The sequence below is a fragment of the Nicotiana tabacum genome, chromosome 22 (genome assembly GCF_000715075.1).
Source record: "Nicotiana tabacum cultivar K326 chromosome 22, ASM71507v2, whole genome shotgun sequence".
Classification (NCBI taxonomy): Eukaryota; Viridiplantae; Streptophyta; class Magnoliopsida; order Solanales; family Solanaceae; genus Nicotiana; species Nicotiana tabacum.
Window position 1 is genome coordinate 32,795,000 of NC_134101.1, and position 144,179 is coordinate 32,939,178.

At 38.6% G+C, this 144,179-nt stretch overlaps 5 protein-coding genes across 9 annotated transcripts; 4 read left to right on the plus strand and 1 right to left on the minus strand.

The window, feature by feature from the left end:
- Positions 1 to 8,282: 8,282 nt before the first annotated feature.
- Positions 8,283 to 19,056, plus strand: LOC107819899 (uncharacterized). Its single transcript, XM_075244842.1, has 13 exons — positions 8,283 to 8,725; positions 8,884 to 8,991; positions 9,542 to 9,568; positions 10,112 to 10,202; positions 12,304 to 12,347; positions 13,358 to 13,456; positions 14,170 to 14,227; positions 14,321 to 14,373; positions 14,674 to 14,775; positions 15,657 to 15,722; positions 16,915 to 17,036; positions 17,736 to 17,907; positions 18,700 to 19,056. Exons 1-13 carry the CDS (start codon positions 8,603 to 8,605, stop codon positions 18,760 to 18,762), a joined length of 1,128 nt encoding a protein of 375 aa, XP_075100943.1. The 5' UTR covers positions 8,283 to 8,602; the 3' UTR covers positions 18,763 to 19,056.
- A 610-nt stretch (positions 19,057 to 19,666) lies between these two features.
- On the minus strand, positions 19,667 to 24,022 carry LOC107819900 (11-beta-hydroxysteroid dehydrogenase B-like). The gene is made up of 6 exons (XM_016646079.2): positions 23,703 to 24,022; positions 21,996 to 22,188; positions 21,508 to 21,593; positions 21,201 to 21,332; positions 20,859 to 21,023; positions 19,667 to 20,263 (listed from the first exon to the last, which is right to left on the minus strand). Exons 1-6 carry the CDS (start codon positions 23,883 to 23,885, stop codon positions 19,919 to 19,921), a joined length of 1,104 nt encoding a protein of 367 aa, XP_016501565.2. The 5' UTR covers positions 23,886 to 24,022; the 3' UTR covers positions 19,667 to 19,918.
- A 2,135-nt stretch (positions 24,023 to 26,157) lies between these two features.
- LOC107819902 (putative serine/threonine-protein kinase At1g09600) lies at positions 26,158 to 32,493 on the plus strand. 5 transcript variants are annotated; one of them, XM_075244949.1, is made up of 9 exons: positions 26,204 to 26,330; positions 27,300 to 27,541; positions 28,112 to 28,396; positions 28,564 to 28,881; positions 29,104 to 29,331; positions 30,230 to 30,330; positions 30,943 to 31,045; positions 31,137 to 31,454; positions 31,938 to 32,493. In XM_075244949.1, exons 2-9 carry the CDS (start codon positions 27,374 to 27,376, stop codon positions 32,088 to 32,090), a joined length of 1,674 nt encoding a protein of 557 aa, XP_075101050.1. In that variant the 5' UTR covers positions 26,204 to 26,330; positions 27,300 to 27,373; the 3' UTR covers positions 32,091 to 32,493. The 5 variants fall into 5 exon arrangements, with proteins under 5 accessions (XP_016501567.1, XP_075101050.1, XP_075101049.1 ...); XM_075244948.1 differs by lacking the exon at positions 26,204 to 26,330 and adding an exon at positions 31,545 to 31,635 and having other exon boundaries at positions 26,549 to 27,541; positions 31,938 to 32,074; XM_016646081.2 differs by lacking the exon at positions 27,300 to 27,541 and having other exon boundaries at positions 26,158 to 26,330.
- A 7,315-nt stretch (positions 32,494 to 39,808) lies between these two features.
- LOC107819903 (putative late blight resistance protein homolog R1B-23) lies at positions 39,809 to 43,812 on the plus strand. Its single transcript, XM_016646082.2, has 2 exons — positions 39,809 to 39,968; positions 41,280 to 43,812. The coding sequence occupies exon 2, from the start codon at positions 41,341 to 41,343 to the stop codon at positions 43,654 to 43,656; it is 2,316 nt and encodes a 771-aa protein (XP_016501568.2). The 5' UTR covers positions 39,809 to 39,968; positions 41,280 to 41,340; the 3' UTR covers positions 43,657 to 43,812.
- A 12,895-nt stretch (positions 43,813 to 56,707) lies between these two features.
- On the plus strand, positions 56,708 to 69,254 carry LOC142175789 (putative late blight resistance protein homolog R1C-3). Its single transcript, XM_075242785.1, has 3 exons — positions 56,708 to 56,953; positions 59,977 to 60,168; positions 68,406 to 69,254. Exons 1-3 carry the CDS (start codon positions 56,708 to 56,710, stop codon positions 69,252 to 69,254), a joined length of 1,287 nt encoding a protein of 428 aa, XP_075098886.1.
- The last annotated feature ends 74,925 nt before the right edge of the window (positions 69,255 to 144,179 follow it).

Sequence of the window (144,179 nt, forward strand, 5' to 3'; positions counted from 1 at the left end):
ACTTGTTGGTATGTGATATCCATCTCTAGCTCTCGGGCCATACTGTATCTGATACTAGGGTGGAGACCCTCAATAAATCTACGAACCCGCTCTCGAACAGTAGGAACTAAGGCTGGTGCATGCCTAGCCAAATCACTGAATCGGACCGCATATTCCGACACGGTCATAGAACCCTAGCGCAGTTGCTCAAACTCTGCGCGCCATGCATCTCTAAGACTTTGAGGAACATACTCCCTTAAGAACATATCTGAAAATTGAGTCCAAGTAAGTGAAGCTGCCTCAGCCGGACTATCCAACTCATATGCCTGCCACCACTGGTAGGCTGCTTCTCTAAACTGGAATGCCATGAAAGAAACCCCATTGGAATCCACAATACCCATAGTACAAAGGATACGATGACATTCCTCCAGAAAATCCTGAGCATCATCTGAAGCTAAATCGCTGAAAGTGGGAGGGTGGTACTTCTTATACCTTTCGAGCCTGAGTTGCTCCCCTTCTGGAACTGCTGTCCTAATCTCAGGCCGAACTGGGACAACTAGCTTCACTGGTATAACCTTTGGGGCATGGTCAACTTGGGCCCGTGGCTCTGGAGTACGGGCGGTGGGAGTCTATGCTCCTCCCCCTGCCTCATAACACATATGAATCTAGTGCTCTGATACCAACTTGTCACGACCCCAAATTCCCTCTGTAGGAGGTCGTGATGACACCTAGTCTCTAAGACTAGGTAAGCTTATCAATGCGGAATAATCATAAATATCTGAAATAAATAAACTACAATTCAAATAATTACAACTCCCAAAACCCGGTAAAAATAAGTCACAAGCTTCTAAGAACTTATCCTCAATGTCTCTCTATATATATTAAGGTCTAAAGAAAATAAGTAAGCAACACAATAATGATAGAAGGGGACTCCGGAGTCTGCGGACGCTGGCAGATGTACCTCGAAGTCTCCGTGCACAGGTACTCACTGATATCTGGGCTGGTAAGAAGTACTTGGGTCTGCACAAAAGATGTGCAGAGGCGTAGTATGAGTACACCACAAAAGTACCCAGTAAGTACTAAACCTAACCTCGGTAGAGTAGTGACGAGGTCAGGTCAGACCCTACTGGAAATTAATAATGGCATGGTAAAATATTTAATAATATAATAAAATAAAATGGCAATGGAAATAAATTAAGTAGCATGTAATCATTTAATTACACAAAATAATGGCAAATAATATCCCATGGAATCAAAACAAAATTCCTTTCAACTTTAAGAAAATCATAACAATAATCAAAGGCAACTATGGCCATAAATCAATATCAACAAGGGCACTCACGAGGTACCGCCTCGTAGTCCCAAATCATTAATAAATACACAATATCTCACTTCCTTATCTCACCGCGGGAGCCTTCACAATTTATTTGAAAGAAAATATTTTTTCCGAAATAGCATCTCGCGTTTTAACCATCCTTATCACACCGCATGACTTCTAGTAGTTCCCCCTACTAACCACGCATTATCTCACCGCATGCGTTTCAATACCTAGACTGTATACCACCGCATGCATATCAATATCACAATATATCACAACTTGCACCTCAAGTGCCCAAATATTTTAATTTGCCAAAATAAATCAACGATATTTTTCCACAATAAAGAGCTCACGGCTCATGCCAACATAAATTATCAATAATATTTTCCACAATAAATAGCCCACGGCTCCATCACAATGAGTACAAAAATATTCAGGAATAAGTAATTTAGCAAAATAATATTTCAAAATCTTTAATACGTTTCTTCAATACCAAATTTAAAATATAAAATACTTCATATTAATAATATTTAATTTTAAAAAAATCAATTTCAAATAATGCACATAATGAAAGAAACCATGTTTCAACCAAACAGGTAAAACAATTAGCAGAAAAAAGGTCAAGCAAATTTAAAGTATCTAATTCAAATCAATGATGGAGAATATAACAAGATTTAATAATTTAATTAATATGCAACAGTGATCTTTATAATTTAAACACATAATCCTTCACATTTAGTCCGTGTACACACTCGTCACCTCGTGTACATGACTTTTATCACATTACAATTAATACCAACCCTAGGAGAAATTTTTTCCACACAAGGTTAGACAAGTCACTTACCTCGACTTGCTCCAATTTAACCAAGTAGTATGCTTTTTTCTCGATTTTTCGATTCCGGTCGACTCGTATCTAGTCATAAATAATTCAATACAGTCAATAAAAATTATAAAATCAATTCCATAAGAAAATACTATATTTTTCAATAAAATCCGAAATTAACTAAAAAAAGGCCAGTGGGGCCAACATCTCGGAATCCGGCGAAAGTTACGAAATATGAACGCTCATTCAACTACGAGTCCAACCATACTATTTTTATAAAAATCCGACATCAACTTGACCTTCAAACCTCAAATTCTTATTTTAAAATCCCTAGGCCAAAATCCTCTAATTTCACCTCAAAAACATGTAATCTATTCGAAATATTCAATGATAATCCAATATAATTGACTAACAATGATCACATGTGACTTACCTCAAGTTTTCCCGTGAATTCTCTCTGGAAAATCGCCCAAAACCTGTTGAAAATGTCCAAATGACAAAAATATCGGAACCCCTCTATTTTTGTAATCTGGTCAGCGCTTTCGCACATGCGGATAAAATTCTCGCACCTGCGGTCCCGTATCTGCGAAAATTGCTCAGCCCAGCTGCCTTCGCTTCTGCGAGCTTTGGACCGCATTTGCGGCTTCGCAGGTGCGGAAAATTCCATCGCACCTGCGGACCTGCCCGCACATGCGCCCTTCCTCTCGCTTCTGCGCAACATGAGCCACATGTGCGGCTCCAACTGGGCAGCCCTTCGTCCGCTTCTGCGAGCAACAACTCGCTTGTGCGAGTCCGCATCTGCGGTCAGTCCCTCCGTAGGTGCGATGACACCAGAAGTTGCAAATTTCAAAATTTGCCCAAGTCCGCACTCGGGGTAATCGGGACCTCGTCCGAAAATACATACAAGTCCTAAATCATCATACGAACTTAGGCGAGTCTTCAAATCATATCCAACAACACTAAAAACATGAATCACACATAGATTCAAGCCTAATAAATCTTAAGAATTTTCAACTTCTACATTCGATGTCGAAACCTATCAAATCAAGTCCGATTGACCTCAAATTTTGTACACAACTCATAAATGACATAACAGAGCTGTTAAAATTTTCAGAACTGGATTCTGACCCCGATAGCAAAAAGTCAACTCCCCGGTCAAACTTCCAAACTTAAATTCCTATTTTAGTTATTTCAAGTCTAATTTCACTACGGACTTTCAAATAAAATTTCGATCACGCTCCTAAGTCCAAAATCACCATACAGAGTTGTTGGAACCATCAAAATTCTATTCCGGGGTCGTTTGCATATAATTCGACATCCGGTCACTATTTGAATTTAAACTTTTAATTTTTTTTTCAAAATTACATATCTCGAGTTAGGGACCTCAGAATTTGATTTCGGGCATACGCCCAAGTCCCAATTCACGATACGGACCTACCGAAACTGTCAAAATACCAATCCGAGTCCGTTTGCTTAAAATATTGACCAAAGTTAACTCAGTTGAGTTTTAAAGCTCTAATTCATATTTTAATCCATTTTTCACATAAAAATTTTCCAGAAAATTTTACGGACTGTGCACGCAAGTCGAGGAATGATAAATAGTGATTTTTGAGGTCTTAGAACATAAAATTAATTATTAAATTTAAAGATGATATTTTTGGGTCATCACACCCACCTTGTTCCGAATATCCTCATTTCTAATCATATCTCTCATAATATGCCCACACAACCATTTCAACATTCTCATTTTTATTACTTTTATCTTCTAGACATAATATTCTCGACTGACCAACACTTCACCCCATACACCATAGTCGGTCAAACCATCACTTTATAAAATGTACATTTTTAAGTCTAGGTGGTACATACTTAAAACACAAGACATTGAATGTGAGCCTCCATTGCATCCATCCCGCTACAATACAATGTGTGACATCATCATCAATCTCTCCATTGCTTTAGATTGTAGACACAAGATACTTAAAACTTCTTCTCTTGGGGATGACTTGTGTATTATGCCTCACTTCCACGTCAGCATCATAAGTTACGTCACCGAACTTGCATTCCAAGTATTCAATTTTAGTCACGCTCAACCAGAAACGTTAAGACTCTAGGGCCTGTCTCAAAATCTCCAATCTATCATTAACACCAACTCGCGTCTCGTTAATCAGTACAACGTCATCTGCAAATACCATACACAATGGCACCTCCCCTTGAATATGCCACATTAATTCATCCATCGCAAAGGCAAATAAAAACGGGGCTGATATAATCCCATCACGACTGGAAAGTATTATGAATCTCCTTCCACCGTCCTTCGTATCTTTGTCACGACCCAAAATCCTAACCTGTCGTGGTGGCACCTAACATGGTACTAGGCAAGCCGATTTCTCCCAAATATTTCCAACACTTTTAGCAATAATGAATTTAAAGCAGTTTTAGTAGTAAAAATTAGCATAACTGGGATAGAAAACCCAAAATAAAATGCGAAATTCCCAACTATCAGGGTATTATAGAGTACATGAGCATCTATACATCACATGTTTGGAAAACACGATCTACAATAGTCTGAGACCAAATACAGTAATCAAGAAGATAAGGAAAAAGATACAAGGTCTGCGAAACACCGGCAGTTACCTCAGAATCTCCGGATAATCAACTATGCAGAGAAATCAATACCCACTGTGTCCGAAAATACCTGGATCTGCACACGAAGTACGGGGTGTGGTATGAGTACAACCAACTCAGCAAGTAACAATACTAAATAAAGATCTGAAAGTAGTGACGAGCCTCACATCTGAGTCCAATTATAGTAATTTCCAACATAACAAGGTATGCATGCTTTCAAGTTCAACATTTAATGTCAAAACAGAAATTTCATGTCAAGTTTAACTGAAACATAAGATAATCTCCCAGAAAATTTCAAAACAGTGGTATAAGACAACTAAAGTGCAACAATAATGAAACCAAATACACCCTCTCAAGATCACAGTCACCCAGCCATTCCATTTACTCAGCACTCAGCACTCGCACTCAGTAGGTACCCGTGCTCACTGGGGGTGTGTACAGACTCCGGAGGGGCTCCTTCGACGCAAGCGCTATAATCCGCACGGACAACTCACGTACTATACGGACAATTCACATGCTGCACGGACAACTCACGTGCTATAGTATCAATATCTCGATCTGCACGGATAATTCACATGCTGCACGGACAACTCACGTGCTATAGCATAATATCTGCATCCGCACGGACAACTCACGTGCTATAGTATAATATCACATGCTATAGTATATATCTCACAATCAGGCCTTCGGACTCACTCAGTGATAAATCTCTCCAGTCTCTCGGGCTCTCAAAAATTATGAAAATCAACCCAAACAATAATGATATGATACATCAATAATGAACAATAGAGACTGGGATAAAATAAACAAGTAAAGTATGACTGAGTACAAAAATAATACTTTAGCAGATAGTTCAACATGTACACGACCTCTATGGGTCCCTACAGTGTCAACACATAATCTAAACATGATTTGTGGTTCAATTTCTCTACTATATGGAGAATGTACAAATAACAACAGATTATTCAACTACACAGTTCCATGGAATTTGACCAAGTCATAATTCCTACGGTGCACGCCCACACGCCCGTCACCTAGCATGTGCGTCACCTCAAAACCGATCACATAACACATAATCCGGGGTTTCATACCCTCGGGACCAAATTTAGAACTGCTACTTACTTCAAACCGTGTAATTCTTTATTCTGCTATGTCTTTGCCTCGCGAATCGGTCTCCAAATGCTTCGAATCTAGTCACAAATAATTCGATTTAGTCAATACGAATTATAAGAATTAATTCCATATGAAAATATAAATTTTCCAACAAAATCTAAAATTACACTAAAAAATTACCAGTGGGCCCCACGTATCAGAACCCGACAAAAGTTACAAAACATGAACACCCGTCCAACCACTAGTCCAACCATATAAATTTCACCAAATTCCGACATAAACTCGACCTTCAAATCTTCAATTAAAGTCTTTGAAGATTTCTACCATTTTCAATCCGATCTTTACCCATTTGAACTCAACAATCTTTCCACAAACCTTATTGGTACGTGTATGTATAAATAATACTCTCACACCCAAGAATTATACTCCCAATCACCTATCTTTACCCAAACTTGAAATTGAAGACCAGGGTTAGAAATTCTTACCTCTTTGAAGCCCTAGCAAGATTCTTGTGAAATCTTGAAACCTTAAACAAGAATTGACAGACAAATGACTAGATCTTCACCTTCTCTCTCTAAGATGCTCTCACTACTCTCTAAAATATCAGATGAAACCCTTCAAAATGATCTCCAATAGTGTTTTATGAGAATGGGGTCGGGTTTATAAAACCAGAAAAATGAAGCTCCGAAACACACTCTGCGGTCACATATGCGACCGCATAATGCTCTTGCGGCTCGCGAAATGGCTCCTCGGAACTGGGTATTTTCTGCTCGGGTGTGCGGTCACTATGCGGTCCGCAGACCTGTTCTGCGGTCGCATAATGCACCGCAAAATAGTTATGCAGTCGCATAATCAACCGCATATTTGTATTCACACCTGCCCAGCTTCTGCCAATTCTGCAGCCATTATGCGGCCCGCAGAGTGATTCCGCGGCCGCAAAGTGGACCGTAGAAACGCATCTTTCTGCTAAAAATTTTCCTTTACCCCCACGCATTGTTCAACCCCAAAAGTCCGTACCACGTCGAGCTTGCTCTCCGCGAAGAATTTCTACAATTCTCAAACACGTAAATCTAGTTCGGCACCACAAAAACCTTAATTTCCTTAGCAAAAATATTTCGGGACCGTTACACATAAATCAACATTCGGTCGACCTTTTCAACTTAAGTTCTAAACCTTGGAACTAAGTATTCCAAATCATTCCAAAACCTCACCGGACCCGAACCAATTACCCCGACAAGTCAAATAACAACCGTAAAGCATAATTTGAGCAATAAATAAGAAAAAAAAGTTGTAATACTCAAAAAGACCGATCGGATCATTACAATCTTGGCTCTAATGTACATATCCTTAATCGCCATGGTATATCCTACATATACGCCTTTAACCTTCAAACATTTTCATAAAAACTCTCTTAAAACTTTATAGTACCCCTTTTCCACGTCAACAATAAAACTAGTCCGAACAGCGAATTTAGGTAACTAATGATTATGGACACTTCTCTAGTCTTACAATGTCTTATTTCTCACAACAAAAAAAAGAGAGAATTTTGATCTTGCTTATGCATCTGCTTTAGTGGGGTTTAATTAATATATCATAATAATACCGTGTTAAAATCATAAAAGAAATGATTAATAGATCTACACTGATTGTTAAAAAAATAAGTTTATGCAATCAAAGAATTTTGTATTTTCACCCAGCAAATATTATTACTACAGTACTGCACTTTTTATCCTCTGCCACAATCTTTGAAATATTTTTCATTATCTAAAAGGCCAAATTCATACGCAACCCATTCAACTTGGCTCTATTTTTCATTTTGATACTCTATCTCAACCTTGTTCCATTTTAGCCCTCCAATTTAATTTCTTATATTTTATTTTAACACAACAGCTGAAACCAGTGCAAAAAAATATAGCGCGTGTATATACACAAATCTGAGATGTAATAAATATCCAATTAAATATTGCTCATCCTTGTCAAACGGGTCAATACTAAAATACCTAACCCGAATTTTTTGATGTCCATGATACTCAACTTGAAATCCACAAGAACAAATATACATTCCATTATGAAAAAATAATTTTATTTGAGACATGGATTCACTTCAAACTTCAAGCTTATATGAAATAAATGATGAAAAAATCAGGTGTAACATTTAATTGGATATTTATTACACTTCAGATTTGTGTATACACACGCGCTATAATTTTTGCACTGGTTTCAGCTTTTGTATTAAAAATGAAATATAAGAAATAGAGTTGAAGGGCCAAAATAGGAGATAGATTTTCAAAATGAAAAACTGATACAACTTAGAATGGGTTTTATGTGGGTTTGGCCTATCTAAAATTATACTTGTGCCATGTTTTTTCTGATACAATTCTTTACACTCCATGTAATAGATGTCATTCTTTAGTGATCAAAGAAATAATTTAATTTCGGCGCGCTATTGACGAAATACAAGAAAAGCCAACAACCACAAATCTCTTGGCTGAAGAAATTCCCTCTTTACAAGAGTACGGAAAATAGAAGGGGAAAGTGTGTGTGTGTGTGTGAGAGAGAGGAGATCCCCACGCTCTCCCTCGGTCTCTCCGTCGCATTTTCTATTTCTCCATTTTGTATCTTCCAATTCATTGTACTTAGTTTGATACTTTGTTTCCATCTTCCATACTTGTAAAGCTGTCCAAGTTAATTGGAAGAGAGAATTTGGGCGGTGTTCTTCAGCGATCTCTTCTCTAAGAGAAATGTCGGCCATTTCGAATTTCACGGCGTGCCGGCGTTTCGAAAATGTAGCTGGATTAACAAAAGACTCCCCCGGGCTTGGTTTGATTCATAAGAAAGTGAATATTTCTAGACCATTCCAGAAGGTAATTTTGTAGAAAATAGGAGCAATTTGTTCTTGTTTTTAGTTTCTTAATAATTAAAATGTTACCTGGTGATTGGAACTTAAAAGGATTATATTTTAAAATCATGAGCAGCTTTGCATTTTATGAGGAATGTTGTGCTTCACTTTGCTCTTTTGCAGGTGTCTCTTGTTCATTCAAAAAGGATGTTTAAAGGTTCAAATATAAGAATGACAATGGTTGATGAGAGACTTTCCAGTGGGAAGGTTGTTGTGCCATCTGAAGTATTGGTACTGGATCTGCACTCCTCTCTTATTATTATTGTGTACTTATTTTGGATAGTTTGAGTTGACTGTGCTTATACTTCTAGTAAAAGTTTTGAGGCTTTCCATCAAATTTATGACCTTTTACACTGCATATTATTTTGCCCCTCCAGAAGGATTGTACACAAAACATTTTTGAGCATAGCTTTTCTTCCTTTTCTTTGTCTCCAAGCAAATTGTTAAGAAATGACATTCTCTTTTACTTTTCACTTATACTCTTGTTTCTTTAAGTATTCGTTTCACAGAGGAAAAAGACAAAATTATGTATTTATTTTAACACTTTTACATGAAAGTTACTCATGAGAAAGTTCAATGGAACTTTAAAAGCTGGATGAAGATAAATTATAAAAAAAAAATAAAATAAAATTGTGGAAGGTGTATCTGCTTTCTTTCACGAACTATATAGTAGCAAAGTAATTGTTGTTCTCTATAAAATGTGATTATTGAAGAGTGTGAGTACCAAAGTTGTTTGACGTGCAACTGAAACTACTAGTGATGAGATGACTTTTATATGCAGGCATATGAGCTCGTCCAAGGAGCAAAAGTAAGTTTTATTTTGAGTTGAAATGTAACTGTATTATGTTTGCTATATTTTTCTTTCTCTTAATCTGTGTTTGCATTTGTATTTGTTTGTGAAGTATGCATGTGGGATGTATCAGTTCTATGATTATTAATAAAACAACATACCAAATTGTTAAATGAATAGCATATATTTCCCCTAAGGCATGACAATTGACCTCCTGCTCAATTTTGAATCATCCTCCTCTTCAGTAGCGTGGATATAACTTTATAAAGACATCCCGTTTTGCTGGATATCATCATAATTGTTAAAAATTATGACTTCAGAAAAATATTTTCATAGTCTTAAGAAATAAAGATTCATTATTCAGAAAACTTGCTCAACTCTCTAGCTCAATTATATTTTCATAAATTTGTACAGTTCAATTTTTTTTTTCCAGTTTGCTTCACTTATTCTCTCATCAATATGCAAAATAAACTAGTGACTGGTATTTTCTCAAGCACATTAAGAGTTTTTCTGCTGATTTACACTTGAGTTGCCATTGACAATGAAAACTTGGATGTATAGGTAAGATGGAGTTATATCATGGAGGGATCTTTGCCTGAACCACCAACTGCTGTTCTCTTGCATGGTATTCTTGGCAGCAGGAAAAACTGGGGTAATCATTTATTTAATTTTTTTTTGTGAATTATGGCACATCAAATGCTCATTTATTGTGTATTCACTGAATTACTCATGATACTTTCAGAGTGCCTATCCTTTCTTGTCCTTGTTTCTGATGGCATATATGAAAATTGCACGCGCATCTTTCAGTCAAGCCTTCTTATGTAACTAGCAGGTGGCATTTTGCTTGAAATGTGAATTGTTGAAATGCCAGAATGTCTTAGTGAGATTGATATTATTTCCAGATTAGCAATGAGGCATGAAAACAAATTCACGTGCCATCTAATTCCTTAATTTTCCAAATGCACAGAGTAATTCTTTCCATACCCATTCCCTTTCTCTTGATAAAAAAAAGACAAATTTTATGTTGGGGTTAGCTATATGAATCCTATAAATCCTTTTCAGTTATTCAAGCTCTTTAGTACTTAAATGATTCATCATAATTAAACTTATAATGACTAATTTTATGTTGGTTGTCAATCTATCATAAACCTTTTTTATCCGGAATGATACATGATATGCTATGCGAAGCTCATATAGGCGGAGCCGTTCTAAAACAAGCTTAACTTCAAAATTCAATTTTTAAATACGGTACTTCGTACACATCAACTCTAGAATTTTTTTTATATTGTCGAGTAAGCTTTTCCATATTTACAAGACCATATAAGATGGTCACATGTCTAACACTTTTCTTTAATAAGCTCACAATGACTGAACTAGAGCTGCAAATGGACTGGGCTGGTAACACACTTATATTTTTCTTTTTGTTGAAAAGTGACTGGAGTGGTTGTAGGCTGCTTGAGCTCTGCTTGTTTTGACCTCAAAACTTGTGTCTTATTTTGAGTTTGAGCTGGCTTGACTAGCTAATTGATCAAAGCTCGAGTTTGCTAATGGTTGTCTTGTCGCGCTTGCAAGTACAAGCTGGATATAATTATGTTGTATCATTTTTAGTTTTATATTCAATCCTTTGTTGGAGTATTGCATAACCCTCAAAATCTTCACTTTTCCTCCTTTCTTGTTAGGTCCAACCCATTGATATAGGGGTTATACAGCTTCATCTCGTGCTTAGCATGGCCTTTCGCCTTTCCCGGCACTCGACAGACTGGTTTCCTTTTTAATTGTTTTCTTTAGGGAAAAACTTCTTGTGTAGCTTCCTTTGGAGAATTATCAGCCCCAGATACTGGCCCTTTTCTTCTCTCCTGCATCCCCGCCTTCATTTCTCTATATGAGCTTCTGCCCAGGACAGCCTCTCTGTCTAAGTTTTGCCTCATAGTATATCAACTTGAAGCATTTTTAGATTGCCAAGAAAACAACTATTAAGTCTTTTATCAAGTATATATTCAATGGGAATATGAGTAAGATAAAGTTATCTAGGACAATTGACCTTTAAGTAGATTAATAATGTTCATCTTTTTTGGCTGTTAAGCTATTGGGCTGGCCTCCTTTTTCTCTTCATTATCCAAAAGTGGAGAGTGAATTTTTTCCCGATTGGTCTGACGTTTTCCAAGCCTAAGAGCTGATCTTGAGCCTTGTGGAATTCCTCTCAAAGTAGCTCAAGCTCTCTGATTCAGGCTTGCACAATTTTGAACCGACATTGAGCTCCTTGTTGAAGTTACCAAGTCGAGTTGGGACTGTCCAGATTTGGGCTCGTTTGCACCCCAAGCATGAACCAAGTTTCATGAACATCACGCTCCCTGTGAACTCTCCTTTAACCTTCAAGGACAGTTGTTTACTCAAATTTTGTTTCTTTTCTTTTTGTTTCAATCTTCTTGTGTTGCAAGATTTTGCAATAGACGTCAGAATTCTGATAAAGAACCTGTAGTTTGAGGGAACTCATATTGCAATGAAATGCAAAATTGTTTGCTTATGGAAAGGAATGATTTAAAAAGTGTTTCTATTGTTGGAATGCAATACAGATTCTACATCTTGAGGCATAGAGATTGTTCTTATTTCCATAGAGATTACTAGTTAAATTGTTGACATATTACTTCTTTAGACAGTTTCCTAACTCCTCCAATCTGCTTAAACAGTATTCCTGCTTCAAGCTTCTTATAGTCTCATCTTAGACCATTTCGATGACAGTCTGAAATTTTCAGGAAGCTTTGCAAGGAGATTGGCTCAAGAATTTCCGAAATGGCAGGTAGTAGAGATAAACATTTATTCTCATTCCTTCATGTAGTATTTTAAAGAACTCTGCATCATGTTTAACTTGTCCCATTTGGATGGGAATGTGTTCTGTTGCATGTTGTTTACTTGATCTGTGAAGAATGAAGAGAAATGAAGATTTGATTTGACATTACTACCCTTGAGAGATGGGTTTATATATATATAATATAAGCTAGGGATTGGACTCATTGAAAAGTTTCAGGAATAGGATTTCACATAACCATGGTCCATGGATTAGATAAAACCAACACCTGAGCGCTTATGGTAAAGAGTGCACAAATACCATCCTCTTCTCTGCTTTTCTATTCTTTCCTTTATTGAGCTGTTTACATTTTCTTAATACTATGTTACGTCCTCGAATTTTTCTCTTTGGTTGCTGTGAAGAAAATATAGGGGCAAATTCAATTCCAAACTTCATAAAGTCATTATCAACAGCCTTTGAAAACTCTTTTGGGGCCCATCGGTATAATTATGTTAGGTAAAATTTGTTATAGGGGGATGTAAGTGTCTACACATCAAGTCCTTGCCCTGAAAACATTTTTTTTGTAATTGATTCATTTGAACAAAAAACCAATATTAAAACGAAAACAGTAATATATGAAGCTCTACAAATAACAAAACATATGAAACTCCCAAAGGTTCTAATGTGCTTTATCACCCTTCTGAGATATGCAACTAGAAACAAATTGCAACGTGTTGCACTATTTCATGTGAGCTTCTGTGGCTTATCCTAAATATTTTCAGTAACTTTTGAAGACTACTATTAATTGTGGTCAGATCATCCTTAAACCTATCTTTTCTCCTCTTTGTGGGGATGCTATCCTGAAATTCATTTGCTTCCGACTCCTTTCACCTTTGTAATCCTTAAGCTCACATTCTTCTCTAACTGATCATTCAATATCTTATGGTTGATTTATTTTGATATGATATATATTTTGGTGATTTTGCTGGGGACAATCTCACAGTAGATTTACTTTTCTGCAGTTTCTCCTAGTGGACTTGCGGTGCCATGGTGATTCAGCATCTCTCAAGAAGAGGGGCCCACATACCGTTGCATCAGCTGCTCTTGATGTCTTAAAGCTGGTATAGTTTCTTGACCATGACCTGCTGCACTCAGCACATACAATTCTCAAGTGTCATTTCGATGACATCCGTATCAATAGAACTTTTTAAGGCATGTCTTGTCACCTGTTACGGCCCAGTCCCGACTGCCAAAATATTGTCCTCTTTGGCCCGACCCCTCTAGGCCACCTCAAGGCTTTTGGGCCTCACGGTTTTGTGCCCTTGGGTTTTAACCCAAAAGGCGCCTCAACAGTTGAATCTTGAATTCACTCTTATATGACTACTAACCCCCCCTTGATGTGGGATTTTGCTAAGGCAAGTTTCACATCGACCCCCTTTCGAGTTCAACTGCCAGTGATCCGTTGGTTGTTACAACATCATTGAATCATTGGCCAAACGTTCTCCATGAAATTTATACACACTCAATATTCATCAAAATTCATGGGAATTCTAGTAATAATATCACTGAATTATTGGCCAAACATTCTCCGTAGGAAGTTGCTTACGTGCTGGTAAAATTTTAATTCATGAATGCATTATATGGGCAATAGAGTATATGAGCATATGCCATGTCATTTCAATGGTGTGCCACTTATGATTCTTCCCTCTCTTTTTTCCTGGTTTTGGGTTGGGTCAAATGGTAACCGTTTTGCCTCTTCGCGTCTTGCCTGAGATGGTAGCAGGATTATGGTTATACATTGCTTGGTCTCAATCTTTCTTTCTTCTTTGTCTAGCTTGGCCAGCTCAGACTGACTCCGCGAGTTGTAGTTGGTCACAGCTTTGGAGGAAAAGGTAACTTTTAGCTTATTATAGTAGAAAGCTACTTGGAGAAATCAATTGATAATTTGTTGTTCAGACATTCATCTTTCTTCTTAAAACTTGCAGTTGCATTGAGTATGGTTGAGCAGGTTGCAAAACCCCTTGCACGTCCAGTTAGAGTAAGTATTCTATACCAAAATTCTACAAGCATACTTGCACTAATATCAAACAGAGTTTTGGATTTAGCTTGGTACTTGTGAGTGATTAAAAGCGATTTTAAAAACTCAGTTAAGGCAATATATACCATATGCTCACAGTTCTCTCATTTACGGTTGATGATTTTGGTAATTGGTTTTCAGGGAAAATAATTTTCTGTTCTGATTTACTTTCTTTGTTCTTGAGATCTATTTTGCTATCCTTTTGCGTTTTTCTTTCCAACTCCTAATACTTTGAAGTAATTCAAACTAGTTGTGTCATAGGTCTGGGTTCTAGATGCTACTCCAGGAGAGGTTCGAGCTGGTGCAGATGGAGATGATCATCCAGCTGAATTGATATCATTTCTGAGTAAATTACCAAAAGAGGTGTGCGCTTTTGGTGATTGCAGTTTGTATAAAAATGTCTCCATGTATATTTGCCTAACATGAATGTTAACAAATTTTATGGTATCTTGTTGTTAATTCTCCATGATATCTTTAGTGTGTCAATATAGATATGTGTTCCTTTTTAAGACTTTAAAGTAGAAATTTGGAGTGGGAGGTGCAGTGGGCCTTAGGGTGATATCATTCCCTGATGGTGTATAGTTTGGAAAGAGCAGATAGGAGCACATCCTGGGGGGTGAAAATTTCTTGTTCAATGCATCTCTTTTTTGGGGTGTACTTCTGGAGTTCACAGGATGCCACTTGTGTAGATATTTGATCAAATTGTGGATGGCTGCTCCTTCATATCAAATTATGTAGATATTTGGTTATAAATGTTTTACCAGTCCAGAAAACAGTTCACTGGAAATGCTTTAGGTTTGTTAGAAAGAAAAAAAACAAAATGCGTTAGGTTTAAGGAATGATTGTGATATTTGATGGGATTTTTCTGACAAAGACGAATTAGGTTTTGGTGGGAAAATCTTGTCCATTATTTTGGAAGTAGAAGATGAATATGTATCAGAGCAAGGGAGAGAGAGCCTTTCTCCTTTATGTTTTAGCTTGCTTCTCGGCTAATTATTTTATTAATGCATGTTGAAAATGTTGCAGGATTGTTGGCTTTATAACTTTAAATAGCATACACTGACGTATTTGAACCTTTTTTACCCTAAGCTATATAAATTCACTATCATTTTCAAATGTTGTCCCCCCCCCCCACCCCCACCCCCACCCCCACCCCCTCTCTCTCTTTTTTTTCATTTTCCTGATACATTCACATAATTTGTATTGACATCAGTTCTTCTTATGAATATTATTTTTCAAGGAAGGTCTCTTCAAAACGAGATATCATGGAGGCTCTTATACTAGAAGGGTTTTCCAGGGATGTAGCACAGGTATCCCATTGGCCTCAAATTTTTTTTTTGGCCTCACATCTTTTCTTCCTAGGAATTCTGAAAGGTTTAACATTTTAATTTCAACTTTGCAAACTTCAAAAGATGTATAAGCGTAGGCACTTTTCTGCATCTAGTGAGGCACTGCGCTTGATATTTAGTAACTGAGATATGAGATATCAGCAATCTGTTAGACACATTGCAAATGCACTTCTTTAAGTTATAATGTATTCCACCATTCTCAGTGCCCCGGAGAGTGAGACAGTAATCTCACTTGACTATTCTGATAGAAAAAGTGAGTTGATGATTCAGAAGGTACAGTACCAGAAGATAAGTTGTTTTTGAAAAAAAGGAAAAGAATTGTACGACAAGAATGACACCCCAGTCTCTCTAACCACATTTCCTTTCTAAAGAGAGCCTATTTGACTATTCCATGTGATTTATTGGAAATGATATTCTTGATCATTGTTTTGGTTAGGCACAATGTTTCAGCCCCCCCCTCAAAATTTTAACTGTCTTTCTCAAAGGCGGATCTAGAGTTTAGAGTCCATAGGTCCAGAATTCTACTGTATCGTTCTTGTAATGCAGTGAGTTTGATTCTTTATATATACGCGTATTCTCTATGTCTTTTCACATACATATGAGGTTCGAGCTCAGGCACTGTGGATTCGGCCATACTCACTACGTCTACACTAGATACGCCTCTGTCTTCACTTCTCAAAGAGGGTGAGCTCGTTGCACAAGAATTTAACACTGTATTTAGTTGGTTTTTCAATTGGAGAAGAGAATTCAGTGAAGGGCAATACTTTCTTCCTTTGAGGAAAGTAGAGGGGCTAATTACCCTCCATATCTACTTGTTGACGTCCAAATATTTTTTGATAACCGAGAAATCTCCGAGGTCCAGCTAGTACACGACTCGAACTTGGTGGATAATGGACTCACCCCTCTACCCCATCTCCACTTAAATGCCAGACTCTCTTCCGTAGCAGCGCTCGGACTCGTGATGAAAGTAGCATGTAATTGTTTGTACAATAGATGATTTAGTAAATAGAGTATATCATGCAGTAAGTCTAATAAAAGATTCATCTTGCTGATCATTGTTCATTACCATCATTCTAACTGTTAATTTTGCTTGCACGTAAGACGCGAATGGCCAGTTCTAATTTTTTCAACTGCCGCTTTTGTATATTTGCAGTGGGTGGTAACTAACCTTCGTCAAACCAACCCTGTTGGTTCATCCCCTTCACATTTATCATGGGTATTTGATCTCAAAGGTATTGCCGAGATGTATCAATCATACGAAGATACAAATTTGTGGTAGGTTGCTCATGTCAGTTTTAAATGTGCAGATTTTATTATGATTATTCTTTTGGCTTCTTGTTCATTCCTTGACCAGAGTATCTTTTTAAAGAAATTAGTCATCAAAAGGCTTTACTCGTTGTCCAATCGATTCTGGAGTAGACTGGACATGTACCAATAGTGGTTCAACAAGTCACCAACATGCACGGCCTTTCTATGCTGTTGCTATCAATCAAATTTAAAAATTTAAGAAAAATAACATGGAAATGTCAGATAAATTGCAGGATGTCTTTTGACAAGATGGAGTTTTAACATTAATATAAGAATAGCAAGATGATCAGAAAAATTTGAATGAAATCTATGGGTGATGCACTGGAGGACTGGTCACTCAACTCATACCTAGCATGACAACAGAAAAGAAAAGAAAAGTGGAATATCTGGAATTATTTGAGCCTAAAAAGCATAATTATTGACATGCTAAGAATAAATGTGAACTGTCACCTTTTTCTGTTCATATGATAATGAATGTATAACTTTGCAATGAGTTCATTGCAGTTAGTTAAATCATAGAAGAATGTATTAATGGTTTGTTTGACATCTTTCATTTTATTTTTGGTTCTGTCACCAAGCTTAATAGCTGATTCTCTATAAAAGAGGAGATAGTAATTCGTTCTCAAAAAAGAAAAAAAAATAGTTACTGCGATAATCTTCACGCAGGAAAATTGTGGAAGATGTTCCTCGGGGTGTGCATGTTAATTTTTTGAAAGCAGAAAGAAGTCTGCATAGGTGGGCCCTTGAGGATATCAGAAGAATCCATGTTGCTGAGGAACAAGCTGTAGAGGAGGGAGGTGGAGTTGAAATGCATGTCCTTGAAGATGCAGGTCATTGGGTAGGTTGCTTCTGTCCTACACATTATGCTGTATGTTGCCTAAGTTCTCAAGTTGCAAAGTGCTTTCCATTTTTAAGTGTGCGTCAGATTTGAAATCTGGTAATTTATCATACTCCCTCCCTTTCAATTTATGTGTTGTAGTTTGACTTGGTGCGGAGTTTAAGAAAGAAAGAAAGGCTTCTGAAACTTGTGGCTTTAACCATACCATGAGACTTTTGTGGCTATAGAAGCATGCCATAAAGGGTAAAATAGAAAATTAAAATTTAATTTGTTTTCAAATGTAAAAAGGTGCCATTCTTTTTGGAATGGACTCTTAAGGAAATAATGTCACATAAAATGGAATGATGGGAGTATCTAGATTGACTCGCGTTTTTAACAGGCACGGTGTCCCTTCGTTCTTCCTGTGCTGGACTAGCTACACTCTGCTCCCAAACGGTTGACATAGAGAACAGGCTGACCTGATTGAATCAGAAAGAATAACTTTCCAGTGTGATTATGTTAAGCAGAACTCTTAAGAACGTAATAATTATTCTGACACGCACTAATTTCTGAATGATGAAATTAGGGTACATTTCTTTTGCTGTTAATAGCTATTGACTGTAAAAAAAGCAGACGGTGAAACAAGGGTAATAGTTGAGCTTTCATTATTCTACCATTACTCTTGTTCCTCGACAATGATGAACAATCTTGAATCTTAGTGCACTGGCCTTCTGACTTGCCGTGCTGAAAGAAATTGCATAATTATGCATCGCGCGATCCTAATCCTAATGACAAGGGTGTTTCTTTTTCCAGGTACATGCCGATAACCCAGATGGGCTGTTCAAGATCCTTTCATTTTCTTTCCAAGGATTTTAGGCTGAAGGACTTCTAACATTGGTCATATGGCCGGGGAAATCGGTTGTGAAGCCCTTGTAGATCTATAGATTGCAGGAAGGTCCAATTTTTTGTAGCATAGTGTATATCATCTCATTCATTGTGCTTGCTCGTTTTAGAACGTGAGATGTAGCGAGGCAATATTCACCTTTGAATCTGAATATACGATACATTATTGTGCAAAGAATCTCGTTACCAGTCAGCTCGTAATATAGGGTTAAGCAAAAGTAGTGTTTTCTTACTTGCTGATTGCATATCAAATGGCATTCTGGAAAATAATTGTGTAAAGTGTAAATATATTACCTTACAAGTGATGTCTTATGAGTATAAAACAAATACTTATGTATGTGCATGAGTTTTAGTGTCCACGAAAATCCACACCTGCAAATCACATGCAATATTCAATCACTCAGTGTGAGTAAAGTGATAGAATTGTTATAGACTTTAAGAATAGAGCCAGGTTCTGCGAAACACCTGTCATCACATTTGAAAGGATTCTCATGTAAACTCCCTTTTTATGCCAGGTTCACAAGCAATTGATACTACTGACTACTGAATATGGTGTAAACAGCCATCGTCTTTCTTCTTGTGTAACTTTCTAAAATAATTTCTTAAAGGTGATCCAATTTAGACAAGAATATGTTGAAGTCAGGTGGTTATGAATCAGTACCTCAAACTAATCCTCTTTTAGACCAAGAATCAGAAGCTTGTCCGTTAGGTATAATTTTCTTTATTCAGACACACTCTGTTATTTAACAGTCACTTTTGAAGATGAGCATTAGCATGAATGAGGCTGTATAATCTGGTGCATCTGCAGAGATTATTGTTTATAACGTGAAGCCTCAACCTGGTGTAACAACAGTTGATGTCAATGTGGAAGAGGCAATGAAAAAAATAACTTAGTCCCCTGCCTAACAATTCACAGGCTAACCATACATAACATCCCGAAGGAACTTTACGAAAACTTTTTCACAACCAAGTCCGAACATTCTTAAACAAGCCAAGTACATCCGTTTATTGAGCCGAGTATTGGTTGTATCTTGTGAACTCTTACAATGATATCCACAATATCTTGACTAAAAAAACACCCTCAAACACAATCACTGTAAAATTAAAGTAATGACTCGTTCTGCTTTCTTCATTCAATCTGCTGCTGAACCGGAACAGGCCCCACTCGTCTCCGGGGAGAAGAGGTTGGCTCGAGAAGAGGCTGTCTGCGAGGAGAGGTTGACTCAGCAAGAGGCTGTCTGCGAGGAGAGGTTGACTCAGCGAGAGGCCTTCCCGTGCCAATGAAGGAAGTCCTCCGTGCACCTTGGTCTGCAAGCAACATCCGAAATGTCCACTGAAGAACATTTGGTGTGAATACTCTATAGAGAAGGAAAATGTCGTGCCAACTCGGATATTTCACATATGGATCTCCTCGGCATGCCCCTGACACAATCAACTTTGCAAAGTCCTCCACTGAACTTCCCGATGCATGAACCTTACACGAGAATGCATATATCAACTTTAATTGCGTGGAGATAAAATATTACCAAAAGTTCCCACGAATATCAGAAAATAAAGGTAATGAAATCCGTGATAAATGATAAAGACAAATGTAGTTATATGATCTTGCTCGACTCTTAATAGCATTAACCCTGTGAAGAGCTAACTTCTCAGTTCAATAATGCTCAAATTTCCTTGAAACTACGGCTAGTTATAAATTTTCGGATTGTTCAGCTTTCACGCACAGACGGTATAATACTTAAACCTACTCCACCCTGAGCACTTGGAAGACAGGTCTTTGGAGAAGGCTGCTATATGTTTTTGTTCCTTAAAACAAATAATGCTCAAATTTCCTTGAAACTACGGCTAGTTATAAATTTTCGGATTGTTCAGCTTTCACGCACAGACGGTATAATACTTAAACCTACTCCACCCTGAGCACTTGGAAGACAGGTCTTTGGAGAAGGCTGCTATATGTTTTTGTTCCTTAAAACAATGTTTGCGTGCTTCTTAGACAGAGAATTTAGCGAGAAAATACTACAAAGCAATCTCCGGCAAGGAATGCCATTTCTCGGAAAAGAGAGACTTACTTCTCTTTCTTCCTTCCACTGCATCTCAGCACCTTCCTCTAGCATGAATCTTCCCCCTGTCATTTCAGTCCCAATCCATCCGTGTGTTGCTATTGTGACCCCTACGTCACCGTTCACCTCGAATCTCAACGTCTCATAAAAATTTACAAGTGCTGCTTTTGCTGCCTATTTTACAAAAAGAAGATGTGATAAAAGTATTATAATCTCTCAGGGGAAATATAAAAAAGGATCTCTTAGGGAAGATGGGAATAGGAGGAAGATGAAGAAATCTCGAGTAATTCAGTTCTCAAACTAGACAAATTCAGTTTTGAAGAATAAATAGCAATGGTTAGAATTACTAACAGAATATAGGCTCATCCTTGGCAAGGGTAACCAACTCTCTACTGAAGCATTCACAATGACTCGGCCCTTGTTTTGCCGCAGGTAAGGTAGAGCTACATAGGTAGGATATACGTTTCCCCAAAAGTTGGTATCCTGAAAAATGGACAATATTCAGAATTCTATAAAATTGGAAACATATTCGAAGATAAATGAAAAAGGTGTATCCCTGAGTGTAGCAACAAACTTGGGAAAAATCGCTATACCAACATAACTGCATCAAAACTAAAAGAGAAAATCGTGGATGATCTCTTGCAAAAGCTTCACATACCATCAAAATGGGAAAGACATTTGTATCTGTGGCTTCTTCCAGGTAGAAAGTATGACCCAAACTTGCTGTATTTACAAGATGATCCACTGAAAATAGGGAAATGAAAGGAGATTGTTGTCAAAAAAAAAATTCAGACAACTGTTTGGTTACTAGGTGCTATTCTCCACGATTGAAACATGCCAAGCTATACAAACAGAAGCGGAGCCAAGATTTGAAGCTCATGGGTTTGGGATTATAATTCTTTTAAGTTACTAAGTTCTAAATTAATAATTTATACATATTCAAGAAATTTTTAAAGACAAATACACGGTTGTAACCAAAGCTACATGTTCGGCCGAACATGTAGCCGACACCCTAGCTCCGCCCCTGTATACAAGGTACTATATCCATCCTTATTTTGCTTTCCGGTTGACCAATTTGCATAATGCAAACAAAAGGAACATAAACTTGGAGATGGGTCTCTTTTGCATGAAATGAGAAGTACTTACCACGCCCGTATAGATTTACAGTCTCTGTGATAAATCTCCTACAATCAGCTTCCTTAACAACATCTGCAGCTGTTGTGAGGACACTTTTTGCACCTAGTCCCCTGGCATTCTCACTGATTCCCCAGAGTCTGTTTTCTCTTCGTGCAACCAGAACTAGATGGGCTTTCCTCTTTGCATATTCATATGCTATTTGCTAATATTACAGAAAAAAATCAAAGAATCAGTAACTTGTCCAATAGTGTTCATGCACAAGAAAGTAGTAGTACAAGAAGAAGAACAGAAGACTAGCACGCTTGCAGCTTTAACACCGGACGGCAAATTAAGGACCCATTTGTCCACATATTCTTTTTTCCTTTTTTCAGAATTGTTTTTCAAAAATGTGTTTGTCCATGGAATTTTGTAAGTTTTTGGAGATTTTTCGAAAAAAAACTTTTTCCCCCACTTACAATGAAATGCATGTCCAAACATAATTTCAAATTCCAAATACCATTTTTCAACTCTTAACTCCAAATACTATTTTTTTTCAGAACTTACAACTTTTATGTCCAAACGCATACTAAGTCTTTATGCAGTCACATAAATAGTTAATGCTCCCCCCTAAATGTATATGCTGATGCATCTTCTAGGTAAAGAACCAAAATTTTCAAATTATAACCTATATAATTGAAATTTGTGAAAATGATATTTGGTAAGTTAAAAATATAATCACATAAAGCAGTTTAAAGAAATCCTATACGCTAGAATTGGAGGTACATTTAAAGAATGTTTATAAGCTAGATATGGAGATTTTCGTAGTTACAAAAAGCTGACAAGGTGAATGGCATCACATAATACGTTTTAACATGTCTTGTCAGGCGGAACTTTGACTTTTAGTTTATGGCTTCCGGACCATAATTTTTTCTGTTTACTAGGTTCTGAATAGATTATTTACACATATTTTATGACGTTTTAACACAAATATAGGGTTTTAAGCCAAAACTACTGGGTTCGGCCGAATCAGTAGCTATAATTTAAGTTAAAGGTGAAACAGTAGCTTGTGATTATAACAAGCTAAGCTAAAGGTGATTTAGTAAGGGAATTTAAGTAATTTTATACAATAGAAATTGAAGGAGGCCCTTAGTGCTAAGGTGAAGTTTCAGCTAAAGTGATTTTAAGAGGTAATTAAGTAAGTATCATTAGTTAATGTGGTTACAAGTAATTTTATAAACTAGAAAGGTAGTTTGTCTTCATGTTATGACAAAGTAAATGTAAATTACTCACAATTGACCCCTGTTTCTGGTACAGAATGCAAGTATCCAAGTACCTTAACAAAGTCCATTTGACAGGCAAAGAGTGTCTTCCTCCCTCTTCTTCTTGTTCTTTAATTTTGGGATTTCTTCAATTCCAATTGTTAACTTAAAAGACTTAAATTTCAAAAATAACTTAAGAAGTGTACTAAGGGGAGCCTTGAAGCAAAGGTAAAATCTTCCTGTAGATCACGTGTTCGAACCGTGTCAGAATAGGCTTCCTACGTCACACACTATCCTTTGGGTGGGGAAGGCCTTCCCATCGCTATGTGAATGCGAGATGCTTCGTGCACTGCACGGCTGCACTTTTTTGTCAACTTAAGAATTGTACTATCTATTGGTAAGAAGGAAATGAAACTGACACAGAAATTAACAATTCCAAGTCACAAAAAGGATGAGAGTCCTTTAAATGAGTTTTTACCTCTCCAATTCCAGAAGAAGCACCAGTGATGATGACAACCTTGTCCTCCATATCTTCACCAAAGAAAGAGTTGTAGAGCCATTCACACGTGTTTATGAATGTCAAAGCTGGCCATGCAAACGCCAGCATCACCAAACTTGCTGGTGGTACCACAAAATTCAGCACTGAATTCACCAAATCCATTCTCTTTCTTTTTTTTGATCAGGTCAAGAAGAAGATGAAAGAGAAAATGAGAAAAGGCTATGGTTTTCTTCTTGGTGTTTTGGATAGTTTAACATTTAGTGTAGGGAAGATAAACATTAATTGAGGAATACATGCATGGAGTAAGAGGTGTTTGAACACGTGGTACGAGGTGCTATAAGGAGTTGTTTTTGGAAGTTATTGCATGATATCAGACCTGTGATTATCTCTACTTGAATGCTGTCTGAGTATATGTTGTCACTTGAAATAGGCTAAAAAGTAGTTGCTCATTTAACTTTGTGCAAATTCGTATTTTGTAACATAAATTATAATGGAGGGAGCACGCTTTACGTTAATTCACAAAAATTATTATAAATTAAATTGTCAATTGTTAGCTTCCTGCTTTTTTTTTTTTTTTTTTTTTAGATAAATTATCACGATCCAAGTCCATGACACATATTGTCCGTTTTAGGCCTAGGTCCTTACGGGTTTGTCTTTCAGGTTACACCACTCCGATCTCTAAAACTACGAGTACCATGTGAAGTTGTGTTGTGCCTTATAAAGCTCTTCGCTTTCCTCTCCTATTTCGATATGGGATTCGCCTAAATTGACATGTGAATACTTACCAGCCTAGAAGCCTACCAGTCATGCTTGGCACGCTCTCATCGGTCTGTTCTTTATCACGGGCATCACATATAGTTGTCAATACTCAAATCATGGCACCTATTGTTCGCTTTGGACTTAGGTCTGCACGGATTTATCTTTTGGACAATGTCACATCGAGCCCCAGACGCGCGCGTACCATGTGAACTTGTGTTGTGCCTTATAAAACTCTTCACTTGCTTCTCCCATTTTAATATGGAATTTGCCTAAAATTACATATGAACACCTTTTTCAGAAGCTTGCCAGCCTAAAAGCTTGTCAATCCTGCTTCATCCGCTCTCATCGGCCTGCCCTCCATCATCATGGGCGTTACAGTCTTTACCGTTTTATTTTGCTGATTTATGTTTGTTTTGTTATTAGCATTAGGAATGTACTATTCCGATATAAGACTTGAGATTTATGTTGGCGGATTTATACAGTAAATATCAGAAAAGAAATTTATAAGTTGCATTTCCAAAAAGCAATTTAAAAGTAACTGACCACATATCCCCGACTATTCTAATATTATTTTAAAAAGTATTTTTGTTCAAAAGTGATTTTTGATTTTTTTTTTTTGCAAAATAGCAGTTTGCATTTGGCCAATTCATTTGAGTAGTGCTTTTTGCAAGCTCATTTTGTTTGACTAATTTTTTTAAAAAGTACTTTTAAATATTAAATTACGAAAAAAGACAATAAAGATTTAATTTGCAATTAGTATTAATAATTCAACTAAAATATCAAACGTAAAGTAAAAATATAAATTAAAAATTTCAATCAATTAAAATATAGTTATTCCACAGCAATAACATTGAGTATTTGGTATTATTGTTTATATGATACTTTAAATATGTTAAAATACATTATCAATATAAATTTAAAACCTACTCTTAAGAATAGGAGAAAGAGAATAAAAATATGAGTGAAATAAAAAAGAGAGAAAAAGAAAAGGAAAGAAAAAGATTAAATTAATGAAGGATAATTTGAAAAACATAAGTTTATTATAAGGTTATTTTTATCTTGAATAAATTAATTTTTTACCTCTACTTTTGCTTCTTGAAAGAAGTTAGAGTTTGTAACTTCTTCCCAAAAGCACAAAAACTGCATCTACTACTCCTCAAAAATACTTTTTATCTTTGACCGAACACCTTAATTTTTCCAAAAAAAAAATACTTTTGGCCTCGCAAAAGCTTGGCCAAACAGGCTCTTAGAATGCATGTAAATCATATTTCGCATCCTATTTCAATTTGTTTGAACTTTTTTGGAGTACGAGGGTCAAGTTGATTAATTTTTGGTGTGAATTAAACAAAAATTATTTAAATTTTTTGAAATAAAATTTATATATTAAAAACTATATAAAAAGTACTACAAGTCACAATAATTAAAAATTTAAAATATTTCAAAATTATTTACAAAAAAGAATAATCAAAGAAATTTTTGTGTGATTTCCCAAATAGTAATAGGTAAATTTTTAATGGTAACGAGTATGTGTTTGAATATTTGGGTTGGTCAACCAATTTTTGAATAAAGTTCAGCTAGCAAAATCAGTTTTTTATTTTTATTTTTTATTTTTAAAATAAAATAAATAAAGCCACTTTTTTGCAGCTAGATGTACTTCACGTGACATAAAGGAAAATTCCAGCTCTAGTGTTATACTGCAGTGCATGTCTACGAGTTGCACAGCTAATTCAAATGGTGCCTCTTTCTGCAACTGCTAATGTATATTTCAATTTCTATACAAAAATGGAAATGCAGAATCACAGAAAGAGACCAAAGGTGAAGCAAAAGCTCAAACAAGGAAAAAAGAAGGTACTCCACTTATCTTCTTTTATTTATTTCATCAAAAGAAGAAAAATACCTTAATAACCTATGGCTATACATATTTTTAGGTGTTCCCAAGACTATGGATAACTCTATTATTTCTTGAATAATAATCTCGAATATTCAGAATATTAAGGTAAAAATGAAATCTTTTTCTTATTTTATGATAAAATTTAAAATTTTCTTGATAATGAAAATAATGGCATGTAATAAAACAGTTGAATTTTCTATTTTTTTTTTTGAAGCCCAGAATCCATACCCACATTAGGTACCCCTTGACCAGCGTTCCTGCATTAATCCAACCTAGCATAGCAATCTACATACATATTTATTATAAATTCTGTGTCTTTCTGTATATCTGCATATGCTGGAATCTTGAATTTTGTGTTTGGCTGCAATGCTGGATTTCTGGTCTGGGTTTTTAACTTTCTAATGTACTAATTTTGGAAAGGACATATATGTCCTGAGGTTCTGGAAATTGGTTTTCATTTCTTTTTAATCTCTTATTTTTCTTTTGTTGTTGGCATTCTTGAAATTTTGGATTCTTTGGAACATTGTGATCTTGAGGCATATGTTTTGTTTGGTAACATGGAAATAGAAAACTGGAAAATCAAGAATCTGCTATGAAATGTCAATTTGGTTTGCTGAATATGATACTACTGATGCGGAAAGCTTGGGTCTTTGGTGGCTGATTATCTGGTGTTTAAATGCATCTGTTTAACAGAATATATTGTTGCAGACTTATGAGCTGCATTTGTTCAAAGGGTTCTTCTACAGATGATTATGTTGTTGAACATGAAAAAGAAAAAGAAATACAAGTTGATAAATCCTCTGTACAGTTGGTAGCTCCATCAGTTAGAGAGGAGATTAAAGAAATAGTTAATCCTAAGATTGAAAAACCTATGAACTCAAAACTCAATGTGACATCAGAAACCAATGTTGTTTCTGTACCTGCAGTAGAAGTTGATGGTAATGAGAAAACTAGGAGTGCAAAGAGGCCTAAGGAAGGCCGTCTTAAGAGACAATTAACGATGGATATTGGACTGCAACGATCAAAGTCTTGGGTTGTAAGCATGCCTCATAGTGCAGAGGGAGAACTGAGTGCTGCAGGTTGGCCGTTATGGCTAAGTTCGGTTGCACAAGAAGCAATTCAAGGGTGGGTTCCTCGAAGTGCAGAATCATTTGAAAAATTGAACAAAGTCAGTTCTAAAGTATCTTTAAATTGCTCATTCTTCCATCAAATGTTTGCTACCTTTACTGCTTATAAGCTTAACTCACTGACTTTTTACTTTTCACATGGCACACGACTTTTGAATCTATAGTTTGTCCAATTTCCGCAGTCTAAAATATCCACCTAAGGAAGATTACATTTTGATAGAAACAACCTTGTAATGTATGCAATATTGTTTCTCATGCCCCTGTTTCCTTGTCCTCTTGAGTGTTTTAAGAACCAATTTTCTAGATATTTCATGTTGTTATGCAGGGTCTCGATGTGCCAATCCAATATCACAAGACAATATGTATTCACGGAAGTGGCATCAAAGTTTGCCCTAGTCATAGCAAATTTCTTTTCCTTCTTTGAAAACTTTTAATTTCTAAATACGGAAAAATGCATTTTCGGTTCTACTTCTGTAAATCATAATATATGTGATGATTTCAGCAACATAACTAAAATATGTTGCATCAATAATATGTCTACGCCATTAACTTATTAGATTTTGATCAGTTTTTGGAACTGTAATAGACTTAATGTTTATTTTCCAATGCAGATTGGTCAAGGAACATATAGTAATGTTTACAAGGCCCGTGACCTTAAAACCAATAAAATTGTTGCAATGAAGAAAGTAAAATTTGTCAATATGGATCCGGAAAGTGTTCGCTTTATGGCAAGAGAGATTTTTATTTTGCGTAGATTGGACCACCCAAATGTTATGAAACTTGAGGCTTTGGTCACATCTAGGATTTCAGGCAGCTTATATCTCGTTTTTGAATACATGGAGCACGATCTTGCTGGCCTTGCAGCAGCACCTGGGATCAAATTCACTGAACCACAGGTACTTCTTCCTCTTTTGGTGTGAATGATGTTTGCACAAGTTGAAAAATAAAAAAGGAACATTCTAAATGGAGTTCTCTCCACCACCAGGCGCAATTTAGGTTGGTGCATTTTTGTTACTAAGTAGTGTCCATGTTCTTATGTTGCACGCATTCAATTGTATTTCAGATAAAATGTTATACACAACAAATGCTTCGTGGACTTGAACACTGTCATAGTAGGGGTGTACTTCATCGAGACATTAAGGGTTCAAATCTTCTAATTGGTGATAATGGTGTTCTAAAGATCGGAGACTTTGGTCTGGCAACGACCTTTGAGCCCAACCAAAAGCAGCCATTAACAAGCCGTGTTGTAACTCTGTGGTATAGGGCCCCTGAGCTTTTGCTTGGTGCAACAGAATATGGAGTGGCCATTGATATGTGGAGTGCTGGCTGCATCCTTGCTGAATTATTTGCTGGAAAGCCTATCATGCCAGGAAGAACAGAGGTACTCCCATTTCAGGGTTTTGATTCACTCCTTCCACTAAATAGGTAGAGCATAGGGATTACGATGGGGGTTTATTTGTGTCTTATCCTATTACATTAACTATCTGCAAGCAATGTAGAACTATCAATCCCCTAGCGATTTTGTAACATTTGTTCATCTCTGACGAATTAGCACGTGTTTCTTCATGCATTTACTAACTGAGAGAGTTGAAACAATTACTAGGTGGAGCAAATGCATAAGATTTTCAAACTTTGTGGTTCACCTTCTGAAGAGTATTGGAGGAAATCAAAACTTCCACATGCTACTAGTTTTAAGCCACAGAACCCATACAAGCGCTGTATAGCTGATACATTCAAGGACTTTCCTCCGTCAGCTTTGGCCCTTGTTGACGTCCTACTTTCAATAGAACCAGAAAAGCGTGGCACTGCTTCTTCTGCACTCAATAGTGAGGTAATGTCAAACTTGTCTCTCCTTTGCTGAACTATGTCTTTGTTCTCAAAAGCAGTGGATACCGCCAAATAGATTATCACTGATCTGCAGAAGCTAACTCTTTCAGCAGTATAGTGTGAAGAACTTAGGCAGCTTATATAATTCGTTTGCTCAATATAGTGATCTACATTCCTTATATCCTGATAGGAGGTCTACATTCCTTATATCCTGATAGGAGGCTTGCTGCATGTGTGTCAAGTGGTATGATTAGTTGACAAACTACTGGAAAGTAGAATTTTCTAATCTGCTGTGAAGACTCTAAAAAAGTATTTCCAACTTTTGATATTAAAATTGCTTTTAGTATCTGTCCGATCAATTCTTTTTGTCCAGTGATGCATCTATTATTAATTGGATATGATCTTTTTTCATTTTCATAGGCGCAATTTCATTAGAAGATTTGTTTCCACTTGAGAACGTGGACAATCCTTCAGTGAAGAGCTTAGGAGAGTATAAATTCACTCAAAATTTGTCCAAATACGTCATTGTTTGTTGTCAAGCAATGCATTTCGCGATAACCTTATGTGGCTTGCCTTTGTTGTTTGATGTGAAAAATTAAAGAGAAAAGCTTATCACAACTTCATCTGATCAACTCTTTTGTTAAGCGTCTATAATTACGTTCTTAGAAGAAATTTCATTAGAAAAATGATTCATAACCACAATGTTTGTTCGAAAAGCTATGCCATTTGCAATGACCTTATGTGGCCTGCCAACCATTGATATTAATATGAGGCAGCTCCTTTGTTTTGTTTTCATTTTTGGTTATCATTGTTCTATCTATTAGAATAAGTTGCTGGTCTCCTACAAATTTCACTACCAATAGAAATGCTTTACATCTTTCTTCTTTGGTTTCACTTTTCAGTTCTTCAAAACAAAGCCCCTACCTTGTGATCCATATACTCTACCAAAATATCCTCCAAGCAAGGAATATGATGCTAAGGTTCGAGATCACGAAGCAAGAAGGTATTCCATACTGGTTGCATATATTCATTTTTACTGCTCGGTTATGCTTCCAAATCCAACAATAATTTTACTTTGATCCCTCTCCTTCTTAATATTAGCATTGACCCCTCATTGCAGTAATATATTAGTATTTAGTACTACTTCCTTTAATCTTATGCTACTCATTTTAATTTAAAGTTGTCGCTTATTTTTTCTCAATACTTTTATCTCTAGCCTTTTATATTTCTACAGTATAATGCTCTAACACATGTTGTTTAAAATTAATAATGTGATGGATTAGTGACAGTTTAACAAAATAATACAAACCCAATTTTGATGTTAACCTTCTGCATTAGAAATGGGTTTTTCTCGGGCTGCCTGGAGTGTGAAATGACTAAGTAGGAGTAATAATTAAACAACTCTACCAATAGAAAGAGCGGAAGCAAGCCTTTAGGGGTTGAAGTACTGATTCCTACTTGACCAAAATTAAGAGAGACATGTAACTTTGTTCCCAAGCTTTGGCCTATATACTTTTTACTATCATGTTCTCCAAAGAAAGTGCAGCTTTCTTATAACCAAACATTGCTGCTCCTTCATATAGTCTCACAATTACATTATACCCCTTAATCCCAGGCGAAAGGCTAAGACCATAAAAGGACATGGAGGCGAATCAACAAAGAAGTCGCCGAGACAATCAAAGGAAAAACTAACAACAGAATTCAATGCTCACAAACAGGTTTGATTTTTCCAAGACGTTTACTGAATCTTTAAATTTTCTTGCTCAAGATTCCTGTTGTTTCACAAATGGCTAATGCAAATAATTGCAGGGACAGCCTAGCAAAAGCATCAGTGTGAAATACAATCCTCTCGAGGACAATGGAACTGGTTTCTCGATAGAGCCACCAATACTGAGATACAGGAACAGACTCGCTCATTCTAATTCAGTGATCCATCCTAATACAGCTGGTTACACGTGGTCAAACAAAGTAAAGGAGGATTCAAGTGCAATCACTGAACGAGCATATGCCGCTTCCCAACATGGTGTAGAGCTTCTAAGGCAGGGTTCTCACAAGCCTCGAGCTGCAGGAGAGTTTTCAAGCATTCGTTCAAGGAGAGATGATAGGTCATCTTTTGGGGATTCCACGGTGTGATCCTAAGATCAACAAGTTCCAATTATCTTAGCATGCTTTTAAACCCAGAGTTATTTGTTTCCTTACTGACTATTCAAACATCAGTCAACTGATCTAACAGACAAACACACACGTGCAAGAGGTCCCGAGGTCTAATAATCAAGTCGTCAATGATCCGTTTAGACAGTTTAGCCAGGTGGTATCAGCTTAGGTTCTTTTAGAAGAAATTGATTCATTTCCAGTAGTTAAATAAAAAATACTAACTGATCCCACACACACAATACAAACACACACAGAGGTATAAGATGTCCTTAGGCCTACTGATTAAGTCGTCCAAGATCCACTTGCTGTTCATGAGCTGAAAAGTTAGCTTTAGATTATTTGAGAAAAAATTGATTTGATAACTAACTTCTTGTTTTTTGCATGTGCTTTTTGATATTTTGAGCATTTCCTCCTCTTTTTGAGCTTTCTTGAGTTTGTCTTGCCACCTTGTTTCAGGTTTATGTGCCAAAGAGAAGTAGAAGAATCCTATCTGGACCACTAGTGCCAGCAGGAGGAAGTATGGAAGATATGTTAAAGGAACATGAGAGACAAATTCAAGAAGCAGTTAGGAAAGCACGTCAAGACAAGACGAGGACCAAAAACAACTGATTCCTTCTCTTCTGGCGGAAGGATTCTTATGTAATTTCAGTTTTCTGCACATGAAATCCACATTTGTACAGGGCCTAAGAGGAGATATATCTATTGTCCATTTCAGCAGTAAAGGTTCTTTCCATTTCCCCCGAGGAAAAAGTTCTGAAACCTTGAAGTTAATGTTCGTTATCGAGTAAGTGACATATTATACCTTTTAGGGTGGGTAATTTGCTTTGTATAGTTTGAAGAATTTGCTTGTTCCTAGTTACATGTCTCTGTTTACAATGTAAATCCATTTATTGTTTAATATCTAGAGAACTGAATCTCAGTAGTTTGTTATGGAATATGGATAGTGTTGTAGAGGGGAACTAATTCCTTTGTAATTTATTCAGAGGATGGATCAGAAATAGTATAGTTGAACCAATGTTGTCAGGCTACTCTTACTCTACTCAAAAGTTACAAGAAGCTATTTCTGTGCTGAAGAAAATCAGGCCAAGTTGAATTTTCTGCAATGCAAGGTTGCAAGTCAGTCAAAAATATATATTAGGAAGTTAATGTCACATATTATATTCTCCTAACTTCAAATGTTAAATTTTGTTATAATTACATAGAATCTGTTAACTAGTTTTGACAGGTTTATAGTGATGATTATTTGTTATCCTAATCTGAGTCAATGGTAGGTTAAGCATCTCACCATTTTAATGGTACCAGATAGAGTTAGTATAAAATTAACCAAAGTCGATGTAAAAGAAGGAACTATGTAATATCATTTTGCTGAGTGTGACTTTTCTATTCCTTCTATTGTACTTCTAAGTGTCAAAAAATATATATTGTACTTCTAATTATTATTACTGCATATTTTATATATATAGACTTACCCGCAATAGGTGTTTTCACTACTTGTGTTTCATTTTATATGACACTATTTCATTTAATCTGTTAAAAAAAGAATGACACTCTTTTATATTAACTTAAAAATAATCTAACTTTAAACTTCTCATTTCACCCTCAATAACTCAATTTTATAGTCACAAAAATGTCATAACAAGTTTAATATAAGTTTTAAAAGTTTTTTTTCTCTTAAATATCGTGACTAGTTAAACACCTTCACATAAAATTAAATGAAGAAAGTTATATATTTTCCTTTATTTGTAATTTGCTAAATCATTCTTTATTAGCAAAGATCCTTTTTATTTTCCTTCTCCTTGGCTGATCAATTGCTAGGAGTGGTTTAGAACTTCACATATAAGTTTGGCTGTCTAAGGTATGTATTAGGATGGGTGAAAATCTATCCCTTTAAAGAAGGAAGATGTTCTGCCTCATCATATCAGTTGAGTGCCGCTTTGCCCCCCTACAACACACGCACAAAAAAAGAAGGAAAAAAAACCAATTTAAAGTGAGGGGTCTTTAAATTATTTTCTTACATGTTAGGGTATAAAAAGAGGCGCGCAAAGTTAAGCTACATTATGAATTAGCAAGGGCGGCTCTAGGGTAAGAGAAGAGAAAGCTCTTGCCTTAAGCCTCCAAATATATATTTTATAATTGCCCTTGCCTTAGGCCTCCAAATATATATATTATAATTTATATTTATATAATATTTCATAAAAGATTTTAAAATTTTAATAATTTTTAAAATTTGATAGAGGTAAGATTGAGTGAGTTAATAGGATAATTTTTTTTCTCTCACTGAATTAAATAATAAATATACCTTCTCATCAATTCTATTTTTCTTCCTCTATGTATAGTCTTTTTTTCAAGTTTCTCAAGATTTTACTTTCTAATTTTAACTCAAATTCTTTAGATTAACTATTCCTTTCTGTCACATTTGATTGATCCATACACCAGAAATCGAGTTCTTTTGTGTCTCATCTTTTTTAACTAAGAAATCCACAAGACAAATGTCGCAAGGTTCAAACCCCGATGGACAATGAGCTCACCCCTTTACCATTTTCACTTAAAGAAAGAATTCAATATCATATAACGTGCGCCTAACACATACATCAGGAGTTGCGCTCTCAACACTAGATCAAAGTCATGTAGGTTTTTTTGTGTCTCAATATTATATGGATTTGATAAAAGAAGTTTCAAGGTCTTTTTAATATATTTTAGTTTTAGGCCACCAGTTCTGTTGAGTTGACCCTCTTTGATGATCAACAATTATTTACAGATCACTGCCCCACCATGAACGTACTGTTCAACCAGCTTCATTCACATTTGGTAACTGAATGACACACTCACTCCCTTTAATGTTCTTGCCATTGTTGTCTTATCTTAATTGACACTCTACAAATTTGATTGAAAATATGAGGGGTGGGCAAGTGGCTCTAGCAGAAGACTAGTAAAGCCTTGATTTAGGTCCCCAAATTTTTTAATAATGGAGTTTATAATTTTATTTCAAGTTAGACAATATTAATATTTAGAGAAAAAAATAAAAAAATACAAAAAAAAATGTAAAAAAAAAGAAAGATGTCTACTCTTTAACAATAAAAATATTTTTAAGACTCTGAATTAAACTACTTAAATCTTCTTATTAGTAAATATATTTTTACAATAATATCAAAGGTACTATATTGCAAATACATGTCTAACATCTCATTTATTTAAATCACCCTTTTCTAATATAAATAATAATATTACTATGTGAAGTTAAGGACTTTATGTCATTTAAGAATATATACTATAAACAACAAGTATGAAAAAAATGGCAAGATTAATTTTTTTACATATATTTTTGTATATGTACTAATAAAAAAGTATAAGACATCTTATTAAAATTTGGCTTTAGGCCGCTAATTTTATGGAATCGCCCTTGTAAGTTAGCTGCTCGATATAATTTTTTCTATTATAAATTATGAAACAATTTACCATCTCTATTATTTCCTCGCACAGAATTAAACCAGAATACCACATCTATTTGCCAAAGTAAATGTTTTGACATCTGCAACGGCAACATACACTCCCCCCACCCCCACTTCTCTTTTTCCAAATATGCGTCTCATAAAATAGGGACTATTTCAGCTAACACCCAACTTAAGGGACGATTTATATATTTTTTAATGACTTAGGTTATAGTACTCAAAGTCAACTTTGTAATGAAATGATTCATGTGGCGAGTATACACATTCAAGTTCTATCTTTTCTTAAATTTAGATCTAGAATAAATTATGTTTTAAGTTGAAAATTATTCTAAATTATTGTTTAAACCAAGTCTTACCATAATTTTATTATTCAAGCACCATTAACAATTTCTTTAACTCTAAACCAGTCGTTGGCACCCATAAAAATTTTGCAAGGAAAACCATTTTTTGGTGGCTATTCCAAGTTAATTTAATTTTCTTTTTTACATATCACTTGACCAACATGAGAGATGTGAGCAGGGGCGGCCCAAGAAGATTGGTAGCCTAAAGCCAATTTTTAATTTGGGTCCTTTAAGAAGGAATTTTTTTTTATCATAACATCGATGATTCATTCCGATGTTTCTAGACATAGAACAACACAATTTAGCGCAATTATCGCACAATAACTCACTTAAACCAACAAAATATAGGGCGAGTAATGTGCTAAAAATATAAAATTTTGGCCTAACATCAGTTGTTAATAGTTTCTTTTATAAATAATTTAGTCTCTCTTAAAATATTGTTGATCTTAGATATTAGAACCAAATTCATATAGATACCTCACTAATGATGTCACTCGTAAAATTTATATAATGAAAAGTTTTATATTCGCTACAAGAGTTTAGGGGGAGTGATTCTCTTTCTACATTTTTTGCTCAAACGGTTACATCACTACTAAATTAAAAGTTATCTTGAATTTTTATAAAATATTTTATTTTTTATTTTAACATACCCAATATATTTAGACCCTGCCTCTAAAGATTGTTGTGAGATGTATTTGATCCAACTTACCTTAATTAAATATATTGGGTTCGAGTCCTGTGGTTAAATTTTTTTTGTTAAAACGTGTTCTCTCTTTTACTAAGTTTTACGCGGTACGAATCTAGATTAGTCGGAGTTTCAATACAAATACAAATAAAAAAACAAAAAAAAAATTTGGGGCCCTCAAAATTTGGGGCCTAAAGCCTTCTTTAGTTGCTTGACCGCCGCCCCTGAATGTGAGGAGTTCTTTATTAGTTGAAGTTAGACCGCCCCTTAAATTTGTCCGACCTTTTAATTTAGACATCTTAACTAAAAATTGTACCTATTAAATACCTGAACTCAGAAGTAAATTGTGTCTATTGAGCATAAATTGTTGATATGACACGAAATGTGTAATATACACTCTCCTTCCAGAGCGTCAAATGCCTTACTTTTTGTTTATTTTTATCTTTTTGCTTTTGTCTCCTTCAATCTCAATTTGCCGCTAGAGGCGTATTTACAGGGAGAATTATGATTTACGTGAATTTATGCTTTTCACCCTAAACTATGTATAATAAGGGATAAATTCTGCTCCAGTAACGCTAGCTCCTGTATTTGCCAATAATCCTCTTGATGAATGCCACGTGGACAAAAGAATTTTTAAAGGCGAGGTTCGTTTTTTCATTAATTAAAAGATAATATTTTAGCCAAAATATAACAAAACAAGTATTCCCCCTCTTGCATTTTGTATTTTTCCATCTCTCTAGTCTCCGCTGTATTTCCATGACAAACAAACATTACACTTCTCCATAGAATCTCCAAAATACACACCAATCAATATATATTAAATAGAGAAAAGATCAGCTCATTCTCATCAGATCTAAGGAAAAACAAATGGGTGTGTTCTTTAAGCTCCAGTAAATTAAAATTTCTTGAATTTAGGTGAAAACACTAGCTAGAAAATATTAGTAATGTGAAAAAAGAAAAAAAAATGATTTTGATTGCTCTTGCTCGAGAAGGGGAGTCTCGACGTAACTGGTAAAGTTGTTGCGACGTGATCAGGAGATCACGAGTTTGAGCCGTGAAAATAGTCTCTTGCATAAATGCAATGTCAGACTGCGTACAATAGACCCTTGTGGTTTGACCTTTTTATGGACCCTGCTGCGCATAGCGGAAGCTTAGTGTACCGGATTACCTTTTTTATTGTTCTTGATCGAAACAAAGCGAAAGTGAAGCTCTTTTTTTTTTTTTCTTTTCTATTTTGGGATTTTGAAGAGCAGTGTGTGTATATTCCATTGTTGAAAAAAAAAAGAAAGCCAAGTGCTGGGTCACCTGGGTGGCGGTGGAGAAGAGTGGAGTAGGTATAGAAATAGAATTATCCTACTTTTTTGGTTAAAAAAAATTACCCATTTAATAAAATAAATAAAAATAGTTACTAAATAAATCTAGTCTTTTAAAAGTTCTTTGTCCACGTGGCATTCATCACAAGGGCTATTGACATATACGGGAGCTAACACTACTGGAGCTGAGCCGATTCCGTATAATAATATTATATTTTTTTAAAATTATTTTTATATATATATATATATATATATATGCACTCAAGCTCAAAAGTTCTATAGTGCATGGTTATTGAATGTATCTTCACCAGTGAAGTCAGATTCGAATCCCATGTACATATTGTTATTTTTTTCTCTCTAAAATTTAGCCAGTAGAATCACACATGTGTCTTGTTATTTTTTCCTTTTTTTTTTTCTTTCTAAAATTAGGTCCAGCCATTGGAAATGGACATGTCTGGTAATTAAGTATTTTTTTCTTCTTTTTTTGTGGTTTATTCTTTCACAATTCTCAAGGTGGATACCTTGAAATTCTTATTCTCCTTTTGTCATCATCGTTAAAATTTGTGTAATTAAATTAAATGCTTGTATTAAATTAGCAACTAGCATATAATCAATAAATTTAATTGATCTTTATATTTTTGATATGGAGTACAAACGCACATGCCATTGTGTTGATCTTAAATGACGAATACAGAGGAATCCTAATATTTTCTTTTTGAGAGAAAATTTGAATTTTATATTCCACTTAAGTCGCATATCATGTTCATGTGGGTACATACATGTATTTTACTGTTTCTATTTCAATTTAGATGACCATTTGACTTATTTAGAGTCAATTTGACTAAGCTTTGGAGCAAAATGAGTATTTAAAATTAATATTTAGATATTAAAAAATTATATAAAAAATATTATAAGTTACAATATTTCTCATATTAATATAATAAAAAATAATATTAGTTAAACTTCATACAATTTGATTCTGGATAAACGAGATGTGTGATCAAAATTGAAAGAAACGGAGTACTTGTTTACTTATTGATATACTAGATGGCTGGTGGCACCGGCATATGCCGACAGAGTTGTTCGTATTATTTGTTCAGCTACAAGATTATTAAAAATTAATACCAACAAGTTACTTTCATAATGCATATAAAAGTTTCATAGTACCATTTACTTCCATTCAACATAATAAAGTTTCATGATATTTACATACACTGAAGCATAAAGTTTAATACATGTACTTATGCCCAGCACCTTTAGTTTGTGCATCAATATAGGCACTTATCTGAACCAATGATTATTCTAAGCAACAGACGAAGTGGAGTCACACCCAGCACTTGGAGCTCGCTTCAATCACATTTGCACTGAGCCTTTATTAAGAAGTTTTCTGACCTACAAAACAATGCAATCAACCAGAACAAGACAAGAATGTTGAGCTCCATGAGACTAACTTCAAACAATACATATTTCTCAAAACATATAACAAAAACTCTCTCTTGGTAGAAGATTCTTTATTAAACTGAATAAGGAAAAAACAGTGGTCAGTGCAGAATGTAATGAAAAATTGATAATTTAATAGGACAAATAGTTCAAAAAGTTTTAAAAACAATAAGACAAATACTTTGTTGTTGCAATTTTGACCATGAATTAAAGCAACAAACACGTATAACTAAAGCTAATGGGACAACCCAGAAAAAAAACTATTGTTCCCAATGAATTAAGAAAAAATAAAAAGAAAAAGAGGAAGTGTTCTTGAAAAAACGAAAAATTTCTTTAATTCGGAGCAGACGTATAAGTCACTTTTTACCACATTGTACTAAAAAGAATTAACACAGAGCCTTAGCATCTTTGGAGAAACTCACAGTTAGAAATATGTCACTTAATTCTCCCGCAAAATGATAATTCTCATTTTGATTTCCTTCCGGCACGAAGTGGTGAATCCAGAATTTTTAAATCATGGGTGCTCAAATAATATATTTGTAGATTTCCTTCTAGATTAAAGAACTTTAACACAATACATAATCAAAAGTGCACTTGGATGGAAATTTTTTATTTCTTAATCAGATGATGAAAGTATGAGCGTGTGCGATCAAAATGAAAAAGAAAGTTAGAATCACCGTGCATAATTCATTATAGTACTATACTACCATGATCAAAAGTCAGAGAGGAGAATAATAGGACTTATAGCAATGTATTTCTTCAGATTCAGAACCCAAAGAAAGACCAAATTGTGTTTCAACTTTCAAGTTGGAGAAGTCTACACGTCAGTAATTTTACTATAGTGGTCCCAAAAAAGTAATAGTATATATTTACGGTAATAGCCCCATAAAGCAATTGACATTTACAATATTATCCTTCGTCGTACCATAAAGCTTTACTTATTATATATTTCCTCCGTTTCAAATGGGTACAGACGTCAAGAAAAGGAAGAAAATTTTTAATCTTATAAAATAAATCACTTATTTTTTGTGACTATAAATTTTTGTATAAACATAAATTGTTTCAAAATGAATAAATATTCTTTCGCACGCACTAAAAAGAAAAGGATTATTAGTTAAAAATTCCACCAACTACTTCACTCTTCAACGTTGAAGCCCATCCTATTCTCTCTGAATTTCGATTTCTGTAGCCCAAAACCATCAAAATAAGCAACCTTGTAGCAATTTATCTCTCTGTTTCCATTCTCAATCTAACGAAAGGTGAGATTACTTTGACATTTATCTTCTGGTCTTTTGTAGCATATTTCACATTTTGTCTTCTTATATTGCTGTTATTATGAGTTTAATTCTTTTCTTTCCTAAGTTCACCCACCCGATCTTAACAATGGTTAATAAGTTGGGGGAAAAAGGATAATATCAGAAAGTCCAATATTAGCTAATCAACGAACACTGTTACATTTGCTATTGGCGAAAGTTTTTCTGAACGTAAGTCATTTTTCTTAAAAGGGCATAAACCTTGCAAATCATACTGAAAATGACAATGGAATCTTTTAACTAGATCTACCAAAATTTAGTTTTGGATCTTTCCCTAGTAACTGCTTCTAATTTCTGTTATAGTATTACCAGCACTAAAGAAGAAGCTGCATTTAATTTCTGCAGAAAGAGCATTACTTTGAATGTATTTGCATTGAATTGCTAGGATAACTGAAAATTTGAAATACATCACGAAAATTTTGGGGATAACAGATAAGTACATGTTTTGCACTACTTCATAATTTTTTTTTTTTTTTTTTGTTTGTTTAAGCCCAAATCCAATTCCAATGTGGCTTTCCAAACATGCCCTTAAATGTGAATTTCTTCAAATGATTTAAAACTTTTCAATTTTGTTCTTACTTTATGAGAAGCTAGTGTTCGTTTTTATTCTGACAAGTTGTTCGTTGTTGTTATTGAAAACTAATAAATCGAAAATCTGTTTATGTTTCATTTGTGTCCTATCGTGTTTCAAGTATTCTGTTTCCAATATTTCCTTAGTTCCCAATCTTCGACCATAACTCTTCCAAATCATATTCTGTTTCTTCTGTCTTATTCATCTTTTTATTTTGTGATAAAATGAAATTTCATTGACTAGCAAAAGTTAGGCAGAGTTTTTTTGCTGGGAAATTTCATGCTAAATTGCAGGTCTTTAAAATGTTTTTTTTGCAAAATTATTAAATATTTACTTCCTTATATTGGCGTATGTTTAAAACACACCTCCAGGCTCCATCCTAAGATGGAGAGAAATGTATTAAGTATTACTAGTAAACGGAAAAAATAAAAATAAACAGAAAAAAAACCTCACACAGGGGGGCCTGGAATACATCCAGTAACTGAAACCATCCAATAGAGTTCAAGGTTTTGGACAGAAGGTTTACTCCTCCTTTTATTCGTCTTGATTATATCTTGGTGGCCTTTAACTTAGACACAAAAGACTTTACATGTAGCACTACTTTTCTTTTTATATGTAATATGTAATTTGGGTTTTTCTCTAAATTATGAAGATTGTTGATCTTGTTTCATTGCTCTTTATTGAAGGCTTGAAGCTGACAGAGCTATTAACTCAAAGGCAATCCTGAAAGACAGCAAGCCAATTGACATGGAGGTTGTTGAGACGTGTGAAAAAAGATCTCAAGCTCATGCAATGCCTTCTACCCAACGTAGTTTTCCATCAATTGATGATGAAGTTGTGGGATTTGCGAAAGATGCAGAATATGTAATGAAGAAATTGACCGGAGGATCAAAGGAGCTCGACGTTATCTCAATCTTTGGAATGGCCGGACTTGGTAAAACAACATTGGCAAGAAAAGTGTACAACAATACCTCTATCATTAATCACTTTGATGTTCAAGCATGGTGTACTGTTTCACAAACATATAACATGAGGACGTTGTTGGTTGATATTCTTGAACAAGCTACAAATAAGGAGTGGAAAATCAAAGAGGACTTCGACATAGCTGACAAGTTGCAGAAGACTCTAAAAGGCAGGAGATACCTCATTGTCTTAGATGATATATGGAAAGTTGAGGTGTGGGAAGACCTGGGATTATGTTTCCCTAAAGGTCAGGATGGAAGCAGAGTAATAGTAACAACTCGAATTGAAGAAGTGGCTAAGCATCTTCAACACCACAGTGATCCTTATTCTCTTAGATTTCTAACACTGGAAGAGAGTTGGGAATTATTGCAGAAAAGAGTATTTCAAGGAGAGAGTTGTCCCCTGGATCTACGGGAAGCAGGGTTAAAAGTTGCCAAACATTGTAAGGGATTGCCTCTTGTCATTGTGTTGATTGCTGGAATTATAGTGAAAACGGAAAGGGAGGCATCCTTGTGGCTGGAGTTTGCCAATGACTTACGTTCTCATGTTTTAGGAGAGCAGAGCATGAAGGTAATACAATCAAGTTATGAGCATTTAGAAGACCACTTAAAGCCTTGCCTTCTTTACATGGGATTGTTTCCAGAAGACCATAAAATTCCAGTGCATGATTTGCTGAAGTTGTGGATGGCTGAAGAGTTTGTAGTGAATGTTGACACAGAGAACATGGAGGAAGCATCAAGATTTTGCTTGAACGATCTACTTAAGAGAAGCCTTGTAATGGTCTCTAGAAGGAGAATTAATGGTGACATAGAATGCTGCACACTTCATGATGTAGTGCGTGAATTTTGCTTGAGAAAACTTGCAGAAGAAAAGTTTATGCAGCTCACAGTGCCATACAATCCATATGATCAACATTTGTATCCCCAAGAATCACGGTTATGCATTTATATTCATGATGATCTTGTTAATCAATTAGATCATTCTGCATATATGTTGGATAAGATTCCAATGCTCGAGTCCAAGTACACAAAGTGTTTTGGTGAATGTCCTAGGTCTTTGGAGTTCATTGCTCATCCGAAATTCAACACATGGAACAGATCAAATCCTTTACCATTACTTGTTAAACTAAGACTTGTTCGGGTGTTGAATTTGATGAAAGTGGAGTTGCCAAGTTCTTGGGCTACAGCAGTACAATCGCTAACTCACTTGAGGTACCTTAAGATTTTCGTCGAAGAATTTGATTTCAAGTGGATATCACATCTACAGGAGCTTCAGACTCTAGTGGTTGATTCAGTTCAGTTTCTAAGGACATCGCCGGTAGTTATCTTGAAAATGATGAAGCTAAGGCATGTGAATATAAACAGATTGACCAGTGTATGGGAAGACAATGATGGAGCAATTTTTGAAGAATCTTCAACAACTATGCTAGAGAACTTGAAGACCTTCCTCTCTTGTCGTATACGTCTGGATGAGAAAAATCCAAGGTTCTGGTGGTGGTTCCCCAATCTTGAAGAACTCAGCCTCCGCATTATTGCTGATGTACCTAGTTGTCCTTTGTTTCCCATACCGGAAGTTCATGCTCACCTTCAATCTCTTGATCTGGTTATAAGCCCTAAGGGATTCTGGAATTCAGTTGGATGGGAGAGCTACTTTGTCTTGCCGTCAAATCTCAGGCATTTGTGCATTGGCGGTTGTTTCTTGACGAAAGAAATGGTTTCAAACATTGCAAGATTGCAGAGGCTTGAGAGTCTTAGATTAGAGATAGGATTTCCGTTGGGGAATGTAGAGTACTGTTGGGACGTGAGAAATGTCGAGTTCCCTGCACTCAAATACTTGTCACTATTAGCTGTGAGGATGGTAGTATGGAATGCTTCAGATGCATCTTTTCCCATGCTTGAGAAGCTAGTTCTAAGAAATTGTTACTACTTCAAGGAGATACCTCCCAGCTTTGTGGATATTCCAACCTTTCGACTAATTGAACTGTTTGACTGTCCGGACTCTATTGTGGTTTCAGCTATGGATATTAAAACAGAAATTGAAGAAAACACTGGATGTGACAGTCTCCAAGTTCTTATATCCAATACACCTCCTACTTATTAAAGATGGTAAGCCAGTACTTCAACACCTCTTTGTTCCGTCTGATATGGAAAACAATTTGTTGCAACTTTTGTCTGAATAAGTTCAACTGTATATACTCTACATTATTATACTTAAGCAGCATTTTGGGAAGTATAAAAGTTTCATGCATGATTCTCATATATCCTTCCTCCTATAGTAGCAACTGAATGATTTGTATAGATAACCATTAACGCTTTGTGGAATGACATTTCTTCTTGGGAAAAGGGCCAAATATACCCTCTACTTTAGAATATTGTCTACATTTAACCTCCGTTATACTATCCGACCCTCCTAAATCCGGATGAACCTCCGTTATACTGGCACCAGCATTATATGTTTTTGGGGATTCATTATTTGACAGTGGCAATAATAATCTTTTGCCAACTTTTGCTAAGGCTGATTTCAAGCATTATGGTATAAATTTCAATGGAGGAGCTACTGGAAGGTGTACAAATGGGAAAACTGTTACTGATTTTATTGATGAGTCTCTTGGATTGCCGTTTTCTCCACCTTACTTGAGTTTACGAGGTTTAGTAAAACTCACAGGGTTAAATTATGCATCTGGGTCGTGTGGTATTTTACCCAAACAGGAAATATCATCGTAAGATCATACACAACTTTGTGTTTTTGTTCTTTTGCTTTTGTTTAACTTCACATTTGGAAGGAAATGAATTACTAGCTAGCTGTTTTAATCCTAATAGTTGAGCTTTTATATATAGCATGAAATAGTTTTTATAACGAGGCGCTTTCATGAATAAGGATTTTCCACTAACAGTCTTCTCTTTTTAGCACTTCATTTCGTTCCAAAAGAATTTTGGTTTCAGCGGGCTGGGCAAAGGGAAAGAAGAGATGGGTGGTCCGAGAACAACATCGAAAGAGTACTCATAGCCCCACTCTCACTCTTCGCCGTGCCTTTCTTAACCCAAACCCGGAGAAATGCAGAACTCTTTTTTTAATGTATAGATACAGCCAAGATCATCTAAAAGATAAACCATAAATAACTTAGATGCGAAACTACATAGTCTAAAGGGTTCAATTGAATCTCCTTTAGAATATAGTAATTTTTCGGCAAAGGGGGTTTGGGTGAACACCAGTGACGGATCCAGAATTTTCATCAAGGGGTGTCAAAACATAAATAATTAGATACATAAAAAAGTCAAGGGGAATTAACGTATAGTAAATATACATAAAATAAAAAAAATTATCTAACAAAATAGCGTAATTTTTCGGTAAAGGAGTGTTTTGACACCCCTTGCTTCAACGTGGCTCCGCCACTGGTGAACACCCTTCCGCCTCCTAAATCCGCCCATGATAGCCAGTACACATTCTTTGGTACTCGTTAAATATGCTTTATGTAAATCGTGGTGGTGGTAGAGTTATGGTTTTGCAATGACAATAAGAAGGGCTGTTATGAAAGATTGAAAAAACCAACGGAAAGCTTGAAGAAGGAACAAATTATGTTTTAAATTCTGATTGGGTGCAATGAGAGGTGAAGAATTATTCAATTGACATATGAATGATGGATAGACAAGTAGCATCGACAAGCACCTCCACCATAGGTGCAAATTAATGAGCAGACAATAGACAAAAAATAAAGAGAAACATACGTTTTCAAGGTCAACTAGGTCAGTGTGCAAATTCAATGTCTCTATCTTTTCTTAAGTTTAGATCTAGAAGAAATTATCTTAAGTTGGCTATTATTCAGAATTGCTTAAAACCAAGTCTTACCATAATCTTGTTATTCAAGCACCACCAACAATTCATTCACTCTAAATCGGCCGTGGGCACCCTTTAAAAAAATTGCGAAGTGGAAAACCATTTTTCGTTGGCTGATCCACGTTAATTTAGTTTCTTTGTATATAATCAGTATTAGACTATTAGTTGACCAATATGAGAGATTTATGAGAAATTCTAAGTTTTTAATGTAATTCGCCTCTTAAGAACCTGAAGGACTGAAACAAAATTCTTGTATCAATATTACATTGTTGGTATATGGATCTGTAAAAACGAATATAGGAGGTGAAAACTTCTTGAGGATGGGAAAATGGTAATTGAAGTGTAAAATTTTGGAAAAAGGAAACACGTGAAGTTTTCGTCCTTAGCCTTTTAAAGTTTTCTTTTTTCTTCTAATGCGAGTCATCCTAATGTGATCTAGAATTTGAGGTTATAAGATTACCAAAACTATGAAAGTAAAGATAAGTCCCTTTAGCAGGGAGCATTGTACTTCTAAAATGATATTTTTCAGCGCGAATTCAGATTAGCCGAAACTAAAGCGGATACCAAACACGAGAGAAAACATAAAATGAAATTTCATATGTCTTAAAAAATAATTTTTAATTAAAAAGAATCACCCCTTCCCTCCCTCTCAAGACCACTAAAAATACTTTCTTACCTAATGGTGATTGAAAAGTAAACTGATAAACATATAAAGTAAGAGAGAAGTGTAGAGATTGGGGGAGGGGGTGCAGGGTTCAAAATAGTTTAAGTAGACTTTTGGACATAAAAATTATAAAATTTCAGAAAAAAGTTTTTAAAAAAAATCAGGTGAAAATGGTATTTTGAAAATTTGAATTGTGTTTGGACATGAATATAATTTTGGGCTGTTTTTGAATTTTTGTGAGTGATCTGAACTAAAAATTTTGAAAATTTATTTTTTGGAGTTTTTTAAATTTTCGAAAGACTACGAAATTCATCTTCAAGTGAAAATCGAAAATTTCATGGCCAAACACTAATTTTAAAAAAAAAATAAAAAAAAAATTCAGATAAAAGTAATCTATTTTTATGGCCAAACGGTTAGACAGTCAGACGTATTCCACTTTGCTTTGATCAAGTTTTTATTTTGAGATTTTCCCTCCTATACAATATTAGAAATTTATTTACCAAAATTATCCTAATTTTGTATATTACCTGACCTTAACAAAAATTACTTATAAATTATACGCAATCCATTATTAATGCCTTAAATTAGAGGATTTGGTTACATCCCTTTTCTTTTTTCTCTCCTATCCTCTTTTCCTATTCACGCCGCCTCTCTCATCATTTTTCCTTCTTTCTTCATCACTCTCCCTCTCTCAATAAAGTTTGTGAATGAAATTGCAGATATGGAGCCAGTGGAAGATGGCACAATTGTACAATATATACCTGACTTGAGGAACGAAATGAGCAGTTGGTGGTTTTAGGGGGAACAAATATCGAATTAAAATATAAAGACCTTGTCCTTGGACTCCAATTGGTTTGTTTAGTTCAGTTCTTTGCATAGCTAGACATGACTGTAAAAAGATATTTTCTTTCCTGTTGCGCTATTATTGTTCGAATTGTTTGTCGATCAATAAACTTTGAGGGTATTTTATTTTCCATCATTGACAGCCATCAAAAAATTAAAAGCTTTGTGTTCAAATTCAACATCTCGAACAATATATGGTGCACCAACATACAAATTTAAAAATAAATTTCTAACAAATTTAATACAAAATTGATATATATCTACAACAACACACATACTAAAAATAAATTTTATACAACTAATTATATAGTATACACTTATTTATAATTTATTTACAACTTTCATACATTATTTTTATCCAGTTAAATACATCTACAATATCATATAACTTAAATATAATTTTCATACAAATTTTATACAATATGTCTTTTGTATGTATTTTGTATCTGATTTGTATACATTTTGTATGTGGTGTGTTCTTCTTCCTCTTTGAAATTTCAATCAAAACTTCCTCTTTTAATACCATTTTGATACATATCAACAACTTTATGTAAAAAGATAGTATTGATAACTTAAATAAAAATTTCATATAACGATTTATACATTATACAACTATTTTTCAACTTTCATACAATATTCAAATAAAATAAATATATAACTATAATAGAATACAATTTAAATATAATTTGCATACAACTTTAATACAATTTGATAACTATTGTATGTGTCATGTGTTGTTGTTGTTCTTCTTCATCATCATCATCATCTTCTTCTTCTTCTTCTTCTTCTTCTTCTTCTTCTTCTTCTTCTTCTTCTTCTTATTATTATTATTATTATTATTATTATTATTATTATTATTATTATTATTATTATTATTATTATTATTATTATTATTATCCAAAATCAAGTCTAATATTCACCAAACACCCTCAAAGCTGAGATATAAGCTTCAAAGAATATTTCTAATTATTTGCAACAACACCCAATCCAAACAAAATAATAGTTTTTGAAAACCCAAATTCGAATTCAAAGCTTTGAAGCTTTTTAATAGTTGTTAATGATGGAGAGTCAAACACCTTCAAAATTTATTGATTGATAATTTCAATTCGAACACCAATTGTGTAACATGGAAGAAAATTGCTAAGTTAAAACTCTATATTAAAACAATTGAAATTCATTGATGAATTTTCTGAAAAAAGAGAGGATAAAAAGCATAAAAAAAATGAAGGAAGAAAAATTGGGGAAAAAACAGAGGAGAAGGAGAGAAAGAGAGAGACATAGAGAGAGAAAAAACAGGAATGGAAAATAATTAATTCTCTATTCAATTTCTAATATAAAAGGATATTCATTAATATTAATTTGTATATAATTGATAAATTGTATATGCTCATGTAATTAAGTTAAAGCTTAATTAGAGAGGATAATAAAGTCAATATGTAATATATGAAGGTAAAAATAGCTTTTATTATTATTATTTTTTTTTTTTATCACAGCCTAGCCCATAGGCCTTCTTAATTGTTTATTGACCCAGTCAAAGTATCTTTGATTAAGTTAGATCTAGGGCATTAGTAAATAATACTGATCACTGTCTTGGTGATATTAAATAAATGATCCCTATTTATTACAATTTACAAAGTCAGTTATTTAAAAATGAAGAATAATTTGAAAATGTGACCGACAACTTTGAACAAAGGACATGGGCGATTACAGTAGTTTAGGTTGTTGACTACTTAAATTTTCATCTTATCAGTGAGAATTTAATTTCTCTTTTATGTATTAGAAAAACAAAACAAAGGAACGTGGAATAGCTCATCACTCATCATCAATCTAGTAAAACTATTCTATTTAACTCTTGGGAAGTAAAATTGGACAATCACTTTTGAACGCGAGTAACATAACTTTTCCCAGAAAAAAATGTGAATTATAATATAATTTGAGCGGTATACTCCACTTCCTTTTTTTTTTTAATTTAAATTTTTTTTACCATACATAAAAATAGAGATTTTTTTTTTTTGATAACTAACAATTTTATTAATCACCAGTAACTTTACATATCCATAGCCGGCTTATACCTCAACAACTATAACTCTTACAATTCTAAAGCCTACACTAACTGTCTCTATTAAAATATAAAATGTTGCACCATGCTACTAATCACAGTGGTGGCTCTCACGTTACATATGTAGGCTAACTCTCGTACAATACTATCAGCTCCTCTGCTTCTCTTTTCAAATAGCCGTAGGTTCCTTTCAATCTAAATGAAGTGAGTTATCTCAGCATATACCATCCTGTAGAGTTGAGCTCGATGTGTCCTACCCTTAGCACATTGTATCACCCATTGCATATGTTGTTCCCAGTTATCTCTCACAACATCCTACCTTTGCATCCAATGTAGGATTCTCTGCCATAATTCCCTTGTAAATCGATAGTTAACAAACAAGTGTTCCTTGTTCTCATCATGAGCTTGGCATAAGGAGCACTTTGGATCTACAACTAAACCCTATTGTATCAGCCTATCTCCCATGTAGTTGCAACCACATGGTAAATATAGCTTTTGGCCTGCATTGTTTTGGAACATCAAGCATTTTCAGTTAACTCTTGGTCTATCTCCCAGCAACTGCAGGTAAAAACTGTTGATCATACTCTTTCTTTGATGTTGTTGATGCTGCACCTGGTGAAGAGTTGTTCTAGCATTTAGTATCTGACTCACCATCCAGCTTGCTTGTTGGGGGATTGCCACCTCTTCAAGCAGTTTGTCTTTGATGTAGAAAGCATGTATCCATCTTATCCATAGCCGATCTTGCTTGTGTGCTACATCCGAGCATATTTTTGCTAGTGCAGCCTTGTTCCATAGATGTAAATTAATCAAGTTTAAGCCCCCGCTTGATTTAGGTGTACACATTCTGTCCGAGGCTACCAAAGCCTTTTTTGTGATTACATTTACCCCATACCAGATGTAGCTTCTACAGTATGATTCAATCATCTTCAAGACCTTTGAAGACAGAGTGAACAACTACGACCAATAAGATTGAATACCAAAGAGCATAGTTTGAACAAGCTGCACTCGACCAGCATATGATAATTTCTTTGCTGTCCAGGAAGAATTTTTTGCAACTATCTTCTCTACCAAAGGGTGCCATTGCATCAGTGAGAGCTTCTTGGTAGCAAGAGGGATACCAAGGTATTTGAAAGGCAGTTCTCCCACTGTGAAACCTAACTGCTGCAGGATCTCCACTCTTACAGTCTGAGGAACTCCCCCAAAATACACTGAGCTTTTCCTCAAATTTGCTTGCAGTCCAGATACTTGGAAAAGTTGGCTAAAACATCTATGAATAGCAGATATTGAGGGAAGGTCACCTCTGGCAAATAACAGGAGGTCATCTGCATAGCTTATGTGTGTGATTCCTAGCTTTGCACATCTTGGATGAAATCTGAAACTTTTTACTTCTTTGAGACTATTAAGACTTCTACTGAGATACTCCATAACTATGACAAACAAGAAGGGGGAGATAGGATCTCCTTGCCTCAAACCTTTAGCAGCATCAAAAGGTGGGGTGGATTCACCATTTATCATGACAGTATAGCCAACAGTGGTAATACACTCCATTATCCATGCTACAAATCTCATAGGAAAACCCAGCTCTATCAGAACTTGCTCCAAAAAACTCCACTCGACCGAGTCATAGGTTTTTTGAAGATCAATCTTGATCATACATCTGTCAGAAATATTTTTTCTTGTGTATGCCTTTATTAACTCATGTGCTAGTATGATGTTATCATCTATTCTCCTGCCAGGAATGAAGCCAGCTTGTACCTCACAGATGATAGAGGCAATGACTTGTTGTATCCTGGCTTCTAGCACTTTTGATATCAATTTATAAAGCATGGTGCAACAGAAAATTGGTCGATAATCTTTGATTGTGTTAGGACTGGTATTTTAGGCACCACTGTGAGAGTAGTACAGTTAACAACTTTATACAATTTTCCAGTAGTAAAGAAGACTTTGACAGCTTGGGTAACTTCACCTTTAATGACCACCCATGCCTTCTTAAAGAAGTAGGCATTGTATCCATCTATTCGTGGTACTTTATCACTATTAATAACACACAGTCCAACATAGATTTCTTTGTCAGTAACCTCAGCACAAAGAGTAATCTTTTGTTATTGTGATAATACTGGTCCATTCCTCATAATCAGTCTATGTATAGCAGGGAGATAATGGGCTGCTGATCCCATTAGTAACTTGTAAAATTCAATGACCTCCTGCTTTATGTTGTCAAGGTGAGTAAGTTTATTACCTGTGAGGGCCATAATTTTATTTAGCTGCTTCTTCTGACTTCTTTTTTTCATGACTGCTGCAAAATACTTGGTGTTTGAATCACCAAGCCTAATCCATTTTGCTCTTGACTTCTGCTTCAATATACTCTCTTCTATGAGGGACCATTTTTCTAAATTCTGTTGTAGGTTCCTTTCTTCTTCAAGCAGTGAATCATTATATGCTGCATTGATCTTTCCCTGTATGTTTTCTAATTCTACTTTAGCATGTTCAATCTTCAAGCTAATAGTTCTAAGTTGTTCATTATTTAGAGCTCTGAAAATTGGCCTTAGAGCCTTCAGCCTCATCCAAACATTCTTCATCTTGCCAGCAGCATATGATTGTCCCCAAATCCTTTCCACAATATCAATAAAACTATTATGCTCAGCCCAAACATTAAAGAATCTAAATGGTACTTTGCCATATTTTGGAGTTGAGTGTAGGGTGAGTATCATGGGGTTGTGATCAAAAATAAAAGGCAGGCCATAATCAGTAGTCACATGACCCCACTGCATTATCCATTCAAAATTACCAAGTGCTCTGTCAAGCCTGCTGCATACCTTATCTGCACCATATTGTTTGTTTGACCATGTGTAATACTCCCTTGTCCACGTCAATTCATTTAGAGATAGTGAAGTTATGTAATCAACAAAGTCTTGAAGTTCTGTATAGGTAATAGGACTACCCATAAGTCTGTCATTAGAATACATCACATCATTGAAATCACCACATAGGAGCCGTGGCTTGGTAATTCTTACTGCTAGCTCCTTTATAGCTTCCCACAATTATTTTCTTTGTTCTAGAGTATTATATCCATAGACAGTTGTAACTTCACAATCCACCACACCCAACCTATCTTGTACCAAACAATGTATAAGTTGAGCTTCAGTTCTTACCAATATAACAATGTACCATTGAGGATCCCATGTAAGCCACACTCTCCCATTTGGAGCATGTTGATAGTTTATAAAATAGTTCTACCCTGGGATTACTTTTAGCATTACTTTGCTTGCATTATGTTCTTTGACTCTAGTTTCAACTATAGCTGCGAACTTTATTTTTTTACTACTAATATACTTTTTTAACTTTTTTTGTTTGTATCTCTTATTTACACCTTTGATGTTCCAGAATAGCCATTTCATTAGCAAGTCATGCGACCCCTACCCTTATCAGGTGGTAATGTGTTAGCATTCCAATTTTCCCTTTGTAATGGCTCGAAGGCATTTTTAACTGCTATAGCTAACAGTGCTGGGAAATTTACCAGATTCAGTTCAGGCATAGTTCTTGCAGCTTTGCCCTTATCTACTATTGTCTCCAAATTTTCCTTGTGTTGTTGTATAGGTGTTTGAAAATTGCCCTGCTGCACTTGTTCATGAGTACCAACAGTTGGTTGCACATTTTCTTTGCCCTGTGAACCTTCATAGCTCTGTTGATGGGGAGTGTCTTGTGTCTGCTGCTGAGCTTGATCTCCTGGTTGGATAGTCTGATTGTCTCCTTCATTCAATGGGCCTTTGCATCTCCATTCCATTGTGACCTTCTTAGGCTATCTTCTCCTTATAGGTTGTTTCTCTTGCTGATTGCTTGGCCGTTGCTCTATGCCACATTTGTGCCCCATCACTAGACATTTTTGGTAGTACTCAAGTTTTCAGTAATACCTGACTAGCTGTGTGAACTTTCTGCCATTAGGATCCATAACCATTAACTCTACAGGCAACTCTTTAGTGATATTTACTTCTATTAGCATCCTCGCAAAGGACACTCTAGTTTTCTTTGCAGTACACTCATCTGCATAGATAGAAGCCCTAATTGCACTAGCCATTCTACTTAAAGAATCATGACCCCAACAGTTCATAGGCAGCTTAGGAAATTGAACCCACAACGGAATTTCTGTGGGAAACTCCTCATTAAATTCAAAATATGGTGTCCAAGGCTTTAGGATGATAGGTCTATTATTTATCGTGTATGGCCCAGAATAATAGACTTCCTTCATATATGCTTCATTTTGGAACTTAATGATGTAGTAGCCCTCCTCATGTAGGTATAATTCGGGTTCAATAATATTTGCCCAATTCACCCCAATGTATCTCTTCATAGTATTGTAACCTGGTACTTCCCCAATAATATAAGCTATCACAACACTCTTCCACTTCTCCATTTCTAGATATATTTCAGCTTTGTTTAATTGCACTACAATTTGGCCATCAATAATTTGTGGAGGTATGTAAGATAGTGACATACCATTCTCAACTGCTCTGTTCCTCTGAAATAGGTTTGTCCATGGTTTGGGCTTCACAACAACTGCCTCATCAGGTTTATTATTCTCCACAATCACTGTACTACTAGCAGCATGCACCAGATTCACTATTCCCTTACCAGAAACTATCGTTTCCTTACTTGCATGTTGAATCTGGGGCTCCTCAGGGCTGTTAATTTCAGTCGCTATTGGAGGAGTGTTCAGATCTAGCCTCTTCTTAACGCTAGAACTTGTCGATGATGATCCCACTTCACAGCTTGTTATCCCCTTTTCAATTCCAATTTCCTGCACCACCTGTTTGTGAGAAGGTGTGCCTAATTGGTCCTTTTCCTTTTCGCCAGCTTGGATTCGTGCACCCACAGAGCTACCATAGATAGAAAAAAAAAAAATAACCTTCAATTAAAATGGAGTTGCATACTCCACTTAAGTCGGATAATCATGTGAGGAGCATACAATTGTGATTGGGAGTTTTATATTTTAGTCATCTTAAGTTTAACTGCTTAAGTGTAGGGTTCATTAATGCATGTATTTATATGTATAGTTCTTTCTCATTTCCGATTTCTCTAAATCCAAAATCATCAAATTAAGACCTGGAGCAACTAATCTCTCTGTTGTCTTTCTCAAAAACAGAAGGTGAGATTTCTTTTTTTGATCTCCACTTTTTTTTTATTATTTCAGCTATTTCTCTTCTAATCCTTTACAGAGGACTAAATTTTATGGGTGATTATTTAACTTTGTGTTCAAGACCCAAATGTCATTTTTCTTTCTTTTGTTACGTAAAAGTCAGACAAGAGGGGTTGCTCTGATGGTAAGCAACCTCCATTACCAACCAAGAGGTTGTGAGTTCGAGTCACCCCAAGAGCATGATGGGGAGTTCTTGGAGGGAAGGATGCCGAGGGTCTATTGGAAACAGACTCTCTACCTCATGGTAGGGGTAAGGTCTGCGTACACACTACCCTCCCCAGACCCCACTAGTGGGATTATACTTGGTTGTTGTTGTTATTGTTGTTATTGTTGTTACGTAAAAGTCATTCAATTTTATGTTCATTACCCAAAAGTCATTTTTATTTCTTTTGTTACACAAAAATTATTTTACTATGCTCTAGTTATCACAATAATTATTTTGACCAGATTTTACAAATTATTCACCTGAAAAGTCTATTAGGAAGGATGCCGAGGGTCATTTTGGAAACAGCCTCTCTATCTCAGGGTAGGGGTAAGGTCTGCGTACACACTACCCTCCCCAGACCCCACTAGTGGGATTATACTGGGTTGTTGTTATTGTTGTTGTTGTTGTTCTCATTGTATTTGATCTATATGCTTCTAGGTGAGGTCTTGGACTTATGCGCGAAAGGTCTAATACTTAAACTTGCTGATTGGATGACTGTTGCTTCTGGTGGTGCTTATGATACAAAAAATGTAAGCCCTCCACAGGCCTTTCATCTCATTTATGTAATATCTTCTATATTATATGCTATATAATATACTTTTACCCAGGTATTTTACTTATAATTAAAATAACTTTATATTATTTTTATAATATATTTGTACATTTAATTTTTTTTCAACGTTAATTTTTAAGATACATAAGTAGCATTATTAAATTTGTCAGTAATATTACCGTGAACAAAACTCAAGTCCATGTTCTTAACCAAGCTTAATAAAAATTATAAAATCAAAGTTTATTGATTTATCAGCCAAGCCATAGTCATTAATCCAACAAATAAAATACCCACATTTAGCACAATGACACATCAGATTAATACTTTCAAATAAAGAATATTAACATATAAAGCTTTAAAAATCTTAATATTAAACATAAATATCTTTGATTTTTTTTTAAAACTCTTTATTGACTATAAAAACTATCATTTGTTAAAAAAATCTGTTTGTTATTATTTCAAATAAATATTTACAAAATAAATATTTTTTATTGTTTTTATATTTAAAATATGTTCATGTTTAAATATGATTAAACAAAGTGAGTGCCATGAAAAAATTAAATGTATGAATATATTATAAAAATAATAAATAAAATAATTTAAAGTTATTTTAATTATAAGTAAAATACCTAGGTAAAAATATATTATATAGTATATCATATAGAAGGTATTACATAAATGAGAAGATTTATAATATCAAGGACATAATAGACTTTTCAAGTAAAAGTATTTTAAAATCTGGCCAAGGTGACTTTTGTGATAAATAGAGCAAAGTAAAATAATTTTTGTGTAACAAAAAAAAGAAAAGTGACTTTTAGGTAATGAACACAAAGTTGAATGATTTTTACGTAACAAAAAAAAAAAACTTTTTGCGTAATGAACACAAAGGAGTATTCACATTTATGTCTTATTTAAGTTGTGATTACGAGTGTTCTCTCTTTCCAAAATTCACCTACCAGATTTTGAAAACTCACTTAAAAGTTTTTTTTTCTTCCATATTTTGGTTAACGAGACCTTAAACAATGGTAAGTTAGGCTAAAAAAGACTTAACTCGGATACTCTATATTGGAATTTCCCTACCTTGCTTGTTTTATTTCAGTACCACAATGACTTATTGGAGATTGAATCGTTTAGATCAATCCCTATTTGTAATAATACTATTTGAACTACTTTCCAGCTTTCAATAAATGAAATTTTATTCAGCCAAAAAAAAAAAAAAGAAGCTAAATAGGATAATATCAAAAAGTCCAAAATTAAATACTGAACAAAGAATCTTACATTTTGCTATTACTGAAAATTTCTCCGAACGTAAGTCAATTTTTCTTAACAGGAAACGTTTGAACCTTACAAATCATTTCCTCTGAAAAGACATGAAATTAATATATTAACTAGATATACTGAAATTAAGTTTGGATCTTTCCCAAGAAGTAACACGATATATAACAGAGTAAGCGTAGCTAAATTTTTATAGTTTATATGATTCAAATTCTGATATATTCCCACCACTAAGGAAGAAATTGTATGTAAGGTGTATGTTATAGTATAAATTGAGATTTTACAGGGGTTGGAGATTTAGTCCTTTTATTCATCTTGATTATATAAGACTTTTAATGTTGCATTAATTACTTTATAACTCCATTATTTTGTGGTTTGGATTTTTGTCTAAATTATTATGAAGATTGTTATTGCTTCTTTCATTTCTTTTATGGAAGGTGACGGCTCTATTAACTCTAAGGTAGTTAAATTGTAGTTTCCATAATCCTGAAAGATACAAAAGGCGCTAACTTTCAACAATTGACATGGAGATGGAGGTAGTTGAGACTTGTGGAGAAGGAACTCTTTCTTCAGCAGGGCGTAGTTTGGCATCAATTGATGAGGAAGTTGTGGGCTTTGAGAAAGATGCAGAAAGTATAATCAAGAAATTGATTGGAGGAACAAAGGAGCTGGATGTTAACGCAATCTTTGGAATGCCAGGATTGGGTAAAACAACCTTGGCCAGGAAAGTGTACAACAATCCTTCTATTGTTAATCACTTTGATGCTAAAGTATGGTGCACTGTTTTGCAAACATATATATAGAGGACATTGTTGATTGAAATGCTTAAACAAGCTACACGTGGTAAGTGTGAAATCAAAGAGGACGATGACATAGCTGACAAGTTGCGGAAGACTTTAATAAGCAAGAGATACCTCATAGTATTAGATGATATGTGGGAAGTCGCTGCATGGGAAGATTTGGGATTATGTTTTGTTTACCCGAAAAACGGATGGAGTTGAATTTGTACGTAGTTTTAAGGATATGTGGCGCAACTTAATACAAATTGTAAGGATAAATAGAAATATAAATATGGATTGCAAAGACTGCAAAATAGATAAGGTTGTAAAGAAGATGAATTTTAGGACTCAACAAGTGGAATCAATTTAAGAAGCTTGAAAGAACAATTCTTTACTATGAGAGAATATAGTTTTTGATTACAATGTAAGCCTAAAAACTTGCCTTTACAGAAATGATAATCATACCCTTTATAGTAGAGGGATCTTGCTCTAAATATAATTAAAAATACTCAGTGGGAGACCCACGATAAATCAGATTTTTCACAATTTCTGCCAAGATTCTCTCTAGTGGGATTGCAACGGTTTTTGTCTAAGAGCTCGATCTTGACTTGAGCTCTCGATCTTGGTTTGAGCTCGATTCTGACTCGAGCTCTCGATCTTGGCTAGAGCTCGATTCTGACTCGAGCTCTCGAATTGATTCGGGGTCAATGTTGGTTGGTCTCTGGATCATATGCTTGATAGCTTTACTTTGCATCATAGTTCGATTTGGATCCAAGCTTGACAATGATATCGAACTCGACATTGATCAGCCCCTCGGATTCGAAGCTTGTTTGTACCATCTTCGGAACCCATCTCGAGGTCTCACTTCGATCGATTATCTTTCGAACTCGATTAGACGTACGAAGGCTGAAATCTATTTCGACTGTATACAGATAGTCCCCTCGTTTCTCAGGAAGAATATGGTGAGAAACGATATGATTTTTCAACGGCTCGATCGGATTATAAGCTGACGTCTTCATCGGGCTCGATCATGACGCACGTGATATCTATCCCGTCGATTTAGTCTTTCAAGGCATTTAATACATGTCAGACGGTGGTCGGCCACCGCTGATACTGAACCGCCATTGCTTAAACCTATAAATAACCCTTTCTTTTATCATTTACCACTTTTACCTCTGCAATCCTCCAAATTTCTCAAGTCCTCTTTCGTATTCTCTAGCTTACCCGCAAATCTGTGATTTCTCTTATCAAAAAGCCCCCATTTAATTTTACCAAATCTTTGTCACTTTCTTCTACTCCTCACATTTGAATTCAAAAATGGCGAAAACATCACAAACCATTCCTCAGAAAGAGAAGGCTTCATCTTCACAGTGTGCCGCCGATGAGACACCGGCAAAACCACGGCCTGAGGAGTGAGTTCTCGGGGCGTATGTTCTTACTTCTGATTTTAAGGTCGATAAAGGCTTATCGATTTCTGGCCGATGTGAGCCAGTATCGAGGTACGTGTGTTCGATAACCGAGAAGCACCTCAAACAGCTAAAGAAAGATTGCAATTGGGATAAAAGAGAAATAATAATTCCTACTTCTGACGAAGATATCACCACTTACGTGAAAGGGTTTTTGAATGTGTATACTTACCCTTTCACGTTAAGTCCCCTCGATTCCGTTATTATTGATTTCTGTCGTCAATACCAAATAACCCTAGGCCAGGTCCATCCTTCTTTTTGGTGGATCGTTATCTTGATTCGATACTTTGCGAACAAAATCGAGGGGATGCCGTTCACCCTCGACCATCTTATCCGATTGTACCGTCCTCAACTTATTTGAGGAGGGTTAATAAAACTTCAGCGTCGGGCTACCAAGGCTCTGTTCTCGAGCATTGATGAGGACATGTATAGGGGCTGGATGGGCAGGTTCATTCGAGTGAGGACTTCGGACCTGATTCCGATCGAAAAGATGCCCTTTCCCGAGGAGTGGAATATGAAACGTAAGTGTGATCTTGCTGTTACTTCCTTCTATTTTATTCTTTCATTTCTTTTCTCATCGATACTCTTCTTTTTGTGATGCAGCGGTTCCCTGGAGCAGTTCCCTATCTCAAGAACTGGGTACGAGCTCTTGTTTCGACCTCCACATACGCCGAGCGCTCATGGCGTGATTTGTCAAAGGGTCGGTGGGAGGCCAAAAATCACGGTAAGATCCTTTCTCGTACTCTTTGATAATTCGAATAAGATGCCTTCCAAATATTTTAATAAAATTTTTCATATGCAGGTTTGGGCAAAGATGCGGTTTTGAGGCCCTTGTCCATCGAGGAAGAAACTTTGGCCTCTGTCCCAAAGCCGGTGAAGGAAAGTAAAAGGAAAAGAGCCTCCGTTCCCGAAGATCCAAAACCGAAGAAGAGGACGGCTCATAAGACGAACAAGAATATCATTCCTTTGACCGTAGAATCGGTTCTGCGTCTAAGGGATGAAGATGAAGAAGAAGAAAATGATAGGTCCGCACTGGCGGCCCGAACAAAGAGAACAACTGATGCCCCATCGGCAGCTGGATCGATGATGCTTCGTGAGGCTCCGCCTCGAGCTGAGGGTATACCGGAGAAATATTCGGGCGGAGTCCCTGAGTTGTCGGAGATCGAAGACGCATCCCATCGGAGCCAACAAATGAGGGATATGTCTGAAGGGCCCCCTCTTGAATCCCTTCTAAATGAAGAGAATGCTCCAAGTGATTCATTTGGGGAAGCAGCAATCGAAGACTTGCCCACCTTCCTCGCTTTTTTGCAAGGGTGATTCGGGAAGCCCAAGATTTGGGGGCCCTCGATCTAGACAGGCCTCATGATGGGGAGGGTCCTTTTAGTGACCTATTTACCGGTATCGAGGACATTGCCGGTACTAGTGATGAATCAGATCTTTTTCACGGGGTGCAGCAGGCTTTGAATCAGGTAAGCCTTAAAATTATTTTGTTGGTACTACCTCCATGTTTACTTTTTATTTCTAACTTTGTTTCTTGTTTCTTTGCAGGCAGCGACAGTTCATCGAGAAGCACGTTCTCTGTCCCAAAATGAGCTGCATCGATACGAGGCCGACCTTCAACGGGTAACTGAGGAGAGGAACTCCCTAAAACTTCTCTTAAGGCAAAGGGAAGAGGAAATAAAAGTCCTCCGATCTGAGCTGGCCAAGGCTTACCGAGATCAGACCGATCTGTCTGAGCAGGTAATGATACTTTTAAAAGCCTATGGGCTTGATACCGGAACGATGGCTAATTTTTCGGTCTCACAGTTGCAGCAAAAAATTGAGATGGTCGGGAAGCTTCGTGAGGAGGTCGATCTGATAAAAACGAAGTCTTTGCAGTGGAAAGAAGGTATGGACCGCTTTGCTGCAGAGAAAGAAACTGCTCGAGCCAAGTTATCATCGGCCGAAACCCAACTTCAAAGAATGAAGGAAAAAGGCCTGGTTCAAGCGAGAAGAATAGAGGAGCTCGAGGCTCGGTTGGCCTCTATACTTGCCAAGGCCTAATCTGATGCCAAAAAGGCAAAGGCCGATGCGGACGCACTCGAGGCCGTCTATCGGGCCGATGCTGAAGCTGCCTAGGTCCAAGTAAGAGAGGCAGCCAAGATCGCCGATACTGAAGCTGCCTAGTTCCAAATAAATATAGCCCGTAGGCTTAGTAGTCGAGTGAATGATTCGAACTCGAAGTAATGTAGCCCGTAGGCATAATGGTTGAGTGAGTGCTTGCTCGAACTCAAAATAAATGTGGCCCGTAGGCTTAGTAGTCGAGTGAATGATTCGAACTCGAAGTAATGTAACCCGTAGGCATAATGGTCGAGTGAGTGCTTGCTCGAACTCGAAATAAAAGTAGCCAGTAGGCTTAGTCGTCGAGTAAATGATTCGAACTTGAAGTAATATAGCACGTAGGCGTAATGGTCGAGTGAGTGCTTGCTCAAACTCGAAATAAAAGTAGCCCGTAGGCTTAGTAGTTGAGTGAATAATTCGAACTCGAAGTAATATAGCCTATAGGCATAATGGTCGAGTGAGTTTTGCTCGAAATCGAAATGAAAGTAGCCCGTAGGCTTAGTAGTCGAGTGAATGATTCGAACTCAAAATAAATGTAGCCCGTAGGCGTAATGGTCGAGTGGGTGCTTGCTCGAACTCGAAATAAATGTAGCTCGTAGGCTTAGTAGTTGAGTGAATGATTCAAACTCGAAGTAATGTAGCCCGTAGGCATAATGGTCGAGTGGGTGCTTGCTCGAACTCGAAATAAATGTAGCCCGTAGCCTTAGTAGTTGAGTAAATGATTCGAACTTGAAATAATGTAGCTCGTAGGCATAATGGTCGAGTGCTTGCTTGCTTGAACTCGAAATAAATGTAGCATGTAGGCTTAGTAGTCGAGTGAATGATTCGAACTCGAAGTATGTAGCCCGTAGGCGTAATGGTCGACTGAGTGCTTGCTCGAACTCGAAATAAAAGTAGCCCGTATACTTAGTGGTCGAGTTTATCTTAATTATGTTTGCGTAATAAATCTCCAAATAGAGGATTTTTTCTTGGATATAAGATGTCGGTAAAGAGGAGAACTTTCTTTGCAAGTCATTATACATGTGTTCGTGTTTTGCATCTGGGTTCGAGCCAACTACATGAGCATGATTCGTTTTGACCATTTGGCTCTTACAACTTTTCCTATTGGAACCCCGTTGTTGCGAAATAACTTTCTTGCATCAGAACTTGATATATTTGAGGGCTAATGCTCCCCCAGTATTCGAGGTCGATTGTAAAGAGGCCTCAGATATTGTTGTAAGTGCAACACGATCATTGGTTGCCTCATTAAAAACCTTGCCAAAAAACCCATTTGGGATAAAACCGGTCTAAGGGAAAAATAGTGCAACGCGTGCTTTCATATCTAAGGCTTCATATTGAAGGATCCATCTTAGCTCCTGATCGGAGTTCTGCAGGGGTTAGCTTTGAAATGTAAATAAATATGAGAGGGTCGTACCTTAGCAGTAGTATCGTTTTAGATGTGATACATTCCAATTGCTTGATAGTTGTTTGCCTCTTATAATGCCGAGCTTGTATGATCCCTTTCTGATGTTCTCGAGAACCTGATATGGTCCTTCCCAGTTCGGTCCTAGTTTTCCTTCATTCGGATTTCGGGTATTGAGGGTGACTTTCCTTAGCACTAAGTCCCCGGGATTAAAATGGCGGAGCTTGGTTCTTCGATTATAGTATCTTTCGATTCATTACTTTTGGGTGGCCAATTAGACGAGAGCAGCTTCTCGTGTTTCGTATGATAATTCGAGGCTAGTGTTCATAGCCTCGTTATTTGATTCTTCTGTTGTGTATCGAAATCTGGCACTGGGTTCACCGACTTCGACTGGTATCAAGGCTTCGGACCCATATACTAAGGAGAACGGGGTTGCCCCCGTACTAGATTTTGACGTTGTTCGATATGCCCAAAGGACTTCGGGTAGGATTTCTCTCCACTTTCCTTTAGCGTCGTCCAACCTATTCTTTAGGTTTTGAATGATAGTTTTGCTCATTGATTCGGCCTGTCTGTTCCCACTGGGATGATACGGTGTTGATAATATCCTTCTTATTTTGTGATCTTCGAAGAATTTTCTCACTTTGCTGCCAACAAATTGTTTCCCATTGTCACATACTATTTCGGCGGGTATCCCGAATCGACATACGATATGATCCCAGATAAAGTTTATAACTTTTCTCTCTTTTACTTTCTCAAACGCCTATGCTTCAACCCATTTAGAGAAATAGTCAGTCATAAATAAAATGAATTTAGCTTTACCTGGGGTCGATGGCAGAGGGCCGATGATATCCATTCCCCATTTCATGAATGGCCATGGGGATAGGACTGAGTGAGGTTGCTCTCCGGGTTGATGGATCATTGGTGCAAACCTTTGATATTTGTCACATTTTCGAACAAATTCCTTCGTATCTTTTCCCATATCGATCCAATAATACCCTGCCCTGATTATTTTTCGGACTAACGGATCGGCACCAGAGTGATTCCCACAAGTGCCCTCGTGCACATCACGTAGGATGTAATCGGTATCTCCTAGACCCAAGCATACTGCCAATGGTCCATCGAATGTCCTTTGGCATAGCGTTCCATCTGAAGCCAACGTGAATCAAGTTGCTTTAGTCCGTAGGGCCCTCGAATATTTAGGTTCCGATGGGAGCTTTCCATTCTTTAAGTATTCAATATACTTATTTCTCCAATCCCAGGTTAAGCTCGTAGAATTTATCTCGGTGTGACCTTCTTCGGTCACGGATCTCGAGAGTTGAACGACAGTCCCCGAGCTCAAGTCACCTTCCTCGACCGATGATTCCAAATTCGCACGTGCATCAGCCTCACTGTTTTGCTCTCGTGGAATATGCTGTAAAGTCCATTGTTTGAAATGGTGCAAAGTGACATGTAGTTTGTCCAAATACCTTTGCATTCTATCTTCTCGAACTTCAAAGGTTTTGTTTACTTGACTTACCACCAGCAAAGAGTCGCATTTGGCTTCAATGACTTCTGCTCCCAAGTTTTTAGCTAGCTCGAGACCTGCAATCATGGCCTCATACTTGGCCTCGTTGTTAGTCAACCTGGTAGTTTTAATAGATTGCCTAATAGTGTTACCCGTTGGTGGCTTTAAAACTATGCCTAGCCCAGACCCCTTCACGTTCGAAGCCCCGTCCGTAAAAATGGTCCATACCCCCGATGACGTACCCAATTTCAACAGGAGTTATTTTTTGACTTCGGGCACGAGGGTTGGCGTGAAATCAGCCACAAAGTCTGCTAAAATTTGAGACTTGATGGCAGTGCGGGGTTGATATTCGATATTGTACCCACTGAGTTCGATGGCCCATTTGGCCAATCGACGTGATAGTTCGGGCTTGTGCAAAATATTACGAAGCGGGTAAGTGGTTAATACACATATGGGGTGACATTGAAAGTACGTTCTTAACTTTCTAGAGGCGCTTATCAGTGCATGTGCCAATTTTTCTAGGTGCGGATATCTAGTTTCTGCTTCTCGTAAGGTCCTACTTATATAATAAACAGGAAATTTTGTACCTTGCTCTTGCCGAACTAGGACACCGCTTCCTGCGATTTTCGATACTGCCATGTACAAGCAAAGTTTTTTGTCTGTTTTTGGAGTGTAAAGTCGTGGTGGGCTCGATAGATATCGTTTTACTTCCTCTAATTCCTGTTGGCATTCCGGGGTCCAAGCGAAATCGTTCTTCTTTTTGAGTAGAGAGAAAAATTTATGACTTCGATCTGATGATTTCGAAATGAATCGGCCTAAGGCTGCAATCCGTCCCGTTAGCCTTTGTACAACTTTCACACTGTCCACGATGGTGATGTTTTCGATGCCCTTGATTTTATCGGGGTTAATCTCGATTCCCCGATTTGACACCATGAAGCCGAGGAACTTTCCCGAACCTAACCCGAAAGCACATTTTTCGGGGTTCAGCTTCATGTTGTATTTCCTCAAAATCTCGAACGTTTCCTGCAAATGGGTCAAATAATCCTCTATGCGCAGGGACTTAACTAGCATGTCATCGATATAAACTTTCATTGATTTACCTATTTGTTCTTCGAATATTTTATTTACTAGGTGTTGGTAAGTAGCTCCTGCATTTTTTAGCCCGAAGGGCATCACATTTTAACAATATGTTCCATATTTGGTGACAAATGAGGTCTTTTCCTGGTCCTCCGGGTTCATCTGGATTTGATTATACCCGGAATAGGCATCGAGAAAAGTGAGGATCTCGTGGCCGGCCGTGGCATCGATCATGCGATCGATATTGGGCAACGGAAAAAAATCTTTGGGGCATGCTTTGTTCAAATCCTTATAGTCCACACACATTCTAAGTTTGTTCCCTTTTTAGGCACTACAACTACATTGGCTAACCATTCGGGATATTTCACCTCCCGAATGGACCCTATCTTGAGAAGTTTGGTTACCTCATCTTTTATGAATGTGTGCTTTTCCTCGGACTGGGGTCTTCTCTTTTGCTTCACCGGTCTGAATCTAGGGTCCAAGCTTAGCCGATGCATCGTTATGTCTGGTGGGATCCCTGTTATATCTAAACGGGACCAGGCAAAGTAATCAATGTTATCGATAAGAAATTGAATAAGTTTCTTCCTGAGTTCGGGGCTCAAACCCGTTCCCAGGTATACCTTCCGTTCGGGACAGTGCTCGATTATTGTGACTTGCTCCAGTTCGTCAATCGTTGATTTGGTGGCGTTGGAGTCATCGGGAATCACGAAGGATCGAGGGATCCTCTGATCATCATCTTCTTTGATTTTCTGGTTATCTGGTTGGGTCAAAGCCGATGTCTGTGATTGTTATTTGGTATCTCGTTCCCCTTCTGAGCCCGATCCCTTTACTGGAGAAGGCGAGGATACTGGTTTCGCTTCCTCGACGGTGAACATTCCTCTTGCCGTTGGTTGTTCTTCGTACACTATTTTGACTCCCCTCGATGTTTGGAATTTGAGGACGTGGTGTAGGGTTGAAGGTACAACTCTCATGTTGTGGATCCATGGCTTTCCGAAAAGGGCGTTGTATCTCATGTCGCCTTCGATCACGTGGAACTTCATTTCCTGGATGGTTCCGGCCACGTTTATTGGTAGAATTATCTTGCCTTTGGTGATTTCACATACCATATTGAATCCGTTTAGAACCAGGGTTGCGGGTACGATCTGGTCCTGCAGGCCGAGCTGTTCTACGACCTTCAATCTGATGATGTTGGCCGAGCTACCTGGATCAATCAACACACACTTAACTTTAGTTTTATTCATGAGTACAGATATTACCAGTGCATCGTTATAAGGTTGTATGACTCCTTCTACATCTTCATCATTGAAGGACAAAGTTCCTATGGGTGTGTAATCTTGAGTTCGAGATCGCCTTTCTCTCACAATCGATGTCTTAGTGCGTTTAAGCACTGGTCCCTGAGGGGTATCGGCGCCGTCGATGATCATGTGAATGACGTGCTGTAGTTATTCTTGTTCGTTTTGCTTGCCGAAATCCCTGTTTTTAAAATAGTTCTTTGCCCTATCGCTAAAAAATTCTCGAAGGTTCCCTTTGTTGAATAACCGGGCTACTTCCTCTCTTAGTTGCCTGCAATCTTCCGTTCTATGGCCATGGGTGCCATGATATTCGCATATTTGATTGGGATTCCTCCGGGCAGGATCGGTCTGCATGGGTCGAGGCCATTTAGTGTCTTTGATGTGTCCGATAGCCGAAACGATAGCGGATGCATCAATGCTGAAGTTATATTCCGATAACCGAGGTGCTTCCTTAGATCCGGCAGGCCTATCGAACCTACTTTTGTTCATCAGTCCTCGGGACCCTTGACCTCGATCATTTCCTTTGTTATTTTGCCTGAGGTTATGTCTCGATTCACTGACTCTGTGGCTTCCGTTGTACGGTTGGTATCGATCCCCGATCAGACCTCGTTCTCGATTAGTATCCCTTCGAACAACGGGTTCAGACCCCAATTGATCATCTTCGACCCTAATTTTTAATTGGTACCGATTGTGCACGTCAGCCTACGTGATGGCTGGGTATTTGATCAGGTTATTCAAACCTTGAGTGAAATCCTGAACAACCCAATCGTCTGTGACTGGTGGCAAGTCCATTCGTTCCATTTGAAAACAAGATACGAAATCCCTCAGCATCTCGTTATCCTTTTGTCTTACCTTGAAGAGGTCCGATTTCCTTGTTGCGACTTTTATGGCACCGGCATGTGCTTTCACAAAAGAATCTGCTAACATGGCGAACGAGTCTATAGAATTTGGTGGTAGGTTGTGATACCAAATCATTGCCCCTTTCGAGAGGGTCTCTCCGAATTTTTTTAACAACATAGATTCGATTTTATCGTCTTCTAAATCATTTCCCTTGATGGCATGCGTGTAAGAAGTGACATGCTCGTTGGGATCGGTCGTTCCGTTATATTTGGGAATTTCGGGCATACGGAATTTTTTTGGGATTGGTTTTGGGCTGCGCTCGAGGGAAAAGGTTTTTGCACGAATTTTTTCGAATCCAATCCTTTTATCATTGGTGGAGCTCCCGGGATCTGATCGATCCTAGAGTTATAAGTTTCTACTTTTTTATCATTGGCTTTGACTCGCTTTGTGAGTTCCTCGAGCAATTTAGTAATTTCGGGAGTAGTCTCCGATTCTTGCTCATTTGACTTCACTATGGCTGGCTCCGTTCTGTGGGTGATTTCCCGAGGTGGACTGGGCTCCGGCCTGCTTTGTAGCTGGGTTTGGATCTGCAACTGAGCTATTGCTGCCTGTTGGGTTTGCAACATTTCGAAAATCATACGCAAGCTAACGTCGTTTTCCTCGACGTTATGGGTATCTCAAGCTGCAGACCGAGTGCCACCATGGATGCTATTCTCGGGTTCAGCATGGAGGTTCGCCTCAATGACTACATGTGAATTGATATCTATTGGCGCTCCGATTCGAGCTCCAACGACGTTTACAAGTGGCCTTTCGGTACTGGGTGTCAAGTTATTGTTCTCATATTGAAGACCGGCTCCGCTGTCGATTGGTGAAGCCATTTTATTGGTAGTTAGTCGTTGCTAACCCGAAATCCAAGATATTTTCGAAACTGAGCGCAAAACACAACAGTGTGTTTCTTCAGATTCGTATCAAATAACCACTGTTATCCTTAGCCCCACGGTGGGCGCCAAACTGTTTACTCGAAAAATGGATGGAGTTGAATTTGTACGTAATTCTAAGGATATGTGGCGCAATTTAATACAAATTGTAAGGATAAATAGAAATATAAATATAGATTGCAAAGAGTGAAAAATAGATAAGGTTGTAAAGAAGATGAATTTTAGGACTCAACAAGTGGAATCAATTTAAGAAGCTTAAAAGAATAATTCTTTACTATGAGAGAATATAGTGTTTTGATTACAATGTAAGCTTGAAAACTTGCCTTTACAGAAATGATAACTATGCCCTTTATAGTAGAGGGATCTTGCTCTAAACATAATTAAAAATACTCAGTGAGAGACCCACGATAAATCAGCTTTTCCACAATTTCTGCCAAGATTCTCTCTAGTGGGATTGCAACGGCTTTTGTCTAAGAGCTCGATCTTGATTTGAGCTCTCGATCTTAGATTGAGCTCGATTCTGACTCGAGCTCTCGATCTTGGATCGAGATCAATTCTGACTTGAGCTCTCGAATTGATTCGGGGTCAATGTTGGTTGGTCTCTAGATCATAAGTTTGATAGCTTTACTTTGCATCATAGTTCGATTTGGATCCGGGCTTGACAATGATATCGAACTCGACATTGATCAGCCCCTCGGATTCGAAGCTTGTTTGTACCATCTTCGTAACCCATCTCGAGGTCTCACTTCGATCGGTTATCTTTCGAACTCGATCAGACGTACGAAGGCCGAAATCTATTTCGACCGTATACATGTTTCCCTAAGGGTGAAGATGGAAGTAGAGTGATGGTTACAACTCTAATTGAACAAGTGGCTAAGCATCTTCAACACCACAGTGATCCTTATTCTCTTAGATTTCTAACATTAGAAGAGAGTTGGGAATTATTGCACAAGAAAGTATTTCAAGGAGAGAGTTGTCCACCCAATCTATTGGAAGCAGGGTTACAAGTTTCGGAACATTGTAAAGGATTGCCTCTTGTAATCGTCTTGATTGCCGGGATTATAGTGAAGATGGAAAGGCAGGCATCCTTTTGGCTTGAGGTTGCAAATGACTTAAGTTCTCATGCTTTAGATGAGCAGAGCATGAAGGTAAGACAATCAAGTTATGAGCATTTAGATGACCACTTAAAACCTTGCCTTCTTTACATGGGCTTGTTTCCAGAAGACTATAAGATTCCAGTATCTGCTTTGCTGAAGTTGTGGATGGCCGAAGAGTTTGTAGTGAATGTTGACACAGAGAATTATATGGAAGAAGCAGGTAGAGTTTGCTTGAATGATCTGCTTAACAGAAGCCTAGTAATGGTCTCTAAAAGGAGACGTAATGGTCACATGAAATACTGCATACTTCATGATGTAGTGCGTGAGTTTTGCTTGGCAAAACTTAGAGAAGAAAAGTTTATGCAGCTTACGATGCCAAACAGTCCATATAAACATTTGTATTATAAGGAGTCGCGGTTATGCATTTATATTCATGATGATCTGGTGGAACAGTTAGATTATTGTGAATATAAGAAATTTTTTCTTGTTATTGGAAAACGAGGAAGAAGAATCTTCAGAAACTTTGCTGGAGAACCTGAAAACATTTCGCAATCTTCGTGTGTACGTGAATGGTAGAAATCCAAGGTTGTGGTGGAGGTTTCCGAATCTTGAAGAGCTAGGTCTCAGCCTTGGAAGTTTACCTAGTCGTTCTTTGTTTCCCATATCGGAAGTTCATACTCGCCTTCAATCTCTCGACCTTGAATGCCCACATTGGACTTATCGCTACTCGTATTCAGTTGGATGGGAGAGCTACTTTGTCTTCCCTTCAAATCTTAGGAATTTATGGCTTCGCAACTTTTCAATAATGAAAGAATTAACTTCAAACATAGCAAGACTGCAGAAGCTTGAGAGTCTCAAAATAATCAGAGGACTACTTTTGGGTAAAGAGTGTTGGGACGTTAGAGAAGTGGAGTTCCAGGCACTCAAATACTTGACATTAGAGTGGATTGATCTAAGGGAATGGAAAGCTTCAGAGGAATCCTTTCCCGTACTTGACAAGCTATTTATAAAAGGTTGTTACTATTTTAAGGAGATCCTTCCTTGTTTTGTGGATATTCCAACACTGCAACTTATTGAATTAGTAGATTGCAGAGTTTCTGTTAAGGATTCAGCTATGAATATTAAAAGAGAAATTGAAGAAACCACTGGATGTGACACTCTCCAACTTATGATCTAAGATTAATCCTTTCATTGTTGGATTTAGATGGAACTTATGATCTGACTTTATCAGTTGATTTATTCTACATATATTGTTAATTGATTTGACTTGTGTTGATTGGATTTCAAATTTCTAATGAGAAGAGGTTGCTTGATTTCTTGTTTTTATTTTTTTATTTTCATGACTCATATATTCTCATCTTCACCGATTGAGAGGGATGATTTGCTTAGTAATGTGTCATGAATTACGAGTAGGTAATCTATATTTACATGTGAGAGCACAAGTCAATAAATTATGTCTTTCATGTTTACGCGTTACAAGATCACCATTAATTGTATAATCGAAATAGGTGCAATCAATTGGTGAGATCGTAATAGTTGGATGTAAACGGGACAAACTCAATTGATTGAAAGCGCTGGATTTTAAGTAATGAAAATCATACAAGGATCATGAGTGAAATCTGAATCCAGCTCTTTCAATCAACTGAGTTAATCATAAAGATGGGATGCAAGTCTTGGTTCCAAAATGTTACTCCATATTTACATCCTCTGGCTTCATATTTTCAGGCAACTTCCAATTGAATCCATGGATCAAATTTGCCAAAGTTGATCGCGCTATTTTAACTCCAGGACTGTAAGCTGGGCACCTTCTTCTTTCTGAACCAAATGGTAAGAGATTAAGGGTGTGTTTGGTATAGCGGAAAATGTTTTTCAAGAAAATATTTTCTTGGAAAACAAGTAGTAATCTTATTCATTTTCCGGTGTTTGGTACGCAAATTAAGGAAAATAATTTCTCAAGAGTATTCATAAATAATTTAGATACAATAAACATGAAGTCATAAACTTTCGAACCAACAAGCCGAAAGATGAAAAAACTAAAAGCGAAAATATATATAAATTTTTTTTTTCCGGCTGGAGGAGGGGTGTAGAAAAACGAAAAAATAAAAATTTGAAATTACAAAAAAAAAAAGTAAAAAAAAAACTTTTTTTTGTGCGGGGTGGGGGCAGTGGGGTGGAGGTGAGAGGGGTGCAGAAAAAAAAACAGAAATTTGAAAATTACAAAAAAAAAAGTTTAAAAAAAAACCTTTTTTTGTGTGGGGTGGAGGGGTAGTGGTGGGGTGAGTGGTGCAGAAAAACGAAAAAACAGAAATTTGAAATTATAATTTTTTTTTTTTGCGGGGTAAGCTGGGTGGTGACGGAAAAAAAACTGAAATTTGAAAAAAAAAAAAAAGTTTTTTTGGAGAGAGGGGGTGGAGTTAGGTGGGTGGGTGTGAGGGTGTGGGGTGGGTGAGGATGGGAAGATTGAGAAGGAGTTTTGGAAAATGTTTTCCCTTCTCTTGATAAGGAAAATATTTTCCTCCAATTGGAGGAAAATGAGTTCATAAGGAAAATGTTTTCCAAAACATTTAAGCCAACCAAACATTGAAAAATTGAAAAACATTGTCCGCTCCGTACCAAACACACCCTAAAGTTCTGTCCACTTATGAATTATATCAAACTCTTTACTCATAACACCTTTCTGGGATGTATTCATCTGGGAATTCCCAGTTCCTTGGATCCTTCCCTATGCTCCATAAGTTCACCCAAACAGTGGTTCCTTTGGCAATGTCATATTCCAGCTACATTACAATCTTGAGTTGAATATTACAACAATAACAACAACCCAGTGAAATTTCACTAGTGGGGTTTGGGGAAGGTGATGTGTACGCAGATCTTACCCCTACCCCGAATAGATAGAGAGATTGTTTTCGAAAGACCCTCGGCTTAAGAGGACAAAAAGACAAAATGGGGTGCCAAAATGGATGTAACATGTTTCATTCAGAATGGATTCTATATATGGTAGTTGTGTGCATTCGTTCTTGTGCACCTATCTCTCTCTACCGATAACTCTATCAAGCTCTTCCGTTGCCTTCCTCAACACTTTTGTATGTTTGAGAAGTTCTTTAAACGCCCATTCCTGTAGCGTTGCTGAAGTATCTGGCCCCCCTCCCCCGCCAAGAGATCCTAGCATAAGGTATATCATAAAATACGGACACATCAAAACATAATGGTCTTAACTTTTATGGTTAATATCTAAACGAAAAGAGCTAAGCTAAAAGAATGATTATATATGTCGAGCAGGAGAAGTTGAGAGTAACAAACATATATACGTCCTTTATGCTGTCAGTGCTGAGTTTGATCTCAATGTTAGGATCCTCAGCCTGTTGCAACAGGACATCCACCATGTCCTCTGCCACAAAGTTATCAACAACCACAAGGTTAAGAAATATATATCAAGACTCTTATAAAACTGGTTCAGTCTTTTTACATAGCCTTGTACATATATCCAAGAAACCAAGTCATGGTATACAATCACCAAGATTGACCACCCCATTGAGGTAAAACCATTACACAAGCATCTCATGCAAGGCTTAAATCCAATGATACTATAGAATTGGTTGAAATTTTCTTGCTAAAGTCACCATTTTCCATGTAGATGAAAGACTAAAACGCAACAAATTAATGTTCTCCAAGTGTAATTGGCTTCCCTCAGAATACTATCTTCCAATTTCTCATTTATATATATAGCATTTTGCGATGGCCTTCTTCATTCCTAATATTCTTCAACTTTACTACTCCCTTCGTTTCAATTTATGTGTCTTAGTTTGATTGGACACAAAATTTTAAAAAAAGTAAGGAAGACTTCTAAATCTTGTGGTTTTAAACTAAAGGTGTGTATAATGTACCAAAATACCTGCCAAATTGAGCTAAATTGAGAGAGCTAATTGATCATTTCTACACATGCAATCATGTATTCTGACATTGATTCAATTGTCAACCAAGTACAGTAGAGTTACAGAGAAAAGGAAGAAGAAGACGAGAGAGAGAACTTGAGATCAGAATATTCTAGAATCTCATTTCTATATCTAACTAACTGATTATGTTATTCTAACATATTCTTATACACCAACCTTCTCCTCTCTTTTGTGTATTTGCATATTTTCCCCTTTCACTTACTACTATCTCTTATTTAGTCTCTATTATTATAATACTCCCCCTCAAGCTGGTAAGTGGAAGACATCTTCTACTCCTAGCTTGGATAATAGGGACTGATGTTGTGCTGCATTCAAGCCTTTTGTCATCAGGTCTGCTAGTTGCATTTTTGTAGGTATGTACTGAGTTGCGATTAGTCCATTCTTGAGCTTCTCCCTGACGAAGTGACAATCTATGTCAATATGTTTAGTCCGCTCGTGAAATATAAGATTCGCAGCTATTTGCATAGCTGCGTTGCTATCACAATGCAAGTTGACTGGTACTTCGACTTTGTTTCCCAATTCCTCTAGTAGTCCAACCATCCGAAGGATTAGATTATCATGAAACTTTCTCTCCAGTGGCCAAAATGGTCATTGTGAGGACTGTGATAAGTGTTGCAGCCTCCAAAGATTGGCCCTTATTTCAAATGGATATTAACAATGCCTTTCTATAAGGTGATTTATTTGAAGAGGTTTACATGGATCTTCCCTAGGGATTTCACAAACATTGGGAGTACAAGGTGTGTAGATTGTTGAAATTCCTTTATGGATTAAAACATACATCAAGGCAATGGAACATCAAACTCACAAATGCACTTCTACAAGCTGGATACACTCAGAGTGCCCATGATCATTCCTTGTTTACCAAGAGGCATAAAGAAGACATTGTGATAGTCCTGGTTTATGTTGATGATCTTTTAATAACTGGAAGTAAGCAGTCCCCCGTTGAACAAACAAAGGACACTCTGCATAATTCCTTTAAGGTGAAAGACTTAGGGGAACTAAGATATTTTCTGGAAATTGAAGTCATGAGATCAAATAAAGGAGTGTTGCTGAATTAGAGAAAATATGCATTGGAGTTCATCACTGATGCAGGCATGAGTGCTTGCAAACCAGTAGCAACTCCAATATCAGAAACTAACAACAATTGATTATGACAGTCATGTTGGAAGAACAAATGATCCTCAACTTGAAGATGTAGGAGCCTATCAAAGATTTATTGGGAAGCTAATTTACCTCACAATCACAAGACCAGGCATCTGTTTTATAGTACAGGTGTTGGGCCAATTCATGCAACAACCCAAGAAGTCTCACCTAGATGCAGCCATGAGGGTTGTAAAATACATCAAATCAACAACTGGATTGGGGATACTACTGAGAAGAGGACAGACATCAACACCCACAACCTTTTGTGACTCAGATCGGGCAGCCTGCCCCAACACAAGAAGATCTATGACAGGGTATGTTGTGAATCTTGGGGATTCTATGTTGTCATGGAAGTCCAAGAAGCAACATACAATTAGTAGAAGCTTGACAGAAGCAGAGTATAGAAGTATGGCAGCTGTGGTGGCAAAAGTCGTGTGCATGAGCTTCTAGAATAATACAAATAAAGATTTGAATAAAATTTAAGTTGTTTGAAATATAATACGCAGCTGAGATAATATAGAAGGGGACTTCAGAACTGCGAATGATGTGCAGTTATACCTCAAGTCTCCACTAGTAGCTGTATCCGGGCAAGTCTACAGTACGCTGCTGGGACCAACTCCGAAATCTGTACAAGAAATGCAGAGTGTAGTATCAGTACAACCGACCCCATATACTGGTAAGTTCCGAGCCTAACCTCGACGAAGTAGTGACGAGAAGGCAGGTCACTTACATTAACCTGTACGCGATAATAATAATAATAATAATAATAATAATAATAATAATAATAATAATAATAATAATAATAATAATAATAATAATAACGAGAATAGTAGTAAGACTAGTAAATAATATTAATAATTGAAGTCAATTCAGCAGTCACAATCCCTCAACTTATTTCCATTGCGGCGTGTAATCCGTTTCTCCGTATAAACTTTAAATAAGTCTGTTGCGGCGTAAAACCCGATCCCCCAATATAGATTTTAAATAAGTCTGTTGCGGCATGCAATCCGATCCCCACAATATATTTACTTTCATTTCCGTTGCGGCGTGCTACCCGATCCCCCAATATATTTTAACAACTCTTAAATGTAATAAATATTACTCCAATAAATACCACGTTCGATGAGAAACTATTAAGCATCAAAGCATGCAATAATTATAATTTATTTATGAAACATACATTGGCAAGTAGCAATTAATTATGGAAATCAGGGAGAAAATATGCTGTTTAATATTTAATATGCTAAAAGTCAAATAGCAATTAAGACACATAAGTCAAATAAGCATGTAACAATTATTGAGTGAATTCAAGAATTAATATTTGATAAGGAATGTGAGTGAAACAATTATTATAATGATTAATTCGTGTATTAAAATAATTTAAGATGTTTAAATAATTAAGCAAATAATTATTGACAAAGTATATGCACTCGTCACCTTGCCTATACATCGTTACACATGAAATTCACATAGCAAATAATTCAAGGGTTCTATTCCCCCAAGTCAAGGTTAACCACGATACTTACCTCACTTTGAACCAAATTCAAAAATCCAATAAACCTTTGCCTCGCGAATTCGTGTCTGAAATCGTCAAATCTAGTTATAAACAATTCAATATACTCAATACAAATCGCAGGAATTAATTCCATATGAATTTATAATTTTTTTCGGATTAAAATCCGAAAATCATCTAAAAAATAACAGTGGGGCCCACATCTCGAATCCCGAAACAAACTCACAAATATCCGAACACGATCGCATAAATGGTCATGCGATCAATGTTTAATTTTCTCAGCCTTACGCGATCTCATACTGCCTTGTGCGATCGCGTAGCACAAATGGCGTGCCCAACTTCTGCCTTCATTCCTTCTACGCGGTCGCGATCAACTTTACACGTTCACGGTACACTGGGAGCTAACCTTCCGCGATCGCGTGCCTATATTCGCGATCACGTGCCTAAACTCACGGCTCAAAATTTTCTCTTTGTGATCGCGTAAATAGCTTCGCGATCGCGAAGCCCCAGGCACCAGATGACAACTGAAGCTCAAAAAATCAGATTTTTCCAAAGTTCAAATGGTCAGTAGGCTATCCGAAACTCACCCGAGCCCTCGGGGCTCTAAACCGTACTTGCACACAAGTCCAAAAATATCATACGAACTTTCTCGCATGATCAAAACACCAAAATAATGCCTAGAACTACGAATCAGACTCCAAATCAAATGAAAGTTTAGAATTTCTATTTTAACAATCGGACGCCCGAATCACGTCAAACCAGCTCCGTTTCTCACCAAATTTGGCAGAAAAGTCATAAATATAGTTATGGAGCTACATCGGGTTCCGGAACTAAAATATGGACCCGATATCAATAAAGTCAAACACTAGTCAAATCTCTTAAGTCATTAAACCTTTAAACTTCAAAATTTTGACAACATGCGATAATTCGAGCTAGGGACCTCCGAATTCAATTTTGGGCATACGTCCAAATCCCAAATCACAATACGGACCTACCAGAACTGTCAAAATACTGATCCGGATCCGTTTGCTAAAAATGCTGACCAAAGTCAACCCAATTGAGTTTTAAAGCTCTATTTCATATTTTAATCTATTTTTCACATAAAAATTTTTCGAAAAATTATACGGACTATGCACACAAGTCGAGGAATAATAAATAGTATTTGTAGAGGTTTTATAACACATAAATAATTATTAAATTTAAAGATAACCTTTTGGGTTATCACATCCGGTTCTCCATCTGAATAGAAATTTACTTCTGTATTGTCACATTAGTGTTATGATCAACATGTTGTTGGGAATAAACCCGCTACAGAAATAATATTCACAGTAATAAAAGCAGAATAATAACGTAGCACCGAGATACTGTAATTATCAAGAATAAAGGAGTGACAACGACACCAAGAATTTTATGTGGAAAACCCTTTTGAATAAGGGAAAAACTACGGCCCTGAGATGAGCAACTGATATCACTATAGCAAGGAATTTTATACTATGTAGGTCCGAGTAAAATACTCCAAAGATCACTACAACACTCAAAATAAATAACCTTCTTTTGATATTCCCACCTCACTACAATATCTCTCACTCTCTATTTTTTTCACAGACTATTTTCTTATACCTTGCCTGTGAAACCTCACTCTTTCATTCTCTCTTTGTTGGTGCATCGAAATGAGAACTAAATCTCTCCTTTTATAGCCGAAGCCTCACTCTCTAAAGCCTATTATATTTGACAATTTGCACATACTTTTCCTTCTTTTTCTTCAATGTTGACAATTCAACAAAGTTGGCTACCAAACCAAAGAAGTTCTCAGCCAAATATTTTCCTTAGGCACATGCCTATTACTTTGGCTTTTGAGTGATATGGACCCCATCCATCTCCCCCCGCAGTCTCATTCATCTAGAGGAGGTAGCACTGTTTTCTAGTTTGAGTGCATGTCGACAAGTTCTTTGCATAGCTCAAACTTGTCTCTTGGCACCACCTTGGTCAACATATCAGCAGGATTTTCACTCGTGTGAATCTTTTTGACTTGTAAAGATTTGTTCTCCACCTTCTTATGAATCCAATGATATCTCACATCTATATGTTTTGTTCTTGCATGGTACATGGAGTTCTTGCTCAAGTCTATTGCACTTTGACTGTCACAATAGACGACATACTCCTTTTGATACAGTTCCAGCTCTTGAAGAAACTGCTTGATCCATACCATCTCCTTGCCAGCTTCTATAGCGGCAATGTACTCTGCTTCAGTTGTTGAAAGTGCAACACACTTCTGCAATTTAGACTGCCATTATATAGCTACCCCTGAAAAAGTAAATAGATATCCAGTAGTGGATTTTCTATTATCAGTATCACCGGCCATATGAGCATCCGTGTATCCCTTCAAGATTGGATCACATCCTCCATAACACAAGCAATCTCCTACAGTATCTCTTAGGTACCTGAGCATCCACTTGACTGCTTCCCAATGTTCCTTTCCAGGACTTTCAAGGAATCTGCTAACAACACCAACTGCATGAGCAATATTAGGGTTGGTGCATACCATTGCATACATCAAGCTTCCGTCTGCTGAAGAATAAGGAACTCTAGCCATGTTCCCTTTCTCCTCCACTGTGGTAGGACACATATTCTTGCTCAACTTTAAATGACTAGCAAGAGGTGTGTTGACTAGCTTAGCATTCTTCATGTTAAAGCGTTCCATTACACATTCAATGTACTTCTCCTGAGATAGCCACAACTTTCTGCTTGTTCGCTCTCGAACTATCTTCATACCCAGAATTTGTTATGCTGGGCCCAAGTCCTTCATATAAAATGACTTGGACAAATCTCCCTTCAACTTTGCGATCAACCCCTTGTCGTTTCCTACAATTAACATGTCATCCACATACAACAATAATATAATAAAGTTATTCTCAAAATATCTTTTGAAGTATACACATGGATCATAATAGGTCTTTATGTATGTTTGACTTTTCATGAATGAGTCAAACTTCATGTACCACTACCTTGGTGCCAGCTTCAATCCATAAAGACTCTTATTCAATTTGCACACCGTGTGTTTCTTTCCAGTTATTTCAAATCCTTTTGGCTGCTCCATATAAATCTCTTCTTCAAAATCTCTATGAAAAAAAAAGTTTTCACATCCAATTACTCTATTTCAAGATCTAGGCTAGCTGCTAAGCTCAAAATTGTTCAAATTAAAGTCATTTTTACAACAGGTGAGAAAGTTTCTTCAAAATAAATACCCTTTTCTGTCACGACCCAAACCGAAGGGCCGCGACGGGCACCCGACGTCTTACTCAACCGAGTACCAATATAACATATATTTCTTATCGTACTCTCATTGGTAACTGTGCCAATATGGCCACAACTTGTAAGGTATAACTATAAGTGGGAAAGCACTATATCAATGAACCATCTTTCTTAAAACATAAATACATATAGGCTGTCAAGGTCTCTGACATATTGTACAAAATGAACCTCTGTCTACAAAGCCTCTAAGGATACATAATTATCATAAAGGTCGGGACAGAGCCCCGCCATACCAATCAATACATATCTTAATCATACTGACCAAATAGCAACTCCGGAGCAAATGGAGCGCACCATTACCTTCCGCCGAGCTGATAGCCTACTTGGAGGACTCTCGACCTATCTATCAGGACCTACGGGCATGAAACGCAGTGTCCTCAAGCAAAGGGACGTCAGTACAAATATTGTACCGAGTATGTAAGGAATAAAAATTAGTAAATAATATACATAAGAGAAACATGGAGTAAAAGACTCAACATGTAAGTCTGAATAACTCTGTGAATTATTTCATATTTACAATGCCATGCATATGCGTATAAATGTCATACCATGCATAGGTATATGTGTACATGACATCATCAAGCTTCTGAGGCCATACCATCATATCATCTCGGCCACTGTGGGCAAATCATCAACGTATATCAGCTGATCAGATGGTGGTGCGTATATAATGCCATAACCTTTTCCCATATCCCCTATACATATAATACACGCGTATATAACGCCATCTGGTCATGGGATAATGTACATGTATAAATGCATGAAATGCCTAAGAATTTCATTAATAAGATTTCTCGAAATATCATAAAATCAATATGCCTTTCGGATAAACTTTATCAAATACGAATTTTTCTGAGACCCATGAACAGATGATAGAATAATAAGACACATGGGGTATCAAGAATATAGACACCCCAAATATTTCTATAAATAGAGTCATTTATGAAAGTTGCTAATATGCTCGTTTTGTTTGTGTCGTGTAGATCATGCCAAAAGAAAGAAGGGATAGCCTTAACATACCTGATTCAATTCTCTTGACAATCCCTCTAACACGCGTTAATTGCGACAAAACACTTGATGACAAGATCGGAGTAGGAAAAAATCCGTATGATATTCTTGAGAAAGATTGCACCGTACTCCTTTATAATTTTAAAATCTCACATTTTGAACTGTTGAAGATGCTATGAAATCAAATGCTATGAAATCTCACGTTGAATTCTTGAAGATCGATATTTTGGCATTTGACATATAATTAAATAGAGATGCCCTCACGTTGAATTCTTCAAGATCCATATTTTGGCATTTGATATATGTTTAAAGTAGAGATGCCCTCACATTGAATTCTGATCTCTCTTTGTTAGATATGTCTTTCGTTAAAATTGATGTGGGACGCACCTTATATGGTGTGGCTTAACCACATATCCTTAATCTTGCCACATAATTCCTATGACTTAAGAGTCATATATTTAGGGTGGCTTGCTGCCACGTTTGGGGGGGGGGGTAATCTTATCCCATTCTTTAATTATCCAAATTTTAATTAATCTTTGACTAAAAATTATTAATTATCCAATTATCCACATAATTAAGAATTATCTCAAATTATTTAAAATACTACTCACTTTTAACACACTTTATGTACCCTACTATTATGGTCATGTGGTACCTTGTATGGCACTAGTCCATAAATACCGAATATTATAGCTCGGATCGTATTTTATCCCCAAATTGCCAAACTTTGACGAAACTCATTTTCTTTGATTTGCTTACCCTCTCAGCTTCACGAATTTACTCATCACTTGTTTGAAATAGCATAATACTTATAATCCCAAAAATAATCTCATTCCCGAACTTACGTCGATTAACTTACGACGAAACATTAACGTACGAAAATGCGGGATGTAACATCTCATTTCCGAGCTTTCATCATTTTACTTATGACGTACTTTCACTTGCGAAAATATGGGGTGTAACATCATTCCCCTCTTTGGAACATTCGTCCTCGAATGTTGACTGATTCACTTATCATTTTCATAACTTATGGCTCTTGCGAATACTTTAATACTCTCCTTGCCATTTAGGCAACTGTTCTGTAAATAATTCCAAAGGCCAGGGCATTCCCTCCTTTAGGCCTCTTTCTCATACCACGACTTGTAGTCGGAACTTTCCAATCTCGTAACTATTACTACCTTCTATCATGTAGGCATGTACCACTTTTTCCTTGTATGTGCGCCTATGCAACTCTTCCCTCCAGCTTTTTCCTCCAGTTTTTAGCCAATCTCTAGGCCTTACCTTGTAAACATATACAGAGCTTGACAAGATGTCCCTCTGGGCATCTATAGGTATACTGAAGTTCTTCGCTCGGTACTTTGTTGAACTTACAAATATTGCTATACCTTACTTCATGGACCCGGTTATCCATCCGTATGACTTTACCCCATCTAGGTAGGTCATACTATACTTACTGAGGCCTGCTACCAAACTCCAGGTTATTCTCGTTGTTTATCCAATATGTATAAATCTAAGTCCTTTAATGCTTCCTCATTACTGTTCATCTTAAGAATGACAGCCTAATCTCATCTTATACTTTGTGACTTTTGTCCATTCATTATTGATTCACCTCAATATTGATCTATAATTTACCACTGATAACTTGAAACTTCTTACGTAATCACTATGGCCCATGTTGCATCGAGGAACATCTGGAGTAATTTCCATAACCGTTTTTCATAACATCCCAATGTGATTCACCTTACGTGGGTGTTTCAATCCTGTACAATTCATGAAATCCCTTTTTTTTAAATCATTACTCAATCGAAGGCCCAAACGTCATCCCTTATATATCACAACTACATCCTCATTCTATTACCAAGGCAACATTCCATTTCTTCTAAACGCTACTACTCTTAGACTCCTTTGAGTTCTTTCAGGCTATACTGAGCTTTCTATAACTTAGAGAAACCATCAGCTCTTTTGTTTTCCTGGGCTTTATTCCGATGACTTATCCATTTCTCATCACCTTCTTACTCGCCATTTGTTGTCCCTACTCCTATCTTCCTAAACCTTGTCGTTTTACCATACTTTAACTTGCGACCTATACCTGTCTATTTATACTACTCTCAACCTCCCTTCAACTTGCTTGTGCCATAGATTTCCTTGTGTTATTCTGGATCATCAAGCGAGATATCACATCGTCTCTAACTCTTCTTTACTCTCTTAATCAGGCTTCTCGATACCTAGAAACCATAGGCTGGAAGGCATGCCACCGCTATCTTTCCTGGATACTGAATCCCAATGCTTCTAGCCTTCTATCCGAAGTAAGGACTATTCACAACCTTTTACACTTGAGTATCTCGTACATTGTTCACCTTTACCTTACTTACTTTAAAATATTACATCACGTCTTCTATCTCTTTCATAACTTCCCTTCTGCATAGGTATGATTTACATCTACAACTTGAAGCTCTATTGTAATACTTGCACCTCCGGTGCATACACAATTTGGTGGGAGCTGGAGGCATGAGTGATTGGGAGGTATGCCCGAGTGGCATGAGTGATGGTGAGGTATGCCCGAGAGGCATGAGTGACTGTGAGGTTTGCCCGAGGGGCTGTATATGAGTGATGTTCTGCCCGAGGGGCTGTTTATGATTTTATCACTGAGTTGCATCGCATTGGCATGCACACATGGCATACATGCATAGAGATGTATTTTCCTCATGCTGTACAACATCACATCATTCATGATTTCTCACACATTTTTACAGATGGGCATAGTGATGCATTTGTTTTACACAGGTTATCCGGAAGGAAAATGAAACATCTTATTTATTATTGAAAAGATTTTGGGAGAAATTATTGTTTTCAAACTATTCATATTTTTGGCAACTTCGGCAAATGATTTGGGTTTTCACTGATGTATTTGAAAGGAAGAACTATTATTTTTGAAATCATGATTTGGCTGAGCATTTTATCTCCGAGTTACTTCTGGTATTATTTGCTTTATGTTGTTATGGACTGTTGTGGACTTTTGGTTATGGACCCGACCTTGGTAGAAGCTCGTCACTACTTTCAATCTACGGCTAGGTTTGTTACTTACTCAGTACATGGGGTCGGTTGTACTGATACTACACTTCTGCACATTGCGTGCATATGTTGGCTGTTGTTGTTACTGTGCTCGATGGTTGTGGGACTTGAAGATGTACATGTATTCCTGTTGTAGCTGCCTCTTGTTCAGGGTAGCCTTAGATTTACAAAAGCTCTGTTTATGTATTATTCAAACAGACTATGTATTTATTTCATTTCCGCTTTGTATACTCTATTCTTTGAAGCTCATGATTTGTACTACCAGTTCTTGGGGACTGTATAAGATTAAGATCTTTACTCACTTAAATTGCTTTAATAATTATTATTGGAATTGGATAATTGGAAGTTAGCTTACCTAGCGGGTTGGGTTAGGTGCCATCACGACTAGTTGGATTTTGGGTCGTGACAGGATTTGGAGGTCAGTAGGGTAATTTGGAGCATTTCGGAGAAAGTTGGAAAAGTTGATGTTTTGAAGGTTGAGAGGTTTGACCAATAGTTGACTTTGGTGATATCGGGGTCAGAATGCGATTCTTATAGTTGGAACAACTCTGTTATGTTATTTGGGACTTGCCTGCAAAATTTGGCGTCATTCGAGGTTGGTTTGATATGTTTCGGCACGAGTTTTAGAAGTTGGAAGATTTGAAAGTTCAAAAGTTCGATTCATGGTGCGATTTGTAGTTTCGGCATTATTTGATGTGTTTTACTTGTTGGTATGTTTAGACGGGGTCATGGGGGCCTCGGGTGAGTTTCAAATGGGCTACGGGCCATTTCCGTCTATTTTTCAACTGTTGTTTTCTCTCATCTCGTTTCCTTCATCGCGTTCACGTCCGTGTCCTCGCGTTCGCGTAGTGCAATTTGTGGAGAATGAACTATTGTTCTTCGTGTTCGCGTGATTTCATTCACGATCACGAAGGTCTTCTTTTCCCTCCTTCGCGTTCACACCCGTCTCTTCGCGTTCGCATAGCTCAGTTCCTGGGCAATCAATTTCTTTATTCGCGATCGTATTTTTTTGTTCGCAATCGCGTATCACTAATTCTGGGCTGTAATTATTTCTTCTCCGCGTTCACGAGCTTGTCTTCGCGTTCACAAAGTACTTATTGGCAGCCTCATTGTTTTTCTTCTTCGAGAACGCAATCCTTCCTCCGCGTTCGCGATGCACAATCATCTGGGCAGAAAGATCTTCAAATCGAAGGTTAGGCCCTTTTTTTCATATCTTGACTTGTAGAGCTCGGTTTTGAGCGATTCTTTGTGGGTTGTTCAAGCAAATCGATTGGGTAAGTGTTCTTCACCTAGAATTTATTATATTCCATGATTTTATCTTTATTTTTATCATTTAATTTGTGTTTTGAGTTGAGGAAAATAGAGGTTTTTGAAGAAAAATTTCAAAATAAAAAAATCATGATTTGAGGGACGAAATGGTATCGGAATTTGATAAATTTAGTATGGTTGAACTCGTATCGGAATGGGTGTTCGGGTTTTGTAAAATTTATCAGACGCAATAACCTTTGCATTTAATTGAGCTTCCAAGTCGTGAATAGCAGTGCCACATTGTTCGATCTCTTGTCCCAGTTCAGTTCTTCCTTCTATGAAGTGTTTCATCCCATTAGTATATTTCTCACATTGAGCCTTATATATTTCTAATCGTTCAGCTTGTTCCATTATCCAAGTTTGGCTCAAAATCTCCTCTTCTTTGAAAGTTTCCTCTTGTTGGAACTCACTCTCTTGTCCAATTTTAGGCTCTTCTTGGCTATCAACTAAGTTTGGAACTTGTTGTTCATTAAATGTTTCAGCCCATTCTTCTACTTTGGCCTTCATTCTCTTCATTGTTGCCTTGAGATTTTCAAAGTCTTTTTGACGTTCAATTGTTTGTTCCAATAATTGCCTCAACGGGTCCATAGTCTGAGCATCATATTCCACATTCTCCACTTTGTTCCTATCAAACTCACAAAAATTATCAGAAATCTCATAATAAGGGCTCGAAGAAGGATAAAAAGAATTAGTACAACCATCCCAATGGTCACCTTGACCACCACACATATTAAAAATATTCCACTCAAAGGATTGAGATTGTGCACCGAACTCGCTCCTAGGAATATGTTGACAATTTTTCCACCAGTGGGGTCCTCCACAATATGGACAAAGATCATCAAAGTAAGAATACCCATCATTCAAACAATTTTCATTCCAAGATGCCATGTAAAAAAATAAAAATAAATTATAATACTAACTAAATAAGAAAATTAAAAACTTGAACAGAAATCAATTAAAGCTTAACTTAGATAAACAATCAATAACTAAGTCCTCGGCAACAGCGCCAAAAACTTGTTGCGGCCAAACGCACACGCAAGTATACGCCGTCGTCAAGTAATAAAGTGACTAAAAGTCGGATGTCGAACCCATGATGACTTGTTATCAACTATTAACTAAATTAGACTATCCTAATTATCTAAACAAGGATTAAACCCAAAAGTTATGATGCTAAAGTAATTAAACTAAAAAGAAAATAAATAATGAACTCTGAATAAAGGAAGAATAGATTCTTATGTTATCAATGTAATGAAAACGATCCAGGGTTATAGGCTATCTAACATTCCTATTGTATTCTTCAATTGAATTGACTAACTAATTTATCTAGCTTATTGGTTGACAGGGTTAATATTGCTTAAGAATTTGTGAGTTCTTATTCGCTTATTCAAGCTAACCTAACGCCTATATGTCTATGGAGTTAGAATCAACAAGAACACATTTATAATTCCTGTACATCAACCAAGCAAGGCAATTAGGTATATGTCTATCCTAACCGCGAATCCATTCCCCGATGCCCAGGTTCAAGAACTTGCTCTACTCAATCCTATATGCAATCTAGAATTTCCACTTTCGAGTTCAACCCTAGATTTGTAAGTAGTATTCAATTAGTGATCAAGCAATCAAATAATTAAGCGCAAGATTGAATAAATAAACCAATATGATAATCAAGAAACCAAAATCAATATCCAAATAACAACAGTCATGAAAGAACCTCGACCATAGAACGTGAAGTTTAGCTCCATATAGAAATGGTAGCCAAATAATAAATCATACAAAGAAACATAAAAATTACTATGTTTGGTAGAAGAAAGATGAAACCCGGCCTCCACGGCGGCTCTGTGCTCTCCCTTGGTCAAAATTTGCTATCAAAAACGTCCTCCTCCCTCAAAAGTGAGTTTAAAGACTATTTGTATGGGATAGGGTTAGCATGGGGCGAAATAATACAAGCCCACTTCGAAATAACTTTTTAGGTTAGCTCGTTCACTATCTCGTGCGCACGCAAGAGTGAACGAGCAAAGTTATTCTCCTTTTCTTTTTCTTTTTCTTCTAGGTCTCTAGTGCACTTCCATGCCTTTTTGCTATACTTCGTTGTTTTTTCTCAAGATTTTCCTCAGTTAGCTCGTTCACTCTCTCGTGTGCATGCGAGAGTGAACAAGCAAAGTCCTTCTTTTGTCTTTTGGTCACAAATTTACTTCTTTTGCTCACATTTCATCCAGCTTGCTCCTACACGTAAGAATGCACGTAATGAGCATAATTCACTACAAAAACTCATGTAAGCTACCATAACCACACAAGTTATGAGATGAAAGTACACCGAAAAATATGCATTTTTGGTCATTTATCAGTAATTCAAAAATAGAAAGAATATAAATAAAGGCGCATACGCGGGAAGGGGTTCTCATAGTTTTGAATTGCTCTTAGGCTACTGTTGACCGGCTTCGCGAGACAATTTCGGTCTACACACACATGGCTAAGCACTATTAGGCTAACAGGCCACACTTCGGTCAAGTATCCTACAAAGAGACTCCCGAGAGCCAGAAGTATTAAAGGAATGGCCGGCCACCAGTGGCATAAGATCCTTCTCTGCTTGTCTAACTCAAGCCATATAACTTGTAACTCCAAAATCGAGTAAATTTCATGGGTGGTCATTCAACTTTGTATTCATTACGCAAAAGTCATTTTTCTTCTTTTTGTTACGTAAACATCATTCAACTTTGTGTTAATTACCCAAAAGTCACTTTTCTTTCTTTTGTACACAAAAATTATTTTACTTTGCTCTATTTATCGCAAAATTCACCTTGGCTAGATTTTATAATACTTTTACTTGTAAAGTCTATTATGCCTTGTATACTATATAATATATTTTTACCTAGGTATTTTACTTATAATTAACTTTAAAATAGTTTTTATTATTTTATAATATATCAATATATTTAATTTTTTTATGGCACTCAATTTGTTTAATCATATTCAAACATGAACATATTTTTAATATAAAAATGATTAAAAAAATTATTTTTAAATATTTATTTTAAATAATAAAAACAGATTTGTTTAACAAATGATAGTTTTTTTATAGTCAATAAAACTTTTAAAATAAGTTTCAAAGATATTTATTTTTAATATTAAGTTTTTTGAAGCTTTATATGTTAATATTATTTATTTGAAAGTATTAATCCGATGTGTCATTTTGCTAACTATAGATATTTTATTTATTAAATTAATGGATATGGCATTGCTGATAAATCAATGAGCTTTGAATTTTTAATTTTCATTAGACTATTTCATTAAGCATAATTAAGAACTTGGACTTGAGATTGGTTCCCGGTAATGTTACTGACAAATTTAATAATGCTACTTATATATCTTGAAAATTAATATTAAGAAAAAATAAATGTACGAATATATTATAAAAATAATAAATAAAATAATATTAAGTTATTTTGGGTAAAAGTATATTATATAGCATATAGTATAGAAGGTATTACATAAATGAGAAGATTTATAATGTCAAGGGCATAATAGACTTTTCAGGTGAAAGGTTTGTAAAATCTAGTCAAAGTGATTATTGTGATAACTAGAGCATAGTAAAATAATTTTTGTGTAACAAAAGAAATAAAAGTAACTTTTGGGTAGTGAACACAAAGTTGAATGATTTTTACGTAACAAAAGAAAGAAAAGTGACTTTACAGTAATTAACACAAAGTTGAATGACCACCCATAAAATTTACTCTCCAAATTTTTATTTTTATTTTTTGCTTGAATTGAAGGGAACAATGCAGCTTTTTAAAATCTTCCCATATTAAAAATGAGTGAATGAAATGTCTAACGAGTTTAAGTTAGGGGTGTTCAAAACCGAACCGAAATCGAAAATCGAACCGAAATAGAAGCTTAATGGCTTATTGGTATCGGGTTAACGTTTTAACGGACGGGGAACATATTGAATTTTTTTTATTAACGGCTTATCGGTTTGGGGGCGGATTATTCAATTTTCTTAACGGATAATCCGTTAACCCGTTAAGAATATATATATATATATATATATATATATATATATATATATATATATATATATCAAAAACCCTTCCTCTTCTTCGAGTACTCTATCTCTAAGTTCTAACGCGTAATTCCTAAATAATCAGAACCCTAACGCCTAAACTTCAACCAGCAGCCACCATCAGAATTATGGTTCTTTTTATTCGACCAGAATTCAACCAGCTTCAGTAGAAATTCAACCAGCACTCCAGCAGCCACCCGCAGTACTCTATCCCGTCGACGTCCAGGCTTCCAGCACTTCATCTTAGTGCCCTAGTATGAAGAGCAAGCTCATATTTTTGCTTTTTAAAATTGTAAGTATGGCTCCAGCACAGCCTTTGTATTAATTATTAATATATTATTATCTTTCTAAGAGAAATGAACAAGAAACAAAGGGAAAGACCGCACATTTATTGTAATTTTGCTTCGTTTGTGCTATGAATAAATTAATAAAATCTTAGATACCATTATATTTAATGAGCTAAACTACTAAAATTGTTCCTTTGCATCTAAACCCAGGCAATCACATAGTTATCTCAATGAAATTTGATATCCTTGTATGATCCATGTTATAGCTAGCAAGAGTTACAGTGGCATATCCATTAGAACTACTTTTTCCTTAATTACATCATATCATAGTCTGCTTTGGGATGTAATGTAGACTACAATGTGTTCTGCTTTTTTCACTCTACACCACATGACACATTACAACATTCTTATGTAGGCGTTAACAGACATGTATGTCTGGACTCAATGTGTAATTTTCTATTCTGAATTTGTATGCTAGGCGGTCAACAAACAATTAATGCACGCAATATAGATAGAATTAGGCCGATAAACCCGATAACCGCCCGATAAGAGCTAAACCTATACCAATCCGCCCGATATCTTATCGGGTGGCTAGCGGATTAATACATTTAAAATCCGATAACCGTTAAGCCAAACCGTTAAGAGTAATTAACCGCCCAATTCGCCCGATAAGCAGCCCTAGTTTAAGTACTTATGTGCTCGGTGTAAAACATATTTAAAAGCAATTCATCAAAAGCTATAAATTGCATGCTCTGCTTTTACTTCTCCATATGAATAGAAGTCTACTTCTGCATTGTCATGTTTATGTTTACCCGAAAAACAAATATAGTTGAATTTATACGTAGTTTTAAGGATACGTGGTATGAATTGGTACAAATCGGAAAAGATAAATAAATGTATATTGAAATTAGTTATAAAAGAAATGAATGCAAACCAGATGAACTAATTAATTAGCGTAAGCCTTCAAGTTTAATCACCTCCAAATCTGGTGAAGAACGATTGATAGAGGAAATAATTTGACTAAAATACCAAAAGCCACCCAAAAAATAGTATTAGCTTTCTGTATATCTTAGAATGAATGTGTGTATCAATGCCTGCCCTCTTACAAATGATAACCACTCTTAATATAGTGGGGGAATCTCATTTTGGTTATAATAAAAAATGCATAGTGGAGATCCAATGATAGACTAATTAATTAATTTTTTCTTGATTTTTGCCGAGATTCTCTCCCCAAATGCGGCTATAATGGCTCTTTTGTCCTTTGGCTCGATCTCGGTCTCGGTCTCGGCCGGTCTCGGTATGGGTCGGTCTCTGGGTCTCGAGCTCGATATTGACTCGAGCTCGATTAATCACACGAAAGGCAAACTCGGTTTTGACCGTATACAGTTTATTATCTGGATTTTCAATTGAGAATTTTTAACTTTGAAACTGAGGTTGCAAATTTGCAATACAACTTCCTATATCATCGGTCTCTGGTGTTGTCTTTAAAAGGTAAATCTTGAATATGTTGGGTTTTATATAAAAAACAAAGGTGTGAATGAAAAATGGTGGGAAAAGAAATGGAGGGAAATGAAATTTTGAATTAGTCCCTTTTACAAAAGAACTTTGTCCCTCATTATATAGAAATAGGAAAATTCTTGTGCTTATATATCGAAGCACTACTTATAGCTCTTAAAGAGTGGAGAAAAGAGCAAGTCTCGCGACGTCGTCGTCGTCGCTCGCTCGGCTTCGGCTTCTTCGAATTTGGATTCAAATTCGCGACCAAATATTCCGTTTAACAGAAATTCAAACTTTCTGTTGAATAGACACCTTATGAACGAACATGCACCTTTGCACTTGTTGGGACTCAACTTTGTTGGCTATAAATAGAGAGGCTCGTAAGGCCAAATATGGCACACATTCCCCAAATCCTTTACTCAAATTACCACTGATGTTTTCTTTCCTTAGTTGAAATGACCCACCAATACACCAATAACCATAAACCTCACAAATAGACAACCATGCAATCCAATTGTAGACGGTGGGGCTCTCCCACTTGGCTTGATGCTACCAATACATAACTCGGGAACCCATCAAGACTCCTTATACCCCATTGACACAATCTTGCATAATCAACCCACCAAATTCCTCGGAATCCTTAAGTTAAACATTTCATGAACACTCTGAATCACTAGCCATATTCACATACTTGACCTCTTACTAGATGGTCAGTATAATTCTTCGTGGAAGCTACATCAACACCATGCAACCGCTAACCTGCACACAGGAGATATCCCACCTTTGGAAATTCCATGCTGACATCCTCCACCAATGCTGCACCGAGTACTATTACCACGAAAGCAATAAACCATCCCGAGCCCATTCTCATTCACCAACTGTACAAGTCCGTTCACTTCCCATAGACAGCAACTAAAAGTGCAACGATACATCCCAATCCAAAGTCATGTTGCACTTCTCTTCATATTAGGCAAACTCATTTCTTTCGCATCCAATCTTCCCCTAGTATAACAACCAACATTCCAAGTTAAGTCTATAGATCTAGTCACTGTCCACTATGAATCCCAAATCACTCCAAACTTTCCTCAAGACATGTAGTTATCCTACCCCATAACCCATATGCTACCTTGCTACTCTCCCACTTTGGTCAAACTCTCTCCTTTAAGCAACTACTCGACTTCTGTTTCTCACACTTGACCTTCTAGGAACTTAACCACCACAAGACACCTACCACATGTCCTTCCTGATCCTTCGCTGCCCAGTTGTTGCCTTAACTCCAAATCCGTCTCTGTAGCACTTGAACCAATAGATCGTTACCAGCTTTAAACCTCTCCGAAGATCATCCTTCTCGATCCATCAACAATAGGGACACCGATTTGATCCTGAACCACTGCACACTGTGATTTCTGACAACTGCTTCCTCGACACCAATTCCTAACACCCCACTGTGAAGGCGAGTTAAAGAAAACCATGACACCGATGAACCTTAACGCATTTAACAAGGTGATGACACTACGTCATAAAATGCTCCCCGGTTATCCAAAACCCGATTCGAACATACGCCCAAGTACGAAATCATCATACGAACCTATTGGAACCGTCAAATACCGATTCCATGGTCGTTTTCTCAAAATATTGACCGAAGTCAAACTTGGCCTTTTAAGGCTAACATAAGGAACCAAGTGTTCTGATTTCTTCCAAATTCTGAACCAACCATCCCCGCAAGTCATAAATCATTAAAAGCACATAGGGGAGTTTTATTTTAGGTAACGGGGTTCTAAAAGTTAAAATGACCGGTTGAGTCATTACATTCTCCACCTATTAAACAAACGTTCGTCCTCGAACAAGTTTAGAATAATACCTGGGGTGCTAAATAAGCATGGATATTTGCTCTGCATGTCCTCCTTGGCCTCCCAAATCGCTTCCTCGACTGGTTGGCCCCTTCACTGGACTTTTACTGCAGAAATCCTCTTGGACCTCAACTGGCAAATCTATTTATCAACAATGGCAACTGGTTCTTCTTCATAGCCCAAACTATTATCTAGTTGAACTGTGCTGAAGTCAAGCACATGTGATAGGTCGGCATGATACTTCCATAGCATAGATTCATGGAAAACCGGATGAACTCCCGGTAGACTGGGAAGCATTGCAAGCTCATAAGCAACCTCCCCAACTCGTCTCAACACCTCAAATGGGCCTATAAACCTTGGGGTCAACTTGCCCTTCTTCCCGAATCTCATGATTCCGTTCATCGGCGAAACCTTCAAGAGAAATTTTTCACCCATCATAAAGGATAAATCACATGCTTTCTGATCTGCGTAACTCTTCTGTATGGACTGCGCTATACGAAGTCGCTCCTGAATCATTTTACCTTTTCCAAGGCATCCTTCACCAAATCAGTACCATCTTAGCCTCACCGGGCTCTAACCACCCGATGGGCGAACGACATCGCCGACCATATATAGCCTCAAATGGAGCTATCTCGATGCTGGATTGGTAACTGTTATTATAAGCAAACTCGGCCAAAGGTAAGAAGCGATCCCACTGACCTCCAAAGTCAGTCACACATGCCCTGAGCATATCCTCCAAAATCTGAATTGTCCGCTCTGATGGCCCATCGGTCTGCGGATGAAAAGTTGTGCTGAGCTCTACACGGGTCCCCTATTCACTATGTACTGCTCTCCAAAAATGTGAAGTAAACTGAGGGCCTCTTTCTGATATGATAGAAATTGGCACACCGTGCAACAGAACTATCTCCTGAATATATATCTGGGCCAACCTCTCTGAAGTATACGTAGTCACAACAGGAATAACGTGTGCTAACTTGGTCAACCTATCAACAATGACCCAAACTGCATCAAACTTCCGCAAGGTCCGCGGCAACCCAACTACAAACTCTATAGTGATGCGTTCCCATTTCCACTCTGGTATAGTCGTCTAATGAAGTAAGCCGCCTGGCCTCTGGTGTTCATATTTAACTTGCTGGCAATTTAGACACCTAGCTACATACTCAACTATGTCCTTTTTCATTCGTCGCCACCAATAATGCTTCCTCAAGTCATGATACTTCTTCGTAGCACCTGGATGAATAGAATACTGAGAACTGTGCACCTTCTCTAGGATCTTTTTCCTCAGTCCATCCACATTAGGAACACATAGACGATCCTGGAGTCGCAGAACACCATCTGCTCCAATAGTAACTTCCTTGGCACCACCCCGTAGTACCGTTTCTCGAAGAACCATTAAGTGTGGATCATCATACTGGCGAGCCTTGATCTGTTCAAATAGTGAAGACTGAGCTACAACACATGCAAGAACTCAGCTGGGCTCTGAAATATCCAGCCGCACAAGTCTGTTGGCCAAGGACTGAATATCCAAAGCTAATGGCCTCTCCTCTGCTGAAATGAAAGCCAAACTACCCATACTCTCTGCCTTTCTACTCAAGGCGTATCCACATTTGCTTTGCCCGAATGATATAGGATAGTAATATCATAATCTTTCAGTAATTCAAGCCATCTGCGCTGTCTCAAATTTAGATCCCTCTGCTTGGACAAATGTTGCAAACTGCGATGATCAGTGTAAACTTCAAAAGACACCCCATAAAGATAATGCCTCCAAATCTTAAGAGCGTGAACAATCGTAGCTAACTCCAAATCATGCACTGGATAATTCATATCGTGGGGCTTCAGCTGACATGAAGCATATGCAATAATGCGCCCTTCCTGCATCAATACACAACCCAAGCCAACGCATGAAGCATCACAATACACTGTATACATCCCCGAACCGGAAGGCAACACTAACACTGGTGTTGTAATCAATGCTGACTTGATCTTTGGAACGCTTGCCTCACAATCATCGGACCATCGGAACGGTGCACCCTTTTGGGTTAATTTGGTCAAAGGTGCTGCAATAGATGAAAAACCTTCAACGAACCGACGATAGTAACCTGCTAAACCCAGAACAATCCTGATCCCGGTCGCCGAAGTGGGACGATGCCAATTCTGAACTGCCTCAATCTTTTTGGGATCGACCTTAATACCTTCACCCGATACAATATGCCCCAAAAATGCTACAGACTATATCCAAAACTCACATTTGGAGAACTTCGCATATAGCTTTTGTTCCCGCAATGTCTGAAGCACTACTCTCATATGCTGCTCGTGCTCCTCCTTACTGCGCGAGTAAATCAAAATGTCATCAATGAAGACAATGACAAACGAATTAATATATGGCCTAAATACCCTGTTCATCATATCCATAGATGCTGCTGGGGCATTAGTTAAACCGAAGGACATCACCAGAAACTCATAATGACCATATCTAGTCTGAAAAGCAGTCTTCGGAACATCCGAATCCCGAATCTTCAACTGATGGTACCCCGACCTCAAGTCGATTTTAGAGAACACCCTAGCACACTGCAACTGGTCAAATAGATCATCAATTCTTATTCTTAATAGTGACTTTGTTCAATTGGCGATAATCAATACATATCCAGATTGTTCCATCCTTTTTCTTCACAAATAATATCGGTCCACCCCAAGGCGATACACTCGGTCTGACGAACACTTTGGCTAGTAACTTCTCAAGCTGTTCTTTCAATTCTTTCGGAGCCATGCGATACGGTGGGATAGATATAGGCTGGGTATCTGGAGCCAAGTCAACATAGAAATCAATATCACAATCAGGTGGCATACCTGGAAGATCTGAAGGAAATACATCAGAGAACTCCCGACCTACAGGCACTGAATCAATAGCCGGAGTCTCTGCAGTAGTATACCAAACATAAGCTAGATAAGCTAAACAACCCTTCTCAACCATGTGTTGATCCTTCATAAAAGAAATAACTTGATTAAGTGAACTAAACAGACGAACCCTTCCACTCCAACTTAGGCAATGCTGGAATAACCAAGGTAATAGTCTTGGCATGACAATCTAGAATAACATGATATGGAGATAACCAGTCCATGCCCAGAATAATTTCAAAGTCAGTCATCTCAAGCAGTAGAAGATCTGCTCTAGTTTCATAATCACAGAATGTAATAATACAGGACCGGTAGATCCGGTTCACAATAACATAATCGCCCATGGCAGTGGACACATAAACATGAGTACTCAAGAACACACGAGAAACACCCAGGAATGGAGCAAATAGAGATGACACATAAGAATAAGTAGATCCTGGATCAAATAATACTAAGGCATCTTTTCTGCAAATAGAAATAATACCTGTAATCACCGGATCTGAGGCCTCTACATCTGGTCTGGCTGAAAAAGCATAGAAACGAGCTGGAGCGCCAAATGGCTACCCTCCGCCTGGCTGACCTCCACCTCTAGGACGGCCCCTACCCACCTATCCTCCAACTCTTGGTGGTCGGACAACTGGTGGAGCAACTGGTCCGGTAATCATAGGTTGCTGACCCTGCTGCACTAGTTTACCCTGAAGCCTGGGGTAGAATCTCCATATGTGATTGGGGTCCCCGCACTCATAATAACTCTTCGGTGCGATGGGCTGCTGACTAAGAGTCTGGCCCTAGGGAAATGAATACCCACTGGGAGGACCCTGAATAGCTGGTGGGTGATAAGAACTCTCTGGTATAGCACTGAGATAGGGTCGCACTGGAACACCTTGACGAGGTAGTGGTGCTGGATATGGGGGCCTATTGGACTGCCCTCTCACAAACTGATCTCTGCCCCCAGACGGAGCACCTCTGAACTCTCCAGAATACCAGAACCACTTATCTCTCATAACCTGCTCTCAGCTCCGCTGACGTACACCCTCAATCATGCGGGCTATCTCCATGACTAGCTCATAAGAAGTACCCATCTCAACCTCTCAATCCATAGTAGCCTGAATGCCAGTGTGTAAACCCGCAACAAACCTCCGCACTCTCTCCGTCTCTGTTAGGATTATCATAAGTGCATGGTGAGATAACTCAGAAAACCTTGCCTCATAATCGGTCTCTGACATCTGACCCTGCTAGAGCTGCTCAAACTAAAACCTCAACTCTTTCCTCTGGGAGGGTGGAATATACCTGTCTAGGAAAATACGGGTGAATCTGTCCCATGTCATGGGAGGAGAATATGCTGGTCTGCCAAGAACATAAGGTTGCCACCATCTACGGGCTCTGCCCTTTAGCTAAAAAGTAGCAAAGTCTACCCCATGAGACTTCAATATCCTCATGTTGTACATTCTATCCTTGCACCGATCAATGAAATCATGGGGATCCTAATGTCGCTCACCCCTAAAGATAGGAGGATGTAGTCTAGTCCATCTGTCCAATAGTTTCTGAGGATCAGCGGCTGCAGCTGGCCTGGGCTCAGGTGCAGCTGCTGCTACTGGCCGGGCTCCACCCATGGGTAGCGCACCCTCGGTCTGATATACAGCAGCTGCCTGCCCATGAGCCTACGCAATAGGGGTCTGTGCTCCCCCACCCGCCTGGGATATGGCTGGGTCTGCCGGAAATAAATGGGCCTGAGTCTTATTGTCCATGAACTGCAACATACAACCCATAGCATCCTGGAATCCTAGTGCAAATGTGAAATCCACCGGAGCTGGCTCTGCCACAGGCACCTCACCCTGTTCCTCAACAATGGCATTCTCTGCTAGACCCACTGACAGCATAACTGGAACAGTCCTGGGACGTCTTCGCCCTCTACCACGGGCTGGAGCCCTCCCTCGGCCTCTAGCAAGTGGGGGAGTAGCTCTTCCCTGGTCTGGAACCTCATTAGAGCGCGTTCGCACCATCTGTGAGAGAATAAGAGAAGGATATTTAGTACTACATTAATGGCACGATGTAATATGAAGAAAGGTAGTTTCCTAACACCCTATAGCCTCTCGAAGCTAAGTACAGACGTCTCCGTACCGATCCGCAAGACTCTATTAGGTCTGCTCATAACTTATGAGGCCTACTGAACCTAGTGCTCTGATACGATGTTGTCATAACCCAATTTCACCTGTAGGTCGTGATGGAACCCAATACTACAGCTAGGCAAGCCAACAAATAAATTAAACATATATCAATTATTTTTTGAATAATTTTATAAGTAATTTTATTATTTTTCTATCAATATAAAAGAAATTAGAAAAGATACTGATTAACTTAAACCCAAGAAAAAAATACAATTCCAAATTCTAACAATGTGTGTGTCAAGACCTGGTGTCACAAGTGTATGAACATCTAGTTGATTATACAAAATCCCAAATACTGTCTGAAATAAAAATAGACAGAATGAAAATACAAGGAGAGGCACTGGTAGCTACAGAACGGCCCAGCAAGGCAGCTCACCACCATGCCTCTGGGTAACGTGGATGTACGATGATAGGTCCTTCACTAGTACCTGCTCAGATCCTGCACAAAAAGTGTAGCAAGTGTTGCATGAGTACGTAAACAACATGTACCAGTAAGTATCAAGCCTAATCTCGAAGTGGTAGAGACGAGATGGCTGACTTTGACACTCACCAAGAGTCAATAATAATAATAAAAATAAAAATAGCAATATCTAGATCAACATGATTTATAGAATTTACAATGATTTTCTTTAACCAGCAGAAATAATTAAATTTCTTCAAATATAACAATTCTCAATATATTAATTAAATTCCTTCAATTACAATAAATTTTCAATTTATCAATTAGCTTTACAAGCTGCAATAAACTATCAAAGTATCGTGTAATTATTATTATTAGGCACGATTTCTGCCGAGGTCATACGACCCGATCTAGAGTGTCGTGTACACTGTCGAGGGGCGTGCAGCGCGATCCATAGATGCATCTATCCTGCCGAGGCATTTGGCCCGCTCCACAAGAAAGGATGACATTTTCTTATGTACCTACGGAAGGAGATTATATTCATTATAAGATAAATTCGGGAGGATGAACAATTTCTTTTAACAGTTAATTAATTTAAACAGAAAATTAAGCATATGAGATTTTCATCTTTTAATATTTTTATCTAGAAATTCACAATATATATATGTAGCAAGTGTAGATCAAATAATATTAATTAAACAAAGAATACAATTTGCACAAGTAATTCATGCTTTGAGTCCTAAACTACCCGGACTTGAGCATTAATAATAGCTATGCACGGACTCTCGTCATCTCGTGCGTACGTAGCCCCCACAATTAGCAACATTTATTACTTTAATTACCTATGGGGTAATTTCCCCCTCACAAGATTAGACAAGAGACTTACCTTGTCTCAAAGTCCACTTTCCGATTAGTCGCATTAACTTCTCAATTCGATGCCGAAAAATTCGAAGCTATCCAAATCTTATACAAAATAATTAATACATGTTCAATAATTTGAATTTAGGCTATTAAATAAATTACCCTAACCAAAACAGTACAATTCTTAAAATTCATCCCGGGCCCACCTACCCGGATTCTGAAAATTTTCGGATGAAAACGTTACCCATAATCTCAAGAAATCAAGTATATAATTTCTACCCAATTCCATAACCATTTTTGTGGTTAAAATCTCATTTTATAAGAATCTAGGTTTTTCATCTAAACCTTTGATTTCTAAGATTTACTAGTTATAATTTACCCATGATCTATGTATTTAACTCAAGGTGTGTACAATTAACTTACCTCCAAATTGCTAGTTGAAATCTCCTCTCCAAAGAGCTCTGAAATCGCCCAAACATGGAAGAAAAACGAACAAAAATGGACTGAGCTTTGTCCGTTTTAAGGTTCTGCCCAGACAGGTTTTTCACACCTGCGGAAAAGCCTCGCAGGTGCGAGATATTTTCTCTTGGATTGGTTCCGCACCTGCGCCCAAGGGACCGCACCTGCGCGTCCGCTTCTGCGCCCAATTCTTCGCATCTGCGATGGCCGGGCAGATCCTCTCCTTCGGACCTGCGGCTGGTGGCTCCTACCTGCGGTTGACCATGCACAGGTGCGATCATACCAGAAGCTGGAAGTTTTAGGTCTTCTTCAAAATTTCAAAATTGATCCGAGCCTCGTCTGGTTAACACTCGGGGCCCCTGGAGTCCCGCCCGAACATACCAACAGGTTTGAAATCATAAAACGGACTCGCTCGAACTCACGGAATGTGTAAAACAACATCAAATCTAAGAATCATACCTCAAACCAAATTGAATCAAATTTAGAAATTTCAAGTTCTTCAATTTACTTCCAATACGCCGAAACATACTTAAACTACTCGGAATGACACGAAATTTTGTGTGCAAGTCTTAAATCACTATATGGAACTATTCCCAAACTCAGAATTCCAAGCAGACTTTAATTACTCAAAAACCTACTCCAAACAAATTTAAAGAACTTTAAACCTTCAAATAGTTAATTTTTACTATTAAGCGCCAAAATGCTCCCGGGTTATCCAAAACTAGATTCGAACATACGCCCAAGTCCAAAATCATCATACAAACCTATTGGAACCGTCAAATCCCGATTCCGGGGTCGTTTTCTCAAAATGTTGACCAAAGTCAAACTTGGCCTTTTAAGGCTAACTTAAGAAACCAAGTGTTCCAATTTCAACCCAAACACTTCCAAATCCCGAACCAACCATCCCCGCAAGTCATAAATCATTAAAAGCACATAGGGGGAGTTTTATTTTAGGGAACGACGTTCTAAAAGTTAAAATGACCGGTTGGGTCATTACATCTGCTTTCTGAGCCGTTCTGCAGCAACTAGTGCCTCTTCCTAAATTTTTATTCTATCTGTTGCATTCCATACAGTATTTATAATTTTTGTATAATCTACTAGATGCTCATACACTTGTGACACTAGGTCTTGGCACACACACTAGTAGAACATTTTTATTTAATTATTTTCTTGATTGTTTTAATTTAACAGATCTTTTCACATGGTTTTAGTTCTTGCAAATAAGAAGAGTTTAATTACTCTATTAAATTTTAAAAGAATTGAATATGAATTAAAATGTCACGCCCCGAACCTAGGAGCGAGACAAGCACCCGGTGCCTCACCTAACCTGGCGTACCAAATTGCGACTAAGGGACTCTGAACATATAATGTCATACTTTGGCCATGGGGCCACCTTGCAAGACAATTTGCGAAGCAAAATATAAAACTGAATGGAAACTAGCGCTAACTAAACATCAATATAAAGCTAGGCCGACAAGGCCGTCATAGCTACTATAGCTGACAAACCATCAAATATACATACCAGGCCTACAAACCCAACATACTGCACTAACCAACAGGATATGTCTACAAGCCTCTACTGAATAGATATATTGTGATCGGAACAGGGCCCCGACCTACCCATATTATATATATAAATACATACATAAGATGCACACAAAAACCTAGACCCGATAACTCCGAAGGATGTGGAGCTTACCGATCAGGCTAAACTCTGGAAACACCTACTGAGGAGGTCTACTCGTCTGTCTATCTGAACCTGCATGCATGAAATGCAGCGTCCCCGGAAAAGGGACGTCAGTACGAAATAATGTACCGAGTATGTAAGGCAATAACATAACTAAAAATCGAAACTGAACTGATAATATAATAACTAGAAGTAACTGGGAGTCAAAGATGATCTGGAGATATACTTACCTGCTGATAGTGACTAAACTCCTTCAATATAGTAAGTAAAATAAATGTCCGGCCCTATAAGGCTCGGTACGTGTAAATGCTCGGCCGTAGTAGGCTCGCTCATAGGCGCTCGGCCATACTGGGCTCTGTATCTCGGCCATCCTGGGCTCGCTCATAGGCGCTCGGCCACAGTAGGCTCGGTATATATAACTTACCATCTGATCAGAGGTTGCCCAATAGGGGCCTGCCCACCGATTATAGCTCGATGGTGGTGAAAATAGTGTAATACTGTATATATATATAGACCCTCTGCTCTCTTGACTGAATAAAGACAAAACTAAACTGAATATGAAGTCCCGATAAGGAATAATATTGTAACTTATGAGACTAGAATAATGTGAATAAATTCATGAATACGAACTTCTCTTTATGTCTCATTATTAACACATGTAGCTACGAGATCATGCCAAAATGAAGGAAGGGCTTAGCCTTAACATACCTTATCACAATCTTTCCAATCACCAAGTTGAACTCACCTATTCGCACCTTAATCTACAAGAATGATAATAATACTATCGTTAAGTTACGAAAGGTACAACTATCGCACAACGAACGGCAAACTTATTTTGTATTAAAACGGGCAGCATCTCCCCTATAATCCTTACTTCCTCCAAATTCAAGATAACACCAACAATACAAGAACAGAACAATAACAACATATATACATCATTTTTCAGCCCTATATACACCATCAAATACTACAAAACAGCCCAACACACCCCAATCTCTTCGTACACAAAACGACCACCGTAGTAGTGTCAAACGACCCGAAAATGTTATGACGAATGACCAGCCAACCACCCTACATTTATATGGTGTTTATAAACCCCCTTCCTCCTCCAAAACTCCACAAAACAGTAGTAAAACATGCAGCCCAACAGCAACACAAAACAGTCCGCTACAAGTGAATAACTCGAACTCACGGCTTCCGATCACCGTCCCGTGAGTTCTTACAAGTATAGAACGACTTACCATGAATTTACAGAAGAAAAATTGGATGAAAGAGAGCAGTAAACTCACCTTATTTGTTAGATAACTCTGCTCTTATCTTGGTTCTTCAAACTCTAGGTTTTACCTCCAATTGGAACTTGAAAGGGAGAGAAAATCAATTAGGGTTTGTGGGAAATTTTTGGGAGGATTCTTTGCAGAGCTTATGTCTGGTTATTATGCTCTATTTTAAGTCTAATATATGAAGAAAATAGGCCTTTAAAAGGCCTCTTTGGACGACCCGAAATGGCCCATTTTTGGGCTTTCATTTAAGCAAGTAGGTGACACACCTACTTGTCACCTAGCAGCTTGCGCAGTATCGCACAAATGCCCATATCTTTCTACTCCAATGTCGTATTGACAAACGGTTTAATGCGTTGGAAAATATACTCATAGATCTTCAATTTGATGGGTGCAACACCCCATAACTCTAAGTATATTGGGAGAAAATCGCAGTTACATTTGACCCAAAGTTTCAGTAAAACTTATGAGTGTAACTTGTGATGACTTTCATCGACTTTTGTTCCACAACTCGCTTGACATTAAAACATAACACACGGATGTCATACGACTAATATAAATCATAACATAATCTCATTATCATGTTAATCACCCTAGTCTCACCCCAAAGGTACATGTTATAACATTCCCAACTTGTCGACTTTCGACGAAACATTGTTTTATACAATTGCTTTAGCTTCTGAACTGTCCAACCCTCTTTGTACTTGTTGTTCATGATCTTCAATATTTGTAACCTCATAGGTAACATGATTAACTTACTTTATATACTTTTAAATATTATCTCATTTTTGGTCCTACATTAGTTTGCTTACGACGCATTTTTACGTACAAAAATATAGGGTGTAACATCACCCCCCCTGGGAACATTCGTCCTCGAATGTTTACTCTTAGAGACTTTGGAAAATTTTGCCAAAGTATCCTTCGTACACTAGATTAAAACCAACCTGCACGTAGCCAGAAACATACTATGCATGCCACACATGGCCAATCTTAATAAATAGCAGCAATTTGCCTCACCGACCGTAAATCATAAATATTGAAAGTGAAAAATAAAAGCTTACCTGATGACCTGCTAGCCTACATAGAGCTATGTTGTAGCGTCCCATCTCGAACCATATCTTCAGTTTGAAATATGTGGGGGTATTTAGACTTTATTTCTTCCTCCGATTCCCACGTCATCTCTTCTACTTTCTTCCTCCTCCATAAAACCTTTACGGAAGCTACCTCCTTATTTCGTAGATTGCGGATTTGTCGGTCTAGGATGGCAACTGGAATTTCCTCGTATGACAAGTCCTCTGTAATCTGTACATCATCCGTGGGCACCACTTGGGTAGGATCGCCAATGCACTTTCGTAGCATAGATACGTGAAAAACCGGATGGACAGACTCCAATTCTGAGGGCAACTCTAACTCATAAGCTACTTGGCCCACTCTCCGAATGATCCTATAAGGCCCAATATACCGTGGGCTAAGCTTGCCTTTCTTGCCAAACCTCATCACGCCCTTCATAGGTGATACCTTTAAGAATACCCAGTCGTTAATCCTGAACTCTAAGTCTCGTCGCCGCACGTCAGAATATGACTTCTGACGACTCTGAGCTGTCAACAGTCGCTCCCGGATAAGCTTTACTTTCTCTATGGCCTGTTGAACCAGGTCTGGCCCATATAACCCAGATTCCCCAACATCAAACCACCCTATAGGAGATCTGCACTTACGCCCATACAAAACCACTGGAGTGGTAACTGTTATTATATGCAAACTCGATAAGAGGTAGATGTTCATCCCAACTTCTTTTAAAATCCAACACACATACTCGTAACATATCCACGAGCGTCTGAATTGTGCGCTCGGCTTGTCCATCAGTCTGTGGATGAAAAGCCATGCTGAGATTCACCTGAGTCCCTAGACCTCTCTGAAATGACCTCCTATAATGTGCTGTAAACTGAGCCTCACGGTCAGATATAATAGAAACTGGTACTCCGTGTAGCCGCACTATCTCCTTAATATATAACTTTGCATAATCTTCTGCTGTATATGTAGATCTGACCGGTAGGAAGTGAGCTGATTTCGTGAGCCTATCGACTATCACCCATATGGAATCGAACTTACGATTAGAACGAGGTAAACCCGTGATAAAGTCCATGTTTATCGCCTCCCATTTCCATGTCGGGATCTCTATAGTCTGCATTAGCCTTCCAGGCTTCTGGTGCTCTACCTTCACTTGCTGGCAACTAGTACATTGGGCGACAGACTCAGCAATGTTCTTCTTCATATCATTCCACCAGTACACATCCTTAATGTCATGATACATCTTCGTCGACCCAGGATGGATGGAATACCATGAATAATGTGCCTCTGACATAATCTTGTCTCGTAGCTCTGCTACATCTGGAACACACAAACGACCCCTATATCTGAGAACCCCATCTCCCTTTAGCTCTAACAGTGGCTTCTTCTGCTGTGGAACTCGCTCTCTCAGCCCGACCATCTCTGGGTCCTCGTACTGCCTTTCCTTGACTTCCGCTATGAGGGATGATTTTGTAGTGTTTTGGAGTACAACTCCACCATCCCCAGAATCTACTAACCGAACCCCCAATGAAGACAATTGATGAATCTCTTTAGCTAATTGTCTTTTCTTGGGCTCTACATGTGCTAAGCTACCCATAGATCGGCGACTTAAGGCATCTGCTACAACATTAGCTTTCCCTGGATGGTAGAGAATGTTAACATCGTAATCTTTCAGTAACTCAAGCCATCGCCTCTATCGCAAATTCAACTCTTTCTGATTGAAGATATATTGTAGGCTTTTATGATCAGTAAATACATCAACATGAACACCATATAAATAATGCCGCCATATCTTAAGTGCATGGACAACCGCAGCTAACTCGAGGTCGTGGGTCGGATAATTCCTCTCATGCTTCCTCAACTGCCTTGAAGCATACGCAATTACCTTCCCATGTTGCATCAGGACACATCCTAACCCGACACCTGATGCATCATAATACGCGGCATAACCCTCTAGACCCTCTGGAAGTGTTAGAACTGGAGCTGAGGTCAACCTGTTCTTAAGCTCTTGGAAACTCCGCTCGCAAGCCTCTGTCCATTGAAACTTAGTTTCTTTCTGTGTCAACTTCGTCAATGGTGCTGAAAGGGAAGAAAAACCCTCTACGAACCTCCGATAGTATCCTGCTAAGCCTAGAAAGCTACGAACCTCTGTCGGAGTGGTAGGTCTAGGCCAAGATTTCACGGCCTCAATCTTCTTAGTGTCCACCTTTATCCCTTCATCCGATACAATATGCCCCAAGAATGCTACAGACTTCAACCAGAACTCACATTTAGAAAACTTAGCATACAACTTACGATCACGGATGGTTTGGAGTACCGCTCGCAGGTGGTCCGCATGCTCATCCTCTGAACGGGAATAAACCAGAATATCATCGATAAATACTATCACGAACAGATCTAAAAATGGCCAGAATAGGCTATTCATCAAGTCCATAAATACAGCGGGTGCATTAGTCAACTCGAAGGACATGACAAGGAACTCGAAGTGGCCATATCGGGTCCGGAAGGTTGTCTTCAGAATATCTTTTTCCCGAACTCTGACCTGGTGGTACCCCGACCTCAAATCTATCTTTGAAAAGCATCTAGCCCCTGCAACTGATCAAACAAGTCATCGATCCTTGGAAGTGGATACTTATTCTTAATAGTTACCTTGTTCAGCTGCCTATAATCGATACACATCCTCAGCGAGCCGTCTTTCTTCCGCACAAATAGTACTGGTGCACCCCAAGGTGAGGTACTGGGCCTGATGTAACCTTTCTCCAATAAATCTTTTAACTGCTCCTTCAACTCCTTCAATTCGCCAGGTGCCATTCTATACGAAGGGACGGATATTGGTTGAGTTCCTGGAAGCAAATCGATGCTAAAATCAATCTCTCACTCTGGAGGAATACCTGGAAGCTCATCTGGAAACACATCTGCATACTCTTTGACTACGGGAATAGACTGAAGTGTAGGTATCTCAGCATCTGCATCTCAAACTCGCACAATATGATAAATGCACCCTTTTGCGATCATTTTCCTCGCCTTCAGATAGGAAATAAACCTACCTCTGGGTGTTGGTGTATTACCTACCCATTAAAGGACTGGCTCACCCGGAAATTGAAATCTGGCTGCCTTTGCTCGGCAATCAACTGTGGCATAGCAAGCTGCCAACCAGTCCATGCCCATGATAGCATCAAAATCCATCATCTCTAGCTCAACTAGGTCAGCTGAGGTCTGACGACTACAAATTGTCACCGTACAACCTCGGTAAACCCGTCTAGCAATAATCGATTCTCCGACCGGTGTAGATACCGCAAAAGGATCACTTAGTATTTCAGGCACTATACCAAACTTCCTCGCGACAAATGGGGTAATATACGATAAAGTAGATCCTGGGTCTATCAAAGCATAAGCATCGTGAGAGCAAATGGTTAATATACCTGTCACAACGTCTGGTGAAGACTCCTGGTCCTGTCGACCCGCTAAAGCATAGATACAGTTCTGATTACCACTTGAACTGGAACCTCTACCTCTGCCCCGACCTCTACCAGCCGAAGACTGAGACTCGCGCCCTGAAGGATGCACGGACATAGATGATCCTGTTACTGAACTCGCTGGTTGTACCATTCCCCCCGAATCTCTATTTGGGAAATCTCGCATCATATGCCCCGGACGCCCACATATATAACAAGCATCAGAACCTGCTCGGCATTGGCCCAAGTGTCCTCTACCACAGATGTCACACCGTGGAGGAAATGACCATGTCTGCGCAGATCCTCGCTGTCGCTGCAAACCCGATACCCGTGAGCTCTCACCTGGTCCTTACTGAGTATAGCGGTCATACCTGTAACTCTGTAACTGAGGTGGTGGAGGCCTAGGTGGCCGTCCGAAGTACTGGGTCCTATGACTACCCTGATATTGCTCCTGAGACCTGGGAAATCTCATCCTCTTACGTTGCCCTTGCTCAACCCTCTCTGTACCCTGCTGCCGACGCCTACCCCTTTCTATATTCTGGGCGAATGCCTAAATCCGGGAGATATCCATACTATCCTGCAATGCAGCGGTGGCACATGCCTCGGTTAACTCTGGGGCTAACCCTGCTATAAACCTGTGAATCCTGTCCCGCATAGTAGCAACTATGGATGGTGCATATCTAGCCAATGAGTCAAAACGGAGACTATACTCTCGAACACTCATATTACCCTGCTTGAGGGCTAGAAACTGATCGACTCGAGCCTATCGGATCTCCCGTGGTAAGTACTAGTCAAGGAAGGCATCTGAAAAGTTCTCCCAAATAGCTGGAGGTGCATCACGTCCCCTGGACCTCTCCCATCCCTCATACCAAAGGATGGCTATATCTTAGAGTCGAAAAGCTGCTAGCTCAACTGCCTCTTTCTCCGTGGCATGCATAACACGAAAGATCCTGTGAAGCTGATCTATGAAATCCTGCGGGTCCTCCCTCTGATCTGTCCCCGTGAACTCTGGGGGACTCAAAGCAATAAACTCTCGGACCCTTGAACTCCCAGACCCCTCAAAAGTTCCTGCACTAGCTGATGCCCTAGCCTGTTGCTGGGTAGCTACCAACTGTGTCAACAAATGCACCGCACTCCTTAAGTCCTGATCTGATGGAAGTGGAGGGGGAACTGGATGTGCGGTTTCCCTAGGAATCTCCGTAGTTGGTGGAGGAGCCGGTAATGGCTGAGTAGGGGTCTCACCTTGAGCCTCAGACTGGGCCCCATCTACTGGGGGTACCCTGCTGGTCCCCTCACCTGCTGCTGTATCTCTCCTCTGGCTAGCCGTAGTCTTCCTAGTCACCGTCATCTGTGCATGCAAACACCAACACATAAGTTTAATTCAAATTTCCTATAACTCAGTTCTATAGCACGATTTAGATTTCAAAGAAGGGTAACCAACTCCTAAATGCCCTGTAGTTCCCTGCTTATATAATGTGGTGCACAACACATCTATAAACAAGACCCTACTAGACACGGCTTGTAGACTTCCTAGGACAGAACTGCTCTGATACCAAGTTTGTCACGCCCCGAACCTAGGAGCGAGACAAGCACCCGGTGCCTCACCTAACCCGGCGTACCAAATTGCGACTAAGGGACTCTGAACATATAATGTCATACTTTGGCCATGGGGCCACCTTGGAAGACAATTTGCGAAGCAAAATATAAAACTGAATGGAAACTAGCGCTAACTAAACATCAATATAAAGCTAGGCCGACAAGGCCGTCATAGCTACTATAGCTGACAAACCATCAAATATACATACCAGGCCTACAAACCCAACATACTGCACTAACCAACAGGATATGTCTACAAGCCTCTACTAATAGATATATTGTGATCGGAACAGGGCCCCGACCTACCCATATTATATATATAAATACATACATAAGATGCACACAAAAACCTAGACCCAATAACTCCGAAGGATGTGGAGCTTACCGATCAGGCTAAACTCTGGAAACACCTACTGAGGAGGTCTACTCGTCTGTCTATCTGAACCTGCATGCATGAAATGCAGCGTCCCCGGAAAAGGGACGTCAGTACAAAATAATGTACCGAGTATGTAAGGCAATAACATAACTGAAAATCGAAACTGAACTGATAATATAATAACTGGAAGTAACTGGGAGTCAAAGATGATCTGGTGATATACTTACCTGCTGATAGTGACTAAACTCCTTCAATATAGTAAGTAAAATAAATGTCCGGCCCTATAAGGCTCGGTACGTGTAAATGCTCGGCCGTAGTAGGCTCGCTCATAGGCGCTCGGCCATACTGGGCTCTGTATCTCGGCCATCCTGGGCTCGCTCATAGGTGCTCGGCCACAGTAGGCTCGGTATATATAACTTACCATCTGATCAGAGGTTGCCCAATAGGGGCCTGCCCACCGATTATAGCTCGATGGTGGTGAAAATAGTGTAATACTGTATATATATATATAGACCCTCTGCTCTCTTGACTGAATAAAGACAAAACTAAACTGAATATGAAGTCCCGATAAGGAATAATATTGTAACTTATGAGACTAGAATAATGTGAATAAATTCATGAATACGAACTTCTCTTTATGTCTCATTATTAACACATGTAGCTACGAGATCATGCCAAAATGAAGGAAGGGCTTAGCCTTAACATACCTTATCACAATCTTTCCAATCACCAAGTTGAACTCACCTCTTCGCACCTTAATCTACAAAAATGATAATAATACTATCGTTAAGTTACGAAAGGTACAACTATCGCACAACGAACGACAAACTTATTTTGTATTAAAACGGGCAGCATCTCCCCTATAATCCTTACTTCCTCCAAATTCAAGATAACACCAACAATACAAGAACAGAACAATAACAACATATATACATCATTTTTCAGCCCTATATACACCATCAAATACTACAAAACAGCCCAACACACCCCAATCTCTTCGTACACAAAACGACCACCGTAGTAGTGTCAAACGACCCGAAAATGTTATGACGAACGACCAGCCAACCACCCTACATTTATATGGTGTTTATAAACCCCCTTCCTCCTCCAAAACTCCACAAAACAGTAGTAAAACACGCAGCCCAACAGCAACACAAAACAGTCCACAAAACAGTCCGCTACAAGTGAATAACTCGAACTCACGGCTTCCGATCACCGTCCCGTGAGTTCTTACAAGTATAGAACGACTTACCATGAATTTACAGAAGAAAAATTGGATGAAAGAGAGCAGTAAACTCACCTTATTTGTTGGATAACTCAGCTCTTATCTTGGTTCTTCAAACTCTAGGTTTTACCTCCAATTGGAACTTGAAAGGGAGAGAAAATCAATTAGGGTTTGTGGGAAATTTTTGGGAGGATTCTTTGCAGAGCTTATGTCTGGTTATTATGCTCTATTTTAAGTCTAATATATGAAGAAAATAGGCCTTTAAAAGGCCTCTTTGGACGACCCGAAATGGCCCATTTTTGGGCTTTCATTTAAGCAAGTAGGTGACACACCTACTTGTCACCTAGCAGCTTGCGCAGTATCGCACAAATGCCCATATCTTTCTACTCCAATGTCGTATTGACAAACGGTTTAATGCGTTGGAAAATAGACTCATAGATCTTTAATTTGATGGGTGGAACACCCCATAACTCTAAGTATATTGGGAGAAAATTGCAGTTACATTTGACCCAAAGTTTCAGTAAAACTTATGAGTGTAACTTGTGATGACTTTCATCGACTTTTGTTCCACAACTCGCTTGACATTAAAACATAACACACGGATGTCATACGACTAATATAAATCATAACATAATCTCCTTATCATGTTAATCACCCTAGTCTCACCCCAAAGGTTCATGTTATAACATTCCCAACTTGTCGACTTTCGAAGAAACATTGTTTTATACAATTGCTTTAGCTTCTGAACTGTCCAACCCTCTTTGTACTTGTTGTTCATGATCTTCAATATTTGTAACCTCATAGGTAACATGATTAACTTACTTTATATACTTTTAAATATTATCGCATTTTTGGTCCTACATTAGTTTGCTTACGATGCATTTTTATGTACGAAAATATAGGGTGTAACATCATTCCCCCTTGGGAACATTCATCCTCGAATGTTTACTCTTAGAGACTTTGGAAAATTTTGCCAAAGTATCCTTCGTACACTAGGTTAAAACCAACCTGCACGTAGCCAGAAACATACTATGCATGCCACACATGGCCAATCTTTATAAATAGCAGCAATTTGCCTCACCGACCGTAAATCATAAATATTGAAAGTGAAAAATAAAAGCTTACCTGATGACCTGCTAGCCTACATAGAGCTATGTTGTAGCGTCCCATCTCGAACCATATCTTCAGTTTGAAATAGGTGGGGGTATTTAGACTTTATTTCTTCCTCCGATTCCCACGTCATCTCTTCTACATTCTTGCTCCTCCATAAAACCTTTACGGAAGCTACCTCCTTATTTCGTAGATTGCGGATTTGTCGGTCTAGGATGGCAACTGGAATTTCCTCGTATGACAAGTCCTCTGTAATCTGTACATCATCCGTGGGCACCACTCGGGTAGGATCGCCAATGCACTTTCGTAGCATAGATACGTGAAAAACCGGATGGACAGACTCCAATTCTGAGGGCAACTCTAACTCATAAGCTACTTGGCCCACTCTCCGAATGATCCTATAAGGCCCAATATACCGTGGGCTAAGCTTGCCTTTCTTGCCAAACCTCATCACGCCCTTCATAGGTGATACCTTTAAGAATACCCAGTCGTTAATCCTGAACTCTAAGTCTCGTCGCCGCACGTCAGAATATGACTTCTGACGACTCTGAGCTGTCAACAGTCGCTCCCGGATAAGCTTTACTTTCTCTATGGCCTGTTGAACCAGGTCTGGCCCATATAACCCAGATTCCCCAACATCAAACCACCCTATAGGAGATCTGCACTTACGCCCATACAAAGCCTCGTACGGAGCCATCTGAATACTGGAGTGGTAACTGTTATTATATGCAAACTCGATAAGAGGTAGATGTTCATCCCAACTTCTTTTAAAATCCAACACACATACTCGTAACATATCCTCGAGCGTCTGAATTGTGCGCTCGGCTTGTCCATCAGTCTGTGGATGAAAAGCTATGCTGAGATTCACCTGAGTCCCTAGACCTCTCTGAAATGACCTCCAATAATGTGCTGTAAACTGAGCCTCACGGTCAGATATAATAGAAACTGGTACTCCGTGTAGCCGCACTATCTCCTTAATATATAACTTTGCATAATCTTCTGCTGTATATGTAGATCTGACCGGTAGGAAGTGAGCTGATTTCGTGAGCCTATCGACTATCACCCATATGGAATCGAACTTACGATTAGAACGAGGTAAACCCGTGATAAAGTCCATGTTTATCGCCTCCCATTTCCATGTCGGGATCTCTATAGTCTGCATTAGCCTTCCAGGCTTCTGGTGCTCTACCTTCACTTGCTGGCAACTAGTACATTGGGCGACAAACTCAGCAATGTTCTTCTTCATATCATTCCACCAGTACACATCCTTAATGTCATGATACATCTTCGTCGACCCAGGATGGATGGAATACCATGAATAATATGCCTCTGACATAATCCTGTCTCGTAGCCCTGCTACATCTGGAACACACAAACGACCCCTATATCTGAGAACCCCATCTCCCTTTAGCTCTAACAGTGGCTTCTTCTGCTGTGGAACTCGCTCTCTCAGCTCGACCAACTCTGGGTCCTCATACTGCCTTTCCTTGACTTCCGCTATGAGGGATGATTTTGTAGTGTTTTGGAGTACAACTCCTCCATCCTCAGAATCTACTAACCGAACCCCCAACGAAGACAATTGATGAATCTCTCTAGCTAATTGTCTTTTCTTGGGCTCTACATGTGCTAAGCTACCCATAGATCGGCGACTTAAGGCATCTGCTACAATATTAGCTTTCCCTGGATGGTAGAGAATGTTAACATCGTAATCTTTCAATAACTCAATCCATCGCCTCTATCGCAAATTCAACTCTTTCTGCTTGAAGATATATTGTAGGCTTTTATGATCAGTAAATACATCAACATGAACACCATATAAATAATGCTGCCATATCTTAAGTGCATGGACAACCGCAGCTAACTCGAGGTCGTGGGTCGGATAATTCCTCTCGTGCTTCCTCAACTGCCTTGAAGCATACGCAATTACCTTCCCATGTTGCATCAGGACACATCCTAACCCGACACCTGATGCATCATAATACACGGCATAACCCTCTAGACCCTCTGGAAGTGTTAGAACTGGAGCTGAGGTCAACCTGTTCTTAAGCTCTTGGAAACTCCGCTCACAAGCCTCTGTCCATTGAAACTTAGTTTCTTTCTGTGTCAACTTCGTCAATGGTGCCGAAAGGGAAGAAAAACCCTCTACGAACCTCCGATAGTATCCTGCTAAGCCTAGAAAGCTACGAACCTCTGTCGGAGTGGTAGGTCTAGGCCAAGATTTCACAGCCTCAATCTTCTGAGTGTCCACCTTTATCCCTTCATCTGATACAATATGCCCCAAGAATGCTACAGACTTCAACCAGAACTCACATTTAGAAAACTTAGCATACAACTTACGATCACGGAGGGTTTGGAGTACCGCTCGCAGGTGGTCCGCATGCTCATCCTCTGAACGGGAATAAACCAGAATATCATCAATAAATACTATCACGAATAGATCTAAAAATGGCCGGAATAGGCTATTCATCAAGTCCATAAATACAGCGGGTGCATTAGTCAACCCGAAGGACATGACAAGGAACTCGAAGTGGCCATATCGGGTCCGGAAGGCTGTCTTCGGAATATCTTTTTCCCGAACTCTGACCTGGTGGTACCCCGACCTCAAATCTATCTTTGAAAAGCATCTAGCCCCATGCAACTGATCAAACAAGTCATCGATCCTTGGAAGTGGATACTTATTCTTAATAGTTACCTTGTTCAGCTGCCTATAATCGATACACATCCTCAGCGAGCCGTCTTTCTTCCGCACAAATAGTACTGGTGCACCCCAAGGTGATGTACTGGGCCTGATGTAACCTTTCTCCAACAAATCTTTTAACTGCTCCTTCAACTCCTTCAATTCGCCAGGTGCCATTCTATACGAAGGGATGGATATTGGTTGAGTTCCTGGAAGAAAATCGATGCTAAAATCAATCTCTCGCTCTGGATGAATACCTGGAAGCTCATCTGGAAACACATCTGCATACTCTTTGACTACGGGAATAGACTGAAGTGTAGGTATCTCAGCATCTGCATCTCTAACTCGCACAATATGATAAATGCACCCTTTTGCGATCATTTTCCTCGCCTTCAGATAGGAAATAAACCTACCTCTGGGTGTTGGTGTATTACCTACCCATTCAAGGACTGGCTCACCCGAAAATTGAAATCTGGCTACCTTTGCTCGGCAATCAACTGTGGCATAGCAAGCTGCCAACCAGTCCATGCCCATGATAGCATCAAAATCCATCATCTCTAGCTCAACTAGGTCAGCTGAGGTCTGACGACTACAAATTGTCACCGTACAACCTCGGTAAACCCGTCTAGCAATAATCGATTCTCCGACCGGTGTAGATACCGCAAAAGGATCACTTAGTATTTCAGGCACTATACAAAACTTCCTCGCGACAAATGGGGTAATATACGATAAAGTAGATCCTGGGTCTATCAAAGCATAAGCATCGTGAGAGCAAATGGTTAATATACCTGTCACAACGTCTGGTGAAGACTCCTGGTCCTGTCGACCCGCTAAAGCATAGATACAGTTCTGATTACCACTTGAACTGGAACCTCTATCTCTGCCCCGACCTCTACCAGCCGAAGATTGAGACTCGCGCCCTGAAGGATGCACGGACATAGATGATCCTGTTGCTGAACTCGCTGGTTGTGCCATTCCCCCCAAATCTCTATTTGGGCAATCTCGCATCATATGCCCCGGACGCCCACATATATAACAAGCATCAGAACCTGCTCAGCATTGGCCCAAGTGTCCTCTACCACAGATGTCACACCGTGGAGGAAATGACCATGTCTGTGCAGATCCTCGCTGTAACTGCAAACCCGATGCCCGTGAGCTCTCACCTGGTCCTGACTGAGTATAGCGGTCATACCTGTAACCATGTAACTGAGGTGGCGGAGGCCTAGGTGGCCGTCCGAAGTACTGGGTCCTATAACTACCCTGATATTGCTCCTGAGACCTGGGAAATCTCATCCTCTTACGTTGCCCTTGCTCAGCCCTCTCTGTACCTTGCTGCCGACGCCTACCCCTTTCTATATTCTGGGCGAATGCCTGAATCCGGGAGATATCCATACTATCCTGCAATGCAGCGGTGGCACATGCCTCGGTTAACTCTGGGGCTAACCCTGCTATAAACCTGTGAATCCTGTCCCGCATAGTAGCAACTATGGATGGTGCATATCTGGCCAATGAGTCAAAACGGAGACTATACTCTCGAACACTCATATTACCCTGCTTGAGGGCTAGAAACTGATCGACTCGAGCCTGTCGGATCTCCCGTGGTAAGTACTGGTCAAGGAAGGCATCTGAAAAATTCTCCCAAATAGCTGGAGGTGCATCACGTCCCCTGGACCTCTCCCATCCCTCATACCAAAGGATGGCTATATCTCGGAGTCGAAAAGCTGCTAGCTCAACTGCCTCTTTCTCCGTGGCATGCATAACACGAAAGATCCTGTGAAGCTGATCTATGAAACGAACGACAAACCTATTTTGTATTAAAACGGGCAGCATCTCCCCTATAATATGCCCTTCCTCCAACTTCAAGATAACACCAACAATAACAGCCCAACACACCCCAATCTCTTCGTACACAAAACGACCACCGTAGTAGTGTCAAACGACCCGAAAATGTTATGACGAACGACCAGCCAACCACCCTACATTTATATGGTGTTTATAAACCCCCTTCCTCCTCCAAAACTCCACAAAACAGTAGTAAAACACGCAGCCCAACAGCAACACAAAACAGTCCACAAAACAGTCCGCTACAAGTGAATAACTCGAACTCACGGCTTCCGATCACCGTCCCGTGAGTTCTTACAAGTATAGAACGACTTACCATGAATTTACAGAAGAAAAATTGGATGAAATAGAGCAGTAAACTCACCTTATTTGTTGGATAACTCAGCTCTTATCTTGGTTCTTCAAACTCTAGGTTTTACCTCCAATTGGAACTTGAAAGGGAGAGAAAATCAATTAGGGTTTGTGGGAAATTTTTGGGAGGATTCTTTGCAGAGCTTATGTCTGGTTATTATGCTCTATTTTAAGTCTAATATATGAAGAAAATAGTCCTTTAAAAGGCCTCTTTGGACGACCCGAAATGGCCCATTTTTGGGCTTTCATTTAAGCAAGTAGGTGACACACCTACTTGTCACCTAGCAGCTTGCGCAGTATCGCACAAATGCCCATATCTTTATACTCCAATGTCGTATTGACAAACGGTTTAATGCGTTGGAAAATATACTCATAGATCTTTAATTTGATGGGTGCAACACCCCATAACTCTAAGTATATTGGGAGAAAATCGCAGTTACATTTGACCCAAAGTTTCAGTAAAACTTATGAGTGTAACTTGTGATGACTTTCATCGACTTTTGTTCCACAACTCGCTTGACATTAAAACATAACACACGGATGTCATACGACTAATATAAATCATAACATAATCTCATTATCATGTTAATCACCCTAGTCTCACCCCAAAGGTACATGTTATAACATTCCCAACTTGTCGACTTTCGACGAAACATTGTTTTATACAATTGCTTTAGCTTCTGAACTGTCCAACCCTCTTTGTACTTGTTGTTCATGATCTTCAATATTTGTAACCTCATAGGTAACATGATTAACTTACTTTATATACTTTTAAATATTATCTCATTTTTGGTCCTACATTAGTTTGCTTACGACGCATTTTTACGTACAAAAATATAGGGTGTAATAATAAACAACATGTACCTAGTAAGTATCAAGTCTAACCTCGAAGAAGTAGTGACGAGGGGTCGACTTCGTAGGAGGTCGTGATGGCACCTAGTCTCTAAGACCAGGTAAGCCTATCAATACGGAATAATCATAAATATCAGAAATAAATAAACTACAATTCAAATAATTACAACTCCCAAAACCCGGTAGAAATAAGTCACAAGCTTCTAAAAATTTATTCTCAATGTATATATGTATCAAGGTCTAAAGAAAAATAAGGAAGCAACATAAAAATGATAGAAGGGGACTCCGGAGTCTGCGGACGCTGGTAGATATATCTCGAAGTCTCCATGCGCAGGTAACTCACTGACGTCTAGACTGGTAAGATGTACCCGGATCTACACAAAAAATGTGCAGAAGCGTAGTATGAGTACACCACAACAGTACCCAGTAAGTGCCAAGCCAAACTTCGGTAGAGTAGTGACGAGGTCAGGTCAGGCCCTACTGGAGAATAGATAATGACATGGAAAAATGTTTAAACAATTTAATAAGATAAAATGACTATGGAAATGAATCAACTAGTATGTCACATTTAATGACACCAAATAATTGCAAATAATATCTCGTGGAATCAAAACAGAATTCCTTTCAACTTTATGAAAATCACAATAATTAATCGAAGGCAACTATGGCCATAAATCAATATCAACAAGGGCACTACCGAGGTACCGCCTCGTCTCAAATCATAAATAAATTCACAATATCTCATTTTCTTATCTCTCTACGGGAGCCTTCACAATTTATTTTAAAGAAAACATTTTTCCCAAAATAGCATCCCGCGTTTTAGCCATTCTTATCACACCGCATGACTTCTTGTAGTTCCCCCTACTAGCTACGCATATCAAGCCACCCTTATCTCACCGCATGTGTTTCAATACCCAGACCTTATACCACCGCATGCGTATCAATATTATAATACATCACAATTTGCACCTAAAGTGCCCAAATATTTTAATTTTCCAAAATAAATCAACGATACTTTTCCACAATAAAGAGCTCACGGCTCATGCCAACAGAAATCATCAATAATATTTTTCCACAATAAAGAGTCCACGGCTCCATCACAATGAGTACAAAAATCTTACAAAAATATTCAGGAATAAATAATTTAGCAAAATAATATTTTAAAATCTTTAATACGTTGCTTCAATACCAAATTTAAAATGTCTGATACTTCATATTAATAATATTTAATTTAAATAAAATCAATTTCAAATAATGCACAGAATAAAAGGAACCAATTTTCAACCAAATAGATAAAACAATTAGCAGGAAAAAGGTCAAGCAAATTTGAAGTATACAAATCAAATCAGTGATGGAGAATATAACAAGATTTAATAATTTAATTAATATGCAACAGTGATCTTCATAACTTAAACACATAATCCTTCACATTTAGTCTGTGTACACATTCGTCACCTCGTGTACACGACTTTCATCACATTACACTTAATACCAATCCTAGGGGAAATTTTCCCCACACAAGGTTAGACAAGTCACTTACCTCGACTTGCTCCAATTTAACCAAGTAGTATGCTTTTTCCTCGATTTTTCCGATTCCAGTCGACTCGTATCTAGTCATAATTAATTCGATACAGTCAACAAAAATTATAGAATTAATTCTATAATAAAATACTACAATTTTCAATAAAAATCCGAAATTAACTCAAAAATGGCCCGTGGGACCCACATCTTGGAATCCGGCGAAATATATGAAATATGAACGCCCATTCAACCACGAGTCTAACCATACTAATTTTACCAAAATCCGACATCAACTTGACCTCCAATTCTCAAATTCTCATTTTGAAATCCCTAGGCCCAAATCCTCTAATTTCACCTCAAAAACATATAATCTATTCAAAATATTCAATGATAATCCAATATAATTGACTAACAATGATCACATGTGACTTACCTCAAAATTTTCCGTGAATTCTCGCTCAAAAATCGCCTCATACGCTTTTGGAAATGTCAAAATTGACAAAATTTCTCGGACCCTTCTGTTTTGTACACTGTCCAGTGCTTTCGCACCTGCGGTCCCGCATCGGCGGTGAAATGCCGCATCTGCGGAAATTAGTCAGCCCAGCTGCCTTCACATCTGCGAGCCTTGGACCGAATCTGCGCCTTCGCAGGTGCGGAAAGTTCCATCGCACCTGCACGCCTGCCCGCACCTGCGCCCTTCCTCATGCTTATGCGCAAGCGCTTCTGCGCAACATGAGCCACATCTGCGGCATCGCACCTGCGGCCAATTTCTCGCAGGTGAGATTACACCAGAAGACATAAATTTTCCCAGATTTCTTCTATGTCCGAATTTGATCCGTTAACCATCCCAAACTCACCCGAGGCCCTCGGCACCTCAACCAAATATACCAACAAGTCCTAAAACATCATACGAACTTATTTGAAACCTCAAATCACATAACACGATGCTAAAATCACGAATCATATTCCAATTCAAGCTTAATGAAATTTAGAATTTCCAACTTCTATATTCGATGTCGAAACCTATCAAATCAAGTCCAATTGACCTCAAATTTTGCACACAAGTCATAAATGACATAACGGAGCTATGAAAACTTTCAGAACTAGATTCTGACTCCGATATCAAAAAGTCAACTCCCCAGTCAAACTTCAAAACTTAAATTCTTGTTTTAGCCATTTCAAGCCTAATTTCACTACAGACTTCCAAATAAAATTCCGATCATGCTCCTAAGTCCAAAATCACCATGCGGAGCTGTTGGAATCATCAAAATTCTATTCCGGGATCGTTTGCACATAATTCGACTTTCGGTCACTATTTGACTTATGCTTTTAAAACCTTTAATTTTTCATCAAAATTCCATATCTCGGGTTAGGGACCTCGGAATTTGATTCCAGGCATACGCCCAAGTCCCAAATCACGATACGGACCTACTGAAACTGTCAATACACTGATCCGAGTCTGTTTGCTCAAAATGTTGACCAAAATCAATTCAGTTGAGTTTTAAAGCTCTAATTCACATTTTAATCCATTTTTCACATAAAAACTTTCTGAAAAATTTTACGGACTATGCACGCAAGTCGAGTAATGATAAATAGTGATTTTCGAGGACTTAGAATACAGAATTAATTATTAACTTTAAAGATGATATTTTGGGTCATCACATTCTCCACCTCTAAAATAAATATTCGTCCTCGAATAGAGTTAGAAAAAGTACCTGAGCTGGTGAAGAAGTGTGGATAACAGCTGCGCATATCATGCTCGGTCTCCCAAGTCGCCTCTTCGACCGGATGACCCCTCCACTAAACCTTCACGGAAGCAATGTTCTTTGACCTCAGCTTTCGAACCTGCCTATCTAAAATAGCCCTTGGTTCCTCAACATAAGATAGATCCTTGTCCAACTGAACCGAACTGAAGTCTAACACATGAGACGGATCGCCGTGATATTTCCGAAGCATAGAAACATGGAATACCAGATGAACTGCAGAGAGACTAGGTGGTAGCGCAAGTCTGTAAGCCACCTCTCTAACTCTTTCAAGAATCTCAAAAGGCCCAATATACCTAGGGCTCAACTTGCCCTTATTTCTGAACCTCATCACACCCTTCATAGGCGAAAACCGGAGCAATACCCACTCACCAACCATGAATGCAACATCACGAACCTTCCGATTCGCATAAATCTTCTGTCTAGATTGGGTTGTACGAAGTCGATCCTGAATCAACTTAAACTTTTCCAAGGCATCCTGAACCAAGTCTGTACCCAATAGTCTAGCCTTGCCCAGTTTGAACCAACCCACTGGAGACCGGCACCGCCTACCATACAAAGCCTCATACAGAGCCATCTGAATGCTTGACTGGTAACTGTTGCTGTAAGCAAACTCTGCAAGTGGTAAGAACTGATCCCAAGCACCCCCAAAATCTATCACACACGCACGAAGCATATCCTCCAGTATATGAATAGTGCATTCGGACTGCCCGTCCGTCTAAGGGTGAAATGATGTACTCAACTCTACCCGAGTACCCAACTCATGCTGTACTGCCCTCCAGAACCATGATGTAAACTATGTACCCCGGTCAGAGATGATAGATACCGGTATGCCATGGAGTCTGACAATCTCACAAATATAGACCTGAGCCAATTGCTCCGAAGAGTAAGTAGTAATCACAGGAGCGAAATGAGCTGATTTGGTCAGCTTATCCACAATCACCCAAACTGCATCAAACTTCCGCTGAGTCCGTGGGAGCCCAACAATGAAATCCATAGTGTTCCGCTCCCATTTCCATTCTGGAATCTCTAACTTCTGAAGGAATCCACCTGGTCGTTGATGCTCATATTTCACCTGTTGACAATTTAGACACCGAGATACATATCCCACTATGTCTTTCTTCATCTGCCTCCACCAATAGTGCTATCTCAAGTCCTGTTACATCTTTACAGCACCCGGATGAATGGAGTACTGCGAACTGTGAGCCTCCTGGAGAATCAACTCACGCAAGCCATCTACATTGGGTACACATAGTCTGCCCTGCATCCGTAGTACACCGTCATCTCCAATAGTGACTTGCTTGGCATCACCGTGCTGAATTGTATCCTTAAGGACAAGCAAATGAGGTACATCATACTGACGCTCCCTGATACGATCATAAAGAGAAGACTGAGAAACCACACAAGCCAAAACTCGGCTTGGCTCGAAAACATCCAACCTGACAAACTGGTTGGCTAAAGCCTGAACATCCAAGGCTAAAGGCCTCTCTGCTACCGGTAAATATGCTAAGCTGCCCAAACTCCCTGCCTTACGACTCAAGACATCGACCACTATATTGGCCTTCCCAAGATGATAGAGAATGGTGATATCATAATCCTTAAGCAACTCCAACCATCTCCGCTGCCGCAAATTAATATCCTTCTGTTTAAACAGATACTATAGACTTTGGTGATCAGTGTAGACCTCACAATGGACACCGTACAAATAATGCCGCCAAATGTTTAAGGCATGAACAATAGCTGCTAACTCCAGGTCATGTACAGGATAATTCTTCTCATACACCTTTAACTACCTGGACACGTAGGCAATCACCCTACCATCTTGCATCAACACTGCGCCGAGACCAATTCGCGATGCGTCACAATACACATTATAAGACCATGTACTTGTAGGCAATACCAATACCGGGGCTGTAGTCAAAGCTGTCTTGAGCTTTTGAAAGCTCTCCTTACATTCCTCGGTCCACCTGAACAGAGCACCCTTCTGGGTTAATTTGGTCATAGATGCAGCAATAAAAGAGAAACCCTTTACAAATCGGCGATAATACCCTACCAAACCAAGAAAACTCCGGATTTCTGTAACTGAGGACGGTCTAGACCAACTCTACACTGCTTCAATCTTCTTTGGATCTACCTTGATCCCCTCGCATGAAACTATATGACCCAAAAATCCCACCGAATCAAGCCAGAATTCACACTTTGAAAAATTTGTATATAACTTCCCTTCTCTCAAAATCTGAAGCACAGTCCTCATGTGTTGTTCATGATCTTCCCGACTCCGGAAATACACCAGAATGTCGTCAATAAACACAATGACGAAGGAATCAAGATACGGATAAAATACACTATTCATTAAGTGCATAAATGTTGTTCGGTCATTGGTCAGCCCAAAAGACATCACAAGAAACACGTAATGACCGTACCGAGTCCTGAAAGCAGTCTTTGGGATATCTGGCTCCCGAATCTTCAATTGATGATAGCCTGAAAGTAACTCGATCTAAGAGAATACTCTGGCACCCCGAAGCTGATCAAATAGGTCATCAATACGTGGAAATGGATACCTGTTCTTCACGGTAACCTTCTTCAGCTGGCGGTAATCAAGACACATCCGCATAGAACCATCCTTCTTCTTTACAAATATGACAGGAGCACCCCAAAGAGATACACTAGGCTGAATGAAACCCTTATCAAGCAATTCCTATAATTGTTCTTTTAATTTTTTCAACTCTACTGGGGCCATACGGTATGGTGGAATAGAAATGGGATGAGTGCCCGGTAACAAATCAATGCCAAAATAAATATCCCTATCGGGTGGCATACCTGGAAGATCCGCTGGAAACACATCGGGAAAATCCCTTACTATAGGAATTGACTCCACGGTAGGATTATCAATACTAACATCTCTTACATAGGCCAGATACGCATCACACCCCTTCTCAACCATTCGTTGAGCTTTAAGAAATAAAACAACCCTGCTAGGAACATGAATCGAGGTACCTCTCCACTAAAGCCGCGGTAGACCTGGCATAGCCAACGTTACCATCTTGGTGTAACAATCAATAATAGCATGATAGGGTGACAACCAGTCCATACCCAAAATAATATCGAAATCCACCATACTGAGCAATAATAAATCAGCCATGGTCTCAAAACCACTAATAACAATTAAACACGACCGATACACACGGTCCATATTAATAGATTCACCCACGGGTGTAGATACATAAATAAAAGAACTCAAGGAATCACGTGATACGCCCAAATATGGGGCAAAATAATATGACACATAAGAATAAGTGGATCCTGGATCAAATAAGACTGATTCATCTCTATGACAGACCGGAATAATACTTGTGATAACAGAATCGGATGCAACGGCATCTGTCCTAGCAGGAAGTGCATAATATCTGGCCTGGCCTCCCCTTTAGGGCGACCTCTACTTGCTCTACCTCCACCTCTAGCTGTCTGTGCAGGTGGAGTGGCAACTGGTGCAGTACTCAAGGCCTGAGAAGCCTGAGGACCCTGTGGAATAGGTGGGGCCTAAGAAATCTGTTGAGGTGCACCCCTCCTAAATCTGGGGCAATCTCTCATAATATGACGAGTGTCACCATACTCAAAATAAGCCCTCGGAGGACGTGGCTATTGGGACTGGCTCGGGCCTGATCGACTAGGCTGCCCACTGAAAGCACCCCGTACAGGAGGTACAAAAGACACTAGTGGTGCATAATTTGGAACCTGAGGTCTGGGAGTAGTCGGAATACTACTGGAAGCTGGAAGTGCTGAATGAATAGGACGGCTTACATAACCTCTACCATGATGGGCTGCAACTGGGGCACGAGAATTATTATATGTGCCAGAATCTCGGGGTCTCTTAGCTTCCCTCTCTTCCCTCTCCCGAGTCTGCATACCTTCCAATATCCTAAAAATTGACACCTCATGTTGGTATGTGATGTCCATCTCTAGCTCTCGGGCCATACTGTATCTGATACTAGGGTGAAGACCCTTAATAAATCTACGAACCCGCTCTCGAACAGTAGCAACTAAGGCGGGTGCATGCCTAGCCAAATCACTGAATCGGACTGCATACTCTGACACGGTCATAGAACTCTGGCGCAGCTGCTCAAACTCTATGCGCCATGCATCTCTAAGACTCTAAGGAACCTACTCTCTTAAGAACATATCTGAAATTTGAGTCCAAGTAAGTGAAGCTGCCTCAGCCGGACTATCCAACTCATATGCCCGCCACCACTGGTAGGCTGCTCCTCTAAATTGGAATGTCGTGAAAGAAACCCCAGTGGAATCCACAATAACCATAGTACGAAGGATATGGTGACATTCCTCCAGAAAACCCTGAGCATCCTCTAAAGCTAAACCGCTGAAAGTGGGAGGGTGGTATTTCTTATACCTCTCGATCCTGAGCTGCTCCCCCTCTAAAACTGTTGTCCTAATCTCAGGCCGAACTGGGACAACTGGATGCACTGGTATAACCTCTGGGGCATGGTCAACTTGGGCTCGTGGTTCTAGAGTATGGGCGGCAGGAGTCTGTGCTCCTCCCCCGGCCTGAGATGTGGTAAGAGCAAATGGAATTAACCCTGCCTGAGCGAGAGTGCCAAACATGCTCAAAAACTGGGCAAGCGTCTCCTGAAGTGCAGGAGTAGTAACAGGCGTCTCAGGTGCCTGTCCTCCAACTGGAGCTACTGGTGGCTATGGTGCAGCAGCTCGTGCAGGTACTCTAGCTATACCACATGGTCTTCCTCGGCCTCTGGCTCAGCCTCTACCCCGACCCCGGCCTCTTGCGGCTCCAACATGGGGTACGGGTGTCTGATCATCGGATCAAGTTGTACGTGTCCTCACCATCTGTGAGGGAATATAAAGACAATTGTTTAGAATTTTGAAATCAACAAAGGCACATGATAAGGAATACAAGAAGTGAATATTTCCTAACAGTACCATAACATCTCGAAGATAAGTACAGACGTCTCCGTACCGATCCGCAAGACTCTACTAAACCTGCTTGTGACTCATAACACCTATGAACTCAGAGCTCTGATACCAACTTGTCATGACCCCAAATTCTCTCCGTAGGAGGTCGTGATGGCTCCTAGTCTCTAAGACTAGGTAAGCCTATCAATGCGGAATAATCATAAATATCTGAAATAAATAAACTACAATTCAAATAATTACAACTACCAAAACCCGGTAGAAATAATTCACAATGTCTCTATGTATCAAGGTCTAAAGAAAAATAAGGAAGCAACATAAAAATGATAGAAGGGGACTCCGGAGTCTGGGGACGCTGGCAGATATACCTCGAAGTCTCCTTGTGCAGGTAACTCACTGACGTCTAGACTGGTAAGATGTTCCTGAATCTGTACAAAAAGATATGCAGAAGAGTAATATGAGTACACCACAGCGGTACCCAGTAAGTGCCAAGCCTAACCTCGGTAGAGTAGTGACGAGGTCAGGCTAGGCTCTACTGGAGAATAGATAATGACATGGAAAAATGTTTAAACAATTTAATAAGATAAAATGACTATGGAAATGAATCAAATAGTATGTCACATTTAATGACACCAAATAATTGCAAATAATATCTCGTGGAATCAAAACAGAATTCCTTTCAACTTTATGAAAATCACAACAATTCATCGAAGGCAACTATGGACATAAATCAGTATCAAGAAGGGAACTACCGAGGAACTGCCTCATAGTCCCAAATCATAAATAAATTAACAATATCTCATTTCCATATCTCACCGTGGGAGCCTTCACAATTTATTTTAAAGAAAATATTTTTCCCGAAATAGCATCCCGCGTTTTAGCCATCCTTATCACACTGCATGACTTCTAGTAGTTCTGTAACGACCCGGTCGGTCGTTTCGAGGGTTATAGCCCCGTTTTCCCTATTTCTACTTCTTTTTGTGTTATTCAGCTATATTATATTATATCGGGTTAGTTGGTTCGGGACCGGAGTGGTTTCAGAGTTAATTGAGACACTTAGTATCTTAAGTAGAAACTTAAGTAGGAAAAGTCAACCGTATGTTGACCTATGTGTAAACAATATCGGATTTGAATTCTGATGGTTCCATTAGCTCCGTTAGGTGATTTTAGACTTAGGAGTGCGTTCGGAATGTTATTTGGAGGTCCGTGGTAGAATTAGGCTTGAATTGGCGAAATTTGGAAATTTGGCGATTTTGGTCGGCAATGGAAAATTTGATATCTGGGTCGGAATGGAATTACGGAAGTTGGAGTAGGTTTTTAGTGTCATTTGTGATGTGTGTGAAAAATTTGATGTCATTCGGACGTGGTTTGGTTGGTTTCAGCATCAGTTGCCGAATTTGGAAATTTAGAAGTTCTTAGGCTTGAATCCTAGGGTAATTTGATGATTTGATGTTGTTTTGAGTGATTCGAAGGTTCGACTAAGTTGGTATGTTGATATATGACTTGTTGGCATTTTTGGTTGAGATCCCGAGGGCCTCGGAGTGATTCCGGGTGGTTAACGGATTTGTCAAAGTTGGAAAATGCAGCTGGAGCTACTGCTACTACTATTTTCGCACATGCAGAAGAAAGCCTCGCAGGTGTGAGGCCACTGGTGCGAGTGGGGAGTTCGCAGGTGCAGGCAATGCTGGGCTAGGTAGGTTGCGCAGGTGTGAGTTGGAGGTGGCATCTGCGAGCCCGTAGGTGAGAAACCTGGACCGCAGATGCGGAGAAGGGAATGCTGGGCAGGCTTCGCAGAAGCGGAAGAAAATGCGCAGGTGCGCCTTCGCAGGTGCGATGGGTTTTCCGCAGATGCTGAGTCTGGGCACGTAAGTGAGTTGCGCAGGTGCAGCTCCTTAGACCACAAGTGCAGTCGCGCGGGTGCGAGGAAATGGCCTAGGTGCGAGGAGCCTGGGCAGAGGGTACACATTGCACACTTTGCGAATATTGGTGCATTCTTCACAATTTCTATTCGGCTTTGGGAGCTTTGGGAGAGATTTGAAGAGGGAATCAAGGGGATTTCGTTGAGGTAAGTTACTTGAGCCCTAATACTTGTATATATGGTGATTTTCCATTGTTTAATCATTGTTATTAGTGAAAATGAGGGGTTAGGGCTTGAAATTTTTGGAGAGTAATGTAAGGATTTGAAGGACCAAACGATGTCGGATTTTGATGAATTTGGTATGGTTAGACTCGTGACTAAATGATCTTTCTAGTTTTGTAAATTTTTTCGGATTTAGAGATGTGGGCCCAGGGGACGGGTTTGAGCCAATTTCGGGTTTTGGTCTAATTTTGTAGCTTTTCTTGTGGAATTCATTCCAGTAGCGCGTCGAGTCTAGAGGCAAGAGCATTGCGGGGTAGAGATTTGACCGGTTTGAGGTAAGTAACGATTGTAAATCTAGTCCTGAGGGTACGAAACCACGGATTTTGTATCATTCTACTATTTTTAGTGATGCAGATACTAGGTGACGGGCGTGTGGGCGTGCACTATTGGGGATTGTGACTTGGTCCATTCCGTAGCAACTGTAAAGTTGCATATTTTGTTGAAACTATATGATACTTATATGTTTTAGAAAGAGCCTCTGTAAATTGGGTTGAATGCCATGTTCGGGCCTTGCGCCAGTGCTGTTTGGACCCTTAGGGGCTTTTTCTTACCACCCTCTCATTGTTTTCGATTGAAAATCCATACTCAGTCATGTTTATACTTGTTTACCGCGTAACTCAATTTTATGACTCTATTTTGATACAAATAAATGTTTTGGGCCGAATGCCCTGTTTTACTGAAATGCCCGAGTGGCTTGAGAGGTTTATGACAGAGTGAGGCCGAGGGCCTGATTTGTGATGATGAGTGTGGATCGGGGCTGCCCGCCTGCAGCATACTTTTTTATTATAGCACGTGAGTTCTCTGTGCATCACGTGAGTTATCCGTGCAAATTATAGAGCTTGGGCTGAAGGAGCCCCTCCGGAGTCTGTACACACCCCCAGTAAGCGCAGGTACCTACTGAGTGTGAGTGTCGAGTGCCGAGTGCTGTGTGACTGGGAGGCATGAGTGATTGTGAGGTATGCCAGAGTGGCAAGAGAGATTGTGAGGTATGTCCGAGTGGCACGAGTGACTGAGGTTAGCCCGAGGGGCTGTTTATGATTTCATCATTTTTGCTCACCTTTGCATTTTTCCTCTATTTTAAAACTGTTGAAAAATATCTTTAAATGATTTTTACTGGAACTGGGTTTAAACGAGACGTTTTGATTCAAATCCTGATTTTAAAAGCATGTTGTATTTTACTGAGTTTTCCTGATATGATTATTGTATGCTTTATTGCTCGTCACTACTGCTCAGTCTTTATTTATTGTTTTTACTTACTGAGTTAGCGTACTCATGTTACTCCATGTACCTTGTGTGCAGATTCAGGTGTAGCTGGACACGGAAGCAGTTATTGATTGTTCTGGTTGCAGACTTTCTTGGAGATAGCAAGGTAGCTGTTAGCGATCGCAACCCCTGCTCTTCTCCCTCTTATCTTCCTCTAGTTGTATTTAGCTATTTTCAGGCCGAGTTAGCCTTGATATTGTTAGATAGATTGTAGTAGATGCTTATGACTAGTGACACCCTGATGTCGGGCTTCTCCTTCTGCACTTTTATTTTGATTTGAACTCCTTTACGAAGGTTTTTATGTTAAATAACATTGAAATTATCTTTGAAATGAAAACATCGGTTTGTTTTGGAAATGACTTGGCTTGCCTAGTTCCACGATAAGCGCCATCATGGCAGGGGTTAGTTTGGGTCATGACAGATTGGTATCAGAGCCTAGGTTACATATGTCTCACGAGTCATGAGCGGGTTTAGTAGAGTCTTGCGGATCGGTACGGAGACGTCTGTACTTATCTTCAGGAGGCTGCAGAACCTTTAGGAAACTCCACATTCTTGAATTTTTGTCTTGCGAATCTGTTGATTCTAGTAATTAAACATCTGTTGTTTCATTCTCTCACGGATGGTGAGGACTCGTACTATCGGTCAGGAGGGCCAGCCATCAATACCACCAGCCAGGGCTGCGAGAGGCCGAGGCCGCGGTAGTGGCTGTGCTAGGGGCAGAGGTGCAGCCCGTACAGCGGCTAGGGCAGTACCTGCAGATCCACCGGTTGTCCCAGATCAGGACCAGGTTCCAGTTGTTGATGCACCAGCTCAGGCACCACTTGTGCCTATTGTGATTCCAAGCCTTCAAGAGGCCCTAGCTCAGATTCTAACAGCGTGTACCGGCCTTGCCCAGGCGGTCTCTATTTCGACGGCTGCAGCCACTTCTCAGGCTAGGGGAGGCACTCAGACTCCCATCGCTCGCACACCCGAGCAGGTTATTCAGAGACTTCAGACACCTGAGGCACCACCAGCCCAGCCAGTTGTAGTTGCTCAGGATTATGTGGTTCCTGCTATGCCTGAGGATGATCAGCGTAGGTTGGAGAGGTTTGGGAGACTCCAGCCACCACCTTTCAATGGCACAGAGAGAAAGGATGCTCGGGACTTTTTGGACAGGTGTCAGAGGTTACTCCGTACTGCTGGTATTTTGGAGACTTGTGGGGTCCATTCTCTACCTTTCAATTTTTTGGGGCTGCACTCAGATGGTGGGAGACTTATGAGAGGCGTAGGCCTATTGGCACAACACCCCTTACTTGGCAGCAGTTCTCCGTGGTCTTTTTGGAGAAGTTCATGCCTCGATCCCACAGAGAGGAGTTGCGTAGACAGTTTGAGCAGCTTCGCCAAGGTGATATGTCTGTGATGCAGTATGAGATGCGGTTCTCCAAGTTGGCCCGTCATGCAATCTGGTTGGTTCCCACGGACAGGGAGAGGATCATGAGGTTTATTGATGGTCTCACTTATCAGCTACAGTTGCTCATGACCAGAGAGAGGGTTTCGGGTGCTACTTTTGATGAGGTTGTCGACATTGCTCGGCAGATTAAGATGGTTCGCGGTCAGGAGAGGGTTGAGAGGGAGGCCAAGAGGCCTCGTGGTCAGGGTGGATTCAGCGGTGCTCCTTTTGGGGGTCAGTTCAAGCACAGTAGAGGTCGTCATTTCAGACAGGCTCAGTCAGCTCGGCCATTTCACCGTGGTGCATCATCTGGCCATGGTTCTCACAGTTCTCATCAGGGACACTTATCACTTAGTGCCCTTCCAATTTAGAGTTCATCCCGTGCTTCACCTGTTCAGGGCTCTTCCATGCCAGGTTCTTCTACCAGTTATCCCGGTGCTAGGGGTTCCCTTCAGTTTCCGCCACCAGCACCAGCGAGTTATTTTGAGTGTGGGGAGCTTGGACATATGCGGAGGCAGTTTCCTCATCGTCATGGAGGTCTATCTCAGCAGAGGAGTCAGCCTCTGACTACAGCACCAGTTACCTCACCACCCGCCCAGTCAGCTCGGGGTGGAGGTCGGTCAGCTAGGGGTCGCCATAGAGGGGGAGGCAGATCAGGGGCTGGTCAGGCCCGTTTTTATGCTCTCCTGCCAGACCAGACGCTATTGCTTCAGATGCTGTGATTACAGGTATTGTCTCAGTTTGTCACAGAGATGCCTCAGTATTATTTGACCCTGGTTCCACGTATTCATATGTTTTCTCGTATTTCGCCCATTTTCTGGATATGCCCCGTGAGTCTCTAGTTTCTTCTGTTCATGTATCTACTCCTGTGGGCGATACTATTATTGTAGACCGCATATATCAGTCATGTGTGGTGACTATTGGTGTTCTGGAGATCCAAGTGGACATTTTGCTGCTCAGTATGGTCGACTTTGATGTGATATTGGGTATGGATTGGTTATCTCCATGTCATGCTGTTCTAGATTGTCACGCTAAGATGGTGATGTTGACTATGCCGGGAATTCCGAGGGTTGAGTGGAGCGGTTCTGTAGATTATGTACCAAGTAGGGTGATTTCATATTTGAAGGCTCAGCGCATGGTTGAGAAGGGTTGCCTATCTTATTTGGCTTTTGTGAGGGATGTTAGTGCAGAGACTCCTGTCATTGATTCTGTTCCGGTGGTATGTGATTTTCTAGATGTGTTTCCTGCAAACCTACCGGGCATGCCGCCTGACAGGGATATTGACTTTGGTATTGATTTGGTGTTGGGCACTCAGCTCATTTCTATTCCACCGTATCATATGGCACCGGCGCAGTTGAATGAATTGAAAGAACAACTTTAGGAACTCCTTGATAAGGGGTTTATTTAGCTTAGTGTGTCACCTTGGGGTTCACCTGTTCTATTTATGAAGAAGAAGGATGGTTCCATGAGAATGTATATTGATTACAGGCAGTTGAACAAGGTCACAGTCAAGAACAAGTATCCTTTGACTCGTATTGATGATTTATTTGACTAGCTTCAGGGAGCGAGGGTGTTCTCCAAGATTGATTTGAGGTCCGGTTATCATCAGGTGAAGATTCGGGATTCAGATATTCTTAAGACAGCTTTCAGGACCCGAGATGGCCATTATGAGTTCTTGGTGATGTCTTTTGGGCAGACCAATGCCCCAACAACGTTCATGCATTTGATGAACAATGTATTCCAGCCCTATTTGGACTCATTCATTATTGTATTCATTGATGACATCCTAGTGTACTCTCGTAGCCAGGAGGAACACGCTCAGCATTTGAAGATTGTATTACAGAGATTGAGGGAGGAGAAGATTTATGCAAAGTTCTCCAAATGTGAGTTTTGGCTTATTTCAGTAGCATTCTTGGGGCACGTGGTATCCAGTGAGGGTATTCAGGTGGTCGGATGAGTGTGAGAAGAGCTTTCAGAAGCTCAAGACTGCTTTGACCGCAGCTTCAATGTTAGTTCTGCCATCAGCTTCAGGTTCTTACATCGTGTATTATGATGCCTCGAGGATAGGCATTGGTTGTGTTTTGATGCAGGAGGGTAGGGTGATTGCCTATGCCTCGCGCCAGTTGAAGACCCATGAGAAGAACTATCATGTCCATGATCTTGAGTTAACAGCTATTGTTCACGCCTTGAAGATTTGGCGTCATTATTTATATGGGGTTCATTGTGAGATCTATACTGATCACTAGAGTCTGCAGTATCTGTTAAAGCAGAAGGATCTTAATTTCCGTCAGCGGATATGGTTGGATCTTCTTAAGGACTATGATATCACTATTTTGTACCATCCGGGGAAGGCCAATATGGTGGTCGATGCTTTGAGTCGTCGGGCAGAGAGTTTGGGGAGTTTAGCATATCTTCCAGCAGCAGAGAGACCTTTGGCATTGGATGTTCAGTCCTTAGCGGGCCAGCTTGTCAGATTAGATATTTCGGAGCCTAGTCGGGTACTGGCTTGTGTGGTCTCTAGGTCTTCTCTTTATGACCGTATCAGGAAGCGTCAGTATGATGACCCCCACTTGCTCGTTCTTCAGGACAGGGTTCGGACAGGTGATGCTAGGGATGTGACTATTGGTGATGACGGCATGCTGAGAATGCAGGGCCAGATATGTGTGCCTAATGTAGATGGGCTTCGAGAGTTGATTCTTGAGGAGGCCCACAACTCGCGGTATTTCATCCATCCGGGTGCCGCGAAGATGTACCAGGATTTGAGGCAGCACTATTGGTGGAGGCGGATGAAGAAGGATATAGTTGGGTTTGTGGCTCGGAGCTCAACTGTCAGCAGGTTAAGTATGAGCATCAGAGATCGGGTGGCTTGCTTCAGAGATTAGAGATCCCAGAGTGGAAGTGGGAGTAGATCACCATGGACTTTGTAGTTAGGCTCCCATGGACTTTGAGGAAGTTCGATGCTATTTGGGTTATTGTGGATCGGCTGACCAAGTCTGCACACTTCATTCCAGTTAGTACTACTTACTCTTCAAAGCGGTTGGCTGAGATTTACATCTGAGAGATTGTTCGCCTGCATGGTGTCCCAGTTTCCATCATTTCAGATAGGGGTACTTAGTTCACATCGCAGTTTTGGAGTGCTGTGTAGCGAGAGTTGGTTACTCAGGTTGAGTTGAGCACAGATTTTCACCTCAGATGGACGGGCAGTCTGAGCGCACTATTCAGATATTGGAGGGCATGTTGCGTGCTTGTGTCATTGACTTTGGGGGTTCATGGGACCAATTTCTACCACTCGCGGAGTTTGCATATAACAACAGTTATCAGTCGAGTATTCAGATGGCTCCGTATGAGACTTTATATGGGAGGAGGTGTAGATCTTCAGTTGGATGGTTTGATCCGGGTGAGGCTAGGCTCTTAGGTACAGACTTGGTCCAGCACGCATTAGATAAGGTGAAATTGATTCAGGAGCGGCTTCGCACGGTGCAGTCTAGGCAGAAGAGCTACGCGGATAGGAAGGTCTGTGATGTGTCTTTTGTGGTTAGGTAGAAGGTTTTGCTGAAGTTATCACCCATGAAGGGTGTTATGAGGTTTGGGAAGAGAGGCAAGTTGAGCCCCCGGTTCATTGGGCCTTTTGAGGTACTTCAGAGGATAGGGGAGGTGGCTTATAAGCTTGCCTTGCCACCCAGCTTGTCGAGTGTTCATCCAGTGTTTCATGTTTCCATGCTCCGGAAGTATATTGGAGATCCTTCCCATGTTTTGGATTTCAGCACGGTTCAGTTGGAGGGTGATATGACTTATGATGTGGAGCCAGTCGCTATTTTGGATCGGGAGGTTCAAAGGTTGAGTTCAAAGGATATAGCTTCAGTGAAGGTGCAATGGAGAGGTCAGCCTATGAAGGAGGCCACCTGGGAGACAGAGCGGGAGATGCGGAGCATATATCCATGCCTATTCGAGACTCCGGGTATGTTTCGAGACCCGTTCGAGGACGAACTGATGTTTAAGAGGGGGAGGATGTAACGACTCGGCCGGTCGTTTAGAGAGTTATAGCCCCATTTTCCCATTTCTACTTCTTTTTGTGTTATTAAGCTATATTATATTATATCGGGTTAGTTGGTTCGGGACCGGAGTGGTTTCAGAGTGAATTGAGACACTTAGTCTCTTAAGTAGAAACTTAAGTTGGAAGAGTCAACCGGATGTTGACCTATGTGTAAACAAATTTGGATTTGAATTCTAATGGTTCCGTTAGCCCCGTTAGGTGATTTTGGACTTAGGAGTGCATCCGAAATGTGATTTGAAGGTATGTGGTAAAATTAGGCTAGAATTGGCAAAATTTGGAAATTTGGCGATTTCGGTCGGCAGTGGAAAATTTGATATAGGGGTTTAAATGGAATTTCGGAAGTTGGAGTAGGTTCGTAGTGTCATTTTTGATGTGTGTGCAAAATTTGAGATCATTCAGACGTGGTTTTGTTGGTTTCGGCATCGGTTGACGAATTTGGAAATTTAGAAGTTCTTAGGCTGAATCCGAGGGTAATTTGATGATTTGATATTTTTTTGAGTGATTCGAAGGTTCGACTAAGTTGGTATGTTGATATATGACTTGTTGGCATTTTTGGTTGAGGTCCCGAGGGCCTCGGGGTGATTCCTGGTGGTTAACAAATTTGTCGAAGTTGGAAAATACAGCTGGAGCTGCTGCTACTACTATTTTTGCACCTGCGGAAGAAAGCTTCGCAGGTGCGAGGCCGCTGGTGCGTGTTGGGAGTTCGCAGGTGCGGGAAATGCTGGGCTAGGCAGGTTGGGCAGGTGCGAGTTGGAGGTCGCATCTGCGAGCCCGCAGGTGCAAAACCTGGGGTGCATATGCGGAGAAGGGAATGCTGGGCAGGCTTCGCAGAAGTGGAGGAAAACGCGCAGGTGCGCCTTCTAGGTGTGATGGGTTTGCCGCAGATGCAGAGTCTGGGCACGCAAGTGAGTTACGCAGGTGCGGCTCCTTGGACCGCAGGTGCGGTCGCACGGGTGCAAGAAAATGGCCGCAGGTGCGAGGAGCCTGGGCAGAGGGTACATATTGCACACTTCGCGAATTTTGGTGCATTCTTCACCATTTCTATTCGGTTTTTAGAGCTTTTGGGAGAGATTTGAAGAGGGAATCAAGGGGATTTCGTTGAGGTAAGTTACTTGAGCCCTAATACTTGTATATATGGTGATTTTCCGTTATTTAATCATTGTAATTAGTGAAAATCAGGGGTTAGGGCTTGGAATTTTTGGAAAGTAATTTAAGGATTTGAAGGATCAAACAAGGGGTGGCGTGTGGGCCGGGCCCGGTCCTAAGTGGGCTTCGCGGGCCCGGTCCTAAGTGGTCCGGTCCTAGGCGGGCCGATCCTATGCGGTCCCGGGCTTCGCGGGCTTCTCGTTGGAACCGGTCCAGGACCGGGACCAGGACTACGAACTAGCGGTCCCGTGTTAAGTGGGTCGGTCCCGGGCCTAAGCGGGCCCAAACGGTCCTAAGCGGGCCCAAGTGGGCCCAACAGAAACTTTCTATTTTTTAAATTATTTTTATACAAGTTAGAGAAAAAAATGGTAATAAAAATATCTAAGGCAATTCCTAGTAAATTATATAATAGAATTGTCACCTAAATTTTTTAATTCAAATTTAAAGACAAAAATATTGTAAAGAGATATTCAAAGCAATGTGTTATAATATATATACTATACTATACTATATATACATCTTAAGATATATAAGCTATATTCGATTTACTATATATACATCTTAAGATTTATACATTAATATTCGATTTATATACTATATATACATCTTAAGATATATATATATATATATATATACTATATATACATCTTTTATATATATATATATATATATATATATATATATATATATATATATATATATCTTAAGATGTATATATAGTATATATAGTATATCGTAAGATGTTTACTATCGAATATGGCTTATATACTATGTATATAGTAAGATGTATATATATAAACTTCACTTCCTCAATTCCCTGTGACAAATAAACTTCAAGCTTATTTAGTTGTGAAAAATCATTAGTACTAGAACCTTGAGAACCCCTGAACCCTGCCCAAGCACTAAGTGCTCTTACTCCCGCAGTTCTTTTAGATGATTGAGAACTAGAAGAAGAAGGAGTTGGAACATTTGGCCTAGCATGATCTAATGCAACTTGATAAGCATTATAAATAGTTTGAACATTTATTTTAATTGAGGCTATTGCGTCCGCAAGTGTAGACAATTCCTCATCTTCAAGTGCTAAACCATTATAAACAGTTTCATACCAAAATTGAGGACCTCCTAATTTCATAGTAGGATTTAATAATGCAGCAACACCATAAATATGGGGAATAGGGAAAAACTATTTTTTAAATTTTTTTCTCATGGAATCAATAGCAAGTTGAGAAATTTTCCCACCCTCTGAAAAATGATCAAACAAATTTGCAAGTTCTGCAATATAAACTAAACAATTAGAAATAGTAGGATAATATTGCCCAGAAAATTCATTTTGTAGCAATATGAAATTTTTCTAAAAAATCTACAAGCATTTTAATATTAGCCCAATCCGCATTTGTAAGGTGCTCATCATCATCACTTACATGAGCATTAAACGTTGAGTTTATGGGGTTTCTATATTCATATGCAACAACTAAACTTTCATACATGTAATTCCATCTAGTTGGACAAGGTTTAGGAACCTTTCTTTCTCTTAGGCCAAATTCATCGCATCTTTTAAAATATTCTCTAAGTCTACTTCTACGGTTTTAATAAAAAAGCCAATTAAGAGCCATTTTAACCTTTTCAATTTCAACATTTAAAATTTGCATACCATCACCCATAATTAAATGGTAAATATGACAAATACATCTAACATGAAAAATGTTACTAAATGCAGGACTTAGTGTAGTGGTAAGCAAGGCTACAACATTTGTGTTACTAGTAGCATTATCCATTGAAACTGACATTATTTTATCACTAATGCAAAAATATCTACAAATATCCGTAATCGTGCTAGAAATAAACCTGTGTGACGTGAATTAATTATTCTATAAGCAATAATGCGCTTTTGCATTATCCAATCCTCATCAATCCAATGACTGGTAACAGTAAGGTAATCACAGTCATTACTACTTCTACCAATATCAGTTGTAATAGCAACACGACAATTTATATGAGTAAATAAATAGCGCAAATATTGTTCATATTCATTTTTATATTTATAAATATCACTCTTTACGGTTGTGCGAGGAAAACCTTTATAAGTAGGATTATAAACTTTTCTAATATAATGCACAAAGTGAGGGTTAGAAGAAAAACTATAGGGTAAGCACATAACAGTAACCATTTTTGCCAATTCTTCCCGATCTTTTTTTGGATCATAATATATAAAATACCACCGGTAACAGTGTTAATTCCCGGTTGAAATTGATTTGACCCGGTACTAAGGTCAGCCTGACTAGGTGCACTTGTCCCCTCGGCCAAAGCTTTCATACGAAAATATCTAGCTTTATCTTGAGGGTGTAGCAATATGTGTCTAGTCAAACTCCCCCCCCCCCCGAATTCCAACATATTTAAAAACTAACTCTTTACCACAAGTTTTACACTTATCCCTATTTTTTTCTCTTAGTTGAGTAAAAAATGGCCAAACAAGAGATGTTTCTGCCCGTTTAGAAGGTTGTCTAGAAAAAGTAGGGGCAGTAACAGGAGGGTCAGACGGGGGATCATTTGGATTATTATTAGTTGGGTTAACTTCAGGAGCAGGACTAGTGGGTGTATCGTCATCCGGTTGCGTTTCATCAAAATCTATTTCTTCATCATCATTTTCATCAATAGTTGGATTACCATAAAGAGCATTCATATATTCATGGTTTAATTGTTCACCGGGTGCAATATTATGGCAAAATTGACTCTCGGTAAATTATAATAAACTATTATCGCTATCAAGAATAGCAGGTGTAGGAAGGGTAACAGGTTTCGGCCGGGGAGCCGGGGGAAGTGGAGGAGGAACAGATTGGCCACTAGATTCACCACTCTTGGATTTTTCCTTATTTTTATTAAACATTTATTTTAGGGAATAAGCCATCTTAATTAATCAAGAAAAGTAAATAAAACAAACAAAACTATAATATTAAAACTTAAGAGTTGGAACGAGTTTACCGAATTGACGAACAACTTGTTGAAAAATAATTATCGTTGAAGACTTCAATTCACCAACTTCACAATTTTGCACAAATTGTAACAATTAAGTAGGCAATTATAGAAGAATATTAGAGACAGATTGAGAGAGATTGATGATTTTGTGAGAAAAATGAAAGAATGAGGGGGTATTTATAGTTGAAAATAGGGAAAACGTGTAATTATAAAAAGTTTGGGGTTAAAACAAAATTTGGGGGGTTAAATGGCTATTTTGCAAATAGCAAACGGCTATTTTGGCAGACCAAATGGCTAATTTTTAAATGGCCAAACGGTCAAATTTTGTTTTTTAAAAAAATTATCCGTTGGGCCCGTTTAGGACCGTTTAGGACCGCTTGAACCGGCCCACTTCTGAGCCGGTCCCGGTCCTAAACGGTCCCGGTCTCGCGGGCCTCCCCTATGAGACCGGCCCACCACCCAACGGTCCCGGTCCTATCCGGTTAGGACCGTTTAGGCCCACCGTCCATGTGGGCTTGCGGTCCTGGGCCGGTCCCGGTCCTAACCGGCCCACATGCCACCCCTAGACCAAACGATGTCGGATTTTGATGAATTTGGTATGGTTAGACTCGTGAGTGAATGAGATTTCAAGTTTTGTAAATTTTGTCAGATTTCGAGACGTGGGCCCGGGGGCCGGGTTTGAGCCAATTTCGAGTTTTGGTCTAATTTTGTAGCTTTTCTTGTGGAATTCATTCCATTAGCGCGTATTGATGGTATTGCACTGATTGTGAATAGATTTGGAGCATTTGGAGGCTGAGTCCAGAGGAAAGAGCATTGCGGGGTAGAGATTTGACCGGTTTGAGGTAAGTAACGATTGTAAATCTAGTCCTGAGGGTACGAAACCTCGAATTTTGTATCATTCTACTATTTTTAGTGACGCACATGCTAGGTGACGGGCGTGTGGGCGTGCACTGTTGGGGATTGTGACTTGGTCTGTCCCTTAGCAACTGTAAAGTTGCATATTTTATTGAAACTATATGATACTTATATGTTTTAGAAAGAGTTTCTGTAAATTGGGCTGAATGCCATGTTCGGGCCTTGCGCCAGTGCTGTTTGGACCCTTAGGGGCTTTTTCTTACCATCCTCTCATTGTTTTCGATTGAAAATCTATACTTAGTCATGTTTATACTTGTTTACCGCATAACTCAGTTTTATGACTCTATTTTGATGCATATAAATGTTTTGGGTCGAATGCCCTGTTTTACTGAAATGCCCGAGTGGCTTGAGAGGTTTATGACTGAGTGAGGCCGAGGGCCTGATTTGTGAAGATGAGTGTGGATCGGGGCTGCCCACCTGCAGTATACTTTATTATTATAGCACGTGAGTTGTCCGTGCAGATTATAGCACTTTGAGCTGAAGGAGCCCCTCCGGAGTCTGTACACACCCCCAGTGAGCGCAGGTACCTACTGAGTGCGAGTGCCGAGTGCTAAGTGACTGGGAGGCATGAGTGATTGTGAGGTATGCCCGAGTGGCAAGAGTGATTGTGAGGTATGCCCGAGTGGCACGCGTGACTGTGAGATGTGCCCGAGGGGCTGTATATGAGTGATGTTTTGCCCGAGGGACTGTTTATGATTTCATCATTTTTTCTCACCTTTGCATTTTTCCTCTGTTTGAAAACTGTTGAAAAATATCTTTAAATGATTTTTACTCGAACTGGGTTTAAACGAGATGTTTTGATTCAAATCCTTATTTTAAATGCATGTGGTATTTTACTGAGTTTTCCTGATATGATTGTTGTATGCTTTATTGCTCACTGCTCGGTCTTTATTTATTATTGTTACTTACTGAGTTGGCGTACTCACGTTACTCCCTGCACCTTATGTGCAGATTTAGGTGTAGCTGGACACGGTAGCGTTTATTGATTGTTCTGGTTGCAGACTTTCTTGGAGATAGCAAGGTAGCTGTTGGCGATCGAAATCCCTGCTCTTCTCCCTCTTATCTTCCTCTAGTTGTATTTAGCTATTTTCAGGCTGAGTTAGCCTTGATATTGTTAGACAGATTGTAGTAGATACTCATGATTAGTGACACCCCGATGTCGGGATTTTCCCTCCGCACTTTTATTTTGATTTGAACTCCTTTACGAAGGTTTTTATGTTAAATAACATTGAAATTATCTTTGAAATGAAAACATCGGTTTGTTTTGGAAATGAGTCGGCTTGCCTAGTTCCACGATAGGCGCCATCACGACAGGGGTTAGTTTGGGTTGTGGCAAGTTCCCCCTACTAGCCATGCGTATCAAGCCACCCTTATCTCACCGCATGCGTTTCAATACCCAGACCTTATACCACCGCATGCGTATCAATATCAATAAAGAGCTCACGACTCATGCCAACATAAATCATCAATAATATTTTTCCACAATAAAGAGCCCACGGTTCCATCATAATGAGTACAAAAATCTTAAAAAAATATTCAGGAATAAATAATTTTCAAAATAATATTTCACAATCTTTAATACGTTGCTTCAATACAAAATTTAAAATGTCAGATACTTCATATTAATAATATTTAAATTAAAGAAAATCAATTTCAAATAATGCACAGAATAAAAGGAACTAAGTTTCAACCAAACATGTAAAACAATTAGCAGGAAAAGGTCAAGCAAATTTAAAGTATACAAATCAAATCAATGATGGAGAATATAACAAGATTTAATAATTTAATTAATATGCAACAGTGATCTTCATAACTTAAACACATAATCCTTCACATTTAGTCCGTGTATACACTCGTCACCTCGTGTATAGACTTTCATCACATTACAATTAATACTAATCATAGGGGAAATTTCCCCCACACAAGGTTAGACAAGTCACTTACCTCGACTTGCTCCAATTTAACCAAGTAGTATGCTTTTTCCTCGATTTTTTCGATTTCGGTCTGCTCGTATCTAGTCATAATTAATTCGACACAGTCAACAAAAATTATAGAATTAATTCTATAATAAAATACTACATTTTTCAATAAAAATCCGAAATTAACTCAAAAATAGCATGTGGGGCCCACGTCTCAGAATCCGGCTAAAGATACAAAACATGAACGCTCATTCAACCATGAGTCTAACCATACTAATTTTACCAAAATTCGATAATCAACTTGACCTAAAAATCTCAAATTCTCATTTTGAAATCCCTAGGCCCAAATCCTCTAATTTCACCTCAAAAACTTATAATCTATTCGAAATATTCAATGATAATCCAATATAATTGACTAAAAATGATCACATGTGACTTACCTCAAAATTTTCCATGAATTCTCGCTCAAATATCGCCTCACCCGCTTTTGGAAATGTCAAAAATGACAAAATTTCTCGGACCCTTCTGTTTTGTACACTGTCCAGTGCTTTCGCACCTGCAGACAAACTTCTCGCACCTGCGGTCCCGCATCTGCAGTGAAACGCCGCATATGCGGAAATTAGTCAACCCAGCTGCCTTCGCATCTGCGAGACTTGGACCGCAACTGCGCCTTTGCAGGTGCGAAAAGTTCCATCGCACCTGCGCGCCTGCCCGTACCTACGCCCTTCCTCACGCTTCTGCGCAACATGAGCCGCATTTGCGGCCAATTTCTCGCAGGTGCGATTACATCAGAAGACATAAATTTTCCCAGATTTCTTCTAAGTCCGAATTTGATCCGTTAATCATCCGAAACTCACCCGAGGCCCTCGGCACCTCAACCAAATATACCAACAAGTCCTAAAACATCATACGAACTTATTTGAAACCTCAAATCACATTAAACGACGCTAAAATCACGAATCATGTTCCAATTCAAGCTTAATGAAACTTAGAATTTCCAACTTCAACATTCGATGTCGAAACCTATCAAATCAAGTCCGATTGTTCATAAATGACATAACGGAGCTATGAAAAATTTCAGAACTAAATTCCGACTCCGATATCAAAAAGTCAACTCCCCGGTCAAACTTCCAAACTTAAATTCCTGTTTTAGCCATTTCAAGCCTAATTTCACTATGGACTTCCAAATAAAATTATGATCACGCTCCAAAGTCCAAAATCACCATGTGGAGCTGTTGGAATCATCAAAATTCTATTCCGGGATCGTTTGCACATAATTCGACATCCGGTCACTATTTGACTTAAGCTTTTAAAACCTTTAATTTTTCATCAAAATTCCATATCTCGGGCTAGGGACCTCGCAATTTGATTCCGGGCATACGCCAAAGTCCCAAATCACGATACGGACCTACCAAAACTGTCAAACATTGATCCGAGTCTGTTTGCTCAAAATGTTGACCAAAATTAATTAAGTTGAGTTTTAAAGCTCTAATTCATATTTTAATCCATTTTTCACATAAAAACTTTTCGAAAAATTTTACAGACTGCGCACGCAAGTCGAGTAATGATAAATAGTGCTTTTCGAGGTCTTAGAACACATAATTAATTATTAACTTTAAAAATGACATTTTGAGTCATCACAACGACCTGTAGGTGAAATTGGGTCGTGACAAAAATCATGCCTTTTTTCTCTTTATCTATTTACTTTCCTTCTTTTTCTTCATTTTCTTCATTTTCTTAATTTTATTTTGTGCTGAAGCCAATATATTTTCTAAATATTTTCCATTCGTTTCCTTTTTAATTATCTTTCTTAAGTTTTTCTCTTCCTTCTTTCTTCCTTTCTTAACATTAAGATCTTACTTCGATAATAATATATGTTAATATATACAAAAAGTATAAAAAAATATATTGAATTAACATATATAAAATATACATAAAAAGTACATCTTCAATTAAGATGACACTTAGACATGTGAAATATACATAAAAAAAATATATCTTAAATTTAATTAAGATGGCATATAAATATAGAGAAAACATATATATATAAAATACATCCTGAATTAAAATGGCACTCGACATATAAAATATATTTAAAATATACATTAAAAATACATCTTAAAATAAGATGGCACTTCACAAATAAATATACAAAAATTATATACATAAAAATATATTTTGAATTAAAGTGATACTTGATATACAAAGTATAAAAGACATATAAATCAATACATCTTGAATTTAGGTGGCATTCACATATGCATTAGATTTTAAAAAATGGAGTGAAGAAAATGAATGTTGGGCTTATTTTTTGTAATATTCTAATAATGAAAAAAGTGCTATTTATGGAATAAACAATAAATGATTCTATTTTTTTAAAATAATAGTTAAAAAAGGATCAAATGTGTAAAAAATTACCCCCTTCAATTTATTGGGCATAGTTTGAGCCGGTAAATGCTTTAAAAAGAAATAAACTTTTTTTTGAATATATTATACTATTTGTGTGGTTATAACACTTCTAAAACATGTAACTTTACACGTGTTATAATATTTGTGTGACTATAAAAGTATTCATTAAAGGAATATGTGTGTATATATATAATTATATAAGAAATAGTGAGAAACAAAATGGAAGGGAGTATGAAATTGACTCATATATTCTTTTGGGGGTTTAACGTTATGGTATCCAGAACTCATTAGCCCAACTAATTTAAATTTGCAGCGTGTAAATGACCTATTTAAAGAAAAAATACTTCATACCAAAAAGGATTGGGTAAGAGTTGAAAAATTCATCTATCCTACAACATTTCTTGGCGTTAGTAATAGGGAGAAATTCAAAAAATACCAGATTTACAAGTGATAATTGAAAAATAGCCACAGTTTCAAAAGTAATCAAAATTTAGTCACTTTTCATGTAAAGATAAATCTAAACGAAAACACTGTTCAAAATTCGAAAAATATTCCAGCATAATATACTGGAGTTTCAATCGAGTTGTGGTAGCACGGGTAGGTACACGAGGTGTTAAGCAGTGATTTCAGACAACTTCACAGTAGTTCTTAGCACGTTCAAGGAAGAACGTATGTTTAAGCGGGAGAGAATGTAACGACCCGACCGGTCGTTTTGAGCTCTAGCACGTTGTTCTATGGTTTGAGGCCATGAGCAACTTCACATCAGGTATTGTGACTTGTACGCGTGGTCTGGATTGAATTTCGGGAAGTTCAGAGTTGAATTGGAAAGAAAATTCTCATTTCGAAAGCTTTAAGTTGGAAGAATTGACTAAGATTGGATTTTAGAGTAAACGACCTCAGAATAGGGATTTGAAGGTTCCAACAGGTTCGTATGATGATTTCGGACTTGGGCGTATGTTCGGATCGGGTTCTGGATACCCTGGGAGTGTTTCGGCACATATTGTGGAGGTTAGCATTTTGGAAGAATTCCATAAATTCGGGTTGAAGTGTATTTTAATGTTATCGATGTCCGTTTGAAATTTTGAGTCTGAGAATAGCTCTGTATGGTGATTTCGGTATTGGGAGCGCGTCCAGAAATGGATTTGGAGGTCCGTAGGTCATTTTGGGGCCATTTGGCGAAAGTTAGAAATTTGAATATTTTTGAGAAGTTTGACCGGGAGTACTCTTTTGATATCGGGGTCGGATTCTAATTCCAAAAGTTGGAGTAGGTCCGTAATGTCAATTATGACTTGCGTGCAAAATTTGAGGTCAATCGGACGCGTTTTGATAGGTTTCGGCATTGAATGTAGAAGTTTTAAATTCTAAAGTTCATTAGGCTTGGAATGGGGTGCGATTCATGAATTCGACATTGTTTGATGTAATTTGAAGGCTCGACTAAGTTCGTAATGTGTTTTGGGACGTGTTGGTATAATTGATTAAGGTCCCGAGAGTCCCGGGTGGATTCCAGGTGGTTAACAGATCGAATTTTGAATTTGAAGAAGAATTGAGGAAGTAGATATCTGGTGTGATCGAACCTACGCAAAAAGGGTCGCGAGTGCGAAGCCGCAGGTGCGAAAACTCCATCGCAGGCGCGGACACTACAGGCGCGAAGAATTTTGCCGCGGGTGCGAAGCCGCAAGTCCGAGAAATCCATCGCAGGCGCGGACACCGCAGGCGCGAAGAATTTTGC

Coding starts and splice junctions, on each gene's coding strand:
- LOC107819899 (XM_075244842.1), top strand. CDS start 8,603: ATGTCGGCCATTTCGAATTTCACGGCGTGCCGGCGTTTCGAAAATGTA. Junction 14,374..14,673: donor CCCTTGCACGTCCAGTTAGA/GTAAGTATTCTA, acceptor GTTGTGTCATAG/GTCTGGGTTCTAGATGCTAC. Junction 14,776..15,656: donor TGAGTAAATTACCAAAAGAG/GTGTGCGCTTTT, acceptor TTTTCAAGGAAG/GTCTCTTCAAAACGAGATAT.
- LOC107819900 (XM_016646079.2), bottom strand. CDS start 23,885: ATGGATTTGGTGAATTCAGTGCTGAATTTTGTGGTACCACCAGCAAGT. Junction 21,333..21,507: donor ATGTCTTTCCCATTTTGATG/GTATGTGAAGCT, acceptor TCCATTTTTCAG/GATACCAACTTTTGGGGAAA. Junction 20,264..20,858: donor AGTGGAAGGAAGAAAGAGAA/GTAAGTCTCTCT, acceptor TTCTCGTGTAAG/GTTCATGCATCGGGAAGTTC.
- LOC107819902 (XM_016646080.2), top strand. CDS start 27,050: ATGCATCTGTTTAACAGAATATATTGTTGCAGACTTATGAGCTGCATT. Junction 28,882..29,103: donor TCATGCCAGGAAGAACAGAG/GTACTCCCATTT, acceptor AACAATTACTAG/GTGGAGCAAATGCATAAGAT. Junction 31,046..31,136: donor AATTCAATGCTCACAAACAG/GTTTGATTTTTC, acceptor AAATAATTGCAG/GGACAGCCTAGCAAAAGCAT.
- LOC107819903 (XM_016646082.2), top strand. CDS start 41,341: ATGGAGGTTGTTGAGACGTGTGAAAAAAGATCTCAAGCTCATGCAATG.
- LOC142175789 (XM_075242785.1), top strand. CDS start 56,708: ATGGAGATGGAGGTAGTTGAGACTTGTGGAGAAGGAACTCTTTCTTCA. Junction 56,954..59,976: donor TTAATCACTTTGATGCTAAA/GTATGGTGCACT, acceptor GTTTCTTTGCAG/GCAGCGACAGTTCATCGAGA. Junction 60,169..68,405: donor AGACCGATCTGTCTGAGCAG/GTAATGATACTT, acceptor TGTTTCCCTAAG/GGTGAAGATGGAAGTAGAGT.